At 39.3% G+C, this 144,179-nt stretch overlaps 1 protein-coding gene across 3 annotated transcripts; it reads right to left on the bottom strand.

The window, feature by feature from the left end:
• Positions 1–79,008: 79,008 nt before the first annotated feature.
• On the bottom strand, positions 79,009–133,132 carry SREK1 (splicing regulatory glutamic acid and lysine rich protein 1). 3 transcript variants are annotated; one of them, XM_068535434.1, is made up of 12 exons: positions 132,815–133,132; positions 125,076–125,209; positions 119,218–119,333; positions 109,069–109,233; positions 108,746–108,924; positions 107,409–107,539; positions 106,412–106,526; positions 101,149–101,268; positions 100,397–100,777; positions 96,415–96,510; positions 83,948–84,092; positions 79,009–82,846 (listed from the first exon to the last, which is right to left on the bottom strand). In XM_068535434.1, exons 1-12 carry the CDS (start codon positions 132,973–132,975, stop codon positions 82,697–82,699), a joined length of 1,893 nt encoding a protein of 630 aa, XP_068391535.1. In that variant the 5' UTR covers positions 132,976–133,132; the 3' UTR covers positions 79,009–82,696. The 3 variants fall into 3 exon arrangements, with proteins under 3 accessions (XP_068391535.1, XP_068391536.1, XP_068391537.1); XM_068535435.1 differs by having other exon boundaries at positions 83,948–84,089; XM_068535436.1 differs by lacking the exons at positions 125,076–125,209; positions 132,815–133,132 and adding an exon at positions 119,620–120,768.
• Between the last annotated feature and the right edge of the window lie 11,047 nt (positions 133,133–144,179).

Below are 144,179 nucleotides of genomic sequence, written 5' to 3'. Positions count from 1 at the left end.
AACAAAAAATTTCACAATTTGTATGGAAACACAAAAGACCCCAATTAGCCAAAGCAATCTTGAGAAAGAAAAACGGAGCTGGAGGAATCAGACTCCCAGACTTCAGACTATACCACAAAGCTACAGTAATCAAGACAGTATGGTACTGGCACAAAAACAGAAATATAGATCAATGGAACAGGATAGAAAGCCCAGAGATAAACCCACGCACATATGGTCACCTTATCTTTGATAAAGGAGGCAAGAATATACAATGGAGAAAAGAGAGCCTCTTCAATAAGTGGTGCTGGGAAAACTGGACAGCTCCATGTAAAAGAACGAAATTAGAGCAGTCCCTAACACCATACACAAAAATAAACTCAAAATGGATTAAAGACCTAAATGTAAGGCCAGACACTGTAAAACTCTTGGAGGAAAACTTGGCAGAACACTCTATGACATAAATCACAGCAAGATCCTTTTTGACCCACCTCCTAGAGAAATGGAAATAAAAACAAAAATAAACAAATGGGACCTAATGAAACTTAAAAGCTTTTGCACAGCAAAGGAAACCATAAACAAGACAAAAAGACAACTCTCAGAATGGGAGAAAATATTTGCAGATGAAGCAACTGACAAAGGATTAATCTCCAAAATTTACAAGCAGCTCATGCACCTCAATATCAAAAAAACAAACAACCCAATCCAAAAATGGGCAGAACACCTAAATAGACATTTCTCCAAAGAAGATATACAGATTGCCAACAAACACGTGACAGGATCCTCAACATCACTGATCATTAGAGAAATGCAAATCAAAACCACAATTAGGTATCACCTCACACCGTTCAGAATGGCCATCATCAAAAAATCTACAAACAATAAATTCTCGAGAGGGTGTGGAGAAAAGGGAATCCTCTTGCACTGTTGGTGGGAATGTAAATTGATACAGCCACTATGGAGAACAGTATGGAGGTTCCTTAAAAAACTAAAAATAGAACTACCATACGACCTAGCAATCCCACTACTGGGCATACACCCTGAGAAAACCATAATTCAAAAAGAGTTAGGTACCACAATGTTCATTGCAGCTCTATTTACAATAGCCAGGACATAGAAGCAACCTAAGTGTCCATCGACAGATGAATGGATAAAGAAGATGTGGCACATATATACAATGGAATATTACTCAGCCATAAAAAGAAATGAAAGTGAGTTATTTGTAGTGAGGTGGATGGACCTAGAGTCTGTCATACAGAGTGAAGTAAGTCAGAAAGAGAAAAACAAATACCATATGCTAACACATATATATGGAATCTAAAAAAAAAAAAAAAAACGGTTCTGAAGCACCTAGGGGCAGGACAGGAATAAAGACACAGACATAGAGAATGGACTTGAGGACACGAGGAGGGGAAAGGGGTAAGCTGGGATGAAGTGAGAGAGTGGCATGGACGTATATACACTACCAAATGTAAAATAGATAGCTAGTGGGAAACAGCTGCATAGCATAGGGAGATCAGCTCAGCTCTTTGTGTCCACCTAGAGGTGTGGGATACAGAGGGTGGGAGGGAGACACAAGAGGGAGGAGATATGGGGATATATGTATATGTATAGCTGATTCACTTTGTTATACAGCAGAAACTAACACACCATTGTAAAGCAATTATACTCCAATAAAGATGTTAAAATTAAAAAACCATGTACGATCCATCAGCCTGACACACCTATACAACCATGAAACCAGCAGCACAACCAAAACAAACATTTCCATATCCTCCAAAGGTTCCTTGTGTCGTTTTGCCATCCTTCCTTCCACCCCTTTTGGCAGGCAGCCACTCACCTGCTCTGTCGCCATGGATGACTTCCCATATCCTAGTGTTTATGTAAATGGAGTCTTGCAGTGTGTGCTCTTCTCAGTCTGCGATCTTTCACTCAGCATGGTTTGCGACTCATCCATGTTGCTGTGTGTATAGTAGAGCATTTCATTCTATAGCTGACTGGTATTCTGTGATATGGCTGTACTACAGTATGTCTATCCATGCTCATATAGATGGACATGGTTATTTACCTGTCTGTACCTCAGTTTCCTTACCTGTAAAATGAGGTAATACCCATCTCATAGGTTTTTAAATTTTTTAATAATTGACTTTATTCTTTAGAGCTTTCAGTTCAGAGCTATTAGTTCAGAGCTACTACAAATAAAGCTGACATGAACAGTTGTGTACAGGTCTTTGTGTAGACAGAAGTTTTCATTTCCTTGGGTAAATACTTAGGAGTGGAAGGGCTGTGTCATATGGTAGGTATACATTCAACTTTTTAAGAAACTGCCAAACTATTCTCCAAAGTGAGTGTGGCATTTTACATTTCCGGCAGCAGTGAATGAGGATTCTAATTGCCTCACATCTTCACCAATACTTGGTGTGCTCAGTGCTTTGTTGTTGTAGTTTTATTTTGTTTTGCTTGTTTGTCTGCCATTCTAATGGGTGCAGTGTAGTGGTATCCCATTCGGCTTTATTTGCATTTACTCATTGACTGACTCATGATGTTGAACACATTTTCATGTGCTTATTAGCATTTCACATATGATCCATAACATGTCTGTTCAGATCGTTTGCCCATCATCTTATTGGGTTGTTTCTCTTCTTATTATGGATCTATAAAAGTTCTTTATATATTTTGGATCCAAGACTGCACATTTCTGAGACGGCCTAACCGAGGTGGAGGACCTCGGGTGGAGTCTCCAGCTGGTGCTGCTGGGAAGCTCTGTCCAGAATGGGGTCCAGCCTCTGCTTCTCTGTGAGCTCAGGAGGATGTAATTCAGCAGCACCATTGAAAAGACAGCTCCACGGGGGCTGTGGAAATGTGCCCATACTACACATCACTCAGAGGCTGTGGCCGAGGTCTCTCCTACCGTGGACGGGATCTCCTTCCTCCTGTCCCCTGTCCCCAAGGCCACTGAGGGGGCACTGTCCTGCCTCAGCACCACAGGGCCAGGACGTGGAGGGAGAGCTCATGGACGGCTATTTGGCTTAGTGGAAGCCTCTCAAAGTGTGGGGCTCAGGGCTCTGGGCGTCTAGAGCAGGTTCTCCAGCTGCCACGTGCCTGTGAACCCCCTGGGGGTCTTGTTAGAATGCAGCTTCTGCTTCAGGAGGCCTGGGCTCAGGCCCAACATTCTGCATGTGTAATAAGCTCCCAGGTGATGCTGCAGCTGCTGGTCTGGGGCTACAGTTAGGGCAGTGAGGGTCTAGATCAGAGAGTCTCCGAGTGTGGTCCACGCATCAGCAGCAACAGCGCCCCTGGGAACAGGCTGCAAATGCAGATTCTTGGGCTCGACCCAGGTGCACTGAAACAGAAACTCCAGAGGTGGGCCTAGCAGTCTGTTTTTTAACAAGCCCGCCAGGTTATCCTGATGCCTGCAAGCATTGGAGGACCACCTGGTACCCCTACCCCCCATGTCTGAGAGGGCTCCACTGGGGAATGTTTGGTTCTTCTGAGTCCCTATATTTCCATGCTAGACTAAGTGTTTATAGATTGAGTAGTTTCAAAATAAAAAAGAAAGAGAGGAAGGAAGGGAGGGAAGGGAGAGGAGGAGAGGGGAGGGGAGGGATGGAGGGAGGGAGAGAGGGAGGGAAGGAAGCAAGAAAGAATAATAGAGGAAAAGAATCTCCTCCACTCTCCTGCCTGTTTTGGCCTCTTTTTATGGCTCTCCACTGTACCCTTTCCTGGTTTATGGATTAGAGAACAGAAGGAACTTGAGCCCTGATAGAACGTGCCCCACTTGCTCCCTCACTTGCGGGCCTCTGTGGAATACTCTCCACCCTCCTCCAGGCCTCCTGCTCAGACCCTTGACCAGCATCTTTAGATCCTTCAGGTCTTGGCCTGCATGTCACTGACCCCCCTAGACTGTAACCATCTGCTTATTTATGTCTCTCCTACTCTCTGCTGGCCACGTTGGTCAGGGCCAACAGGGGGACAGGGCCTGTCTTGCCCTGCAGTGCTCTGCATAGCGCCCAGCACCAGTTAATGTTTGTTGAATGAATAAATGAGAAATAGCCAAGGGAGGAAGTAGCCCTGGGAAGGGAGGAAAAGGGGCATTGAGCTCAAGCTGGACAGTCCACCCCCTACACTCTGCAGGTGAGATACAGAGGCAGCCCTGGCACCCTCGTCCCTCCCCCGCCCATTCCCACTGCCTCCCAGGATAAAAGAATCCAGAAATCCTGACGACAGGCACCAGTCCTCTGGCAAATGATGCCAAAGCCAGGCCTCTTTGCTTTTGCTGACTTGTGCCCACGCTGAAGGTAGGCAATATCCTGGGCTCGCCAGGCATGGATGCACTCAGGGGACACCAAGTCACCAGGACCTGAAACAGATGGCTCTGTCCTCCAGGGAAGAACGGCTGCCCTGGCCCCTCACCTACAGGGGCTGCTCACACACGTTTGTCTCCCATCCTGTAAACTCCTCCTCAACCTGCGAATGCAGACCTCTTCATACACTATCCACATTATAACTTGTTTTGCACGTTTCTAGAGCAGAGAACAGGTTATATAACTCCAAAATCCTCCACACAATAAACTAACAAGCATTGACCAGGTAGGCACACGCAGTGTCCCCAGGAACGTAGTGACTATAAAGTATAAGAAATGATCCAGGGACGCATCTCAGCGCTTGTATTCACTCCGGCAAGAGGCCGTTTCTTGCCTTGACTTGTGCATGATTCATCCATCACCTAATTCTGATGCCCACCCAAGGCGTTAAATAGATTTTAGGCCTTTTAACTTAAAACCCTCTGCCACCTCATTCATTATACGCAGAAACCAGACGCAGAGTGGGGCTTACTAAATATTTGTCACGACCGGTGCTGATTTCCGTCTGAATACCTGCGGGGTTGCGGGGATGACGAGGTCCCGCTGGGTCCGTAGGAGGTGGTGCCCTCGGCCTTCTCGCTGGGCTTCCCCACCCCACGTGACTCCTGGCCTTTCCCGGGGCGAGAACAGCTGAAGGCGGGGCTCACTCCGCAGCGTGGGCTTTTTAGCCATTACGGTCTGCTGCCCTTCACGCTGGACAATGACATGTTTGAACTGACTGCCTGGGCACCTGTGGGAGAGAATAAAGAGAGGAAGGTGTAGCCTTCCCCCTCTCCCTGCTGCGCGGAACTCTGACGGCTACCCTGGGCGGGGCGGCTGCCGACGTGGCGAGGCCTCCTGCGCTTCTCCCGAACCTAACTATCAAAATCTCAGCCATTTCAGCTCATCTATTTATGAAATGGATCTCTTTCACTTAAAAGAAACAAACCAGGCCTGACTTAGAGGCATGAATCATTTTCTTTCCAAAGAGTTCAAAGGAGATGGGCGTTAACCTTTACTGAGTGATCACGATGAGCGTCTGGGGTTGTGACGGACACTTTTGTGCCTTTTATCTCCTTTGACATTCACAGTAACCCTACGAGGTGGACAAGTGTGAGGCAGAAAATGGCACTCAGGTTAGGTAACTAGCTCGTTCAAGGGCCCACAGGGAGGGAGGCCTGGGTACGCCCCTGGCGAGTCCCTCAAGGGGCCAGACTTTGGGACCTTGAAATAGGAACCTTCTAAAGATGTGTGTGTCTGTGTGTATATACATACAAATATGTACACACACATATAGGGTGTGTACACATAAACAGATATACATACACACATATCTATATATATAAACACACGTAGATACATATCTACATATACACAGACATACGGACAGTCATCCCCCCATATCCTGTAGGCTCCACATCCACAAATTCAACCAACCTCGATGGAAAATATTCAGGGGAGGGGGAGGAATTCCAGAAAATTCCAAAAACTGAACGTGAGGGCGACTATTTACACAGTCTTGTCATTGTATTTACAACTATTTACATAGCATTTACATTATATTAGATATTATAAGTAATCCAGAGATGACTTCAAGTATATAGGAGGGGGCTTCCCTGGTGGCGCAGTGGTTGGGAGTCTGCCTGCCAATGCAGGGGACACGGGTTCGAGCCCTGGTCCAGGAAGATCCCACATGCCGCGGACCAACTAAGCCCATGTGCCACAGCTACTGAGCCTGCACTCTAGAACTCGTGAGCCACAGCTACTGAGCCCGCATGCCACAACTACTGAAGCCCCCACGCCTAGAGCCTGTGCTCTGCAACAAGAGAAGCCACTGCAATGAGAAGCCCGTGCACCACAACGGAAGTGTAGCCCCTGCTCGCCACAACTAGAGAAAGCCCATGCGCAGCAACGAAGACCCAACGCAGCCAAAAATAAATAAATAAATGTATAAATAAGTAAATAAAAAATAAAGTGTACATGAGGATGTGCATAGTTCATATGCAAATACTACATCGTTTTATGTAAGGGACTTGAGCATCCTTGGCTTTTGGTATCTGTGGGGGTCCTTGAACCTATCCCCTGTGGACAGCAAGGAAGAACTAACTATATACTTCTTTATCTATGGTCAAATTAAGGGATTTATTATGTGTTCTAAACATTGCAATTGATCTTATAATGGAATTGTCTATCATTTTGTAATATTTCCTTTGAAATTGTTTTGAGTTGGTCCTGTACAACCACAAAGGATGGGGTCACCCACATTCATTCTCCTCAATCGTTTTTCACATTATCCACACATAGAAAATGATAATATTTATATGGCATGCTGAGGTAATCTGGGGAAGATTTGGGCATATCTCTTTGGAACTTGAGTAAAAACATTACATTTTCTTTGTTTTATATTTAATCATGATAAAAATAAAAGATACTAGGGAAGATATCGAATATTGAACTAGAATAAAACTTCCCCAAAAATCTTTTCACGCTTTTTAATGAGAACCTTGAGCTTGCTTCCATGAAGATAACAAGAATAACTTTCTTAAATCACATTTTAAGGCTGAAATGGCTACACACAATTCCTCATCAAGGGTTTTCAGTGGTGACCCTTGAAATTTGTGAGAGTTACATCAGTGAGAAATTTTGTTCACATACATATAATACAAATTTTAAAACCATTTTTATAACCATTGAAAATTTCACCACAGTGAAAATTGTACTTTAAAAATCCAACCAGGGACTTCCCTGGTGGTGCAGTGGTTAAGAATCCGCCTGCCAATGCAGGGGACATAGGTTTGATCCCTGGTCCAGGAAGATCCCACATGCTGCAGAGCAACTTAGCCCGTGCACCACGACTACTGAGCCTGCGCCCTAGAGCCCGCGAGCCACAACTACTGAGCCCATGCGCCACAACCACTGAAGCTCACACGCCTAGAGCCCATGCTCCGCAACAAGAGAAGCCACTGCAATGAGAAGCTCGCGCACCGCAACGAAGAGTAACCCCTGCTCACCGCAACTAGAGGAAGCCCATGTGCAGCGACAAAGACCCAACACAGCCAAAAATAAATAAATAAATTTATTAAAAAAAATCCAACCACTCTTCTTTCTTTTCACTGACAATAAAATATTGAAATGTATTTAATGATGGGAACAGATTTTTGATCCAGTGAACTTTTTTACATCTAGCATTTCAAAATAACAATAACACTCTAACTTGGAAGGCACGAATGTCATCCTTCAGGCCCAGTCACCTGCAAAACAGACAAGGGAGCCATCATCTGTATGGAAGGCTGAATAACAGTCCCCCAAAGATACCTATATTGTGATCCCTGGTTCCTCTGAATGTGTTACTTCACATGGCAAAGGGGACCTTGCCAGTGGTTAAAGTAAGAGTCTCGAGATGGGAGGACGCTCCTGATTACCCATGCGGACTCAGTGTAATTCGAAGGGTCCTTCTAAGAAAAAGTAGGAAGCAGAAGAGTCAGAGAAGATGGAACAGAAACTAAAGACAGAGTCAGGGAGAGATCGGAAGACGCCATGCTGTTGGCTTTGAAGACGAAGGGAGGGGTCACAAGCTGAGGAATGCAAATGGCTTCTAGAAGCTAGAAAAGGTTAGGGAACAGATTCTCTTCTAGAGCCTCCAGAAGGAATGCAACCCTGCCAACATCTTGATTTTTGTTCCAGTGAATCCCATCTCAGACTTCTGGCTTCTAGAACTGTAACATAATAAATCTGTGTTGTTTTAAGCCACTGAGTTTGTGGTCATGTGTTACAATATTAATGGAAAACTAACACACATACTTAGACTGAGGCAGAGCCAGGACCTGGAGCTAGGCCCACAAGGAGCCCTATCCAGCCTCTGCACCTCCCCCACTTCCAACCACCTACTTTTAGGGCACCAAACATACGGATTCTCCAACAGCTCCATGGGCGGGTACTTATCCACAGTGGGTAGCAGAGTGTACTTTGCAGCTGGCTGCTGAAGTAGGTCTCTGGGGAATAGAGCTCCCTGACCTCACTCAGCACAGCCACGTAGAGCCATGAGTGCGGGGTGTTGCCCAGCAGGGTTGCCACCCAAGGGGACCACAGAGCAGCCCTGAGACCCTGCTCCTGAGGCTGCTCAGGAGCTCCTCCCACTGTGGCCCCTGCCCTGCCACCTGAAGGCTGACAGTAACGACGTCTTGTAGCAACACAGGTACCCATTTGTGATATCTCAGCATACCGATGACAAACTATTGGGAATCTCTGAGTTCTGTGGCCATTGTTACCAAGTTTGGTACAGAGCAACACACCATCTGCATTTACACAATGAATCTTGCCCTGTACAGAAGTACTCAATAGAAATAGATCAGTGCCTTATACTTCCACTTAAGGGTACTGTTTATTTCAATGACAGGAATGGATTTATACTTCAGTTATGTAAGGATCCCTGAGTTAACTGGTGTAATATTTCCCTTTAATTCCAGTGATGTTTTGGTGTCAATTATAGATTTTTGTCTTGGCATGCCTTCATCTGGTTTTAATAAATCTCACTTCTTTCCTGCTAGTGTGTGTGTGTCTGTGTGTGTATGCACATGTGCGTTTTCTCTTGGGGTGGGATAGCCAATGAAGACATTCTGAAGTTTCCAAGGTCGGCCCATGCCCCAGCGCTGGCACTCAGCCAGCACACACTGACACAACTGTGCCAGTTGTGCACATATGTATTGATTCATTGGGGTTCGACTTTGACTGGTTGGTGCCTGTACTACCAGTGGTTAAATAGTATTAATATAACCCTTGTTGTTCCACTTACCTGAGTATTGGCCATATGACAACACTGGGGAACCAATTTTTCAAGGGCTCTGACGTGAGCATTAAGAAAGGAGAGATGACCAAAGAAACTTTGTTGTAGATTTAAATATATCTGCAGGAATAGATCAAGTCATATTCATAATTATCCCCTAAAGAGGGGTTTGTTTTTTTTTTTTAAACATCTTTATTGAAGTATAATTGCCTTACAATGGTGTGTTAGCTTCTGCTTTATAACAAAGTGAATCAGTTATACATATACAATATGTTCCCATTTCTCTTCCCTCTTGCATCTCCCTCCCTCCCACCCTCCCCATCCCACCCCTCTAGGTGGTCACAAAGCACCGAGCTGATCTCCCTGTGCTATGCGGCTGCTTCCCACTAGTTATCTATTTTACATTTGGTAGTGTATATATGTCCATGACACTCTCTTACCCTGTCACATCTCACCCCACCCCCTCCCCATATCCTCAAGTCCATTCTCTAGTAGGTCTGTGTCTTTATTCCCGTCTTGCCACTAGGTTCTTCATGGCCTTTTTTTTTTTTTTTCCTTAGATTCCGTATATATGTGTTAGCATACTGTATTTGTTTTTCTCTTTCTGACTTACTTCACTCTGTATGACAGACTCTAACTCCACCCACCTCATTACAAATACCTCCATTTCATTTCTTTTTATGGCTGAGTAATATTCCATTGTATATATGTGCCACATCTTCTTTATCCATTCATCTGTCAATGGACATTTAGGTTGCTTCCATGTCCTGGCTATTGTAAATAGAGCTGCAATGAACATTTTGGTACATGACTCTTTTTGACCTATGGTTTTCTCAGGGTATATGCCCAGTATTGGGATTGCTGGGTCGTATGGTAGTTCTATTTGTAGTTTTTTCAGGAACCTCCATACTGTTCTCCATAGTGGCTGTATCAATTTACATTCCCACCAACAGTGCAAGAGTGTTCCCTTTCCTCCACACCCTCTCCAGCATTTATTGTTTCTAGATTTTTTGATGATGGCCATTCTGACCGGTGTGAGATGATATCTCATTGTAGTTTTGATTTGCATTTCTCTAATGATTAATGATGTTGAGCATTCTTTCATGTGTCTGTAGGCCATTAAAGAGGGGTTTAAAAACCGTTAGACTTGTTTCTCCTTCCGAGAATCAGTCATTTCTATACCCCAAAGCCAGTCCTTTGTGGTCCTTTTCAAACTCTCAGTCGTCTGCAAGGTATAGAATGGCTGCTTTTTATGCAGTTTTCTTTCTCAAAAGATAAGGAAGGAAATAGGAAAGCCTGTAGAATAAGAGATTGTGGCCCCGCCTATCTCTTTTCTCAGGTGCGTCATCCTTCTCACAGCATTTTTGTCTGAAGATTTCCAAAGCCCTTTTGAACAATCTGTGCAGGGCTCAGAGGTCAAAACACCTCACAGCCACCACCCTCCCTTTTTTCCTTCAGTGCTGGAGTCAGTCTGGTACTATGAGTCTAAGTGTATCATAATGTCCATTCTACTTGTTGCTAAATATACGTGGTAATTTTTTTAAAAAAACATAAACTGGGATGATGTTTCCTATCATTTTTTAAATGTGGGCCTGAAACACCAGCACACACAAACAATTTTATTTTTTCTTGGTTCCTCTGACTTAGACTGAGCAACTAGAACTAGGCTGATGGTAATGACTGATCAATGGTCTGAAGAGAAAGGCAGCTTGCCCAGGCAATTTATCTAAGCAAGTCACAGACTGAGTCCTATAGAAATCCAACCCATTATTTTATAGGCACAGCACATGTATTTTTCACTGAAATAAAATTTTATTACAAATGAAGCATTGACACTATTCCAGTTTATAGGCTATGATACACAATTCTGAAGGACCATTTAAAATAAATACAAACTATTTTATGAGAAGGAAATCTACAAAAAAGAGGATATATGTATATGTATAGCTGATTCACTTTACAGTATAAACTAGCACAATATTGTAAAGCAGCTATACTCCAATTTTTTAAAAAATGAAAAATTAATTAGTTAATCATTAATTAATTAAAATAAATACAAACTAGTTTAAATAGATGCAAACACGGTTTGTACTCAAAATAAATGATGGAGGGACTTCCCTGATGGCACAGTGGTTAAGAATCCGCCTGCCAATGCAGGGGACACAGGTTCAAGCCCTGGTCCGGGAAGATCCCACATGCCACGGAGCAACTAAGCCCGTGCACCACAACTACTGAGCCTGTGCTCTACAGCTTGCGAGCCACAACTACTGAGCCCATGCCCCACGACTACTGAAGCCCACGCACCTAGAGCCCGTGCTCTGCAACAAGAGAAGCCACCTCAATGAAAAGCCCACATGCCACAACAAAGAGCAGCCCCCGCTTGCCGCAACCAGAGAAAGCCCACATGCAGCAAAGAAGACACAACACAGCCAAACATAAAAATAAATAAATAAATAAATAAATAAATAAATAAATAAATAAATAAATAAATAAATAATGGAGTGGTCCATCATGGCAAGAAGAAGCATTTTATCACTGATACTGTTTAGAATACTGGCATAAGTGCTAATAAAAAGCAAACTGGCTTTTAGCCAGTTTTATTATTGGTCTTAAACTCCCCCTTTGCTTGTCTCTGGGGCAGACAGCTTCCCACCCTTGGTATGTCACAGTCTTTGTAACTGCCTCAAGTCCTTTTTAGGTTAAAGCAAGTACAAATGAATGAATGCTAATATACCTAGGAACTAAATATACCTAGAAAATATATTTAGAAATTTCAGAATACCATTGCCTATAGGAAATCTTATTAAGACCATTCTAATAAATCTACAAACGTTATCAGTCATTGCTTAATCATCCTTCCATTTCCCTATTTTGCTTTAGGAAGATGTAGTTAACTCACCTCTCAATCAAGTTTCAACAGCCACCCTTTATTAGACTGTTGGCAGAGCCCACTGCAGACTTTCCAATGCAGTCTTCAACTAAACTTATTTTACACTTTGGAAGATTGTCCCAGCCCAGCCCCCAGCAGATTCTGTGAGTATAAACTCCTGTATAATGGATTTTAACCCAAACAAAGATAGTAAGAACCTCTTATTAAATTTTTAGCCTTTATCAAAGCTTGCAAATTCAAATGTATAGGGTCAGGTAAGTAAGACAAGTAAGTAAAACTATCAGGGACTTTTGGGACCATGTAAACTGGAGACCTGGAAAGGATGTGCATTCAAAAAAGTTCTGCACCATGCCAGATCACAAGGATAATTTGGTGGTGGTGATGGTGTGTTGGAGTTTCTTTTTGGAAAATTTATTTACTTTTCTTTAAGATCTGTTTTAGGTAATTTTAATAATATTTCCATAGATGCTAGAAAAAAGATACATAGATATAGATATAGATTAGATTTAGATATAGATATCAAAGTAACCCTCATTATTGATGTTGTTCAGATTCTCTTTCTACTTCTAACATTATATGCTGTGTATACTTTGAAGCAATGTTATTTGGTTCATAAAGATTCATTATGGCTATATAGTTTTCAAAATAATTTATTTTATCAAAATAAAAGATCCCATAATCTTATTTAATTTGTTCCTTAAATTCTACCTTATCATATTTACATTATCCCTTGTTTTGTTTTGTTTTGTTTTTCATTATCTAACATACCTACACTTATCCTTTTACATATAAACATTGCTTCACTTTGTTTTAGGTCTACTCCTTTTCAACAGCATAAAATTGGATGCCATTTTTTGACTCAATATGAGACTCTATTTCTTTTAATAAGGATATTTTATCCCTTTTTATATTTTTTAGTTCAACTGATCTGGTTGTTCTTATTTTTATCACAGTATTCTATGCTTTCTTGATGCTAATTTAGTTTTATGTCTTTTACTATGTGTATTCTTTTTGTTTGTTTCCTTTATGTTTGCTCAGGTGATTTTGATTTATTTTCTCCAGGGTTCTGGAATTCGTTTGCCTTTTATTGCGCTAAACAATACCTCTGTATATAATACTTTAGCCTATATTTCCCCATCAGAACCAAGAGAATATTGTAGTTTTTAAGTTGCCCCTATTTGAGATAAGAAATTAAGCACATTCCTTCTTCTCTTCTGTCCACTCTCAGGTTTTTTTTCATATAATCTGGACTTTAAAATCCAGATTATTGTTAATTTCATATTACATACTCTCTTTAAAGAGGATCATGGGACATTTGCACTCAGCTTTTTTTCACATCAATTCTGCTTCTGCTGCCTTCAGTGTAATTGTTCATTCCACATTTGCATTCTTTCTGTGAGCAATCCTCTCTCAATTGATCTAACTCCCTTTTTATCTTATTTAACTGCCTTTTCAGTTCAGCTTTTTTTTACTTCCAGCTTTCTCTCCTGATAGAGGTCAAGTCTTCTTGAATATCAAAAAGTCTTGTGAAATTTTCTTCTTGGTTCTGTGGGAGATGATATTTAAAGGTATGTTTTTCCTCTGAGTTACCCAGATCCTTTCCTTTCCTTTGCTCTGCACAATTTTTTCACATGCCTCATGTTATTGTTTTCTCTTCCTTGAATGAAGCATCCATCTAGCCTCAGAGTTTGTCAACAGAGAATGTGATATGCAATCTCCCAGGGTAATTAATTCTCAGTTTTGTCTGGGTTTTCATAAAATGATCTATGATTTGCTACAAAGGTATCTACTTCATACCTCTTCTTTCTTGCTCTCTCACCCTTGAACCAATGGAGTACATGAGAGACTGGAATTCTCAGCATGCACTGCTCCTGAACTAGTGCTTTATTCATGAGACTATATCTCCCAAAATATGTAGTGCCACTGTATGCATGTGTGTGCGCATGCACACACACTCACACACACACGCACATACACAACCCCCTCATGCCCAGCTGACTTCTGAGATTTTAAGTCTCTGCCTAGATGTAGAAAATTGGGGGAAACTTGCACAAGCCTCTTATATAGCCTCATCCATGAGAGGGCGGACAGCAGAAGCAAGAAGAACTACAATCCTGCAGCCTGTGGAACAAAAACCACAGTCACAGAAAGATAGACAAGATGAAAAGGCAGAGGGCTATGTACCAGATGAAGGAACAAGCTAAATCCCCAGAAAAACAACTAAATGAAGTGGAGATAAGCAACCTTCCAGAAAAATGTTCAGAATAATGATAGTGAAGATGATCCAGGACCTGGGAAAAAGAATGGAGGCAAAGATCGAGAAGATGCAAGAAATGTTTAACAAAGACTGAGAAGAATTAAAGAACAAACACATAGAAGAATTAAAGAACAAACAAACAGAGATGAACAATACAATAACTGAAATGAAAAATAAACTAGAAGGAATCAATAGCAGAATAACTGAGGCAGAAGAACGGATAAGTGACCTGGAAGACAGAATGGTGGAATTCACTACTGTGGAACAGATTAAAGAAAAAAGAATGAAAAGAAATGAAGACAGCCTAAGAGACCTCTGGGACAACATTAAACGCAACATCATTCACATTATAGGGGTCCCAGAAGGAGAAGAGAGAGAGAAAGGACCCGAGAAAATATTTGAAGAGATTATAGTCAAAAACTTCCCTAACATGGGAAAGAAAATAGCCATCCAAGTCCAGGAGGCATAGAGAGTCCCAGGCAGGATAAACCCAAGGAGAAAAATGCTGAGACACATAGTAATCAAACTGGCAAAAATTAAAGACAAAGAAAAATTATTGAAAGCAACAACGGAAAAATGACAAATAACATACAAGGGAACTCCCATAAGGTTAACAGCTGATTTCTCAGCAGAAACTCTACAAGCCATAAGGGAGTGGCATGACATATTTAAAGTGATGAGAGGGAAGAACCTACAACCAAGATTACTCTACCGGGCAAGGATCTCATTCAGATTTGACAGAGAAATCAAAAGCTTTACAGACAAGCAAAAGCTAAGAGAATTCAGCAACACCAAACCAGCTCTACAATAAATGCCAAAGGAACTTCTCTAAGTGGGAAACACAAGAGAAGAAAAGAACCTACAAAAACAAACCTATAACAATTAAGAAAATGGTAATAGGAACATACATATCGATAATTACCTTAAACATAAATAGATTAAATGCTCCAACCAAAACACACAGGCTCGCTGAATGGATACAAAAACAAGACCCACATATATGCTGTCTACAAGAGACCCATTTCAGACCTAGGGAGACATACAGACTGAAAGTGAAGGGATGGAAAAAGATATTCCATGCAAATGGAAATCAAAAGAAAGCTGGAGTAGCAATACTCATATCAGATAAAATAGACTTTAAAATAAAGAATGTTACAAGAGACAAGGAAGGACACTACATAATGATCAAGGGATCAATCCAAGAAGAAGATATAACAATTATAAATATATATGCACCCAACATAGGAGCACCTCAATACATAAGGCAACTGCTAACAGCTATAAAAGAGGAAATCGACAGTAACACAATAATAGTGGGGGACTTTAACACCTCATTTACACCAATGGACAGATCATCCAAACAGAAAATTAATAAGGAAACACAAGCTTTAAATGACACAATAGACCAGATAGATTTAATTGATATTCATAGGACATTTCATCCAAAAACAGCAGATTACACTTTCTTCTCAAGTGCACACAGAACATTCTCCAGGACAGATCACATCTTGGGTCACAAATCAAGCCCCAGTAAATTTAAGAAAATTGAAATCATATCAAGCATCTTTTCTGACCACAATGCTATGAGATAAGAAATCAATTACAGGGAAAAAAACGTAAAAATCATAAACACGTGGAAAGTAAACAATACGCTATGAAATATCCAGGAGATCACTGAAGAAACCAAAGAGGAAACCAAAAAATACCTAGAGACAAATGACAATGAAAACACGACAATCCAAAACCTATGGGATGCAGCAAAAGCAGTTCTAAGAGGGAAGTTTATAGCAACACAAGCCTACCTCAAGAAACAAGAAAAATCTCAAATAAACAATCTAACTTTACACCTAAAGGAACTAGAGAAAGAAGAACAAACAAAACCCAAAGTTAGTAGAAGGAAAGAAATCATAAAGATCAGAGCAGAAATAAATGAAATAGAAACAAAGAAAACAATAGCAAAGATCAATAAAACTAAAAGCTGGTTCTTTGAGAAGATAAACAAAATTGATAAACCATTAGCCAGACTCATCAAGAAAATGAGGGAGAGGACTCGAATCAATAAAATTAGAAATGAAAAAGGAGAAGTTACAACAGACACCGCAGAAATACAAAGCATCCTAGGAGACTACTACAAGCAACTCTGTCCCATAAAATGGACAACCTGAAGGAATGGACAAATTCTTAGAAAGGTATAACCTTCCAAGACTGAACCAGGAAGAAATAGAAAATATGAACAGACCAATCACAAGTAATGAAATTGAAACTGTGGTTAAAAATCTTCCAACAAACAAAAGTCCAGGACCAGATGGCTTCACAGGTGAATTCTATCAAACATTTAGAGAAGAGCTAACCCCCATCCTTCTCAAACTCTTCCAAAAAATTGCAGAGGAAGGAACACTCCCAAACTCGTTCTATGAGGCCACCATCACCCTGAAACCAAACCAGACAAAGATACTACAAAAAAAGAAAATTACAGACCAATATCACTGATGAATATAGATGCAAAAATCCTCAAGAAAATACTAGCAAACAGAATCCAACAACACATTAAAAGGATCATACACAATGATCAACTGGGGTTTATCCCAGGGATGCAAGGATTCTTCAATATACGCAAATCAATCAATGTGATACACCATATTAACAAATTGAAGAAGAAAAACCGTATGATCATCTCAACAGATGCAGAAAAAGCTTTTGACAAAATTCAACACCCATTTATGATAAAAACTCTCCAGAAAGTGGGCATAGAGGGAACCTAATAAACATAATAAAGGCCATATATGACAAACCTACAGCAAACATCATTCTCAATGGTGAAAAACTGAAAGCATTTCCTCTAAGATCAGGAACAAGACAAGGATGTCCACTCACGCCACTATTATTCAACATAATTTTGGAAGTCCTAGCCATGACAATCAGAGAAGAAAAAGAAATAAAAGGAATACAAATTGGAAAGGAACAAGTAAAACTGTTTCTGTTTGCAGATGACATGATCCTATACATAGAGAATCCTAAAGATGCCACCAGAAAACTACTAGACCTAATCAATGAATTTGGTAAAGTTGCAAGATACAAAATGAATGCACAGAAATCTCTGGCATTCCTATACACTAATGATGAAAAATCTGAAAGAGAAATTAAGGAAACACTCTCATTTACCATTGCAACAAAAAGAATAAAATATCTAGGAATAAACCTCCCTAAGGAGACAAAAGACCTGTATGCAGAAAGCTATAAGACACTGATGAAAGAAATTAAAGATGATACAAACAGTTCGAGAGATATACCATGTTCTTGGATTGGAAGAATCAATATTGTGAAAATGACTATACTACCCAAAGCAATCTACTGATTCAATGCAATCCCTAGCAAATTACCAATGGCATTTTTTACAGAACTAGAACAAAAAATCTCAAAATTTGTATGGAGACAAAAAAGACGCTGAATAGCCAAACAAAACTTGAGGGAAAGTAACGGAGTTGAAGGAATCAGACTCCCTGACTTCAGATTATACTACAAAGCTACAGTAATCAAGACAGTATGGTACTGGTACAAAAACAGAAATATAGATCAATGGAACAGGATAGAAAGCCCAGAGATAAACCCATGCACCTATGGTCAACTAATCTATGACAAAGGAGGCAAGGATATACAATGGAGAAAAGACAGTCTCTTCAATAAGTAGTGCTGGGAAAACTGGACAGCTCTATGTAAAAGAATGAAATTAGAACACTCCCTAACACCATACACAAAAGTCAACTCAAAATGGATTAGAGACCTAAATGTAAGACTGGACACTATAAAACTCTAAGAGGAAAACATAGGAAAAACACTCTTTGACATAAATCACAGCAAGATCTTTTTTGATCCACCTCCTAGAGTAATGGAGATAAAAACAAAAATAAACAAATGGATCCTAATGAAACTTAAAAGCTTTTGCACAGCAAAGGAAACTACAAACAAGACGAAAAGACAACCCTCAGAATGGGAGAAAATATTTGCAAACAAATCAGTGGACAAAGAATTAATCTCCAAAATATAAGAACAGCTCATGAAGCTCAATATTAAAATAACAAACAACCCAATCCAAAAATGGACAGAAGACCTAAACAGACATTTCTCCAAAGAAGACATACAGATGGCCAAGAAGAACATGAAAAGCTGCTCTACATCACTAATTATTAGAGAAATGCAAATCGAAATGACAATGAGGTATCACCTCACACCAGTTAGAATGGGCATCATCAGAAAATATACAAACAACATATGCTGGAGAGAGTGTGGAGAAAAGAGAACCCTCTTGCACTGTTGGTGGGAATGTAAATTGATACAGCCACTATGGAGAACAGTATGGAGGTTCCTTAAAAACCTAAAAATAGAATTACCATATGACCCAGCAATCCCACTACTGGGCATACACCCAGAGAAAACCATAATTCAAAAAGACACATGCATCCTAATGTTCATTGCAGCACTATTTACAATAGCCAGGTCATGGAAGCAACCGAAATGCCCATCGACAGACAAATGGATAAAGAAGAAATGGTATATATATACAGTGGTATATTACTCAGCCATGAAAAGGAACCAAATTGGGCCATTTGTAGAGACATGGATGGATCTAGAGACTGTCATACAGAGTGAAGTAAGTCAGAAAGAGAAAAATAAATATCGTATATTAACGCATGTATGTGGAACCTAGAAAAATGGTACAGATGAACTGGTTTGCAGGGCAGAAATTGAGACACAGATGTAGAGAACAAATGTATGGACACCAAGGTAGGGGAGTCGCGGGGGGGTGTGATGAATTGGGAGATTGGGATTGACATATATACACTAATATGTATAAAATTGATAACTAATAAGAACCTGCTGTATAAAAAAAATAAATAAAATAAAATTCAAAAAAGAAAAGAAAAAGAAAATTGGTAAGGGAGGCACCTGTGAAAAAGAACTTACTCCTCTGGCCTCAAAGAGGGGGACCCAGAAAGTGTAACTGATCATTTTCAAGTTATATAGGACTTAAGTTCTTGTACTGAGAGGACAAGTGGTGGTAAGATATGCAATATCGCTTGACTTCTTTTTCAGGCAGTCTGTTTTGGAAACAAATCTAAAGCTTGAGTAGTTTTCCTAGTCCAGCTCCATCTGCCTCATAATTGTCAGTCCCTCCCAGATTCTGTCATTGGGTTGTCTAGTTTGGGGTGGCAATATGAATGGTCATCTCGTGCTGGATCTTTGCGGATATTTTAGTAAGAAATAAACCAGAATTCTCTTTAACTATTCATACACCTCGCCCCAACCTCTGTGCCTGAAAGGTTGTAGGGCTGTCTTCCTTTCAATATCAAGATCCAAGGCTTTTCACACACACTCTCACACATGCACGCACATGCACTCACACATCATGGCTGCCAGGCTATTTAAGATTCCCTTCCATCTAATTTTGATGTCAATGATGCAAAAAACCTCTGGAAATCAATCAAAGAAGCTCCTGCCAAAAAAAAAAAAACCAACTCTGGAAGTCACTCAAAGACGTATCTGCCATCCAGTGCTTAAATTTACTCCTATTTCACAGCCGTCATCCATATGTTGGGAAGTTCACAGGGTGATGCCTAACTTTTGAACTCAGTCTATAGGCCAAGGAAATAAAACTGCTGAAGCCTGTCTTCTATGTACCACTCTGCTCCTTCCCTCTGCCCAGGAAATGGATGTTGGCAGATGTCTTTCCCACAGGCCAAGTCATGGTCTTGGTGTATTAAAAACTCATCCCTTCTCCCCCCTTGAGGACAGTAGGCTGCCATCAGATGCTGTGTGCTCCAGAACACGACACCATATGATTGCCACCATAGCCAGAGGCTTAGTAAATGTTCCTAAAACGCAGACAGTTGAAAGAGATGCCTCTGCTTGCTGCTGAGAGATTCGTCTTGCCAAAAATCACTGCCTCCCCTGGGAAGCCCAGAGAAAGATGGCAAATCCAGCGGGGGAGTACAGCATCTGCCCTAACGATAGCTGAGGGAAAGGGTGATCTGAGGAGCCATCAGAGTCAAACCCCACCTAAGCCATCGGCTGCAGAGATTCAAATTACCCTGAGGTCCACGAAGGCTTAGTGGGGGGAAGGGGAAAGCAACAGGACAAATCCAGTTGAAAGCCCCAGATCCAACCTAACCTCAGCATCCTCCCAGTAACTTACCTAAGGCCTCCTGAGCCCTTCACTCAGGGGCGTGTGGTCAGTGGCCCAGGCTCAGGGACAGCATCCCCTCTGCAGTTCTTCTCTGGGCCCACATTCCCCTGCCTTCCCCTCAAGCAGCAGGCAGGAACTCAGCCTGGCCCAGTGTTTCAGACAGCCTCTGTCACAGACTCGACTAATTTTGTCATCCTTTCTTCCCTCCTTCCTTCCACTCTCCCCTTCCTTCTTTTCCTTTATTTTATTTAATTTGGGGGATGGGGAAGGGAAAGAGATGTCAAGCTGTTTGGCCAACTGAGCAATCTGAGTTGTGGCAGATCTTTAAATACTGCTAATAAAACAGAATCCAAAGAATTATAGCCTCTGTTATGACAGGTATGATTAAACTGCCTGGGCATGATTCATCTCTATTATATTAGAGCATGAGAAAAAAAGATTAAACCATGATCTTTATCACCATTGGGGGAAAAAAAGCTTTTCCCTGCATTCTGAAGACTGCACCTCTGCTCAGAGAGAAATTTTTTTTTTAATTGGGTTATAGTTGCTTTACAATGTTGTGTTAGTTTCTGCTGTATGGCAAAAAGACAACCCTCAGATTGGGAGAAAATATTTGCAAACGAAGCAACTGACAAGGGATTAATCTCCAAAATATACAAACAGCTCATGCAGCCCAATATCAAAAAAAAAAAACAATCCAATCAAAAAATGGGTGGAAGACCTAAATAGACATTTCTCCAAAGAAGACATACAGATGACCAAGAGGCATATGAAAAGATGCTTAACATCACTAATTATTAGAGAAATGCAAATCAAAACTACAATGAGGTTTCACCTCACACCGGTCAGAATGGCCATCATCAAAAAATCTACAAACAATAAATACTGGAGAAGGTGTGGAGAAAAGAGAACCCTCTTGCACTGTTGGTGGGAATGTAAATTGATACAGCCACTGTGGAGAACAGTATGGAGGTTTTTTCCTTGAAAAACTAAAGATCGAAATACCATATGATCCAGAAATCCCATTCCTGGGCATATATCTGGAGAAAACCATAATTCGAAAAGATACATGCACCCCAGTGTTCATTGCAACACTATTTACAATAGCCAGGATGCGGAAGCAACCTAAATGCCCATCGATAGATGAATGGATAAAGAAGATGTGGTGCATATATACAGTGGAATACTACTCAGCCATAAAAAGGAACGACGTTGGGTCATTTGTAGAGACGTGGATGGACCTAGAGACTGTCATACAGAGTGAAATAAGTCAGAAAGAGAAAAACAAATATCGTATATCAATGCATATATGTGGAATCTAAAAAAATGGTACAGATAAACCTATCTGCAGAGAGAAATTTAAAATCCATTCATGGTTATGAACAATCAATGAGCTGGCCATGTTCAGAGCATTTGGAAAGGAGTTGATATTTGTGTCTGAAAAGATGATTATTTACATTAATGTGGACAAGGAACTAGAAATCTCTACCACCTATCAAAACAGCTAAAATGAAACGTGGAGCCGGGATAAAAGATCCTTCTGAGGACAGGCAGCCCACAGCAGGGCTCATGGGTTTGGTGTCAGTGTTGAGTGTTGCAGGGGAGGGGATATGAGTAGTGCTGTGGAAACACTGTCTTCTTTCATCTTAGTTTACATAAGGCGTTAGTGTCTGCAGGCTTTTTGAAAGAGTGCTCCAGGGCATGGTGGTTCTTGCAGTGAAGTCTAGCACCCTATGGCTTCACACTCAGTTCTTGGGGGTGTTGCAATTCTCCCCACCAATATGCTTTCTTGAATCAGGGAGAAGGCGGTAGCAGAGCTGATACTCCAGACGTTTTAAATATCCTGGGTTCTCCCAAGGGAGGATGCCCCCATCATCCATTACAAGTTAGGAAGAAAACTGACTTGCTAATTTGGAAGTTCTCACTATTCTTTCTCTCCCTTCCCCCACCCCACTCCCCGGAAACACGTGACTTACCCTCCCCCCACTTCCTCTCACTCTCTCTGCCTCCCTCCCTCTTTTACTTTGTCTTCAGGTATATATAATATCAACATATTCAGAGTGTGTGACATTTTATATAAAAAGACTTAGAGCACTTGGAATGTAGAGAGTATTGTGGTTTGGGTTGGCTGATAAGTTGTTTTAATCAATCTGATTTTATTAGTAATTTATTTCTAACTCCTTAGCCATCCATGGAATACAGCTTTAAGAAGACATAACAACTGTACATCAACAACTCCATAAAAATTGAAACTAAGCCCGCTTTCTTAGTATAGCAGAAAAAGCCTTGTACTAGAAGTCAGAGACCTAGTTTCTACTCCTGGTTCTGCCACTACATAGTTACATGATCCTGGATGAGTTATTTTGACATCTTGGCCATTGTTTTTCTTATCAGTGATACCTATTTAATCTTTGGGGTCATGGACTCCTCTGAGAATTTGATGAAGATATAGACCCTCTTCCCAGGGAAGTGCACATGAACACAGAACTTTGCACAGAATTTCAAGGTTTTTGGGCTCTCCACAATAGCCCACCTAGGACTTCACCTGTGTAAGTGAACCCCAGGTCAGGAACTCGTGGATGGGAGAATCGCTACAACCTCTTCCAGTTCTAATGGTCTCAACTTTGTGAATCTGCGAGCAGGAGACATTGCTCAGGAACTTATTTGAGAAAAAAAGAGAAAGAAGGAAGAAGAGGAGCAAAAGGAAAGGAAAATAGAAAAAGGAGGAAAAAGAGAAGTTCTATTTCTAGTAACTCAAAAAATATTTTAAAATCCAGTCCTTAGATGAACACTAACATGAATTAAATGCAATATAATTAAATTTCATGTTATAAAGTAAAATGTAATGTAACATGTTAACTCATTTTAAAGTTATAACCTCTTGGGAACAATAAAATAACCCATAGTGAATAAAATAAAGAAAGTAAAATGGAAGCAAAAAGCATTTACCGTAACTAAACGATTATCTCAAAATGTGATTAAATACTTCGAATTCTATGATAACTGAAATAATCTTTACATTTTTGTTAACTATCTAGTTTCTGTGACTTGACTCTTAAATCTTTTGGGAAAATAAACCTAAACTACAGGCTTTTAGTTCTATAAGAACACATCACTAACGCCATTTTTTAAAATGCAATTTTAGCAACTCAGCATAGGTATTCAATCTAAGAGATTTAATTAACTTTAGATGAATGTCTTGAGCCAATCCCCAAGCAGAATACAGTCTCTTACAAACATTACATCAACACTAAGCCAGAGAAGTCATGGGCTCAAGAGAGGGAGTGCTACACTCCAGTCCTGGAGACGGGGCTCTAGGCGAGTCCCTTGCTCTATCCGGTGCTCAGATGTTCCCTCTGCAAAGGGAACATGTTCCCTCTCCTGTGCTACTTTTACGAGTCTCTCTTCATCACAACCTCCAAGGCACTATCATTAATCAACCAAGGGACTAAAACCAGTTTCCTTCCAAATATAGGCAGTTGTACATTTGTGGCTATAAATATATAAAAGTCCAAACTGAGCAGGGAAAGTAAAGGTAAAGTAAAATCTAACCTTATGACAACTCCCCAACATGCTTTCTAACTGCTATAGGTTTTCCCAGAAAGTAGAGAAGCAAGGAGGGGGAAGAGAGTCTATGTTTGTGTACTGGAATATTATCAACTAGCAATTATTAATTACTAATTTGCCCTGAACATCTTGCTAGAAGGAAAAAGTTAATTTGTTTCCTAACTCTAAGAACTTGTAACCTAATGTGGCCAACAAACTAAGCAAACATGAATGTACTTATTTTACCAAGATTTATAGAAGAGATTGCACACCTAGAGGGGCCAGGCTGGTGATGTAAAAGTGAGAAGCAAGTTGTTTCTGATGCAATAGGGAGCAGTGGGAACTGTGGAAAACTGAAATATTGTGTTAGCCAAAATCAATGTGTCTGCAGGTGAAACTGATGCACTGGACAGATCTAGCTTGAAATTCGGACTTAAGGCTGAGAGAAGTGCCTCTTGAGGTCATCCAGCTAGTTAAAGGCGGAACAAGAATTCAAAATTAGGCCTTTTAATTTTCAGACCAGTGTTTTCTCCACTTACACCAAAGCTTCCTTTTGTCAAAGGTCAGAGCAAATTCCCTTCATAATAGATGTTGGCATCATTCTCTTCCATCACTTCCACTTCTGTCCCTCGGACCATGCTCCACACTCACCATCATCAGACTCTTCCTCCAAAATACCACTTTTATAATGTCCCTTCTCTGCTCAAGAAGCAACCAGGCCCCACCTGTCTCTTCATGCCACCGAGGACCTCTCTAATCAGGCCCCGCTTAACCCAAATCAAGGTGACTTAGACCAGGGTAGGTAGACTCTTGGTGCTTACTTAGCCTCATCATTCATACCTTGACCCTTTATTCACCACATTTCCCCCTTTTGGAAAGTTCTCCCCACTCATTAACCAAACTCTTTGCAAACAAGTAATGAATCAATAAGTCTCAGTTCTTCACTCTAAGATGATGGACACACAAAGGGGCTTCCTCAAATCCTTCCCACTTTTTCTTCTTGACCTGAGACGATGCTAACTTTGAGGAGACTCTTCCTTTCAGAAGCCAGTAGTTCTTACATTTCCCTAAAGGGCTCAGTGACAGCATAACCACGGAATCCACGAGAGGGGTAGGTGCTCAGCTGCAGAGACACGTTGTTCACAAACAGGGGGAGGTTGCCCCTCTGGGCATGAACCCATTTTTATGACTCATATCAATGTTCTCTGGAGGATAGTGATATCAGCCACATATCATTTCCAGAGAAAGAAAAAGCAAGTAACTTGGTTGATGGATGGAGCCCCCTCCCACCATCCAAATTTGGCAATTTTCTGTGTGTACGGAGAGAAGGGGCTGGAAGAGAATCCAAGGATGTTGAAAGAGAAGTGGCATTTGGGGGTCCTTGTTTTCAAAACCACTGAAGCACACTGGACATCATGCTTCATGCTTTAACATCCAGAAGGTCACATAACTGTTAACTCTCAAGGTTTATTCTCCTTTTTACTACTTATCTTTTATGGTATTTCATTTCTCTAATTTTAAGGTTAACTCCAGTGCAATAATGAAATTCTAGGTCAGGGATAATTTTTACACATGATTAACAAGTTAAAAGAACAGTGCCTTTACAAAAAATGAATTGTTCACCTAAGGTAATTAGCCAGTGGTTCCTAGTTTCTAAATATTCTCGTTATAACCTATCTCTTCCTGCCAAAATAGGACTTGCTGTGGAATTTGGACCTTCATGCGGGCACCATTCCCATTTGTGGGTTTTGGAATGAGCAGAGGTGCTGACGCCTTTCATCTGCCATGAATGACACTCAGTCATCGGACTGAGGCTTTCATCAGCCAGCCCTGCTGGAAACCTTTCTGTGTGAGCAGCAGCCTGCCAGACATTCATATCAAAAATCCAGAGGCTTTATTTAACTCTCCCTGGAAGGAGGTATAAAGGTTACAAATAATGAGGAAGAGCTCTGTTGAGCAGGAACCCAAGAGTCACAACCTCTTTGTTAAAACTGACAAAAGAGGTGGGAGATAAACTCTATGAGGAACAGAACCTGGGCTATTTAACCCGCCGTAGGGGAAGCTGGAAGGGAAAAAATCGCAGGATTCATACATATAAAGGGGTATTATAATAGGGGATACTGAGCTGCTGTCCCTGATTCCCCTGAGGACAGGTAAGAAATGGGCTTTAATAGCAGCAAAAGGCTTTGCATGTATTTAAGCATATTAGAAAGAATATATATGAAGACAGAAAATCTGAGTTCTAAACCATTTCTCCCTTAGGCAGTTAACTAGCTTCGGTACCTCTGCTTTCTAGGAAATTAGAATGGCATAGCCACCTCCCCACCTAGTGCTGGAGGATTATTGTGAGAATAAAAAGAAATGATGAGCATTTAAATGCACAAAACTGCACTTCAAAAGTGAAGAGTGTAAGCAAAATCTAAGGAATTGTTTTCTCAGCTTCAGCAAAAAATAGGTGAGGGGTTTGATGTTATTTTCACCAGTCCTGCACTCACTTACCTGGTAACCTTATCAGGTAGAATATCGTCAGCCCTGTACGTACGTTTATTTCTCAAGAGCAAAACAGATGGAGTATGTATGTATGTGAGTGTGTACATATGTGTGTTTGTAGACACAAAGGGTCCTGATAATGTCACTTTTTAAATTCTCTTTTAGAGGCTGATTTAGGCCTAAAATCAAAGTAACATCATAAGAAATACTGAGGAATATGAGAAAATAACTTGGTTTATGGGTCTTATTACTGAATACTGATGTCCAGGACTTTGTTATCATGTGGCTTTTGCAGTTTTTGCTAAAACCACCAAAATACAATATCCCAGGAGCTGATATTATTTCATATCTAGAAAACCCACAAGAACCCATGGAAAAACTACTACAGATAATAATAAAATAGCAGATTATACAAATAATGTACAAAAATTAATAGGTTGTTATATGTACAAACAAAAACCAGTTTGAATGGAAGAGAATGTCCCGTTTGTGATATCAAAATATGAAATAAAATTTCTAGGTGCAAACTTAATAAGATATGCCGAAAATCTATATGAGAAAAACTACGAAGCACTTTTTTACGTCCCAAAATTAGACTTGAAAGAAAAAAGAGATACACCATGTTTTGGCATATCAGTTATCATGAAGGTAATATACAAATTTAATACAATCCCAATATAAAATTTCATCAGAATTTTTTTTCTGGCACAAAGCAAGTTTACTACAAAGTTCATTTGAAGAACAAATAAGCAATAATAGCCAGGAAAAAGATCTTAAAAAAAGAAAAACAATATGGGGAGTATAGGGAACTACCTTATATAAAACAAAATCTCTACAATTAAAAACATTGTGACATTGGCACATGACTAGAGAACAAATGAAACAGAATAGAAGATTCAGACATAGACCTAATGGCACATGGAAATTTAGTATACAGTAAAGGAGGCTTCTCAAATTGGTAAGAAAAGATAATAAGTGCTGAGAGTATAACTGGCTAGCTATATGAAAAAAAAATAAAATTAGATCCATTTCTCACACCATACACTATATTAAAATCCAAATGGATTAGAGATTTAAATGTAAAACATAAAGCTCTACAAATACCATATGAAAATATAGATAAATTGCTCTAGAATTAGAGAGAGGGAAAATTTTTGTCACTATGACTCAAAACCCAGAAGAAAGAGAAAAGATTAATAAATTTGATAACAATCAAAAACATTTGAATAAGTCAAAGCACCATGAACAAAGTAAAATACCAAATGATGAACTGGGCAAAACTATTTGCAGCTAATCACAAAGTGTTAATATCTCTGATATGTAAAGAACTTCTAAGAATGCAAGAATAGGGACTTCCCTGGTGGCACAGTGGTTAAGAATCTGCATGCCAATGGAGAGACACAGGTTCGAGCCCATGTCCGGTAAGATCCCACAGGCCGCGGAGCAACTAAGCCTGTGTGTCACAACTACTGAGCCTGCGCTCTAGAGACCACAAGCCACAACTACTGAGCCCATGTGCCACAACTACTGAAGCCCACACACCTAGATCCCATGCTCCGCAGAAAGAGAAGCCACCACAATGAGAAGCCCGTGCACTGCAATGAAAAGTAGCCCCCATTCGCTGCGACTAGAGAAAGCCCGAGCACAGCAATGAAGACCCAACGCAGCCAAAAATAAATAAATAAACAAAATTTTAAAAAAAAAAGAATGCAAGAATAAAGGTCCAAGACCCCTGTAAGAAAAATAGGCAAGGTGATGTCAGTAAAAAGGTCGGAGTAAGAAACTGCAGAAGTCCACCCCTCCGTAAAAGCAACTAAAACTCTGGCAAAAACTCAGAATCAAACATTTTTAGAACACTGGAGACAAACCAAAAGCTTGTTGAAACTTTGGGGCCACTGAATCAGCAAAAAGGGCTGCATCTCAGTAAGAACAGTGAGCTTTGTGGCATTTTAGTCCCATCACCTGTTGCTCAGCTTAACAGTAGCCTTGAAAGAAACAGCCCACATTCCAAGTACTGGTACTGATACCAGAGGGAGCAGAACAGACCTCATCCGGAAAGTGTTGTCCTTAGTTGATCTGTCCAGTGACTTCATGGAAGACTAGCTCAAAAGGTATATTTTATCTCACCTACCTGGAACTCAGCCAGCACTATGACCACTACTCAAGGGCCATTTGTCAAAGATATTTACAGGCAAATGTTTTTTTTGTTTTTTGTTTTTTTTTAATAAATTTATTTATTTATTTTAGCTGTGTTGGGTCTTCACCTCTGTGCGAGGGCTTCCTCCAGTTGAGGCAAGCAGGGGTCACTCCTCATCGCGGTGTGCGGGCCTCTCTTGTTGCGGAGCACAGGCTCCAGACGCACAGGCTCAGCAGTTGTGGCTCACGGGCCCAGTTGCTCCCCGGCATGTGGGATCCTCCCAGACCAGGGCTCGAACCCGCGCCCCCTGCACCGGCAGGCAGACTCTCAACCACCGCGCCACCAGGGAAGCCCCAGGCAAATGTTTTAATTGATGCTGTATGCAGCAATGGGTAACAGTTGGAAAAAACAATAGATTAACTAAAAATCTTGGAGGAAAGGCTGGGAAATGATACACATTGGCAAATAAGGGCTTTGAAAGGCTCCAACATATTCCTGACAATGTAGAAGGCCTTACACATAAACAGGACTGTGTACATGTTCAGGAAAGACCTTAGAAGGTCTTACCTTCTCAGTTCTGATTGACCTTGACTCTCTGCACAAACAGGAAATGAAGGCTAGGCCTGAGTTGTAAACTGCCTGGCTTATTACTGAAAGTGTGCCCCAACATAAGAGAGCCCATGTGCAAAACTGGGGAGCTATTTTGTTTCTAAACATTCAAGGAAATCTGTATCTAACCATTAACTGACCACTAGGCTAATAGAACAGAAACTTCAGTGGCCACAAATGACAAAAAAAGGCACACTTTTTAAAACTGGTTCAGAAAAGTCACTAAAAAGTCAACAACTAAAACAAGTAGAAACAACAAACCCTAAGGGAGATGGGGAATCTTATTTCTAGAGTCACCACATTACAGTATTCAAAATGCTCAGTTTTCATTTAAAAATTATGAGGCATGGAAAGAAACAAGAAAATATGGTCCATACACAGGGGTAAAGAAACAATCAATAGAAACTGTCCCTGAGGTAACCCAGACATTGGAGTTACTAGAAAAAGATTTTGAATCAGCTATTTTAAATATGTTCAAAGATCTAAAAGAAATCATGCCTAAAGAACTAAAAGAAATCATGAGAATAATGTCCTACCAAACAGAGAATATCAATAAAGAGAGAAATTATTAAAAGGAACCAGATAGAAAATCTGGAGTTGAAAAGTATAATAAGTGCAATTAAAATTTTACTACAGGAGCTCAACAGCAAATTATTGCAGACAAAAGAAAGAAGCAGCAACCCTAAAGATAGGTCAATGGAGATTATCCAATCAGAGAAACAGAAAGAAAAAAAAAGAATGAAGGAAAATGAAAGAATCTAAGAAACCTGTTGGACTCCAATCATACCAACATACACGTAATGGGAGTCTCAAAAGGAAGAAAGAAATGGAAAGGAAAAAAAGAATATTCGAAGAAATAATGGCAAAAAATAATTGGCAAAGCCCTCCAAACTCTCTTAGTATCAAATGAAATATTTTCATTAAATGCCCTTTGTTACTTAAAAAGATTAACTGTAACTATTTCTTCTCAATCAGGAAAGGTATGGTTAGGAAGAAGTCAACAAAGAATTATTACTTTGCAAAACCACATTGGAACCTGAGTCTTTTCTTCTAGAGGTAAGTATAGAATCACTGCCAATAGCTCATTAAGCTGCTTCTTTTTGGAATCATCTTCTGTTCTTGCTGACAGAAATACTCCTGTCATGCCCCAAACTGGTGTGGAAAAATATCACCAGGAGAATTCAGCTCTCAGAGTGAGTGGTCTTAGCTGATCACCAAAGCAGAGTATCCACAGAAAGACAGAGACCAAACCATGGGCTGTTTCTACATGACAACAAAACAAATGGCTGAATACATCGGTCTAAGGACTTCTCTCAGTCTCATGAAACCTAGGGGAATTTGCACAATATTGATTTCTTTTTCTTCTCTGAACTGATAGAGAAGAAAAAGAACTGATGACGGATTTGGTATCATGTGGCTATAGCCAGAGTGTGCATTTATTAAGCATCTCGAACAGTTGGTCATATAAATGCTTTCTTTCAGTTCTTAAAAATTCAGCTCAAGGAGACCTGGCATCGATTCACATTCAAAGAGCTGCCAGAGTTAGCACAATGGTGGAAGGTGAAATTCAGCAGCTACCACAGTGTGAAGAACAGCTTTGCTGGTTCCAGTCTCTCCTTTCTGTGTCTGCAGAAGTCCTTCCAGATGTGAGGAAACTGGCTCCGTATGTCTTGTCTTTTCTATTTTAAATAGGTTTCCTGAGAGCTCTTCTGCAATCACAAATCTTTCTGACCCTTTCTAATTCATCACTGTAGAGATCAGTTCTCCAAAAACAGGGTTGAGTTTTGCCAGAAGCACTGAAGACAGAACGTAAATTAAAAATCGTGCTAACCCTAAAACTGAACTTTTTTTTCTGTTTAGGATGAACACTTCTTTGTTTTATTGTTACTGTGTTCCTCTTAGTTTCTCTTAAAAACCATTTTTTAAATTTTATGATGCCTGGAAAATCCTAGAATTAGGTGGGTGTGCAAGTATGTAACCAGGTTAGGTTTCAATCACACCTGAGTCCTTAGTGTACTCCCTGCACATGGGGCTTCCCTGCATCACTGGGTTACTACATGAAACGCTAATTGTCTATTTACCTGTCCAGCTGTGTGAACATGAGCAACTAAACCTCTCCATGTCTTTATTTTCTCACCTGTAAAGTGGGAAGGAATAAAAATATTTACCGCATGATATTGAGGAATGGCACACACTAAGCATTCAGTAAGTATTTTCTGCTATTATTGTTACTATTATTATTATCATTATTATTAGACTGTGAGCACCTTGAACAGGAGCATTTGGTCTAATTGTCCATGCCATGGTGCCTGGCACATACTAGGTGCTCAATAGGTATTGGGTGGGTGATTGAATGAATGAATAAATGGACAACTATTTAAATGAGCAAGCAGCTGTGAGAACAAGAAGGCAATGCACAGTCCCACTGAATTTGGGTTTGGGACTTGCTAGATCTTTCTGACAAGATATCCATTGGTGCTTCTATGTCCAATGGAAAAGGAGTGTGTGAATAGAACTGGGGGTGATGCTGGGACTCCATGCTTTATTTGTTGATGTAGTTATTAAAAGAATGTGCTCATCTGTATATTTGATACTGAAAGAGTGACGATGGCTGCCCAGCCAGAGAGACCTAGCACCTGGAGACACAGGAGGTATCCCAAGAACCTGAAGAGGATTCTGGAAGCGATAGCTATTGAGAGCTGCAGCTTCTGTAACTGAAGCTACTACTGATCATGTTGCCATGAAGGAGTTTCCTCAGAAAGATGTAGAAAACCAGTGGGGACCAGGGAAGAAACTGTGCTGGGACATGCTTTCATCGGGAGAGCCTTGCCAAGAGACACTGTGGGTTCCACATTGGGAACCACACAACCAGAGACAGGAGACCACTGTGCTTCTGGTTCCAGGCCTCTCTGCCTTGCAACCCTTGACTTTCTGGTCGTGGGTGAAGATTATGTGTGTTTCAGTGTCTTCCTCCTAGGAGAGAGAATGGTGTGGATCTGGGCCATCCTACCCACAGAGAGCTCAGGTGCTTGGTGAAGGATATGGGTCCCTGCCCACCTTTTGTACTCCACTGTAGGTGAGGGAAATTTCCTAATTACCAATCACTACTTAATCCCTTACTTGCTTGCTTTTTATTTCTCCTTAGGGATTCAAATGATGGTAATACTTTAAAGCGCAGATCATGAAAGTTCATCATATTTATTCATTTTTTGCTAGAAGCTTACTCAGTAAGCCTGGGCAAGTTATTGAACTTGGCCTTCTTCTAATGTGGTTTTCCCATCTATGAACTCAGACTCCCTTTCCATTAAATATGGATAGTATTAATCTCTACCTGCTGACTCTCCCCTTTGGGCTGGTGTTTTATATGCATGGAAGCTCAGCAAGGAACAAAAGATAGAATTCAGTGTAGAGCTTCTGTCCATTGGGTTTTCATTCAAAATTCAACAGGTAGACAGAACTCCCTGCATAAGAAAAGGATGAGGTGATTCAGGGAAGGCAAGTAATGATGCTTAAATGTGGGCTGCCAGAGCTCTGAAGGCTAAAGAATGATCTTTTCAAAGAAAGTGAGTCTGGAGATGTGAACAGTGTTTGCCAAGGTCACGCTGAGTGAGTTTTGCAACCCCCAAAGTCAGCAGAGTCTTAGCTATGCAAACACAATAAACTCCCATTTGCCTGGAATCAGACTTGTATTTTTGTGCTCATTTTTATGAGATGGGGACAGATGGGTATTATACAACCGTATATGGGTAATTTATCCAAAAAACAACTAACCCAACAGCATAATGTCTAGTACCTTATGTGTGAAGATGATGCTAATAACGTCAGAAACTGCAAACAAAGGTCACTAAGCAAGCTCCCCGCCCTCACAGAACTGACCATATTGTTGGCGAAACAGATCAGCTAAAAACAAAAGACAAAATTGAGCGGTAGTATAAGATAGATTTTAAGGACTAGTCTCAACTAGAAAGATTGAAGGATTTAAGGAAAGGAAGATGTGCTTTGTACTTGGAAGGTTTTGTAGCAAGTTGGAGTTTTGGCTGGACCTGGAGGATTGGGTTGGATTTGGGTCAGTGGAGAGGAAAAGGATAAGCAGTGGCCTTCAGGAGACAGCTCCCACTGTCTCGTGAGAAGTGGTTGTTACATTTTTCAGGAATGATGTTTGCCAGTTGCTAAAAGCTGCCATTATTAAAAATTAAATTACAAAAACTTATAGTTAAATAAATTATATTTTATTTATAAATTAATTTTTATGTATAATATATAATTTAGTATTATACAGTATTATCTAAATACTCAGAACTCATTAGTTCCTAATTATTTTACTGAATTTTACTGTTATCTATGCTCTTGTGGTTATTTACACTATTGTGTGTGTAAGGTAGCAATGCTGTATAATAATGTGCTCCTGAACACCCCTTCCCAACTCCTTGCTGGGAGCACTTACAAAGCAGAAGTCTGCAAATGCTACAAATCAGGGCTTGATCTATTGTTTTGTTGGTTGTTTAGACTTAAGAAAATAATAGAAAAATATTAATAATACAGATTAAACTTTTTTTTATAAATTTATTTATTTATTTATTTATTTGGCTGCCTTGGGTCTTCGTTGCTGTGCACGGGCTTTCTCTAGTTGCGGCGAGCAGGGGCTACTCTTCATTGCAGTGCGCGGGCTTCTCATTGCAGTGGCTTCTCTCGTTGCAGAGAACAGGCTCTAGGCGCGCGGGCTTCAGTAGTTGTGGCACGCAGACTCAGTAGTTGTGGCTTGCAGGCTCTAGAGTGCAGGCTCAGTAGTTGTGGTGCACGGGCTTACTTGCTCAGCAGCATGTGGGATCTTCCGGGACCAGGGCTCGAACCTGCGTCCCCTGCATTGGCAGGCAGATTCTTAACCACAGCGCCACCAGGGAAGTCCCTAAACTTTAAAATATATCATGTTGGTAGTTGTTATATTGTGAATGACACCATAAAAATTGAAGAAATTGTCCAGCACTGGAAAATTATTATCTGATTGAGAAAAGAAGTCCCTCACATCATTGATGAACAGTGAAGTTCCAACATGCTCATTCATGTAAATAAAAATATCACCCACCATTCATGAAAGAACTACAATGAGAAAGCTGGTCTTTAAACATTTACCAGTGCACTACTGGAGGAAGAAATAAAAGACATCATAAAGAAATAACAGCATGTGCAAAATGGCAGAAGCTGAAACGCTCATAGTGAAGAGGATAGTGTGGTGGGAAAAATGTGGGCTGTAGTCATGGGTTCAAACCCCAGTTCTGCTATTTACTAGCTGTGCAGACTTTAGAGAGGCACATAATGTTACTGACCCCAAGTTTCCTCATATGTAACATAGACAACAAAGTCAATCATACAGTGTTCTTAGAAGAACTAGAAAGAATATAGTGTTCAGTGCCTCAAACAGTGCCTGATGATATCACACACCCAATACTGATACTAATTATTATAGTCAAATATTCTAAAATCTATATAAAATCGTTTGACTGAGCAGTGGGTTTATTTAAGGGGTGGGTGGAAGCACTGGGTTTTGAATTTCAGGTAAGAAGAAATGTGGAATTTATTATGTAAGAATTGGTGGGTCCCTAACGGTTTCTGAACAGGACACTAATGTGAGTGAAATGTATCCTAGGGAGATGGTGACGGCATGAGTCAGTGGTCCAACCCCTTCTTCTACATGTGGGCATCTAGTATAGTGCTGAACAATAAACTTAATGTCCTAGAGACACTGGCAGATCCTTAATTGCCTTCCAAATGAAAGAAAGATTAAGTCATGTTTAATATAATTTTGGTGTAAAGTATACCTCAGAACATTCTAAATCTTTAGAAATGTATAATGTATCCCTGGTAGCTATAATAATGTGCAATTAAGCAAGAACTCCACACTCATCCTCAATATTTTTCCTACCCATCACTCTCACTGAATTGATCACCAAGACCTGTGGTTCTACCTCCTTAATATCTCTTGCCCTACCTGCCATTGACCATCCACAGTGCCTTGCCTTAGTAACTGGTTAACAACCTTGACTTCACATTGGAATCACTTGGGGATTTTAATAAAAATGTGCCAGTGTCTGTGTCCTACCTCCAGAGATTGCAGCTGAATTGGTCTGAGGTGGGGCTTGAGCACGGGTATTTTTCAAATGCCAGGATGTTCTACTATTCATCCAAGCCTTAGATCATGCTCACATTGCTGCTCACCTGAATCACTGCATGAGTCATCTGCCTGGGCCACTTTTGATTTCTTCAAATCCCTTCTTCATCCTGCTTCCAGATCGATCTTTTAGAAACACTAATCTTAGCACAGCACTCTTGCCTTACAACTCTTCAGCACCTCCTCAGTACCCATCTAATAAAACCCAAGCTCATTAACACCAACCATCTTTAACACACACACACACACAACTCTAATAAAAGGGTTATGACAAATCCAAGAGATAAAAACTGAACCAAAGAGTGACCTAGCCTTGGAAAGATGCTGCAAATTCAGACGTTTAAAGACAGTGTTAATTCATCTGTCGATGGACACTAAGGTTGCTTCCACGCCCTGACTATTGTAAATAGTGCTTCAGTGAACATTGGGGTGCATGTGTCTTTTTGAATTATGGTTTTCTCTGGGTATATGCCCAGTAGTGGGACTGCTGGATCATATGGTAGTTCTATTTTTAGTTTTTTAAGGAACCTCCATACTGTTCTCCACAGTGGCTGTATCAATTTACGTTCCCACCAACAGTGCAAGAGGATTCCCTTTTCCCCACACCTTCTCCAGCATTTATTGTTTGTAGACTTTTTTTGTGGTACATGTATATAATGGAATATTACTCAGCCATAAGAAGAAATGAAATTGGGTCATTTGTAGAGATGTGGTTGGACCTAGAGTCTGTCATACAGAGTGAAGTAAGTCAGAAGGAGAAAAACAAATATTGTATATTAACGCATATATGTGGAATCTAGAAAAATGGTACAGATGAACCTAGTTGCAGGGAAGGAATAGAAACGCCGACATAGAGAATGGACATGTGGACACAGAGGGGAAGGGGAGGGTGGAACGAATTGGGAGATTACGATATATACACTACCATGTGTAAAATAGATAGTGGGAACCTGCTGTGTAGCACAGGGAGCTCAGCACAGTGCTCTGTGATGACCTAGATGGGTGGGATGGGGTGGGGAGGGAGGTCTAAGAGGAGGGGTTATATGTATACATATAGCTGATTCACGTCATTGTACAGCAGAAACTAACACAACATTGTAAAGCAATTATACTCCAATAAAAAAATAAAATTGGTAAATAAGGTCCTAATGTGTAGCACAGGGAACTATATTCAATATCCTGTAATAAACCATAATGGAAAAGAATATGAAAAAGAATATATATATATGTATGTATAACTGAATCACTTTTTTGTATACCAGAAACTAACACAACTTTGTAAATCAACTATACTTCAATAAAAAAAAAATTTTTTAAGTAAAAAAAAAAAAAATACAGTGTTGAAATATACACCCCCACGTAACTGCTGTGCAATGCTGAATGCGATTGAGAGCTTTGGGAGGGAAACAAGTCCAAGAGGAGGAAGCAGCTCTCAGCCCCTGTGGCCCAGTGCAAAGTGTGAGGAGACAGGGAGAAATGATAGCCTAGCAGCACCCAGTAGAGACTGCTCAGTTCAGCTTCCAACTCCCAACACATTCTCTGATTTCCCTCCTGTTATGGGTTGAATTGTGCCCCCCAAAATGCGTATGTTGAAGCCTTAACCCCTAGGACCTCAGAATATAACCTTATTTTTGAGATAGGGTCTTTACCTATGAGATCATCAGGTTAAAATAAGGTCATTACGTTGAGTGCCAATCTAATATGACAACTGACTTTACGAAAAGGAGAAATTTGGAGATAGGCACACACACGGGAGAATGCCATGTAAAAATGGAGACGGAGATTGGGGTGATGATTCTACAGGTCAAGGAATGCCAAGAGATTGCAGGCAACTACTCTGTACTAGGAAAGAGTCACGTATCAGATGCTTTCTCATCCTTTGGAAGGTACCAATCCTGCCCATACCTCAATCTTGGACTTCTAGCCTCCAGAGCTCTGAAACAATAAAATTCTGTTGTTCAAGCCACCCAGTTTGTGACTTTTATTGTGGCAGCCCTAGCAAACTAATACACCTCCCAAGTCAGCTTCTTGATCTGACCCCTGCCTACCTCTTTAGCCACATCCCTCCTCCCCCGCCCCAGGTTTTACAATCCAGCCATATCCATCTACTTCAAATTCCCCAAATGTGCTATGTTCCTTCATGCCTCTGGGCTAGTGCCCAGGCCGCTCTGTCTACCTGGAATACCTACTCCCCTGCCCAGTTCCACCTGGAGGTACCAATGACCCCTAGAAGATTCAGCTCAACCTCTCTTCTTCTGTTTCCCTACGCCCTTCTCCCTCCCGACCAAACTTCCACAGAATCAACCATTTCTCCTTAGATATACCTTATCTATTGTTTGTCTCAGTCCTGTCTCTTACTCAGCCACTGCCCCAGCAACTAGTCCCAGGCCCACTTCAACCAGCCTTGCACACGTGTGACACAACAGCCCCTCTCCTCAGCCCACGATGCTTGCCTCTCACTTCCTGGCCCAAGCCTTCTCTGATGCCAAGATTGGAACATCCACAGAAACCCACTGGACACATGCATGGGCCAACCCAAGGACATGCAGGGAAGGTAACCCCTCTGGGGCCACTCACGGATAAAGTTTCCCCTTTTTCCCCCTGTGCAGACAGTTCTGACTCACATTTCATAAAGCTCCTCAGAAGTTCCAGCGGATGGACCACTGGTCGCTTGGGCAGTGGCCGACTCCAAAAGCATCCCATGTATTGCTCTTTCCTCCTTCCCTGTGTTACTCCCCTAGTCCCTCCCTGACTTCTGATCCCTGGAATCATTTCCAAGTAAATACATGCATGTGTTTGTCTCAAGCTCCATTTTCAGGGAAAGTCAAGTAAGACACTGTGTTTATTTTGTATTGGCTTGGATTAAACTATGTGAAATTGCCAACATTTGACCATTCTTGACCTACAAACGTGCCAATTTCATATGATCTGATGAATGATTATTTGTTTGCATTTAGCTCTTGCCAACAGAATGTAAGCTTCTTTTTTTCCCCCTTTCATTTATTTATTTTTTAAATTGAAGTATAGTTGATAGACTGTAAGCTTCTTGAGGTCAGGAGCAGTAGCATTCATTTCTCATCCCCGGCATCAGCTACTAAGGCTGGTACTTAGCAGCACCTCAATAAATGGTGAATGAGTATAGGGTGATCTTCTCAGGGTAGGTATGGAAAAGGGTAAGGGAAGAATTCTTCTGTAAATATTAGGACAATAAACTGAGATCCCTACCTCACACTCTACACAAAAATAAAGTCAATATGAATTAAAGATTTAAATATAACAAAGAAATAATTTTTTAAAGTACTAAGAAGATAGTTTATAGCCTGCTGTGGAGGGAGTTATACTAACCATATTTCCAATGCAGAGTGGAAAGGGCTCCACTAGCAGAAGTGTGGGTGTTAGAGAAGCATCCAAGGCAGGCCTGGGGGCTCCTGGGGACGTGACCTCTAAGCTAAGTTCTGAGAGACAAGTAGAAATTAGGCAGGAGAAGGGTTAGTGAGAGCGTGTTCTGGGCAGAGGGAAGAGCCTATGCAAAGGCACGGAGGTGAGAGAGTTAAATGGAGGAAGTGAGAGCAATTGTCTTGAAGCTCTCCATGTAGATACTAACTAATCCATGGGGATTAAAACACCCTGGTTTTGGAGAAGACGTGTCAAGTCTCACACAGACGGCAGCTGTGTTTCTTGGGGCAGGAGCTCAGAGTTAGATTCGGAGTCCATGCTGCCTTCTTGGGGGTGAACTGGGATCTCTGTGTAGGGCCAAATTGTTGCTGAATCCCTGGGGTAGTTGCAGCTTTAGTCTGCACGCTGGCACCAGCTTTGACAAGTATATATGAAAACCGACCTGGCCCACTTGTTCACATAAATGTATATTTGTTGGATCCTGCAACAAATATACATTTATAAACACTGTCCATTCTCTCTTAAAGCTTGTGAGAAAGCGGCCTAGTAAGTCACCCCGTTATGGCCCTGGAGCTGTTTGAATCGCCATCACCCAACGTGGCTGAGAACCAGGGTCCAACACAGGGCCAGAGAACAGGGCATAAAGTAGGCTGGCTCTTTGTTGTTCAGTCTAGACTCAATTGGAGACTATGGGTGCTACATTTCATGGTCTGTAACAATCAAAATCTTTTCCCCTACACAAAGTTCAATGCTTATATCACGTTTCCCCTAGGGAATTGCTCTACATAATAAGAAGATGGTTCTTTGCGATTCAAATTGATAAGTTAAGATAACTTTTAAAATTGTCCTGTTCCAAGAATTGGGCAAATTGAACCAACATACTTCATTTTACAATAACCATACAATACTACACAAAGTGTCTTTAAAAGCCACTTAAAGTAGTAAGGTATGTGTTTTGCCGTGAAATCCTTTAAAACAAGGGAGTGAAGTAACAAAACACCATGATATTCCAGTATATTCCATGCCCCTTCAAGAGCAGTGGTGACTGAACACGGGTTCTAATAAGACCTTTCATGGTAGGCTCATCGTCTGTCATTTATAATAATGAAGAAAAGTCACGTGGCTTCAAAAACTTGGTCTGTCGGTAGAGGGTAGGCATAAAAAATTCCAATATTTTTTAAATCATCTATTTTAAAACACCTGTCTTCAGCCACTTATCTACTTTTTTCAGACATCTGATAGGATAAATTGGAAGAAACTGATCAAATAATATCATGGGGAACATACCCAAAGAATTTCTATAGTCATATATTTCCCAAGTTACAACTGTGTGTTATTTATGACTCATGTCAAAAATGCCTTAGGGCTTTTGCTCCTCAATTCCATAACAGTTTATTTCCCCAAAACTGTGCCCATGTTTTACAGCAAGGCCCACAGCAATAAAGCAAGAAAGCAGAAAAATCAGCATTTGATATCCACAGTTCAGCATTTTCTGCTACCTGGGACAATCCAGAGGAGATCACAGAATGGGTCTTGGCGACCTTGCAGCAGCTGCAAATCACTGTGATCTGAATTATAATAGGCTCCTCTTCAATAATACATTACAGACTCAGTATACTTAGGCATCCTCGGGATTTCTCAGTAGGAACCAAAATTATTACAGCACACACCACATTTTTCTTATCACACAGCTTCCATCAATACATTTATGATCTCTTTAAAGCACACAATAGAGGGCACACCTACGCATCGTGACTACGTTTATCCACAAGTGCTCAGATAGACACGTAAGTCAATAAATTCTAAATAAAAGAACTAACTAAAATTCTTACCCAAGGGGTGAAAGCATGGCCGTTCACGTTCAAGATTTGTCCTAATAGAAACTGTGTTAGAAACCAGTCCAAAGCAAGCCAGTGGAGGTCAGCTGGGAAGGTCAAGGAGATGAAGGGGCTGCCATACCAGGGGGCGTCAAAAGGAGACAGAGCAAGACCCTTGGCATTAGCTGAGAATGAGTCCCCAGACTGTCGGGTGTCCCCATATTCAAGCAAGTCTGTATAGGATAGGATTCCACAATAAAAAGCAATAAAATACAAAGAGAAATGCAATGTCCCTTCAGACCCAAGTAAAGAACAACAAAGCCACACTGAAATGTCAGTGCCCATCGCTGGGAGTCCTGGTGGGGACCCAGCCAGACCCCAGTGCTCCCGTCCTATCCAGCAAACACATGTCTCCTCCTCAGCTTCCTCATGAGCTGAGTGATTCACACACAACAGGAACAATTCAAGTCTGTCCCTCTGTATGAGGACGAATTACTGGATGCCATGATTATAGAAATAGCTAATATGTATGGAGAGCCAACTGGATAACAGACACTATGCTAAATGCTGTCTATCTATGACCTCATTAAATATTCACCTCAACTGAATGAGGCAAATATTATTACGATCCCTCATTTAATACATGAGAATCTTCAGTTTAGTGAATTAGACATCTCAGCAAGGGTCTGTCCAGTTCACAATAATTTTTCCCATCTCTTTGATCTCCCCCATCTTCATCCCACAATCCAGAGAGGTGGTTCCCCAGGATACATGTCTGTACCACCTGATTCTGTAGGTTGAGCCATTCAAAATCCCAAATCTGAATGGAGAGCAAGAGAGACTGGAAGTTGGTTGATGAGTCTTAGCAGCAGGGGCTGAAAAGAGGAGCCGTGAATTCAGGCTGCTGATATCCAGGCAGCCCTTGGGACCCATGAGAGACCCTCCAGCAAGCGCCCTTTTTCCTAAGCTAGACTGAGTTCTTTCTGTTCCTTGCTGTGGCTGCCATGCCTCTGATGGCAGGAGAAAAGAGGGACGCCCCCCCGCCCCACTGGAGGAACTGAGAGGGGGCTCCACACCCCAGGAAGACCTTATTCTCCCCAGTCTTGGCACTTCCATTAGCAGGAGTCAAGAGGGAGCCCCAGAACTCGCATGGCCTGGCAAGACCCCCTGCCCTCCCTCCCTCCGCTACTCACATCTTGGCCACCACTGTCTGCCTTGTGGCCACCGGCTCTTTTATTCCTACTACATCAGCCACCGCAAGAAGCCCAGGGCTCCAAAGCATCTGGATGTCTCCTTTTCTGACCCTTGTCCTCTGCCATCATCCAACCCCAGCTCCTGAACCTGCAGGATCTACTGTACCTGCAGGATCACACAACCAATCCTCAGCAAAATCTCTGCTACCCTCAGCCTCCCCTGGGACCATGCCCTTCGCCTCTTGCTGTAACTAAATCTGAGGATACTGCTTCTCCGGCAGTGCTTTCAGATGGTGGCCGTTTTCCCCTTAAACAACCGGACTGGAGACGGGATAACTGTCCTTTCCTCCTCAGTGCCTTTTCTAGACCTTTCTTCTTCCCAAACCCCCACCCCAGAGCTCTGTATCTTATGTCATCATGCTGTCCCCCCCACTACCCCTCCTCATCACAATCATCCCCACTGACGCCCCAGCCCTAACATCACTACCCTCATTCCTCTAAGATTTTTGCTCTCGGCTCACTGCTACTCCCTCTAACAGTACCCTTATCAAAATTCTTGGTGATTTTAATATCCACCTGGATGATCTTGCCAATATTCTGTTGTTTCAGGTCCTGAAGATCTTGCCTTCCACCCTACCTCAGCCACCCACTCCCATGGTCACACCCTGGACTTTGTCATTTATCAATAATGGCCATTTCAAGGATTTCACTCCTATATCCAACTGCCTACTTAATATCCCCATTGTCTCGTGGCCATCTCAAACTTAGTGCATCCAAAACCAAACTCCTGATCGTCCCCCCAAACCTGCTCCAACTGCTGTTTCCCCATCTCAGTTAAGATCCTTAACTGAGCCCCATCCTTCCAAGCCGGTGGACCAACAGCTTTAATTTTTCTCACAGCCCATATCCAGTCTGTCAAGACCCCATTGAATCTACCTTCAAAATATTTCCAGAATCCAACCACGTCTCACCAACTCACTACAACCACCCTGATCTGAACCACCATCATCTCTTACTTGGATTATTGCAGTAGCCTCCTAAATGGTGCCACTACTTCTACCCTTGGTCACTCTCCCACCTCCAGGCTCTTCTCAACCCAGTACCCAAAGCAGACCATCTAAAACATAAATCACGTCATGTCCTTCAGTGTTTGCAAGTTCTCCATTGGCTTTCCACCACATCAAAAGTAAAAGCGAAATTCTTTATGATAACTTATAAGACCTTAGATGTGCTAATCCCAGCACCTCTTGGACCTCCTCTCCTGCTGCATCACTTTGTTTACTCTGCTCCAGTGCCTCTGGCCTCCTTGCCATTCCTTCAACATGCTAGATGTGCTTCTGCCTTAGGGCCTTGCTCTTTCTCTTACCTCAGCCTGGAACGTTCTTTCTTGCAGACTTTTACTACCTTACTCTCTTCTCTCCTTCTGGTCTTTACTCAGATATTACCTTCCCATTGAGGGCTTCCCTGACCACCCCACCTAAAACTGCAGCCTCTCTATACCCTTTCTTCCTGCCCTGAAACTTCCTGTCCCCCTTTCTTGCTTTACTTTTCTTCATGACACTTAATTGTCATCTTCACGCTGTAAACATTTACTTCTTTTTTAAGTGTCTGCCTCCACCTGGTGGAATGACAACTCCACCAGGGCAGGGATTTTTGTGTTTTGTTCACAGCTACATCCTCAACAAATAGAGCAGTGCCTGGCACATAGTAGGCACTCAATAAATATTTTTGAATGCATGAATGAATAAATTAGAACTCATAGATTTTAGTAGATTAAGAAATTTCTCAAAGGCCACAGAGCTAGTAAGTGGCACAAACAGGACTCCAGCACACATTTATCTGAGGCCATACTGTGCTTTCCACTCACAGACTTCCCTGCTTCACGTGACCATGTATGCTTGGGCTAGCTCACAAATAGACACAATCAGAAATGTTAAATTCTCAAGTGATGAGTTTGTTATACCCTTATTTGAAAGATGAGGGATAAAAAGGAGTCTGCATGGAAGTGTTTAAATCGGGGCAAATTCTGTAAAAGGCCAGTTGGTCAATATTTTATGCTTTGCAGGCTGTTTGGTCTCTGTATCAACTACTCAACTCTGCTATTATAGCACAAAAGCAGCCATAGACAATATGGAAACAAATAGGCATGGCTGTGCTCCAATAAAACTGTATGTACAAAAAACAGACGACGGACTAGATTCGACCCACAGGCCATAATTTTTTAACCCCTGGTTTAAATCTGTAGCATTGCAATTAGGAGGTCTGTGTTCTTATGTTTCAAGTTTTAGGCAATTATAGGAAGCAGTAAGGTAAAATGAAAAGAGCATCGACTTTGACTGGAAACAGTTCTGGGTTCAAATTCCAGCCCTACCACGTGCTAGCTGTGACATTACTTAGGAAAATTACCCAGCCCTCTGAAATTCACTTTGCTCGTTCGTAAAAGGGATAAATAATCCTTGTTTGGCAGGGCTGTTCTGAGGCATAAATGAGATGGTGCGTGTACAGCAGCTGCTGAATTGTACGTAACAGTTTCTCTGTTCTGATGACGGTGACAATGATGATGATATTGATGTTAGTATTATTAGGTGACTCTGATGAGACCCCACTAGACTATGAATTCCTTCGGTCCAGGTCTCTCTCTTTTTTCATTTTGAGGTCCCCTTAGCAGGTTCTGGCCTGGAGATTTGGGTACCAAGCATTTTGTAAAAGACAAGTGAAAGGACACCACTTTACATAACGCCTGCTAAACTACCGAACCCAAGATGTAACATAGACTTAAAAAAAAAAAACAACAATGAGTTCTAGAAGAGTTCAAGCCCATGAGGATTAAGGACATGGTAGCCGTGAATTATGATGATAGCAGCATCGGGGGGAATATTAAACCAACGCAGTTTCACCCTCGCGTTATCTAGTCCTCAGCTGCTCTGTGGTAGGCGTTGCAGATCGCCTCAGGCATTTCCATTCCACCCCGCCCCGTAGCCTTGCCGCACACACTAGAGTCAGGAAAACAAGACTGCATTTCCGTGATGCCCTTAGATCTCAGGCTCCTCTGTCACCTGGCTTCCACCAAGCAGACACCCCCCCCCCACCAGGAGATCTGGAAATCCTCAGTGAGGTGGCTTTTCCACTGGCAGAACACCCAGCACATATTGCTGCTGGCCTGGATGCTGGTTGAGGCTGAGTAGTCCTGCTGCGGAGACAGAGGCTTCCCTTGCTGACTTCCGGCAGAGGTAACAGCCTCCCCGGTGGGCTAATCCTGCAGCACTGTCCTGAGAGTCACTTCTGGGAGCTCAGCCCAGAGCCGCCTCCTCTAGCCTGTCCAACAAAACGTTTTCAATCTGTTTGTATTAAAACTAACGAGTGACTGCTGCCAGCTGGAGCTGAACCCGGACTGAAACTGCTCCTTTTTTAAGAGCCCAGCTGGCCAATTCAGATCGTCAAGTTTCTTTTGTAGTGCAGAATTCACTCAAGATATGACCTCAGACTGGTTCCTTAAACAGGAAGGAGAGACAGACCTGCCCTTTCTAACCAAGTGGGGTGTGGGGAGAAGGACAGAGAGAGAAGATGCGGGCAGTGAGGCACATGCATCTAACCTCTCTTCTCTGGGGCAACATCCAGAGGGAGAAGTTGTATTAAGCAGAGTGCAGGCAGCCAAAGCAGAAGGGGCTTCACGCCCTGCTCCCCACTGGGAGCACACCATGGGCAGAGCCCTGGCAGGGTACCCGCACATCAGCATGGGGTGATCACAGAGCTGGCTCTCCTATGGCCTTGAGGTTTCAGAAATTTCCACATACCTGTGGAAGAGGGTGAGCTGCAATGAACCAATTGGAAAGCAATGTGCAAGACACTATAATTTTTGTATTTAAAAATGGGCTCTCTATAGCGTATTTGGGTACAAACATTTTGCCCAAAAAATCTGATGTTCTGTGTTAAATTGTGAGCCGTGGATACTTCCCACAGAAAGTGGGAAAGAGTCAGGGGGAGGGGAGAATCTTCACTTTTTCCGTTATAATGGTCAATATTGTGTGAATTTTTTAAGTTAACGTGGAAAATGGAAACAGCCAGGTGTGCGAAGCTATGTAAGGAGCTGTTAAACATGATCTGCTGGAGGAAATTTCTATTCAGACTTGGCTGTTAACACAGACATTCATATTCTGAAAGTTTCCCCTCTGTCATTTTTGAGAAAATGTAAATTGATGACATCAAAATGGTAGTGGGTCTGTACCCTAGACCCGTGGTTCTCTAACTGGAGTTTCTGTTTCAGTGCACCTGGGTCGAGCCCAAGAATCTGCATTTGCAGCCTGTTCCCAGGGGCGCTGTTGCTGCTGATGCGTGGACCACACTCGGAGACTCTCTGATCTAGACCCTCACTGCCCTAACTGTAGCCCCAGACCAGCAGCTGCAGCATCACCTGGGAGCTTATTACACATGCAGAATGTTGGGCCTGAGCCCAGGCCTCCTGAAGCAGAAGCTGCATTCTAACAAGACCCCCAGGGGGTTCACAGGCACGTGGCAGCTGGAGAACCTGCTCTAGACGCCCAGAGCCCTGAGCCCCACACTTTGAGAGGCTTCCACTAAGCCAAATAGCCGTCCATGAGCTCTCCCTCCACGTCCTGGCCCTGTGGTGCTGAGGCAGGACAGTGCCCCCTCAGTGGCCTTGGGGACAGGGGACAGGAGGAAGGAGATCCCGTCCACGGTAGGAGAGACCTCGGCCACAGCCTCTGAGTGACGTGTAGTATGGGCACATTTCCACAGCCCCCGTGGAGCTGTCTTTTCAATAGTGCTGCTGGGTTACATCCTCCTGAGCTCACAGAGAAGCAGAGACTGGACCCCATTCTGGACAGAGCTTCCCAGCAGCACCAGCTGGAGACTCCATCCAAGGTCCTCCACCTCAGTCAGGCCGTCTCAGAAATGTGCAGTCTGCAAAGCTACCACTCAAACGGAATACAACCCAGCCAAATGGAAGGCCCTCTGGACATTTCAGAGACAAAACAAGCATGATTTCCACCACTTAATTCATCCTGGAGCCCCCACGATGAGACGGATTATGCAGGCCACATGCCAAACCCAGTTTCACTGCCATATGGTGGTCAAGCTGGCTACGTCTAGATCTTTAGTACCATCTGATTAGGCCAACTAGCCTCCTGACATATACACTTTGTTCCTACAGCCCAGGGAGACTCAGAGGAGAGTACCTGCTGCCCTCTCCCTTCCTGCCCAGACTTGCCTCTGGCCCCTTCCTGCTTCAGGGATTACCCACGTATAGGCTCCCATGCAACCCCACAGGAGACAATCACATCAAGGCAGAGCTCTCTCCCTAGAAGCCGAGCCAGGAGGAAAATAGAAATTGTGAACAAACAAACAAAAAGGCTTTCAGATGATTACATAGGCTGTTTTTCTCTATTCATCCACAAAGATGTGTTTCTCCATAACTCACTGCAAAGTCCCAACGCCTCCCACAGAGAAACAGACGTTGTGATGACTGGTCTCCAAACCACAGGGTCAAGGATTGGATGGCGTGCTGAATATCTGAACAAAAAATCAACTTTAAAATTGGAGGAATTAAGTAAAACAATAATTTCCACATGAATAAGCAGGTATAAGTTGTTCCATAAATTGTTCTAATTGTGGTTTAAAAAAAAATCCTAACCCTTCTCAACACTACCACTTGAGGTTTACTGAAGGCTGGCACCAATACGAGACCTTTCAGGATTACCTTACTTATTTTCACAACAATTCTCCGTGGTGGAAGGAGCTGTTTTTACTCACAGCACCTCAGACACCAAATGTGTGGGCTTTTTTTCACACCAACGCCCAGTTCTCCAAACCTCCAACACCATCTGGGTGACCTACAATTCAATTCAAGTCTGACACTAATGACCTGGAGTTAGCGTCAGATCCCACAGGTTAAAGGGCTCAGTCCCACAAGGCTGCCCTCACTGCAGAGGGCAGATGCAAGCACTGGGTTCCCAGGGGACCCACACTTCTGTCTGACTTGGCTACAAAGTCAGGGGTTCCCACAACCCCCCTTTCAGCTTTGATAATTTGCTAAGTGGTTCACAGAACTCAGGAAGACACTTCACTTAGTGTCACCAGTTTATTATAGAGGATACAAGTGAAGAGCTAGATGAAGAGGTACATCGGGAAAGGTCCAGAAGGATCCAAAGCACAGGACCTTCTGTCCCTGTAGCACTGGGTTTCACCACCATCCCAGCACGTAGATGTGGTCACCAACCCCAAAGCTCTCTGAACCCCATTGTTTAGAGGCTGAATGGACGTTTGACTACATAGGCATGATTAAATCACTGGCCATTGTTGACTGAACTCGACCTGCAGCCCCTCTCCCCTTCCTAGAGGCTGAGGCGTGGGGATGAAATTTCCAAGCCTCTAATCAAGTCTTGGTCTTTCTGGAGACTGGTCCCCATCCTGAAGCTATCAGGGAACCCATTAAGAATTACCTCCTTAAAATAAAAGACACTCCAGTACCCTCATCCCTCAGGAAGTTGCAAGGGTTTTTAAAGCTCTGGGCCAGGAAACTTGGTCAAAGATCAAATAGCTTCCTATGATAGCCAAGTGGGTAGTGTTCTCTCTTTTTACAGGTGGAAACACTGAAAGTTAAAGAGGCTAATTAACTTGCACAGGGTCATAGAGCTAGGAACCTGGATAGGTTGATTAGAGCCTCTATGCTTAATCGTTAGACTATATTGCCTTCCAATCTTACGGTCTAAAGGGGAACCTCCCTTAAGAAAAGAATAAACACAATAATAAAACGAACATCCAAACACTTCGGGAAATATTGGAGGGGCCAACCTGGCTTTGTGTCAAGGTAACACCTGAGTAACATCATTACATATGTCTATGGTGTGGCATGTTTGGGGGTATGGTTAGGAGGCTCGGCTGGCTCATGCACTGTTTTGATAAATGGGGAGCAGTCACTCCCATCATCGGCAGGGAAAGCAAAATTATGCCTCACCTCCAGACCAGCTCATCACGGTGCCAGCTGCAGAAACACTTCATCTGGTCATGACCGAAGCATTAGTGCTGACTGCTTTGGCGCATGCAGAGGCCCCAGGTCAGCAGCCCAGACTGACAGCACAAGGAGACTTCCTGCTCCTCAGTCCTATCTACGAGCCTCATTCCTCATTGCCAGGATGACAGATTGCCTTGTGTCACGCTGGGGGAAAACACACACACGAGCACACACACAAACTGGTGATGCCTGAAAGGAGTTCAGCATCACTAGATAAGCATGAGGTAACAGAAATCAAAGAACTCTGCCTACGTTCATTGCAAATGGAAACAGGCAGTTGGTTTTTATTATTAAACCAAAGGATGATTTAACACGCGTTGGAGAGCTGGCTACTTCCTCATAGCCTCATAGGAATCATCTTTTTGTAAATGTTAGCCTCATAAGTCAGACATAATTCAAGGTGGGGAGGGCAATGCCATTCATCTATAAAGTGCATCAAACACCTAAACTCATAAGCATAAAAGAGAAATAGAAGGCGAGGGAAAGGCAAATGGGAGTGTTATGGAAAGAAAAGCCAGGTCGGTGTTTGAAACTTGCTGCACAGCAAATAATATATAGCACAGTAAATCACAAATTGACTCAAATGTCTTGTTGAGACAAAATAGAGCTAAGGAAATTGGAATTATGAGCTGATTTATAGTGGTCATAATGATAAATACCAGTTATTGAGGATCTTCTATGTATCAAACAACATAGATATTATTCCCATTTTACGGATGGGGAAAGTAAGGCTTAAAGGGGTTAAATAACCTACAGTAGATGCCACAAATGATAAAAAGCAGAGCCTGGATCCAAATCAAGCTTGAGCTGAATCCAAAGCCCGAAATTTTTTTAGAATACATGGGAAATGGCTACAAATTTTTTTAAGACTACATATTGGAAAATGGCATCCAATTTGAGATGTGCCTAGAAGGGCCTAGGGTGACCACCATTGGTGACCTGTCCACCATCCTTTCCCCCTTTCTTCTTTCTTGTCCAAACCTCAGTTATGTTGTATAATCGTCCAATTTCCAACTTCCAAAGGAGAGTCCTGATTGAACTAAGAGAATCCATGACTGGCATTCTCCTAGTCACTGTTATTGATCTAGTGGTGGGCACATGACCTTAGATGGCAGTTACACTAAAGAGAGGAACATGTATTCAAAACTTGGAAGATACTCTTGTCTTTCCTCTGGATAGAACAAGGAAGCATGTTACCCTTTGGCTAATTGGCAGCCATATTGTGACCATGAGGAGAACCACGTGAAGACAAAGCCAACACCCCAACAATGGCATTGTGGCAAGATGGAAAAAAACACGTCTGTAAGAAAAAAACCCGTTGAGCTGCTGACTTATCCAATTTTTGAAACTGTCATACTTCCGAATTTCTTATTTTGTAAAATAAAATGTATATTTTTAACTAGTTTGAGGCAGAGTTTGTCACTGATATATAAAAGCAACCTAATTTATATGTGTCCCCTGCCCAAATTATTTCCTTTAATAGTCTACCAAGTCCCCATGTTCTACAATTAGATTTAGTCCTTTTAATATTTGTGTTCTCTAAAAGGTAATAGGTAAACCATTATATAACCTTAGAGAGGGGACAATTTTTCTTCGTATTGCACAAAAGGAAATGAGTTATAAAGGAAAATATTAATACATTTAACTACATAAAAAGTCAAAACTTTTTAATGTAGAAATACCATTAATAAACTTTAAAGGGAAACAATAAACTGGAGAACAATTTTTCTGCATACAATACCAAGAGTTAATATCACTTCTGTATAAAAAGCTCTGAAAATAGATGAATACCTTAAGAGAAAAATATGCAAAGAATACAAACAAGCGATGGCCATTAAATATATTTTTTAGTGTTTAATTTTACTATTAATCAAAGAAATACAAGTTAAAATATAAATACTATGTTCATCTACCAAATTTGAATTGGTTATTTTTTCCTTAAAGGAATAAAGACTACCTTATTAAAGAAAGGACTGCCTTATTAACTCAGCTACCAGCTGAGGTTCCTCAGCCCTCCTCATTCTTCATCAGACCAGCCCAGGCTTGCTTTCACAACAGAGGCAGGGGTTACGAGAGAGAGGGTGGAAGCACACAGGCCTCTTGAGGCCTGGGCTCAAAACTGGCAAACCATCACGTCCACTGCATTCTATTAGCCAAAACATGTCACAAGACCAGCATAGACGGAGGGGAAATGGACTCTGCCTCTCGTTGGGGGGATTTGCAAAATCATATTGCAAAGTTTCTGAGTCAAGGAAGAGTTGGAGAATTGGGTCCACTTTCAATCAATCTGTCACAAGAATGTACTCCATTATTCCAATTATACTTTAAAAAATCATGTGTATCTATCTAAAATATATATGCATAAATATATGTGATATGTGGATAGATAGAACATCCATAGAAATCTACTCTCAACTGAGCAGGCTCTACACAGAAGAGAACACCCAAATAGCCAATGAGTCTATGCAAAGATGTTCAATAGCACTAGTCACTATGGAAATGCAAATTAAAGCTATAATGAGACACCATTACCTACTCACCAGAATGGCTAAATTTAAAACAAACACATTTTTTAAAACTGACAACACCACATATTGGTGAGATAGGGAGTTACTGGAACTCAGATACTGCTGGTGGGAATGCAAATTGGTAGAACCATTATGAAACTTGTCCGTATCTACTCAGTTGAACATATGTACACTCTATCACCCAGCAATTCCATTCCTAGGTATATACACAAAAGAAATGCACATATGTGCATAAAAAGACACGGTTAAGAATATTCATAGATGTATATTCATGATAGCCAAAATTAACCAAAACGTTCATCAACAATAGAATGGATAAAATGTGAGATTTTTCTCAAAGCGGAATACTACACAGCAATGAAAAAGAACAAATACTGCTACTAGCAACAACGTTGATAACTCTAACAGACCCAATGTTGAGCAAACAAAACTGGAGCCCAAACAAGTATATACATCCACTGCATGCTATTAACCATTGCACATGCGTAAAACTAACTTGTGATCGTAGAAATCAGAATAGCAGTTACCTTTGATGACAGGGTGGTCCAGGCATGGCACAGAAACCCATCACAGAGCTCCCCGGAAGAGGGACTGGCTGGGGCAGGCTGAGGGACAGGTAAGAGCCTGCAGGACTGCCCGGTGGGAGAGGCCTAGCCTCCATGGGGGCGTGGAGGGGGAGGGGACGCTGAAGGCGCTCAGCAAATGACAATAAGCCCCATTACTTGACAGTGACTGCAGAGGACCCCAGCGCATATGTGCACAAACAGCAGGCCCTGGTTTATAGCAAAACAAGCCTCGGTGCCGGGGCTCTGGCAGCTCTTTGTTACCCAGCTCCTTCCTGCCTTGCCCCCACCGCCCCACCCCACTCCCCCAGCCCCGCGCTCTGGTTGAGGGCAGTGCTCTGCTCCATTTTGTGTCTTCCTGACCCTTTAAATCATCAGCACACAGCACAGCAAAATCCAGAATGCCTGCTTTAGTGAGTGTGGGTGCAGAGAAGTCAGGAGAAGCAACAGTGAGTTTGAAGGGACCCAGATATTCCCAGCTGAAAGAGCTCTTTCTCACGGTTCACTTCCATTTCCCTCTCCTCTTCAACTTCGATTTTCTCCATCTAATCCCTCACTGTCAACACATTTAGGATTTTCTCACTGATAAAAATGAGATCCATGTTCCCGAGGCTTGGGGCTGCCTAACGGATGTTCGGGACAAGCTACTAGGAAGGATAAGTAAAAGGACAGAGCTCACTCAGGAGCACTCTGCAAATAGATGACTATCTCAAGAGGAAAGCATGCAAAGAACAGGAACAAGCAATGACCATTAAATATATTTTTAAGGCTCAATTTTACTAGTAATCAAAGAAATACAAGTTAGAAGATAATACTATGTTCATCTACCAAATTTGGTTATTTTTCCCTTTAAGGAGTAAAGACTATGTTATTAAGGAAAGGGCTGCCTTATTAAGCTGCTACCAGCTGAGGTTCCTCAGCCCTCATCATCCTTCATCAGACCCGCCTGGGCTTGTTATCATGGTCGGGGTGCGGGGGGAGAGACAGGAAGGACACAGGCCTCTTGAGGCCTGGGCTCAGACCTGGCGAACCATCATGCCCGCTGCATTCTGTTAGCCAAAGCAAGTCACAAGGCCAGCACACCTTAGGGGTAATGGACTCTGCCTCTTGATGGGAGGATTTGCAAAATCAAATTGTAAAGGTTCTAAATACAGGGAGACGTGGAGAATTGGGGCCCATTTTCAATCAATCTGTCACAAGCATATACTACATTATCCCAATTATACTTTTAAAACTTGTGTGTATCTATCTAAAATATATAATACATAAATATAAAAATATATTTTATATACAAGTATTATATTTTATATAAATATATACTATACACACATATATGTGATATGTGAATAGATAGACCAGACAGATAGATGGATTAGGCAGATTATTAATACAAATCGTGGCATTTCCATAACAGCTAGGGACATTTATGATGCTGTTTATCCAGACGTTGTTCAAGAATTTAAAAATGTGCCACCGTTTGCCCCATAGGGGTTTTAAAATACATATGAATTTAACCAGTGTAATGTTTGAACGTGTCTGGCCTCTACCAAGACAGGTCAATAACAAATTTGACTTACTAAATACAGCAACGTAGGGCACTGTTGTCTGCAAAAATCACTTACAATAATCAAATGAACACAGAGAGAAAATGATGGGAAACAGTCATTTTCAAGGTGGAAAATCAAATACTGTACCTTTTCTGGACAGATACAACCCGCTGCAGAAGCACAACACTGATTTGCTTTTCAGCCACAGGGACCCATTCTCCTTATAGCCGTACATAACAAAGTCCTAGGATAATGTAAATAAAAACATAAACCTTTTGCAAGTAGAATCTTGGGAGACAATTTTGACCTCGTTGCATCCCACACCATGTAAGCCAACCAATGCCCCAGCTAAACCCTAACCCAAATAGACAGGGATTGCACAAATTTTTTACAGGCCAAACTCACAGTAACTTCCAAGTACCCTGCTAGTTGGCCTACCTGCCTCCTGAACAATACCATGACTACCCACATAACAAAGGAAAGACCATTGTTAAGAGGTCCTGCTACCCTCAACTGTAATCCTCTTGAGAGATCTGACGTTCTAAACAGCATGATCAACCTCTTTAGCACCCAGCTGACCTCAAAGATACTAAACTCTAGCTTTTATATACCAGTTAAATGAAAACATATATTCTTCTTCTGTCCAACTATAGCTATGTTTACCAAGGGCTGTAACTGGGCCTGAGTCTAAACTGAGCAGGTTTATTTAATGGAGATATTCTATGCAACAACTGGATGTGAAAAGAAAACAGGAAAGAAACAGAAAAGCCAGAATGCAGATGTCTGAGGAATCCAATCCTATTTAATTTTCATAAGATTATTAAGTCCCAATAGTACATAGCAGTTACAAACTCTTCATTCATTTACCAAATCAATGTGCCCTGATCATCAGCTGTGAGCTAGAAACTGTGCTGGGGGCTTGGGGTTTGGGGGGCAGGGGGAGGAGCAGTGATTATTAATAAGATATAATCCCTCGCTTTGAGAAGCTCAGTTTAGAGGCAAGGCCTGTGTGAGGTCATTATGAGCCAGCGTGCAAGTACTCCGAGTGAGACTTATTACTATGCTAGAACACACATTTCCCAGGGCCTCTAACAAGCACAGTAGGCTGGTTAATGGCCACCCAAAGATATCAGGTCGTAATCCCTGGAACCTGTTACCTTATAAAGAAAAAGGATCTTTGCAGATACGATTAAGGATCTTGACATCAGGAAATTATTCTGGATTACACTAGTGGGCCTGGCTAATCCGATCACAAGCACCCTTATAAGAGAAAGACAGAGAGAGGCGTGACACAGACACACAGAAGAGGAGGTGATGTGAAGACAGAGGCAGAGACTGGAGTGATGCAGCCACAAGCCGAGGAATACCAGAAGCCACCAGAAGCTGGGGAAAGTCAAGGAACAGATTCTCCCGCAGAACCTCTGGAGGAAATGCAGCCCTGACGACCCCTTGATTCGGACCCTTGATTCCAGAATTGTGAGAGAATAAGCCTTTGTGGTTTTGAGCTACCAGGTTTATGGCAACTTGTTCAGCATGTGCAGGAAAATAGTATACTACGAATTGGAAAAGACTTTCAAGAAACAAAAAAATGCATGAGCTGAGTGTAGAAAGGGTGTGGGGATGGAAGGCGAGAAGTCAACGCTGATTATGGCTCGTGTGTAAAATGCAAAAGGGTGAGAGACGAAACTAGCCATGGAGAGCCCAGTATGTTTTTGTTAAAGTTGTATTTCGCTTGACGTTTCTTCATAGTGAATGAGGGAGAGCTATTGCAGGGTTTAAGTCATTTACATCTTAGAAAGTTCTCTCTATCCGCACTGTGGAACCTTTCTCTCACCACCCATCCCCAAATCCAGTCTGTCAGAAATTCCTATTGGTTCTATATTCCAAATGCATCTTAATTCTTACTTCCAGCAGTTCCCTGGCAGTCCAGGGGTTAGGACTCCAGGCTTTCACTGCCATGGGCCCTGGTTCAATGCCTGGTGGGGGGAGTTAAGATCCCACGAGCTATGTGGGATTAGCACACAGTAGGTTTTGACACATAGTAGGTGCTGGATAAATATCTGATGAATGACTAAGTGAACAAATGAATGGGGAAAGGACTGGAGCAGAGGTCAACCTGAGGCTGAGAAGCCAGATGAACTCAGAACACTGCAGAATAGTCTTGACTCTGAAATGATGTGTCATAAAATTATGGGATCAATGACAAGCCTTTGAAAGATGACTTAGAAGGATTGGCAAAAGAAATCTATTGGTCTGAAAGTAAACTAACCCAAGTAGTATTTGCTAATGCAGAACCAAATTGTGTCAAAGTTCAAATAAATTTTGGTAAATATTCTGAGAATTGGGCTTAGAAGTCATTCAACAAATATTTATCAAGTTATTATTGTGTTCAAGGACATTCAAACATTAAATCTCAAATCTTTATAATTTGATAAGGGAAATAAGATGTCTAACAGGTTGTAACATAGCCTAGAGGGTTTTTTTACAGTAGGCTGTTACAAGAATATTCATAAGAATACAGTAACTACAAACAAACAATGCAAAGAAAACCATTCTCATATACTGATTGCTTGAGTATAAATTAAACCAAGATTTCTGTAAAGCTTTTTGGTAATACATACCAATTGCCTTAAAAAATATTCATTCCCTGATCTAAACTAAAGAGAAAAAATGCGTAGGAAAAAGAAAAAAGAAAAAACACACCAAAATGTTAACAATGATTATTTCTGAAGAACAAATCACCAAATTTCAGTGTCTTAACCTAACAGTGTATCCTATCCATGTAAGAGTAAGAGTATAACCCAGTGTTCCTAGTCCACAGGTGGCTCTCCTCCATGCAGTGTTGAAGGGATCCAGACTCTTTCCATCCTGTGGTTCTTCACATCCCCTAGGGCCTCATGATCAGTTGCATCCTTTCAGCAAAAGGGGAAAAGATTATGAATAAAGCACACCTATTTCTTCAGTCTTGGCCCAAAAGTGAGATAGATATATATATATATATTTGCAAAAGGAAGAAAGTTAATAATCTTTGACCCAGTCACCCCATCTACAAATCTATAGTAAAGAAATAGAGTTGTGGGAAAAATTATGCTAGATAGATGATTAATAGATAGTTACATAGATAGATGCATAGATACCTACAGAGATATATGGCAGTAGATAGAAAAAGATAGGGCATAGATTGTGGCAGAATTATGAAAAAAAAAACAACAAAAGAGTTCCACCAATAAAGGAGTGCTCCATCCACATTGTGAAGTATTATTCAATCATAAAATATTTTCAGCAGTATACATAAAATAGTAATTAAATGGAATTTTTACTGGCCTATGTTAATCTATCCAATTAGAATTTATATTTTAAATGATGATACCTAATTTGGCCTAAGTGCAGGGATACGTTAGCAGTCTAAATAGGTAATCTTTTTCAAAGGCAATTGGGAATAAGTATAAAATGTCTTTGTCCCAGCAATTGTATGCTAGGATTTATCATAAGAATAAAAGTACAGATGTACAAAAAGAGTCACTTCTATGAATGCTAAAAATGTTGATTAAATTTTCCCTGCAAAAAGAAAAATTATGAGCAACTTAAATTTACAATTTCTGATTCTTTAAATATATTCTGATATATTCTGGTACATTCATGTGATGGATTACAATGTAGCCTTTTTAAATGTGCTGTAGAAGATTATTAAACAGTATAGAAAATATTCACAATGTGTCAAGTTAAAAAAACAAGTTTCAAAGTAGCATGCACAGTAATTTATATGAATAAAATATTTAGAAGACTGGAAATGTATACATCAAAACGTTGAGTTATTTCTGAGTGGTGGGACTACACATCCTTTTTATTTTATTGCTTATGATTTCTCTCCCTTTTTCAACATTTCAACAATAAATATATAACACTTTAAAATCAGGTTTTAAATATTGTACTTGTATTTTAATAATATTGGGGGAAATTCTCATAATGATACTGAACAAAGTAAACTGCTAAACTGTACACAGGGTGTGATTCCAGTTGTATGTGTTCACAAAAAAGTATATACTGGAAGAAAAGACATCAAAATGTTAACAATGTTTATTTCTGAGTAGTAGGGTTGCAGTTCAGGGGGAAATGGAGTAAGCAAGTCCCTCCCTATCTCTCCCCTACTAAATGCAGTTGTAAAATCTGAACAGAATACAAGGAGCAGTGATTTAAGGATTCCAAAAATAAAGTAGCAGGAGGATTGAGGAAGATCAGCATTTGGAGTGCCCCTGAACCAACTTACCATTTTTCAGACTCCAGTGTACTCTTGCCTGGGCTCAGGGGTTACAGGGGAGAGTAGGCAGGGAGGAGCCACAATCAGCCTTCCACGCAGACAGACAGCTGTGGGAGAAACCCTCCAGCTCTGGCTCCAGGAGCGGTAAACGGGTCTGCTGGTAGTAACAGTACTAGCAAAAGGGGCCCACAGATGTGTGAAACACTGAGGGAGGGAAACTTTCTCCTCTGATCAGAGGAGCTGTATTCCCAAAAGAATGGCACAAATCCCGTTGCTTTTTTCTCTCTCTGTCCTCCCAGCACTTGGTCCTGAAGGCAAACACAAATGTGGGAGAGCACAGCAGAACAGGGTAAATAAAACCACAGCTTTCTGGGGTAAGTACCAAAAAGAAGACTCCCAGGGACTTGAATGTGTAAAGAAATCACAGAGAGAAAGGAGCTTGGAAAATCAGTCCCATAAAGTTGTTGATAAACCCCTGGGCTCACTGCCAAGCTGCACATGCACAGACATAATCCTAACCAGCCTAACAACTTTGAGAGCTGTACTAAGAGATAAACGACCACCCAAGTGTCAGCCTGGTGGCACACACGGGACAGGTCTGAATAGCACTGCAAAGGCTTTGAAAAAGAGCTGACATTGAAACCACAGCCCACAAAAAGCTGGTTAAGAACTTGCAGCCTGAACCCAAATGGACCAGTTGCCTTCTAAAAGAAAGTACCAACATACTCCACAGAATTTAAACAACACCCAAAGTCACATAACATAAAAGTCAAAATGTCTAATATGCAATCCAAAATCACTTGGAAGATGAACAACCAGGAAAATCTCAACTTCCATGGGAAAAGATAAGGAACAGATGTTAACACACAGATGACACAGATGTTGGAATTATCTGATTAAGACTTTAAGAAAGCTATTGCACCCCAATGTTCATAGCAGCATTATTTACAATTGCCAAGATATGGAAGCAACCTAAGTGTCCATCGACAGATGAATGGACAAAGAAGATGTGGCACATATATAATGGAATACTACTCAGCCATTAAAAAAATGAAATCTTGCCATTGCAGCAACATGGATAGATTTTAGAGGGTATTATGCTGAGTGAAATAAGTCAGACAGAGAAAAACAAATACTGTATGATATCGCTTACATGTGGAATCTAAAAAATAAAACAAACTAGTGGGGCTTCCCTGGTGGTGCAGTGGTTAAGAATCCGCCTGCCAATGCAGGGGACACAGGTTCGAGCCCTGGTCCGGGAGGATCCCACATGCCGCGGAGCAACTAGGCCCATGCGCCACAACTACTGAGGCTGCGCTCTAGAGCCCGTGAGCCACAACTACTGAAGCCCGTGCGCCTAGAGCCCGTGCTCCACAACAAGAGAAGCTCCCACTCGCCACAACTGGAGAAAGCCCGCACGCAGCAACGAAGACCCAATGCAGCCAAAAATAAATAAATAAAATTATTAAAAAAAAAAAAAAACTAGTGAATATAACAAAAAAGAAATAGACTTACAGATACAGAGAACAAACTAGTGGTTACCAGTGGGGAGAGGGAAGGGGGAAGTGGAAAGATTGGGGTAGAGGATTAAGAGGTACAGACTACTATGTATAAAATAAATAAGCTACAAGGATTTATTGCACAGCACAGGGAATTATAGCCAATATTTTATAAAACTATAAATGGAATAAAACCTTTAAAAATTGTGAACCACTGTGTTGTACATCTGAAACATATAATATTGTACATCAACTATACCTCAATTTTTTTAAAAAAAACTTTAAAGCAGCTATTATAAACTTCCTCCACCAAGTAAGCGTGAACATTCTTGAAATGAACAGAAAGACAGAAAGTGTCAGCAAAGGAACAGAAGATAGAAAGAAGAGCCAAATGCGAAATTTCAAACCAAAAAAAAAAAAAACTCACTGAAGCAGCTTAATAGTAGAATGGAGATGACAGAAGAGTCAGTGAACGTAAAGATATATCAATAAATATTATACAATTTGAGCAACAAAGAGAAAAAAAGATCAAAAAGAATGAATCTACGTACTACTTCAGATACCTGTGGGACAATATCAAAATGTCTAACATTCACATCATCAGAGTCCCAGGAGGAGAGGAAAAAGGAAGGGTGTGGTGTAGAAAAAGTATTTGAAGAAATAATGGCTGAAAACTTGCTGACTTTCGTGAAAGATACAAACCTAATTATTCAAGAAGCTCAGCAACTCCAATGGGATAAACTCAAAGAAATCCACGCCCAGACACACAGCATAATCAAACTCTGAAAAACGAAAGACAAAGAAAAAATCTTGAAAACTGTAAGGAAAGAAATGATGCACTACTTGTAGGGAGAAGAAATTTGCCTCTAGGGCTTCCCCTCAGAAGCCCTAGAGGCAAAAAAAGAGCGAGAGAGAGTGCAATATTTTTAAGGCTGAGAGGAAAGAACTATGAGAATTCTACACCCAGGATAATATCCCTCGAGATAAAAGACATTCTCAGATGAAGAAAAACTAAAAGAATTCATCTAGACCTGCTCTAAAGAAGTGCTAAAGGAAGTTCCTCAGGCAGTGGGGAAATAACATGAGAAGGAAACTTGGATCTTCAGGAACAAAGGAAGAGAAACAGAATGGTAAATATCTGGTAAATATAATAGACTACTATTCTCCTCTTGAGTTCTTTAAAATATGCATGGCAGTTGAAAATAAAAATTACAACATTGTCTGACAGGGCTCTCGTGGTATGTAGATGTTGTGAGATCACTATAGCATAAACAGAAGAGGGTGAAGGGACCTATGTGCTGGTGACGTTAGAATAAGAACTTAGTTAATGGGAATACATTCATGTTCTGGGATGAACGGGGAGCAGGGAGAATGTTCTCCAGACCAGAGCATGTCCTTAGCAACTACTAAGTTGTATCTAACCTGGAGCATTCTGGGTTCACAGAATCCAATCCTCCAACTGTACAGCTGGTAAAACTGGGCTGGGTTCAGAGTCCAGAGTGCAAGACGTAGAGAATGTACTTGAGGACACGGGGAGCAGGAAGGGTAAGCTGGGACAAAGTGAGAGAGTGGCATGGACATATATACACTACCAAATGTAAAGTAGATAGCTATTGAGAAGCAGCCACATGGCACAAGGAGATCAACTTGGTGCTTTGCGACCACCTAGAGGGGTGGGATAGGGAGGGTGGGAGGGAGACACAAGAGGGAGGAGATATGGGGATATATGTATATGTATAGCTGATTCACTTTGTTATACAGCAGAAACTAACACACCATTGTAAAGCAATTATACTCCAATAAAGATGTTAAAAAAAAAACAAAAAAACTGGGCTGGTTTGGTTTGTTTCGAAATTGAGTTCAACACATAATCCCCAAAGAAGGACAAGCCAATGAAAGGTCAGACCTGGTAGGTCTTGACTACGGCTCTTGAGCTTCCTCCCAAATAACATGCAAGAAAAGGCTGAGATAGTTGGAGGGAGTTTTGTGCAAACTGCCGAGCCATTCTTGATCCTCACTGAGATCCGAATGAAACAATTTATGTTTCTGAGCATCAATACCTTCGACTGACCTTGGTGCTGAATGCTTATTGTGATTTTTTTGCTGCAGCACATTCCAAGTTCAAAGTAAGATGGATATATCTTAGTAATACATGCTGGAGAAAAATCAATTTCTGTGATAAATGATGTGATGCTTGTCTTGACTCGGGGCTGTGTGGGCAGCCTCCTGAAAGGCCACAGCTCCCCCCTGAGCTCCACAAAGTGCTTGTTACCTTGGAATGTTTGGGGCTGAGCTGCAGTATGCAGGGAGAGAAATAGTATCTAACCATTTGATTATAACATCTGCTGTGGTCTGCATGTGTCCCTCCAAAATTCATATGTTGAAATCCTATCCCCTCCGAACATGATGGTATTAGGAGGTCAGGCCTTTGGAGGGTGCTTAAGTCATGAGGGTGGAGTGCTCCTGAATGGGATTAGCGCCCTTATAAAAGAGGCCCCAGAGAGCTCCCTCACCCCTTCCACCATGTGAGGACACAGTGAAGGGCACCAGCTATGAATCAGGACAAAGGCCTTCACCCAAATATGCTAGTACCTTGACCTTGGACTTCCCAGCCTCCAGAACTGTGAGCAATAAATTTCTGTTGTTCTGGAAGCTCCCCAGTCTGGTATTTTGTTATAGCAGCCCACATGGACTAAGACAACATCAGAGGAAACCTTTCACGGAGGAGGCCCGTTACATTGGGTGTTGAAGGAAGAGTGGAATTTGGACTTGTAGAAATGGGATTGGAAGGGATGGGGTACCTATGGTATTCCAAGCACAGAAGGCAAGGGCAGGAAAGGGGACCAACAAGTAAGGAACAGAATTTGACTGGAGCACAGAATATATATTCAAAGGAGGAAAAAGGAACATAGGTTGGAAAGATGGATGGGGCCTACATTAGGCAGGATTCTTCCAATGGAAGTAATTGAAATCCAGTTCAAATTACCTGAGTCAAAAAAAAGGGGGAATTCAGTGGCTCTCATTACTGGCACATCCAGAGATGGTGACAGCCTCAGGCATGGCTGGATCCAAGCACTAAAAAATATCCTCCATTTCTCTCTCTCTCCCCTTCCCTCAGCTGCTGACCAATGGGTACTAGCCTCACTTACTCCCTCTGCAAGCCCAATTCCTCCAGGTAGTCATGGGAATAACCATCAGCAGATCAATCTCTGGCCTTGTCTAAGACACTGGCCTCTTACTGGGCCAATCACTGGGCCCTGGTAAATGGGGTGCAATGGTTGGCCAGGCCTGGTTTATATTCCCACCCTCTTGCCATAGAATAGGATATGAAATCAGAAGAAAGGGGATGGGAAAGGGGGAGATAAAAGGCACAGTTAACACAATCCACCACAGGGCCGCAAAGTTAGAGTACCAGGTTGGGACTGTATTGTTTAGACAGTGGCAAGGACAGTGGATGCTTTTAAGGTGAGAGGCATAATCAGAGACGTGCGTTAGAAAGAGGAGTCTAGTGGCAGTGTGCAGGGTGGACTGCAGTGGTCAAAGGGTGGGGCAGGTCCCTCCAGCCCTAAGGGCTCAGGTCTGATTCCAGAGGACAGAGGACAGGCCCTTGCCATGGAAGAACTGGGGAGAGCAGAGCACTGGGAAGGAGCAGTTCTTACCTCTTTACCCTGAGAACCAACAACAGAGGACAGGGGCCCTAGAAAAACAATCAGGCTTCAGTGTTTTCTCTGCAAGCCTGTGACACCATCAGACTCACAAAGCTTAACATCGGGGAAGAGGTGGGACGTGGAATGAGCTTTTCCCAATCCAGCAGATGGGGGCTCCGGAGGATAACTACATGAACTTTGCATGCATATGGAATAAGATCTAGAAGGATGCCTCCACACTATCAACAGTGGTTTACAAGAGGAGAGAGAGACTTTCACTTTATACGTTGAACACTTTGATGTTGTATAGGATAGTTTTACCTATGTAATGAAAATATACATATGCATTTTATATACATTGCACATGCATTACAAGTATATGCATTGTAAAGGAAAGGAACTGTAAATTTTCGTACCTTGATCTGGTGACTTGGGACACAGCAAGTTCGCTATGGTAGGGGGATGAGCTGGGTACAGTGGGGACACAAAAGGGAAGTGGCCAGCTCTCTCTGGGGCCTTAGGAACATTTCATTGAGAAGATGTTCCTCAAGCTGAGACTTAAAAGAAGAGTGAGTGTTGATCAGACCAACGAGACAGAGAAGGAAGATACATTCAAGGCTGCGGGCACAGGGCAGACAGACGTATGAGGCCAACAGCAGCCCGGGGGGTCTGGATGGCCGAAGCGCCGGGAGCAGGGCCAGCTCAGTCCCCCACTGACATGCCACACCCCGGGCTTTGCTCAGAGGGTGATAGGAAGCCACTGAAAGATTTGATGCTGGGAAGTGGCATGAGCAGCTTTGAGTTCAGAAAGTTCACTATAGGTAAAAGTTAGTGGGAGGAGAGAGACAGGAGGCTCCTGGAATAACCTGAACAAGAACCGCTGCGGGGCCTGAACCAAGGCAGTGGCTGTGAGGATCGGAGGTTTCTCACCTCCGCGAGGAACAGTCGCAAACAGAGCAGGGCGTGGCAGTACTGGGTCAGGGCTACTGGCTAAGGGCTCTGGTCTGAGCCGCCACCGGATGGTGGGCTGTAGCAGGAGGAGAGCTTTCTTAAGGTCAAGGCTAAAGTTCTATCATTATAAAGCAGCACTGGCTTCTCTCCCCTTCTCTTCGGTTAGTTACCTCCACTCTGTGGCTGCCACCCGGGGATTCTATCATCCCCGTTGATACTAAAGAGGCCAATGGTGGCAGCGCCCGGAACATGCCCGCCTCCTGCGGGCCAGGGCACTCCGGTCGCCTGGGTGAAGGGAGGAGCCCGGTTCTCTCGCGAGCACAGCCCGGCGGTAGGTTCTCGGGCCTCACCAAGTAAATCCATACTGACATGCCTGGTCCCTGAGCTCCACGCCCGGCCTCAGCACTCTGCCAGGTGGCTTTGTGCTGCCACCCTCATCCTGTCTCAGAGCGCAAGCCAGCCACCCGTCAGGACCGGCCCGGGCATCTTGGCCAGGAGGGCTCCAGCATCAACACATTCCCCGCTTCCCATCCTTGCATCCTCCCAGCCCCAGGCCCAAGCCCTCCGCATCCATCCCCACGCTGCCACCACACCCTGCGGTCACCTGTGCCCTCTTGAGACTCTCTCAGCATGAGCTCGGACTGGAGGCAAGACCTTAAGGAAGATGCATCCTCCGCGAGGCCAGGCCTGCCTGAGAGACTGGCGGGTCCCCGCGGGGGCCAGGGCCACGGTCCAGAGCAAGGGAGGCGGCCGTCACCAACAGGGCTGCGCTCCGCAATTTCAAGCTCAAGGACCGGCTGGAGATGGCTCAGGAGCGCTTTAGGAGGCAGCCAGGACGTGTGAGCAGCTCCCCACGCCTCTCCCCTCCCACCGCTGGCCCTCCTCTCCCACCTGAGGCTCCCGGCCTGCTCGGGGCCGCTTAGGCTGGAGCACGAAGCCGGGGAGGCTGGCCTACGCAGAGCCTGAGAGCACACTCAGTCATTTTAGAAGCTGGTTATTTCTGAGGCCCCGAGCTCAAGAAATGAATTCAGAGAGAAAATGAAAAAAATAGCAAGACGGATAGCGGGAGTGCGGCCTCCACTCACATGGGCCGTCAGCTGAAACCAATTTGGACGGCTCAGCTCATGAACTGCGCTCAGAAAAGCCCTTCAGCACAGGGACAAACGCACACACACACACACACACACACACACACACACACGCACCCTGCACACGCGACAGGACGCAGGCTGGGTTTCAGAGCTATTCAGCATGGAAAAAGCAAAGGATCCCGGCTTCCTTTTATTTAAATGATAATCTCTGTGGTTTTGACCTCACTGGCTTAACGTCTTCTGAAGAGGTCTTCGATGGGACCAGCTGCTCAGTTATCCCGGGCCTGCAAGCTGGATTTCTAGGAGATACTTTGGGTTAGAGAACCTCAGGAGAAATGCAGAAAATTCCAGAAGCAGCTCCTGCTGCCCTAGTTTACACTAGCCACTTACCCCTGCAATACCTCGTCTCTCCACCCACCTTTATTTTTCAAACCCAGAAATGAAGGGTTTGAAGTCCTAAAATATGTAAGGTGCCCCAACCCAGAGCTCACCAGAGAATGCCTGAATCTGAATCCCTGAAAAGTGGCTGGTCTGCTCCTTGGGAAGATCAAAGTTCTTCCCTTCCAGCCGGTCTCAATCATCTGGCCTCCATCACCTGGGAGCTGGGAGGAAGACAATGAAAGGCTTATCTCTCTGCAGTTCCTTTAAGACCCCAGCCAAGTCCCACCTTCTCCTTGGAACTTTCTGAAAACCAAGCCAGTCCTCCTGAATTTTAGAATCTCTGCACCTGTGAGACCCCATCCTGACCTGCGGCACAGGTCCGCTCACCCAGCCACTCCTGGTGTCCACGCAGCAGCTTGGATGCTTTCTCTAGATGAGAAACATTCCTTCACCTGCAGTCCATGACAGAAATGGGGTAGAGAAATGTTTCACTCTAATATTCAGTGAAAAAAGCAAAGTTCAGAGCTCTGTGTATGGTAAGCTACTAATTGTATTAAAAGGGGAGAAAATGAATGTAAATTAATTTACTTGCATATAAATAAAATATCTCTGGAAGGATACATAAGAAGCTAATTACACTGTTTGCCTCTGAGGAGGGAACCTGTATGCTTTCGTCACCTTTGAATTTTGAAACATATGAATGTATTACCTATTCAAAAGGAAGTAATGAAACCACAATTTAAAATACACATATTTATTTTTTAAATACTTTTATTCACCAGAGCGTCAAGGTTGACTAAGGAAGGTAGGCCTAACAGAAGTGTACTCGTGAGGTAGAGTAGTCGTGTGCATACTGCAGCAGAGGAAGGGTCAAATGTCAGGATCGTGGACTTCTGGGCTACAGTGGAGCCAGAGGGGAGGGGAAACAAGTGTGGTACTAAACTGGTACCAGTTTAGTACCAGTGTGGAACCAGTGGTACCAGTGTGTGGAACTATAACTCCTTCGACCTTTTATTTGGGGCCGTGCCATGCAGTCTGTGGGATCTTAGTTCCCCAACCAGGGATTGAACCCGTGCCCCAGCAATGAAAGTACCGAGTTCTAACCACTGGACTGCCAGGGAAGCCCCACTCCTTAGACCTTCAGTAGCATTTCTGAACTCACAAAACCATGAGTGTAATTGGACTTTCTTGAACAAAATGGGGACAAGGACGAGGCTAGTGAATTGGCTAGTACAGGGCCAAACTGAGGCTGCACACTTAGGCGGAGAAGCTGATTCCAGGCAACCTTGAGGAGGAAGGTCAGAGGTTCACCGAAGCCACCAGAAAGCAGGGGGTGCACACAGACTGGGGATTTGAGCCAAGTCCCCGCAGAGAGCCTGCCAAACCCCAATACAGAAGCTTCTCTGAGTTCCTGCTTCACCGAGACCAAGGCTGTCGTTGCAGGGAAGCGGCTCTGAGGCTCTGGTGGCAGAGGCCCATAGGGCAGCACCGCCGGCCCACACAGACCCTTCACGAGACCCAGAAAATGGCACCCTTCCTCAAGACGCCTCCCTGACCTCTGCCAGAAGATTGCTGACCGGCCTGTGAGTGGCACCCCCTCGGGTGGCTCAGTCCCCAACATGTTCAGCCACTGCGGCTGCAGAGGACAGCCCTGAGGAGGTGGCAGGGAGCCGGTGGGACACACTGGTGGCTCAGGCGGAGGCGGGATTGCCTGTCTTCTAGAAAACCTTAGCAAAATACACACACACACACACGTCTGCCTTCACAAAACAAAACCCTTAATGGGTAATTCACACATTTCCAAAAACTACTTTATGAACAGACTTCTCTTAAATAAGCTCTGTTTTGGGGTCGAAAATGTAATTTGTTATTACTATCTCTTATTTCTATATTTTACTATACCCTGAGATTTATTTGTGCCAGTTTCTCACGGTTCAAAACATTTTAGAAACTCATGGTTGAAAGACTCAGAGTTGAAAGAGCAGAGGCAGCCCTTTTCCTCAGTAAGATCTGCTTCACCTAGAATATGCTCCGCGCGTCAGCGGTAACAGGCGATTGAGTAAATTCTGGTTTTGGTGATCTAGTATGAATAACAACTCTCTTTCTAGCATACAGAAATTGTTCTCAAATTCTAATGTGTGTAAGTATCACCAGGGAAGTGTGTTAAAATCACATTCCCACCTCCTTCCCCCTGCACCTCATTCCACCTCCTTCCCACCTACAGCCCCTCTTCTGACCCAGTGGATCGGAGTTTTGTTAAATACCCCAGCAAGGACTCAGTTACTATGTGCACTTCCCTCTCTAATGCTAACTCAGTGGAGACCTGCCAAACAGGAACAATGACTGTGATCTACTTTATTACTGTTGCCTTTTAAATAAATATGAAAAATCGTATGGCTCCATCAGGTACTTGAAGCAAATAAGGCTAGAGTCCAGGATACTCAGAATTGCCTTTGATGGCTGTTCCTAAAGGAAGATATTGGCTTGCATTTAGCAGCTTTCTTTTTTAATTTTTTTTAACATCTTTATTGGAGTATAATTGCTTTACATTGTTGTGTTAGTTTCTGCTGTATAAAAAGTGAATCAGGGCTTCCCTGGTGGCGCAGCGGTTGAGAATCTGCCTGCCAATGCAGGAGACACGGGTTCGAGCCCTGGTCTGAGAAGAGCCCACATGCCGCGGAGCAGCTGGGCCCGTGCGCCACAACTACTGAGCCTGCGCGTCTGGAGCCTGTGCTCCGCAACAAGAGAGGCCGCGATAGTGAAAGGCCCGCGCACCGCGATGAAGAGTGGCCCCCGCTCGCCGCAACTAGAGAAAGCCCTCGCACAGAAACGAAGACTCAACACAGCCATAAATAAATAAATAAATAAATAAAAATTTAAAAAAAAAAAAAAAAAAAGTGAATCAGCTGTATGTATACAGGTATCCCCATATCCTCTCCCTCTTGCGTCTCCCTCCCACCCTCCCTATCCCACCCCTCTAGGTGGACACAAAGCACAGAGCTGATCTCCCTGTGCTATGCGGCTGCTTCCCACTAGCTATCTATTTTACATTTGGTAGTGTATATATGTCCATGCCACTCTCTCACTTCGTCTCAGGTTTCCCTGCCCCCTCTTGTCTCTGAGCTTTAGAGACGTATCCACTAGGAGACACATCCACTTGCATGACTTATAGGTGTCGGAAATTGAACATGTCAAACACTAAACTGTCTCTTTTCAGCCCCTCCCACTCCATCAAAATCCTTTTCCTTCCCCAGGCTTCACCATTGCACTTACTGGCACTGCCTTTAACCCAACTGCTCGAGCCAAAATGCTGAGCATCATTCCTTCACCCTCCCACACATGATACCTTAGCATCCTGAGATGGTACCTCCAAACTGTAACTGAAACCTAACTACTTCCCACTATCTTCTGTTTTCTCCATCCAGGTGTGCATATATGCATCTCTGGACCCGTATTTCTTAGCTGTAGGGTTGCAGTCAAACAAGTTTGGAAGCCACTTATAACCCATCAGGTCATGGCTCCTGCCACCTCTTTGATTTCATCTTTTATCACCTTCCCCTCTTTTTCCCTTCAGTCCCTGGTAAGCGTTGAGCTCTTTCCCACCTCGGAGTATTTGCTATTCCCTCCACCTGGAACATTCTTCTCCTTATCTTTCCCATGCCTGGCTCATTGTCATCCTTCACGTCTCAGTATAAATATCACAACCTCAGAAAGGCCTCCTCTGACCACACTATGTAAAGCGTGTTCTACACAGTCATTTTTTCTAATGAATACCTACCAGTTGACTTGCTTGTCATCAGTTTTGCCATGAGACTATAAGCTCTGAGAGGACAAGAATGGCTTGTGTAAATGATGATTCCCTGCACCCCACTTTCACCTAACTCAAAAAGCTCCCCAAAATGGTGGGGTAATTAATGACTGCCTGAAGTGCTTTGGTGTTCATAGAAGTAGTAGGGCTGCATGCTGTGGTGGGTAGAATTGTGTCCCCAAAAAGATATATTCAAATCCTAACCCCTGGTACCTGTGAACATGACCTCAGTTAGAAATAGGGTTGTTGCAGATGTAATTAGCTATGATGAGGTCATACTGGAATAGGAAGGGCCCTTAATCCAGTATAAATGATGTCCTTGTAAGAATAGGAGTGAAGTAAGTCAGAGAAAGAGAAATATCATATGATATTGCTTATATGTGGAATCTAAAAAAAAATGATACAAATGAACTTATTTACAAAACAGAAACAGACTCACAGACTTAGAAAGTGAACTTATGGGGCTTCCCTGGTGGCGCAGTGGTTAAGAATCCGCCTGCCAATGCAGGGAACAGGGGTTCGAGCCCTGGTCCGGGAAGATCCCACATGCCGTGGAGCAACTAAGCCCGTGCGCCACAACTACTGAGTCTGCGCTCTACAGCCCGAGAGCCACAACTACAGAAGCCCGCGCACCTAGAGCCTGTGCTCCGGAACAAGAGGAGCCACCGCAATAAGAAGCCCGCGCACCACAGCAAAGAGTAGCCCCCGCTCACTGCAACCAGAGAAAGCCTGCGTGCATCAAGGAAGACCCAACGCAGCCAAAAATAAAATAAATAAAATAAAAATAAATAAATTTATTTAAAAAAAAAAAAAGAAAACGAACTTATGGTTACCAGGGGGGAAGGGTGGGGGGAAGGGATAGTTAGGGAGTTTGGGATTGACATGTACACACTGCTATATTTAAAATAGATAACCAACAAGGACCTACTGCATAACACAGGGAACTCTGCTCAGTATTATGTAACAAGCTAAGTGGGAAAAGAATTTGAAAAAGAATAGTTACATGTATAACTGAATCACTTTGCTGTACACCTGAAACTATCACAACGCTGTTAATCAACTATGTTCCAATATAAAATAAAAAGTTAAAAAAAAAAATAGGAGAGGCACAGAGATACATACAGGGAGAATGTCATGGGACAATGGAGGCAGAGACTGACTGATATCTATGAGCCAAGGAACACCAAAGATTGCCAGCAGCACCAGAAGGTAAAAGATAGGCATGGAACAGATTCTCTGCAGAGATTTCAGAGAGCACAGCCCTGCCAAACCCTTGATTTCAGACGTCTAGCCTCCAGAACTGTGAGAGAATGAATTTCTATTGTTTTAAGCCACCCCATTTGTGGTACTTTGTTATAGCAGCCCCGTTATCCACCACTTGAGTAAAATGAGAATATGATAATAAATAATTTCTAAAATGAAATCTATCTCTAAAGTTTGTGGATATTATGATAAGAGAGTGAAGTTAGGTACAATACAGGATTTGGAGGACCTGGAGATGAGTTCTAAGGTAGGTTTTATGCCTTGAAGGTAAAATACCCTAACCAAAACTCTAATAGTTCATCTGAATCAATGTTACCCCAACCCTTGGAGACGAAAATGAGACATATTTGATTCATCAAGCAATTAAATTGCTCATTAAACTTTTGCCGCCTGACCTGGAAGAAAAGAAAATCATATTAATGTTAGAAGATGTGCTCATTATTTGTTTTCCTAGATAAAATACTTTTTAAAGTCATGTACTGATAATGAAGTTACATCGGCCTTTTAGGACATCTTTGAACACAAATTACATTAACGCGGATGTCTTGGTTGGTTCATCAAGAGTAATGAAATTATTACTGCCAGAAGCCATGATTCCATGGAAATGAAAATTGTATTTTTCAAGTACTATAAATGATGATGCTTGGAAGTGCTGTAATTATTGAATAATAGAAGTCATCTTTTTATCGGTATTTTCAAGATGCATTGTAAGCGGCACTGGAAGGAAAAAAAATCTATCCAAACTTTAATTTATAAAAATGGTAGTTAAATATTGAAAGGAAATTGCTCATGGTCGGGCAGTGGGTCATGGAAGGAACACAGCCTGGAATCACAGCATTCAAGCCTGTTCAGACTCTGTTACTTAGTAGTGGTGGGACCTGGGGCTACTCACTTCCCCTTTGAACCCTGGGATTCTTCAACTGTTAAAGAGCAGGAAGGCAAGAACTAAATCGTTTCCAAAATCCTTCCAAGCTCTAAAATAGCCTTGTCCAGAGACATCTTATTCTTCTTCCTCTGCAGCATGTGTATATTGGCTCAGGATTTCATGGTTAGGCTTTCATCCTTTTTTAAGCCAATAAATGTCTCACTCATCTATCTCTCAGTCTCTCCCCATGCCAAACAGGCCGGCCAGAGGCTGGGGCTGGAGGGGGCAGATTATTGAAGCCGTCTCCTGCTACCGGTGCCCCGCAGACAACTGCGTAGTGTGTTCATTGCACAAAGATGCCCAGTCCAGGAGACAAGGGAGCCTGAACTTCCAACTGAGCTCCATCTGCCAAGCCAAGCAGCCATGCAGTTGCATCACCCAGAGGAAGCATCTTTTCTTAACCCCCACAAAGGCACCAGAGGCTCACAGCTGCCCTGCTCCCACCTCCCTGGCTTTCATACTTTCTTTGAAAAGCTGCTAGATTCCTTTCTTATTTCAGAGAAAACAAAGAGAATACTTTTATCATTGTTATTAATTTATTACTGTTTATCATCACTGCTCTTAAGAACTGATGAACAGCCTACATGCCCATGGACCCAGGGAGCAAGAGACGAGCTAAATAATTTCCAGATTCTAGTTGTCCTTATATTACCCTACTCTACACTTGATAGCAATCTAAGTTGCTAGCTGTGGTTTAGTTAAGATGTTTAGTTTAAATTGTTAGTTTTGTGATTTGTCCTATAATCACATTCTCCTGACTAGGGTGTATCTTAGTTTAACCTCTGTTCAAATTTCTGATATTAGCTTGCTCTCACACCATGTAATTAGTAGGAGCTTGAAGTTAGGACAACAAAGATAAGGGTATGCAACAGAGATTCAGCTTGTGTGATACTGTACAGTGAGACTTCTCCCACGCAGGTGGGCAACCTCTTGGATGGATGGCTCCTGAGAGATGTGTACTCCAGGCTGCCTGATCTAGAGGTGGATCCATTGGATCCAAGCTACCAGCTGAGTGGCTTCCCTGAATCTTTAAGCAAATGAGTTTTTATAATCTATCAAGAAATCTGTCCTTGTAAACACTACCTCCTTCATTGGTTGTCATTGGCCATATTGCACTTGGGAAGAGTCTGATCAGGCTGGACCGAAGCCTCCATCCTGCCAAATCTTGTCCTTCCTCTTTTCTTAAGTAAGACCCAGAGATGGATTTACCATGAAGATAATAAACTTTAAGCTTCAGGAGCCATCACTTGCACCAGTCCTAAGACTCTGGTCATTTCTCTCTGTGTGTGTGTGTGTGTGTGTGTGTGTGTGTGTGTGTGTAGAGTAATATAATATAGATTATCAGCAAAAAGTATGTAGCCAAAAAATGTAGGTTGAAAACTATTACAGCAGACGTCCACTTTTGGCCAAGATGGAATCACAGAAATGTGTTTACCATCTCACTTGAAACACTGGAAAAAAACAAATATACATACCAATGGTTTTCAGATATTGGACATCAGACAGCAATCAGATCAGGCCGGTGATCTCTGATCAACAAATGAGGTGAGCCCTATGATTGCCCCCAGCTTACTGCCTGGGGGAACTCTACAGGCTGAAGCAAAAGAAGGGGAAACCAAGGCAGAACCCAGTGGTCTGAGTTGAGGAGATGCTGGGAGCCCACTGAGGACAAGATAGCCGCACATCACAAGAGCAGAGTATGGATTAAAGGGCTGCACAGAGGAAAAGCTCTGAAGATCTGCACACTGGGACGTTTGTGTCTTCGGTTGAGTAATGGTCAGCATATGCATGGGAAGAAACTACCCGAGGCTCAGGAATAAACACCAGAAAGGATCAAAGGGGAAAATCCCCAAAGCTTAAACAGATTGGAAACTGTTGGCGTTCCCATGGGCCAGGATGGGGGTTGGAGTAGAGCATAATTCATAGAGCATCAAGTACACAGAAGAGTATCACTTCAGTAGTAGGGTAACATTAGCCCTAGATAAATGGCTAATCTGATCCTTCCAAACAGTTCCCAAGTAACTTAAAAGCATCTCAGAACAAAGCTAAAGAATATCAATAGGATATTCAGAACCAAAAAAAGGTAAAATTCACAAGTTATATTTTATATGCTTGAATTACATTTACATTTTAACATGTAAAATAGAGACATCGAGGATACAAAAATGACTTAAATTGAACTCCTAGAGTTGCAAAACATCTTAGACCTTTTTAAAAAAGATACACTGGATAAGATTAACAGATTAGATTCTACAGAAGAAAATATTAATAAACTCAGATATAGCAATAGAACTATCCAACGTGAAACACAGAAAAAAGCTGAAAAAATGAACACAGCATCAGTCAGTGAGCGGTGGGACTCCAAGTGGCAATATAAATGTAATTGAAGACTATAAAGTGTCGAAGAGAAAGAAAACATATTTGAAGAAATAATGGTTGGAAATTTTCCAAATTTAAAAGAAACTCAAAATACACAGGCCCAAGAAGCTCAAGGAAACACAAGCACATAAAACAAAAATAAAACAACACCAAGGCACATCATAATCAAATGGATTAAAACCAGTGAATGAAGAGAAAGTCTTGAAAGTGGCCATAAGAGAAAGTCTGCATTCTGTATAGCGTAACAATGATCAGAATGATAGCAGGCATCTTGATGGAAACAAAGTAAACCAAAGGACAGTGGAGCCACATTTTTAAAGCACTTGGGGGAAAAAAAAAATGTCAATGTAGAAGTCTATATCCAGCAAAAATATCTTTAAAATTTTAAGTTGAAATAAAATTCAGCATGCAGAAGGTGAAAGAATCCACCACTGACAGGCCTGAATTATTAGAAATGTTAAAGGATGTCTTCAGTCAGAATGAAAATAGTACCAAGTAGAAATATGAGGACTTCCCTGGTGGTACAGTGGTTAAGAATCCACCTGCCAATGCAGGGGACATGGGTTCGATCCCTGATCCAGGAAGATCCCACATGCCGCAGAGCAACTAAGCGCACAGGCCACAACTACTGAGCCTGTGTGCTGCAACCACTGAAGCCCACACACGTAGAGCCTGTGCTCCACAACAAGAGAAGCCACCACGATGAGAAGCCTGGGCACCGCAACAAAGAGTAGCCCCTGCTCACCACAACTAGACAAAGCCCACACGCAGCAACAAAGACCCAATGCAGACAAAAGATAAAAAAAAAGAAATATGAATATACACAAAGGAATGAAAAGCACCATAAATTGTAAATCTGTGGGGAAACAGAAGAGACTTTTATCTTCTTCTTTAAAATCTCTATAAAATTGACTGTTTAAAGAAAAAAAAAAATTACACCATATTGTGGACATTTTGACACATTTTAAGTAAAATGCATGACAAAAACAGCACAAACCTGAGAGTGGGAAAATGAAAGAATATTATTGCAAAGTTCTTATACTATACATGAAATGGTATATTAACTTACATGTACACTGTGATAAATGAAAATACACACATAGAGTAAACCCTAAAGCCACTCAAAAATTAAAGAATTATAGCTAATAAGCCAACAGAGATGATGAAATGGAATAATCAGTACTGAGTCCAAAAGAAGGCAGATCAAGAGGAAAATACAAACAAAAACAGAGGAGATAAATAGAGGATAAACAGCAAGATGACAGATTTAAACCCAATAAAATCCATAACCACATTCAATGTAACTGGTCTAAACACTCCAACTAAAGCGGAGGTCATCAGACTGGATTTTAAAAAAGCAAGACCAAACTGCATGAGGCCCACAAGAAGTACCCTTTAAATATAAAAACAGTGAAAGGATGGAGAAAGATAACACCATGCTAATGTTTCTTTTTTTTTTTTTAATTTTTAAACTAGACTGCTAGCATTAATATAAGAAAAATATTTCAAAGCAAAGAATATTACCAGGAATAAAAAGAGTAATATTAATAATGATAAAAAGGTCAATGAGAACATAACAACCCCATTTATGAGCCTAATAACAGCTTCAAAATACATAAAGAGCCAGATAGAACTGAAATGAGAAATAAATCCACAATCAAGTTGGGGATTCCAAGACCTCTTACTAATTAATTGACAGATAATGAGTGATGACAGGCAATGGCAGACAGAAAATCAGTAAGAATATAGAAGGCTTGAACACCCCCATCAATAAACATGACCTAATTGGCATTATAGATTTTCACCAAACAACTGCCAGAAGATACATTCTTCTCAAGTGCACATGGAACATTTATGAAGCTGTATCATTTATGGGCCTAAAAGCAAGTTTTAGACAATTTAAAAGGAATCAAATCATACGAACTATTTCCTAACCACAATGGAATTAAGTTAGAAATCAGTAACAAAGATCTTGGAAATTCCCAAATATTTGGATACCAAGTGACACACGTTTAACATAACCTGTGGATCAAAGACAATGCCAAATGGAAAATCATGAAGTGTCTTGTACTGAATGAAAATGAAGACACAATGTATCAAAATTTGTTGGAATGCAGCAAAAGCAATGCTTAGAGGGAAATTTATAGCACTAAAATACCTCTGTTAGGAAAGAGGGTCTCTCAATATCTTGTAATAACCTAAATGGAAAAGAATCTAAAAAAGTATATGTTTATATATATAAAATGAATCACTCTGCTGTACATCTGAAACTAGTGCATTGTAAATTAACTGTACTTCAATTTTTAAATGGTTAAAAAAAAAAAAAGGTCTCAAGTCAGTGATGCCAGCTCACACTTTAAGAAAAAAAAAAAAGAGCAAACCAAGTGGAAATAAGCAGAAGAAAGAAATAATGAGTAGAAATCAGTGAAATAAAAAGCAGAAAAAAAGAGAAAATCTGATGAAAACAAAATCTGATTACTGGAGAAAATAAAGTTGATAAATCTCTAGCCAAACTCATCAGGATAAAAAGGGAAAGACGTTAACAATATTAGGAATGAGAGAGGCTATCACTATAGATCTCACATATATTGAAATAATAAGAGAATGTCATAAACAACTTTATGCTGACAAATTCAACAACTTAGATAAAACGGACAAATTCCTTAGAAGACAAAGAACACCAAAACTCACTCAAGAATAATAGCCCTAAATCTATTTTTAATGTTGAATTTGTATCGTGAAAAGGAAATTCCAGGCTCAGGTTGGTTTTCTTGGGGAATTCTACCTAATATTTATGAAATAAACAGTGAACATGACACAAATTTCTTCAGAAAATTCAAGAGGCAACAATGTCCAACTCATTCTCTCAGGCCAGCATGACCTGTATACTAAAACCAGAATGACATTCCAAAATTACAGACCAATTGAAAGGAATTTAATTAAGTAACAAATTTTTTTTAATTTCCATTTGATCTCGTTTAGCATGTTTTTTTGTTTTTTTTAAATTAATTATTTATTTATTTATGGCTGTGTTGGGTCTTCGTTTCTGTGCGAGGGCTTTCTCTAGTTGCGGCAAGCGGGGGCCACTCTTCATCATGGTGCGCGGGCCTCTCACCATCGCGGCCTCTCCCGCTGCAGAGCACAGGCTCCAGACGCGCAGGCTCAGTAGGTGTGGCTCATGGGCCCAGCCGCTCCGCGGCATGCGGGATCCTCCCACACCCGGGCTCGAACCCGTGTCCCCTGCATTGGCAGGCAGACCCCCAACCACTGTGCCACCAGGAAAGCCCTCAAGTAACAAATTTATGTTGAATAGAATTTGGAAAAAGGCCTGAAGTGAAAAGATGTCAGTTCTGGTGAAAAACAATAAGGAGCAGAGGCATAGACCTGGTATTGGGAATTGAATGTTTTGTTTGGAACAGGATAAATTTATGGTGCTGGTAAGATATCCAGTAATGTAATAGCTAATAATCAGTGAGTTCTTTGTGTCAGGTGCTACACTAATCAGAAGGACTGGAGCTCAGCAGAAGGAAAAACAGTACTAGAAGTCATGCCTGTATAACTGATTCCATTTACCACCTCTGATTTTCATGCTGTGGCTATTACATTAAACAGAGTGGCATACTTTTTAAGAGACTTTATTTTTCAGTGAATCTTAGAGTATTTTTCCCAAGGTAAGAAAATCATTATTATAAAAACTAAATGTACTCTAATATACTCCTTAATTACTATTTAGAAATCATTCATAACAAAAATAATACAACATGAGACATTTTGTCTGGAAGTCTACTGTCAAATGTGGCTGCTACTCCAATCTGGCATTCCTTTAGGAAGTCCTGTGGAGGTCACACCTGGAGAAATTCAAACTCATTACTGGCAAGGATCTCTCCGCCCTCACCCCCAACTCCTCCTCACCCCATGTAGTTTAACACATCTGGAAACCAAAATGGCTCATGGTTTAACCACAGAAGGCAGCTAGAACAGAGGGCTTACACAGAGAAATCAGCGTGTACAGCCTCACCATCTCTGCACCAGCTACACCACCAGGTCACACAGGGTTCTAAATTTACGTATCTGATAGCCAATGTTTTTTTTCTAAAAGAGACACTTCAAATAGGCTGTCTCACTTAAATGACCACCCCAAGTACACAGCTCATTCACCAAATGGAGAGTTATACTTTTGATATACGGGAGAAGGCATTCCACCTGCTGTTAAAAGACAAGTAGTGGCAATTTTCATTGTGCAAATACCATAGTAAGAAGTTGATTCTGAAAACTAAAGGGAGACTCAAAGAGCTGCTATCACTTACTGGAACACTACAAAATGCTGGAGATGCAAAGCTCTGGGCTAGAGTTATTGCCACACAACATGAAGTACGCCCAATGATCAAAAACCTCTATTTTGGTGATAATTTTGAACCCTAAAGAGGCTGTTACCAAACCTTTCAGTTATAAAAATAAGCTGTAAATATGCAAGTACATGTCTTAGAATTCGGTGAAATTACTACTCAACAGTGGAAAGATTTTAAGATTTTCATTTTATTAAAAATATAGCAACACAATAGCAGCAGCGTCTGATAAATGTTTACTTAGTACCATATGGAAGTAGTCCTACTCACATAATATACACCACCTATGCAGCACCTTTTTGTTTACATTTTGAACCCTTCCCTTGATAATCCATAGCATTATGTAAAGAATAGCACTACTGTATTAACCTAATTAAGATGGAGAGTAATATTTAACTATTAAATTGAACTACCTATACAACTACACAGTACACCCAAATGTAACCTAACCTTCTGTGAAAATCAGAGAATTCTGTAGCGTGTTTCCTAACAGTTTTTTGCCTACCAGTAACCTTAAACTGGTGGAACTCAATCTCTTCAACTCTAATTCAGCATGAATTTCATGAGTTTCAACTTACATATACAGTTAAGAAATTATCTATCTAGCAAATAAAAGTTAATAAAGAATGGAGAGAACTATTATTCTACTACTCCAATCCTTGGAAAATAAATCTTAATGGTAAAATTTGTGAAGTTTTATAAAAGTTGGCAATTCTCAAAATTAAAATGTTAGCTAGATACAAAGTAAATTTAAAAATCAGGCAACAGGCTAAAAATCTGCTTTTAAGAACAGTATGTTAAGAAATGTATTATATATAAACTAACAATTATAATAAATTAATTGCTAGAAACTATAAAAGTACCTTAAATGGAATAGAAAGAAATCTAGTTATTAGTTACTAAATCCAACCTAGCTTCAGCTTTAGCTTTTATTTTTAAAATAATGTACCACTCTTTGGCAGAATCACCAATAAAAGTGTATTTAAGAAAAACAAATTCACCCACAAACCCAAGTTTAAGTAGGGAAGTGAATTTTATTTTAAAAGATTATTTTATTACATTTATTATACTTGACTCCTGCTTCCAGAAATATCATTTAGCCCTTTGAGAGCACTAACTTCTGAAATCTGAAAATAAACAATTTAATTTTAAATGACTATTACATTAGTAAATAAACATGAGAACATCTAAGTATATAGGTAGTGAAATTTTTTAAAAAAATATTTAAAACACATAAGGACCATAATTACTTTGTGGAAACAGCTCTACTTCATAACTCACCCAGTTAAAACCAGATACTATCTTTCAATGAAAATATAAGAAATGTCCCACTGAAATGTTACTTAATGCATCCGTCAAAAAGAATTCATTTTAACTGCTAATTCAACTACTAAGGATTTACATCAAATCATACTATTCCAAATAGGTTTTTAAAAAACTTTCAAAAGCCATTAGTATATATTATAATCCTTAAATTTGAATATCTTCAGTTGAGACCAGATATGGCTCAAGGTTTTTTTTTTTTTAATTTCAAAGGTAGCAACCTATATATAGGAATGAATAAGCGTCCTAAAGATGACTAATACCACAAAAGAAATTATTTTCTTGACAAAGAAAAAAAAAAAAATTGATTCTAAATGCCGGTTTTTACTTTTAATTGAGGCATGTCAAAATTTAAGTCTCTATGATACTTCTGAAGATCAACATAGCATACACTGAACCCCTTGGAAAAAAAGATTCTAAACAGAAAAATCACAAGCTGACTAGTGTGTTCGTAACTATAAGTTAATTAGATTCAATGGAAAATAATAAGGAGATAGATAGCTGTGGAAGTTAAAGGTTTTATACTTGTTTCCTCACATGAAACTGGCTAGCTTATGAAGAATCATCTTTTATTACCAGTTAAGTGCACACTGCTGAAAAGCAAGAACAAGAGGACCAAGAGAATTTGTCTAGAATGAGGAATAGCAACTACAATTTAAGAAACAGAATGTACTCGCTATATAATCAAGATGAAAAAGATAATTTACAGAAGGTATTAAGTGTAAAATGGCTGTCTTCTTGGCCTTACCTCAAGTTTTCCTGACAATATCTACCTGGGATGAAAAAGACAGTTTTAAAGAAATAAAAAAATACCTTACAAGAAAAAAATAAAACACATCAGCTCTTAAAAGTGAACAAAGAGAAAAATCTCTCTCTCTCTCTCTCACACACACAACACACACACACTCACACACTCCCTCCTTCCCTCCAGTACCTCTAGACCCTAGAAAGCTTTGCTTCCATAAGCCTGTTTAAGAAAATGATTTCACTTTCTCCAGACCTCTTGTATCCCTATTCATGGCCAATTTTTATAAATCAGTGTCTGTCAAGATTAGTATGGTTATTTAAAGATGAATAAACATCATCAAGAAAAATAACTGGCAGCAGGAACCAAATAACTATGTTAATTACCAACATAAAAAACATTTAATAGACTCCAGAGTACAAGAAAATACTCAAACTTTAAATGACGGCTTTAGACACCACACAAACATGCACTCTCCATATCAAAACAATTTCTATGCCAGCTAAAACAAGAACAGGATAAACCTAAGATGCTGTTTTGAAATGCATGAACAAATACTTCCCTCTAAAATACTTAGCTTTATTAGAGAAATAGTACTAAAAATAACAAAGACTCAAACAACATTTGTTCTATTCTACTTACATATCATAAATAAGCAGCTTTGATGCAAGACACACACACTCCTTCACAATCTTTCCATATACACCCAAGCATTCTTATATCAAAATAAGCTGTTTACCAGCCAACCGTATGTGGTTGAATGATTAAAATGACCATCTATACTTTACATAGTAAAGCATTTTCAAAAATTTTAATGTACACCGTGAAAAAAAGGAAAAAAAAACAAAAAAGCACAGTAATTCTGAACACATGAGGAGTAATTAAGCAGCTTCATAATCAAACCAGGCTTCATTACTTGCAATAAGGGCAATTCTTTCCATTCTCCACCAAATACTTAAATTTCAATAGTATTAACATTAAAAGAAAACTCAAGTTGAAACCAAGTAACTGATGTGCTACTCAGCTTTTTAAATCTATAAGTAACTCTTCCCATGAGGTAAGGCAACTGAGTAATTTGATTGTATCAGACTGCATTAAACTAATTATACTTGATTTTTTTTAATAACATGCTAATTAAAAGGTATAACTTTTGGAAATACAACAATGAAAAGAGTTCTGAAACTATGAGTTGTGGTCTGGGGGAAAATATTAGCAATGTTGTCATTTTACTACTTGCATACTTTCTGCAAAAAGTGTGCCTAACAATGTCGGATGACCTATATTTTAAGCTTAAGTAAACATATCCTTACACATAAGACAAACTCATATGTTCTCATATGAGAATTGTACTTAACTCATATGTTAAGTACAATTTCTGCACATCATTTATGAGAAGATGACTGAGAGGTAATAATTAAGGCCATCCAATGTAGACAACTAAAGGGTTTTGCTTTAAGTAAAATAAGAACATGCTGCTTCATTTTCAATTATCACAGTATGAAACGGATGGTCCCAAAACTGCATTGCTGTTTTAAGCTCTAAAGTCATTCTTGAAAACAGACTTCCCTCTCATATTAGGTGAACCAAGTAAGAAGCTCTTCTGACATACCGCTTTCACACTTTTCTATGGGAGGGAATGGAATATCCATCTAAATTCCATATGAATTGAGAATGACTAGTCCATATAAAATTCTAGAAAACAGTATACCACATTGTAGAAGGCACTAAAGCTTCAGCTTGTGCTCCCATAGCCCATTTTGAAAACCCAGTTTTCTTTTTATAAATGGCACCTTTGCCACCTACAACTGACAACACACACTGCGATACTGTTCATAATAAGCTTGGAAATGTCAAGAGAGTTCAAAAAGAAATGCTTACTTTGTGGGGAGACCCAATGATTCTGAACACTGAATACTAATATATTATTAGTATTTAACACAGATGTTCTTCCTTTTGAAAAAGAACAGTAGCATGCATTGTCAGTTGGTTTTTAATCCACTTATTTAAGCAACTTTAATCTGTAAAACTATTTAAAAGAAAAACTGCTGTCCTAAACAGTGAGCAAAAGAAAACACAATAGTGAGAATTTAACACAATCACTGTAAATCCTGTGAAGTCAATGTTAAAACTTCTTACATACTCCGCACTTACAAGGGTGTGTATATATTTGCACCAATTTCAAGCACATCATCAATCTGTAATATATTGAAATTTTAAAAAAAAAGTAAAACAATACAAAATCAGTTACTAGCATTTTTAAAAGAGCCTCCAATGCTTATCTCCAATCTTTAATGGATAGTACAAATTTAGATCTTTAATGTCCCATTTATTTTAATGGTTCTTGGCAAACACTTAACAAACCACATGACAAGTGTGTCAGCCACCATGGAAATGCACAGCTTTTAGAAGATGAGGAGTTTGGGTAACACCTGCTATTTTCACGACGTCCATGCTTTATTTTCTTACTCAGTAACAAGATGGCCACAAAGTCACCTAACAACTAAAAAAGCTGTTAGCTCATATCTTTATGCTCTACTGGATTTCTTCACTGTTTAACATCTTGTTGAGAGAATTAAAAGCTTTGGATTCTACTCCAGCGTGTGTTTAGAGGTGCATCTGTAGGTCCTATACTGCTTCTGTTTTGGTAGAGAGGTTTTCTTCATTTGGTTGACAATTCCCATTTTGCTGTACTTTGTTTTCCTCAGTCCTTGGTGCGTCCTTGTCATCTACTTCTTTTCCCACACTTGAATCTGGCTCTTTATTGTGCTCCTTCTCCTACAATGAATATTTAGGTATACATTTAATATTTTTCTCAAGAGTTGCCTGCTATTACATCGAGTTCTGGCTAAAACTTTACCTTTTGTGAATTAGTCAAACTGGGTATTATCTCCCATTACATTTTCATATAAATAGTACATGCAAACATGTATCAATATGTCCTTTGTACTTCTAATAAAAGATAGGACAATCTATGGAGATTAAGTTAGAACAAAATAGGTAAATAGAAACTCTAGGCAAGAATTCAATAAACGCTGCTGACTGACTTGAAAGGTGGAACTGATCGGCTGAAAGTAAAATAGTTCCCATAGATGCCAGGATAGATTTGTAATCTGGATACCAAAGAAGCAAAAACATGGGAATGTAGAAAAGGAAATCACTATTCCTCCTACCAAAGACTGTTTAAGAACAGTCCAAATTCAGCTCTCAACTTAACGGAGAATTAAATGAGAACATGTGGAACAGTGCCTGGAATGTATTAAGTGCTCAGGAGATATTATCAATGTTACTGACAATGATGATAAACCTCTATCAGTATGGGAATAAATAAAACTGTAAGATAAAAGCTTCAGAACTCATAATTGATTTCCAAACACAAATATACTTACCAGTATAATAAGGGAATTAACCTAATTCACAAGTACTTAAAATATTTTGTCAAAAAAAAATGAAGGACAACAAAACAAAAACCCTTAGCTGGTGGATTTTGGTTTTCCATTAATTATTCTAATTCAACAAACCTAACTTTGGTATATATTACAAAACCAATGATAACATCACCTGTCAAATTTGCTAAAACAAATATAGTGAGGAAAATGGCAACAAGTAAAAATATTCCAGTACATAGTTAAAATTTTTATTGTATGCCATTCTGTGATTCTCTCAAATAAGGAATGCAATTGTTTACACTAGTAAACATTACATTAATTAGTTCCTATCTTCAAAAACTAGGTTAAAAAACTACCAATTTAACAAATAGTAACAAATAGTACCTAAAACATACAAGGCGCTGGTAGTATAAAATTACCTCTATGCAATAAAGAAGAACAATCTCAAACATTAATTATTCAAACCCTAAACACTGAACAACTTGCTTACTTTAAGTGAAGTATTGTTCTTCTCCACCTTTTCCTTCCCATCTCTGTCATTACAACTCTTTCTTGTAGAGGCTGAACGTTCTCTCTCTCTTCTTTCACTGATGTGGTCCCTTTCTTTTTCTCTCTTTTTATCCTTCTTATTTCTGCTATAAGAATATTAATAATATGTCATTAACTTCTAAAAAAGTAAACACCCACTATATTGTTGACAAAATATTCTTACCTAACATTAATGCACTGTAAACAAGTGTATCAGTAACCTGGTGGACCAAATAACATAAATGAGTCCTGTAGCCCACCTAACTCCACGCCACACCCAGTTAATTTTTTAAAGACACACAAGTCATTACCGCAGAGGCCACCAAGTGTTCACATAAAACACAATTCTGCATTATCAATTTCTTAGTTTTGAAACATTCAAGGTTTATTTATCTACTGTAATCAGGATAAAACAAAACCAAATATATAATATTTTTTTACCCATCTTTTCAAAGCAAAAAATGAATAAGCAGAAAATAATAAAAACGATAAAGAATCAGATATGGCTCTCAGGTAAGGCTGAATGACTTCTAGAAAACGTGGAACTTCAAATAACCAATTATGCCATGTGCCCTCCCCTCTCATTCACAATTACAAAAAAGTCCCACCCACCAATTCAAGAGCAAACATTAAGCAGAAGATGGAATGAACAAGTTCCATTTGTAAAAATTACATATCCTTAAAATTAGAGGGAAAAAAATGATGCATTTCATATCAGAAGCATAACAGACACCTTCTATTCAAAATAATTAGCCTTAATATGGAATTCTAAACTTTTTTGTCTTAATTATGAATATTTTAAAAATAAACACAAAGACCAGGAGAACAAAGAAAAACACATAGGAAACAGACCCAAGTACCTATGAAAATTCAATAAAACAAAGGGGTGGCATCTCAAATCACTGGGGCAAAGTTCATCTTTTATAAATAAAAGACTTGGAGACAACTGGATTATTATTTGGAAAGAGACAAAACTGGGTCCATATCTCATTCACATAAATAAATAAATCCAAATGGATTAGAGACCTAAATTTTTTACATGAAACAATACAAGTACTAGAAGAAAACATGAATAAATTTCTTTCTAACTGGAGTGAAGGGAAAGATTTTTTTAGCCATAAATAAAATTCCAGGTACGATAAAATAAAAGATTCATTAGTATGCCTACATAAACTTTTGCAAAGCAAACAAAACAAAAACCACTACTAGCATATTCAAAAGAAAAATGACAAAGAAAAATACATTTGCAACATTATTTATGTTATGTATATCTTTATATACAACTCTTAAAGCCAAGGAAACAACTACATCAAAAAGCATGAGATTCTTGGGACCTTCCTGGTGGCGCAGTGGTTAAGAATCTGCCTGCCAATGCAGGGGACACAGGTTCAAGCCCTGGTCTGAAGATCCCACATGCCGCGGAGCAACTAAGCCCATGCACCACAACTACTGAGCCTGAGCTCTAGAACCCGTGCTCCACAACAGGAGAAGCAACCACAATGAAAAGCTCACACACCGCAACAAAGAATAACCCCCGCTCGCCACAACTAGAGAAAGCCTGCATGCAGCAACAAAGACCCAAAGCAGCCAAAAATAAATAAATAAATTTATTTAAAAAAAAAAAAAAAAAAAAAAGAATGAGATTCTTAGGAATAAATTCAACCAAAAAGGCAAAAAATTTGCTGAAAAGAAATAAAGACATAAATAAATGGAAAAACATCCCATGTTCTTGGATCAGAAGACTTAGAGTTAAGATAACAATAGTATCCAAAGTGATCTACAAATTCAATGCAATCCCTATCTAAATCCCACTGGCACTGTTGGCAGAAAAAGCAAAACCCATTCTAAAAATCATAGGATCTCCAGGGACATCAAATAGCCAAAACAATCTTTAAAATAACAACAAAACTGGAAAACACACAATCCCTGGTTTTAAAACTTACTACAAAACTACAGTAATCAAAACAGTGTAGTACTGGCATATAAGGAGAGACTTACAGACCAATGGAAAAGACAGAGATATATGGTCATATGTATGGTCAAATGATTTTTGATAAGGGTGCCAAAACCCATTCAATAGGGAAAGGACAAGCTTTTCAACAAATGGTGCTAGGAAAACTGGATATCCGCATGCAGAAGAATGAAGTTTTAGACTCTCACCTTACACCATATGTAAAAATTACCTCATAATGGATCAAAGACCTAAATATATAAACTAAAACTGTAAAACTCTTAGAAGAAAACACAGGGGAAAATCTTCATGACACTGGTTTTGGCAATGATTTCTTGGATATGACAGCAAAAAGCAAGGAAAGGAAAAAAACAGATCAATCTGAATTCATCAAAATTAAAAAACTTTTGTGCATCAAAGGATACTTACTCAAAGAAAGTGAAAACACAACCCACAGTATAGGAAAAAAATACATGGAAATCATATTATCTGGTAAGGGATTAACAACCAGAATATAAAGAACTACAACTTAACAAAAAACCAAATTATCTAATTCAAAATGGGCAAAAGACTAGAATAGACATTTCTCCAAAGTAGATACACAAATGGTCAATAAGCACACGAAAAGATGCCCAACATCACTAATCATTAGAGAAATGCGAATCAAAACCTTAACAAGATACCATTACACACTCACTAGAATGGCTATCATCAGAGACAGACAATAACAAGTGTCAGTGAGCATGTGGAGAAATTGGAACACTTGTACATTGCCGATGGGAATACAGAATAGTGCAACCACTTCAGAAAACAGTTTGGCAGTTTCTCAAGAAAATAAAGAGAGGATTACTATATGACTCAGCAATTACAACTACTAGGTATAGAAACAAGAACATGTCCACATCAAAACTTGTACACAAATGTGCATAGCAGCATTATTTACAACAGCAAAAAAATGGAAACAATACTACATGTCCATCAACTAATGAATGGTTAAACAACAAAACCTGGTTTTATCCATAGTGGAATATTATTCACCCCTAAAAAGGAATGAAGTACTGATTCATGCTACAATATGCATGAACCTTGAAAATGTTACATTTAGTCAAAGAAGTCAACTACAAAAGACCGCACAGGGACTTCCCTGGTGGCGCAGTGGATAAGACTCCATGCTCCCAATGCAGGGGGCCTGGGTTCGATCCCTGGTCAGGGAACTAGATCCCACATGTATGCCGCAACTAAGAGTTCACATGCCACAATTAAGGAGCTGGTGAGCTGCAACTAAGGAACCCTGGAGCCACAATTAAGGAGCCCACCTCCCGCAACTAAGACCTAGTGCAACAAAATAAATAAATAAATATTTAAAAAAAAAAAAAAAAGGCCACACATATTGTATGACTCTATATGAAATGTCCGTTAACAGGCAAATCCACAGAGACAGTAAGTAGATTAGTAGCTGTAAGGAGCCATGGGGAGTAACTGCTAATGGGTACAGGCTTTCTTTCAAAGTGACAAAAAATGTTCTGGAACTAAGTAGCAGCAATGGTTGCACAAAATTGTGAACTCTTAAGAAAAATGCAATGAAAATTACTAACAATCACTGAAATGCACTAAGGGTGCATTTTATTTTACATAAACTACTTCTCAATTTAAAAAATAACTCAGAGGGCCCCTGCCAGCCACTGGTGGGGGACTCTGACACCCAAGGAGACGGGAGGAACCCCAAAGTGAACCGGTAGGATGTAGGGGGACTGAGGGGGGAGGAGAAGAGGAGGCCAGACAGGATCAGCACCCCTGAGGCCGGGGAGATAAGGAGAGGCGGGGGGAGGGACCCTCCAGAAAAAGCAGAAGAGGAACGGAGGGCAATCGCCTGGCCCACTCGGGCCACGGAGCCTGCGGAGCTCCCAGGCTGGTGCCTCCCCTCCAAAGCCCCCTCTAAGCTGCGTGGGTCCTGGGGGCATAGGAGGGAGGCCGGGAGATCAGGAGAGGCAGGGAGGAGGAGCCCTCCGGGAGCAGCGGTAGAGGAGCAGAGGGCGACTGCCACGCCCACTCAGGCCCAGGGAGCCTACTGAGCTCCCAGGCCGACCCCATCCTCCAAACCCCCCTCCAGGACGCACGGGTCCTTGGGGGCATAGGAGGGAGGCTGGGGACATCAGGAGAGGCAGGCAGGAGGGGTCCTCCCAGACTGGAGGAGCGGGAAAGGAGAAAAGGGTGTTTGCCCCGCCCACTCGAGCCCAGGAAGCCTGCTGGGCTCCCAGGTGAGGTTCGCTGCCCTCTGAGACCAGGGGTGGGGGGCACTCCTGGGTCCCTTCTGTTCCTTGAGCCTAAGCCCCAGCTCCCCACAGCCCCCAGGGCCTCTTCCAGCCCTGGGGGTCCTGAGCATTGGCCCCGCCCACCACCCAAACCTCGCCTTTGCTTAGGTCCCGCCCTCCACAGCCAAGACCTCTCCCCCCGCCTTTTTTTCTCTTTCTTTTCCCTCCTCCTCTTTTTTACTATTGTGGTACTGATGTACCTCCCAGTTGTTGATTCATCTGTATTTTTATTTTTATATTCTTCTGAACATATCTGTTAGTTTCCTAATGTAATTTTATTTTTTACTTTGTTATTTTTATTTTTATTTTTTGGGCACCACAGACAGCTTGCGGGATCTTGGTCCACGAGCCTGGAATCAGGCCAAAGCTCCTGCGATGGGAGCTCTGAGTCCGAACCACTGTACTAACAGAATCTCAGACCCCAGGGAACATTCATCAGAGTAAGGTCTCATGGGATTCCTCATCTCAGCACCAAGACCCAGCTCTACCCAATAGCCTACGAACTCGAGTGTTGGAAGCCTCAGGCCAAAGAACCATTAAGACAGGAATACAATCCCACTCATTTAAAAAAAAAAAAAAAGAGACGGCAAAAAAATATGTCACAGATGAAGGAGCAAGGTAAAAACCTACAAGACAAAATAAATGAAGAGGAAATAGGCAATATACCTGAAAAAGAATTCAGAGTAATTAGAGTAAAGATGATCCAGAATCTTGGAAATAGAATGGAGGCACGGACTGAGAGAATACAAGAAATGTTTAACAAAAACCTAGAAGAACTAAAGAACAAACAAACAGAGATGAACAACACAGTAACTGAAATGAAAAATACACTAGAAGGAATCAATAACAGAATAACTGAGGCAGAAGAATGAATAAGTGAGCAGGAAGACAAAATGGTAGAAATAACTGCTGAGGAGGAAAACAAAGAAAGAAGAATGAAAAGAATTGAAGACAATCTCAGAGACCTCTGGGACACTAAACACATCAACATTTGAATTATAGGCGTCCCAGAGAAGAAGAAAAAAAGAAAGGGTCTGAGAAAATATTTTAAGAGATTATAGTGGAAAACATCCCTAACATGGGAAAGGAAATAGTCACCCAAATCCAGGAAGCACAGAGAGTCCCATACAGGATAAACCCTAGGAAAAACACACCAAGACACATATTACTCAAACTAACAAAAATTAAATTCAAAGAAAAAATATTAAAAGCAGCAAGGGAAAAACAAAAAATAACATACAAAGGAATCCCCATAAGGTTATCAGCTGATTTTGCAGTGGAAACTGTGCAGGCCAAAGGGAGTGGCAGGATATACTTAAAGTGATGAAAGAGAAAAACCTACAACCAAGATTACTCTACCCAGCAAGGATCTCATTCAGATTCGATGGAGAAATTAAAACCTTTATAGACAAGCAAAAGCTAAGAGAATTCAGCACCACCAAACCAGCTTTACAACAAATGCTAAAGAAACTTCTCTAAGCGGGAAACACAAGAGAACAAAAAGACCCACAAAAACAAACCCAAAACAATTAAGAAAATGGTAAAAGGAACATACATATCGTTTACAACCTTGAATGTAAATGGATTAAATGACCTAACCAAAAGACACAGACTGGCTGAATGGATACAAAAACAAGACCCATATATATGTTGTCTATAAGAGACCCACTTCAGACCTAGGGACACATACAGAATGAAAGTGAAGGGATGAAAACAGGTATTCCATGCAAATGGAAATCAAAAGAAAGCTGGAGTAGCAATACTCGCATCAGATAAAATAGACTTTAAAATAAAGATTACAGAGATAAGGAGGGACACTACATAATGATCAAAGGATCAATCCAAGAAGAAGGTATAACAATTATAAATGTTTATGCACCCAACAGAGGAGCACCTCTATACATGAGGCAAATGCTAACAACCATGAAAGGAGAAATCGACAGGAACACAATAACAGTAGGGGAGTTCAACACCCCACTTACACTAATGGACAGATCATGCAAACACAAAATAAATAAGGAAACACAAGCTTTAAATGACACAATAAACCACATAGATCTAATTGATATTTATAGAACATTCCACCCCAAAGTGGCAGAATACACTTTCTTCTCAATTGCACATGGAACATTCTCCAGGATAGATCACATCTTGGGTCACAAATCAAGCCTCAGAAAATTTAAGAAAATTGAAATCGTACCAAGCATCTCTTCTGACCACAACGCTATGAGATTGGAAATCAATTACAGGAAAAAAAACTGTAAAAAACACAAATACATGGAGGCTAAACAGTGCGCTCCTAAATAACCAAGAGATCACTGAAGAAATCAAAGAAGAAATAAAAAAATCCATAGAAACAGATGACAACGAAAACACGACGACCCAAAACCTATGGGACGCAGCAAAAGCAATTTTAAGAGGGAAGTATACAGCAATACAATCTCACCTCAAGAAACAAGGAAAATCTCAAACAATCTAACCCTACACTTAAAACAACTAGAGAAAGTAGAAGAAAGAAAACCCAAAGTCAGTAGAAGGAAAGAAATCATAAGAAAAGTGCAGAAATAAATGAAACAGAAACGAAGAAAACAATAGCAAAGATCAATAAAACTAAAAGCTGGTTCTTTGAGAAGATAAACAAAATTGATAAACCCTTAGTGAGACTCATCAAGAAAAAAAGGAGAGGACGCAAATCAACGAAATTAGAAATGAAAAAGGAGAAATCACAATGATGCTAAAGAAATACAAAAGATTATAAAAGACTACTACAAACAACTGTATGCCAATAAAATGGACAACCACGAAGAAATGGACAAATACTTGGAAAGGAACAATTTTCCAAGACTGAAACAGGAAAAATTAGAAAATATAAACAGACCTACCACAAGTAATGAAATTGAAACTGTAATTAAAAATCTTCCAACAAAAGTCCCAATCCAGATGGCTTCATAGGCGAATTCTATCAAACACTTAGAGAAGCGTTAACACTGATGCTTCTCAAACTCTTCCAAAAGATTGCAGAGGGAGAAACACTCCCAAATTCATTCTACAAAGCCATCATCACCCTGATACCAAAACCAGAAAAAGATATCACAAAAAAATAAAATTATAGACCAATATCACTGATGAACATACATGCAAAAATCCTGAACAAAATACTAGCAAACAGAATCCAACAGCACATTAAAAGGATCATACACCATGATCAAGTGGGATTTATCCCAGGGATGCAAGGATTCTTCAATATAGGCAAATCAATCAATATGATACACATTAACAAATTAAGGAATAAAAACTGTATGATCATCTCAATAGATGCAGAAAAAGCTTTTGACAAAATTCAACACCCATTTATCATAAAAACTCTCCAGAAAATGGACAAAGAGGGAACCTACCTCAACATAATAAAGGCCACATACAACAAACCCACAGCAAGCATCATACTCAATGGTGAAAAACTGAAAGCATTTCCACTAAGATCAGGAACAAGACAAGGATGTACACTCACTCTCGCCACTCTTATTCGACATAGTTTTGGAAGTCCTAGCCACGGCAATCAGAGAAGAAAACGAAATAAAAGGAATACAAATTGGAAAAGAAGAAGTAAAACTGTCACTGTTTGCTGATGACGTGACACTATACACAGAAAACCCTAAAGATGCCCCCAGAAAACTACTAGAACTAATCAATGAATTTGGTAAGGTTGCAGGATACAAAATTAATGCACAGAAATCTCTGGCATTCCTATACACCAACAATGAAAAATCAGAAAGAGAAATTAAAGAAACACTCCCATTTACCACTGCAACAACAACAAAAAAATACCTAGGAATAAACCTGCCTAAGGAAACAAAAGACTTGTACTCATAAAACTGTAAAACACTGATGAAAGAAATCAAAGATGACAAACACATGGAGAAATATACCATGTTCTTGGATTGGAAGAATCAATACAGTGAAAAAGACTATACTATCCAAAGCAATCCACAGATTCAATGCAATCCCTATCAAACTACCAATGGCATTTTTCACAGAACTAGAACAAAAAATTTCACAATTCGTATGGAAACACAAAAGACCCCAAACAGCCAAAGCAATCTTGAGAAAGAAAAACGGAGTTGTGGAAATCAGGCTCCATGACTTCAAACTATACCACAAAGCCACAGTAATCAAGACAGTATGGTACTGGCACAAAAACAGAAATATAGATCAATGGTACAGGATAGAATGCCCATAGATAAACCCACGCACATATGGGCACATAATTTACGACAAAGGAGGCAAGAACATATAGAGTGGAGAAAAGACAGCCTCTTCAGTAAGTGGTGCTGGGAAAACTGGACAGCTATGTGTAAGAGAATGAAATTAGAACACTCCCTAACACCATACACAAAAATAAACTCCAAATGGATCAAAGACTTAAATGTAAGACCAGACACTATAAAACTCTTAGAGGAAAACATAGGAAAAACACTCTTTGACATAAACCACAGCAAGATCTTTTATGACCCATCTCCTAGAGTAATGGAAATAAAAACAAAAATAAACAAATGGGATTTAATTAAACTTAAAAGCTTTTTGCACAGCAGAGGAAACCATAAACAAGACAACCCTCAGAATGGGAGAAAATATTTGTAAACGAAACAACAGACAAAGGATTAATCTCCAAAATATACAAACAGCTCATGGAGCTCAATAGCAAAAAAACAAAGAACCCAATTAAAAAATGGGCGGAAGACCTAAATAGACATTTCACCAAGGAAGACATACAGATGGCCAAGAGGCACATGAAAAGCTGCTCAACATCACTAATTATTAGAGAAATGCAAATCAAAACTACAACGAGGTATCACCTCACGCCAGTCAGAATGGCCGTCATCAAAAAATCTAGAAACAATAAATGCTGGAAAGGCTGTGGTGAAAAGGGAACCCTCCTGCACTGTTGGTGGGAATGTAAATTGATACAACCACTATGGAAAACAGTATGGAGGTTCCTTAAAACACTAAAAATAGAACTACCATATGACCCAGCAATCCCACTACTGGGCAGATACCCTGAGAAAACCATAATTCAAAAAGAGTCATGTACCACAATGTTCACTGCAGCGCTCTATTTACAATAGCCAGGACATGGAACCAACCTAAATGTCCATCGATAGGTGAATGGCTAAAGAAGATGTGGCACATATATACAATGGAATATTACTCAGCCATAAAAAGAAACGAAATTGAGTTATTTGTAGTGAGGTGGATAGACCTAGAGTCTGTCATACAGAGTGAAGTAAGTCAGAAAGAGAAAAACAAATACCGTATGCTAACACATATATACGGAATCTAAAAAAAAAAAAAAAAAAAATGGTACTGATGGGCAGGAATAAAGAGGTAGACATAGAGAATGGACTTGAGGACATGGGGTGGGAAGGCAAAGCTGGGGCGAAGTGAGAGTAGCATCAACATATATACACTACCGAATGTAAAATAGTTGGCTGGTGGGAAGCAGCAGCATAGCACAGGGAGATCGGCTTGGTGCTTTGCAATAACCTAGAGGAGTGGGATAAGGAGGATGGGAGGGAGGCTCAAGAGGGAGGGGATATTGGGACACGTGTATGCATATGGCTGATTCGCTTTGTTGTGCAACAGAAACTAACACAGTATTGTGAAGCAATTATACTCCAATAAAGATCTATTAAAAAAATTAAACTAAATAATAAAATGAAATAAAAAATAACTCAGGATGGAAGTGGGGCTGGGTATAGTCACTGACCATACACACACAGACACACACACGGTGTATAAAGTGATAGTGAATGCTGTCTTTTGTGAAGAAAAGAAGGAGAAATTCAAATACATGTATCTGCTTAATTTTGCAAAAAGAAACACAAGGAAAGATAAACAATTGATCACTTACAGAGGGTGGATGTAGAGTAAAGTAAAAGGAATGGGGAAGGAAGTGACATTTTGCAAATATAAGTACACCTTTTTGTCTATTTTAAGTTCACAACTGAGAAAAGTTTTGACTTTCAGGAGTGAAGTATTAAAAAAAAAAAAATTTGGCCTACCTCCTAAATATCCTATGCCTTCCTTTATTCTCACCTAAAAATAATAACCCACAAACAAACAAAAGAGCCCTGCTGGGAAACATGCTCCTTCTACCCTGGGAAAGCTTTTTAAAAGTTTCTCTTCTATACCTAGAAAACCACAGAAAACCAACTGAAAACCTAGGACCCATCAGTAAGATAGTGGGATGAAAATATATACATACAGAAATCAATACCTTCCTATGTACAAACCCAATCTCCAATTACATGACATAATGAAAGAAAAGACCTCATTTACAAGAACAAAGAAGTAAAACATACCTAAAAATAAACTGAAAATGCATAAAATCTGTAGGAAATAAACACTGAAACATTCATGAAAAAACACTAAGGATGGCCTGAATAAGTAGGCCATCCATGTTCCTGGATAGAAAGACTCACCTTTGTAAAGCTTTATTTTTTAATAATCTATTCATCAATTTCCCTAATTAATAAATGTAATACAACTATAATACATATTATCAGTAGGTTTTATTTCTAGAGCCTAGACAACTAACTCAAGCTCAAATAGAAAAATAAACACACAAGAATGGTCAAGAAAGCTCATAAAAAGAGCAATGAGGAGTATGGGGAAGAACGGGCCTTACTAAATATTTAAAAATGCTATACAATCTGAATCATTAAAAGCATGGGGCACTACTGGTACACAAATCATCAGTCAAACCAAGCCAACAGCAGAGAAGCCCCAGAAATAGACTCCAACACAGACAGAAAAATTTAGTATATGACAAAGGAAATATATCAAATTAGCGTTAGGAAAACTGAGTTTTTTAATAATGATATTGGAACAACAAAGAAGCATTTAGAAAAATAAAATAAAATTGGATCAATGTGCCATATGGCAAACAAGGATAAACTCCTAATGGATCAAAGACATAAATGCAAAAATTAAAAGCATAAAAGTACAAGAAGAAGCAATGGGGGAATTTTATTATAACCTTGGAATAGGAAAGATTTTTCTACCTTTAAGACTCATAATGTAGAAGTCACAAAAGAAAAAACTTGAGGAATTAAACTATATAAAAATCAAAAATCTCTATAAAATCAAGTCTCATAAACAATTTCTAAGAGGAAATGACAAAGTGGGAATGATGCTTGAAACCAAATCACTAAAGAATAATCTCCCTAATACAAAAAGAACTCCTGGAAATAGGAAAAAATAAACCAAAAAAACACCCCACAAAAACAGACTCCATGAAAAATGGGCAACGTATACAACTCACAGAAAAGGAAATACAAATGGCCTTCAAATATATGAAGAGATGGCCACCTTCACTCTTAAGAAAAATGCAACGGAAATTACTATACACTGGTACCACTTCTCATCTATCAGATGGACAAAAATACACAACTTTGGTAACAATCTGCAGTTGCTATAGGGAAACAGGCATTCTCATACAGAGCTGGTTAAAGTACAAGCTGCTGCCAATCTTTATGAAGGCCAACAGGGAAGGAAATCTCTCAAAACTACAAACACACTCACCCTCTGACCCAACAATAAATACCATTTATGAAAACTTTCTCTGCATACTTGCACATTACAAAATTATGTACGTACAAAGCTGTTCATTACAGACTTATATAATTTATAAAAGGAAAATTAAGAAAACCCATTCTACTGCAGGCTGGTTACATAAACCAGGTACTGCCAGATAATGGAAGTCCATGCAGTTGTAAAACGGAATGAAGCGGCACTTTCTGATGAATACAGAAAGTTCTCCTGGTAGTTAAGTGACAAAAGCAAATTGTACAACAGTGTATATTTTGTTTTACCTTTTGTAGAAGATGAAAATAAAAATTATATATTTTCATCTGTACCTATATACAAAACTGGAAGGATATACCAAAAAAAACTAATAAAGTCATTACCTGTGGGAACAGGGCAGATGGACACCTGGGTGGAAGTTAAGACCTATCATTATATAACTTTTTATACTCTCTGGATTTCTAAACCACGTAAATACATTACATATTACTCATTCAAAATATAAAGTTAAAAAAAATAGACTGAAAAGAGAAAATTTACCCCCTGCTTCCTCCTCAGTTTTAGCACATGCTTTCAACCTACCTCCTAGGGGATGGAGACCTAGAAGATTTCCTTTTTATGGTTTTTGATGTTCTTGGCGATCTGGAAGAACTCCTGCTTCTCCTCCTACGCCTTTCCCTGAAAGTCAAAAATATGTCATTTTAAAAAACAGTAATTTAAATAAAAGATAATTCAAATACACAAAATCAAAAGGGTCCTTAATGCTCTCAAGTGAATAGTATTCTTTACAGGGCAGTTTAAACTAATGTCTTTCATGAAAATGTTCTATTATCTAATTCTAGTACAGGTCAAATTATGAACTGTATATTTTACAGACCAATGAAAACATCTTCTAAGATTTCATATCAGAAAGGGTAGATGACCTCCTTTTCACCTGATTTATTTGGACAGTAATTTCTTGAGTAGAAAAATAGTAATGGATGTTTTATATTCTCTCTCAAGTCAAACATGTTCTTCCTCAGCACCTAAAGCATGTGTTGCTTATCAGATCCTTTGTCATGCATCTAGCTCCTTGCTGCCCCACTGTGGATTATTTTTTAACAAGGTAACAGGCCCTTTTCAAGAAGTGAAAGGTAAATGGGCTTGCAAAATGTGAACTTTTTAAACCCAAGTATGTAGAATGTCTCTAAACATTAATTCATTTTAGAGAAATTGCTTTTACCCCCTTAACCTACCGTTTCATTATTGTTGTTCTATTCATTTAAAATTGAGCACACAAGTTGCTTAGATATAAGGAAATTACCTAAAACCTGGGATTTAAATATGATGAAGTCAAAAATAATTATTAAACAGATTAACAGTTTTATTATTATTAAAAACTATTTTGCTTAACACATTACCAAATGATGCATACTCTAATAAACTACTTCATTTGTAAGGGTGGTCAACTTAGAAACAATGAATTTCAAGATGTCTATTATTCAGGTGATGAGGTATAAGGGTACATTTATTAAATGATTAATGTAGCCAATGACCTATCTCACAAGAAGCTCTGATAATTAGTGGCCACATAGCTGAAACAACCAAATCCTCTAGAATTCAAGTTCTCCGTATCACCTCAGTAAGCTGATTCTAGGCTAATGAAACATTTTGTGTGCATTTTTCATCTGTAAAATAAAAAACTAGACAATGCTCGTATGTGGTATACACAGTAGATGTTACGACCAAAAGAGCTCAAGAACTTTGAGAACACAAATAAATCAATTCCAACTCTACCTAAGGTTCTCTCCTCCGTTACCCAATTTTATTTCCAAGTCACCCCCAAATTATACTTCCTAATATGGAAATTAGATGACGTTATTCCATTTAATCAATGCCATTCTGTAACAGCACCTCCCTACCCCGCACAAGAACCAGAAGTACTTTTTTCATAGCATGAGAATATCAGTGTATTCCAGACTTTAAGTTTACACAAAATGGCTCCATCTTCATCAGTGTAACTCTTTACCTGTATGTTCAGGAAGCACTATGTACAGGTGGACATCTAATAATTACCAGTTAGTGATAATGAGAGCTAAGGCTGGACAGACAGGAAGCTAGAATATCAGTTTGTCGAGAAAGAAGCTGTCAGCTCTAGTATGCAGAACTGGGAGTTGATTAGGCTTACATTTAAATTTTAGTTCCACATCTTACCAACAGCACGACTGGGGTCATATTACTTTATCTGAGACTCAGTTTTTCCAATTGAAAAATGGAGATAATAACTCAGGCCTTGTAGTTTTGTTACGAGGATCAGGATAATACCTGTGAAGTACCAAGCCTAGCGTCTGGTGCACAGCAGGTGCTCAGTAAATATGTTCTCCTTCCCTTTGATGGTCTCATCCTTATTAACTGTAATTCCAAGCATTAAACGTTTTTAAATATCAAAATTTTTCCTTAAAAATGTAGCTCAGAAGACAATGTTGGAAATAAAAATATTAAGTAGACTATTATTCTGGGCAGTTAAGAGGTTTCCCATTCACTAAACAAATCAGAGCACCTGAAAGGAAGAAAAATGCTACAAGGTAAGAAATGGTAACTCTTCAGCAAGCTCTTCTGAAAGCATGAAACATTCCAAACTGCTGAACCTTTAGGAACTAACATTAGTCAGCATTTATTCTCCAGGCCCCAGAGGTATCTAAGAACTAAGAACTGAATGTGAACATCTACACTTTCTTAAATATCAAGCGACTTAAAATGACCCATGAAAAAATTATAAACATTTCAAAGTCATCAGAAAAAGTAAATTCAACTGAATTTAAAAGGAACTGAGGGGACTTCCCAGGTGGCGCAGCGGTTAAGAATCCGCCTGCCAATGCAGGGGACACGGGTTCGATCCCTGGTCCAGAAAGATGCCGCAGAGCAACTACGCCTATGTGCCACAACTACTGAGCCTGCACTCTAGAGACCACATGCCACAACTACTGAAGCCCGTGGTGCCAAAACTACTGAAGGCCGCGCACCTAGAGCCCATACTCTGCAACAAGAGAAGCCACCGCAATGAGAAGCCCACACACCGCAACAAAGAGTAGCCCCCACTATCCACAACTAGAGAAAGCCCACGTGCAGCAAGGGAGACCCAAGGCAGCCAAAACTTAAAATTAATTAATTAATTTTTTTAAAAAGGAATCGAAATATTATTTGGTGTTGTGAAGGGCAATGTCTAAACGATCACAGAAACACAAAGGAATGTGTGAAACACAACCAATAAAATAACTGCAATAAAGATGCAGTCTGCAAGGCTCAACTGATACCCACAGCAAATGAGTTAATTTCTTCAGGTTTTGGTTCAATGTGCTGAAATATGGCAATGACCTACTGATTTGAAGTCACATTTTAACATATACTGTTGCTTTCAACTATATAATTCTGAGGCATTTTTAAAAAGCCAGTACCAAGTACTGGCTAGAGTCCTCAGTTAAACAATCTCTAAAAAGAGGAGAAAGAGCTACTATACTACTATATTTCTAACTAAAGTGCAGAGCAGATGGAAAATTTCCTCTGAGCTTTGGTTTCCTCATGTTTTAAAACCATGATAACAGTCGTCTCAGAGGCTTACCGTGAGGATTAAATAAGATCAGTCATGAAAAACTCTGCTGAGACATAAAATCTGGCATATGGTAAAGCACTCAATAAATGCTTGCAATTATCTTCTATTAACTAGCCAAAGACTAGTATTAAGAATAAGCTGTTAAAACACAAGTTACAAAATATATAGTCCATTGTCTCAGAAATTATGTTCTATGAAAAACCATTTTAAAATATCTTTAAAACTTGAAAAATATGTTTTTAAAGTATTTTTAAGATATAGTTTAACACAACTTGGGAACTTCCATTTATTTATAGTCACAATATCATCTGGAGCAATGGATGTAGGTTGAGATAATCTTGAATTAAGGAAGGTCCTCATTTTGCTGATGTTACTATGGCAACCTCCTGCCACCTGGTGGCAGTGTACCTATTAATAAACAGTCCTAAGAAAAAAGCAAATCCTTAACAACAAATTAATAAATGAAAACCAAAATTTAAACGTCATATATTCAACAAAGTAGAGCAGTAAAAATGAACTTAGATGACGAAAAGGACTAATACTGTAACTTTAGAAATAATTTTATATATTAAAATTTACCACATCATTCCAAAGAAATATAGACGCCTAAGAAGTCAATTTCTCTACCTAAAAAAAACAAAAACAAAAAACTTGCCCCTGCCATCCCACCCTCCAAGAAAATAATAAGCAGCAGCAACAGCAGCCACTGACACCACTGCCAGGTTAAAATAGTGGATTACAAAGGACAGTTAACTTTTCAAGTAATTCTGGCCAATATTCTCTCTTCCTCCTCATAGATTCAATACTGTAGCAATCCCTCTGCTAGAGAAACGTTTACTCTGCTATCAGAGGGAAATGTTCTGATATTATTGTACTGATCCCACTTGTGCACAATTATCTTTTCCCCCAGTCAAAATTTATGTTTTCATTTGTCATCAGTAAGCCCTTTGGTAAAAACTTTAAGCATTATCAAACCTGCTGGAACTACGAGATCTTCTTGATGCATTGTAACTTCTGGGTGGTGTTCTGGACTTTTTATCCTTCTTCCTTTTCTCATCTATCTCTTTGGATCTGTCCTTTTCTCGTTCCTTTTCTTTGTCCTGTTCCTTCTCCTTCTCTTTGTCTCGTTCCTTTTCATGCTCTTTTTCCCGCTCTCTCTCTCTGTCCTTCTCCTTGTCTTTATCTCGGTCCTTTTCCCGTTCTTTATCCCGGTCTTTATCTTTGTTTTTACCCCGTTCCTTTTCTTTTTCACGTTCCTTTTCCCTGTCTCTCTCTTTTTCCCTTTCCTTTTCTCTATCTTTTTCTTTCACTCTTTCCTTTTCCTTGATTTTTTCTCGGTTGTCTTTTCTTTTGTCCCTTTAAAAACAAAAGTAAATAAATAAATTCACAACTAAAATAATTCTACTCCCCAACAAGGACCTCATTCTCTTTCCTCAACAATTATCAACACAAAATAATGTATAATAGCTGTAAGACATTACATATAAATTTCTAAATAATTTATGTATACATGAAGCTGCTAAATGAAACAATTATCAGGCTGAATTTAGTCTGGAAATCTCATGAGTCATACTAACCATCAGATTCAAATCAATGACAATCAATATTAAATCATTACTGAAACAATCAGAAAAAAGTTTAATTTCTTTCATTAAAAATTTAAACCACAACAGATTTTTAACAAATGAGGTCATGAGAAAACTACCCTTAATTTCCAAAAAACTCACCGTGAACGCGAACGACTCCTTGACTTCCGCCTCTCCCTTGATTTAGAGCGTTTTTTATGAGGGCTCTTAGATCTACGTCTATCTTTTTGTCTTGAACGTGATCTATTATGGGATCTACTCCTAAAGAAAAACAAATTGTTAGAATATCAAAACTTATTCTCAGAATTTCAATTTATAAATATTTAAGATCTTTCAAATAAGAGAGTTTTAAAACCAATCCTGACAGTACTTATCAATATTTTTAAATTCTCTATTACATAATGCTTCAAAATTAGATTATCTGACATAAATTTATTTATTGGAAACTTCACCAGACAGTTCACTGTCCAGAACACAAAGACAGAAAAACAGAAAAAGAATTTAAGGTATTTCCTATGTCAGACTTAAGGTGACAGTTTCAGGCGTGGCTTTCTTTTGCTAAATATTACATGCCTCAATTACAACAGACAACTTCTCCCATGGTCCAAGTTTTCATACCAAAAATTGTCTTTAACTCTTGACTTGCATGTAATATTACTGCTTGTGGCTATAACTTATCTTTGACAGGGAGTAGTGGTTATATGGTTCAATGGTTTCTATACGTGACTGTGTGCTATGTCATAACACATATTAAGAAGAATGCATAGGGAAGCACAGTACTAATGATGGTGCTAGTGACAGGAAACCAAACATCTTACTCATGAGTTAAAGCTAAATATAATCAAATGTTGAATTTGCAAAGCCTTGATTTTATTACATAAACAAAGCTATTAAAAGAAACCTTTATTACTGGAATTGTTGGAGGAAAAATAACTGTTATTCCAATTCTGAAATTCTCTAGGCTCCTTTCCCAACTGAAATAATAGCTTACATAATGTGACATTTTTCATAATGAGGTATCCTAGGAACTATTTATTTAAATGTAACCAAATTGAAGGCATACAACTTAAACAACAAAGTGATGAGATTCACCAGCTTCGGAGTTAAACACTCTGGCTCTGACACTCAGTTCTGCCACATAATAGCTGTGAGAACTCTGGCTAATCACTTAACCTCTCTAAGCCTGAGTTTCTTCATCTAAAAACTGGAGTAAGAACCATACCTATACCTCCTAGAACTGTCATGAGAATTCAAACAGATGATATATGGAAAACTGCCTAACAGTTTCGAGTGCAGAGTAAATGATTAAAAATCCTATCTCAATATCTGCATCATCATCATTAACAATTAACATAAATGAAAACTTCAAATTATATCTCTATTTATTCCAAGGGGTCAAATGAACGTCTACAAGTATGCCTTATATAATTAAAGCTCATCTTGATAGTAATATCTTCATGAATTAAGTTAAAACAAATATCTATAAAAGAAATACATATAGTTAAATGCTTGTGCTATGCCACGAAACCAGAAAAGTCTCCAGACAATCCTCAATTAAGTAATGATCTTGTTCTTAAAACACACTTTTCAGTTAGTTAAAATTTGTTTTCCAACAGCTAATTTTCAACTGAACCACTCATCTATTATACACTTATCTTCATACCTCATTTTTAATATACGAAGATAATTCGTAGTTTGTTGAAACCTTTATCACTAATAACCTAAGAGACACAAGGGTCAAGTAGTAGCTATTAGGGGAAAACTTAAAAACTTATAACATTTTTAGTCCATTTACAGACATCCACATGAGGGTCATAATGTTTTAAAGGGCCTTTGCTTCTATGTACTTAATAAGTCTTAAGATTTCTATTCTAGTTAACCTTGCTAAAAAAAATAAATAGTAATTCTGTTTTCTTCAAATAGCACTTTCCAATCTTAATTAAATAAACTCCTTTAAGAAAATTAACCATAGCCATAACAAATTAAAGTTAATAATAAAAAAAGCACTGACCACTTGGCTTCCCACCTTATCCTGTGGGTCCTCAGAGTTTGAAAGTCACTGCTCAAGAGTAATTATTATATTTCAATTCTGACATTAAATATTTCATGTCTGTCTCACCCACTAGTTGCCTACAAGTTTTCTATTAGGAAAGCTAAAAGCTTCAAGTCAAGAGCAAATCTAATCCAACCAAAGATAAAGATTTGAGCTATCATTAGCAGCTGTCATTTTAACATGATGTACAAAACTGCATTTATAAGTTAAATTGTAAATAAAGGGCAACTTACCATTATGTTGCATCAAAGTTCCTTTGTAAATCAGTTGTTTCCCATTAAAATATTATAAAATGTCTTATAGTTCCTATGCTGGTCTGTAAAGGTTACTTAACTTTAAAATATAATAGAGTACTACCCACCTTTTCTAACACTGTCCCTATGAAAAAAACACATAAAAATTTCGACAGAGTGGAAACACATCTTCCCAGTTCTAGCCAAGGTCATAGTAACAAATAACTATTTCCTCCCTCCTACAGAAAGAAGAAGGAACAGGGAAAGAGTCAGGGGAAAGTTCTAGAAGTATCAGAACACTAAGAAGGTAGAAGAAGGTGGGGCTTCAAGAACAAGGGCTCCTGCAACCCATACTCCTGCTAGGTCTAGTGGGTCAGAGCCAGAGCTGAGGGTATCCAATCCCACTAGAAGGGGAGGGGAAACCGAGAAATGCTTGCCATCCCCTACGTAGGGTGGAGAGGGGGAGGGAGTTCCACAAGTCAAATGTTTTGGGGGCGAGGAATTTCTTTTCTTTTCAACAAAACTCATCCTCTTTTTTATTTCTTTATGACCTTAGTAAAGGCTTCTTGTGTTTATATACACCATGTATAGAAACAGTTTATGCTGACAAAAAAGATATACAGGCATACCTCAGAGTTATTGTGGGTTTGGTTCCAGACCACCACAACAAAGGGAATATCACAATAAAGCGAGTCAGGAATTTTTTGGCTTCCCAGTGCATATACAATTTATATTTACTCTATACTGTAGTGTATTAAGTGTGTAACAGCATTATGTCTTAAAAAAAAAACAATGTATATACCTTAATTAAAAATACTTTATTGCTAAAAAATGCTAATCGTCATCTGACAATGCAGTGCTGCCACAAACTTTCAATTTGTTAAAAAACCACAATATCAAAAAAAAAAAAAAAAAAAAAAAAACCACAATATCTGTGAAGCACAATAAAGCAGAGTAAAATAAAACAAGGTGTGCCTGTGTGTATGTGCGTGTTTGGGTGTGCGCACCAGCCAAGAACAATTAACTTCTAATGCTACGTAATTAGACAGACCTCCATGAAATCACTCCCATGAATAAGAATAATTAACAAATTTCATTTTAGACAGAATAACCCATCCTCCACTAACCCTTGGAAAGGGAAAATATCCCAATATACTGAAAACGATAAGAGTAAAAACCTTAGTTAAATTATTTGTCCCAACAGAGAAAGCTTCACAGAAATTATCAAGGAAAAAATGATATTAATAATCAAATTTCACTTTTTTTCCAGCCTTAGAAAACCACTAAGGTATTAGATTTGGAGCATGGCTCTTATAACACAAAGTAAGATTTAAGTCATTGCTCTTTTTCTTCCTCAGAAAAGTTATTACTCTTCAGCTCAATTCTGTATTTTCTTGATCTCCTTTACCTTCACCACCCTGCTGACCTATAGAAATATCCATAATCTAGTACCACTGATTCTATACCACTTTCCTTCTCCAATTCTGGCTTTGCTACACTGTCTTATTCCTTGTACATGAAAACAACTTCCTTCTCTTGGACATGAATTTGCCTTACTGTAAGGCCTTGGATAGAGACAGAGATTAAAACCATATTCCAAAAGGAATTCTGCAAGCTAATAGTAGAGAAGTATACACCAGTAGAGAGCTGAAAGTATAGTTTGCTAGAGTCTAATTAAGAATATCTGCAACTAGGGATTATCATACTAAGTGAAGTCAGTCAGAAAGAGAAGACAAATACCATGATATCACATGTGGAATTTAAAATATGATACAAATGAACCTATCTATGAAACAGAAATAATATCAGGGACATAGAGAATAGACTGCTGGTTGCCAAGGGGGAGGGGGATGGGAGAGGGGAGACGTGAGAGTTTGGAATTAGCAGATGCAAACTGGTATACGTAGAATGGATAAACAACAAGGTCCTACTGTATAGCACAGGGAACTACATTCAGTATCCTGTGATAAACCATAATGGAAAAGAATATGAAAAAGAACATATATGTATGTATAACTGAGTCACTCTGCTATACAAATTGTAATTCAAGTATACTTCAATCAAAAATAAATTTAAAAAAAGAATATCATATTTTCCTATCTCATTGCCTCAATCTCCTTGATTAGCACAGAAAAGCAAGACTAAACTGAGCTTGCTGGTGAGGTTCAACATAGAGCATACTGGTTCCTTTTTTCCCTCCCCTCAAATCCTCCTCCTTCTCTAATACTCCCAACAAACATGCACACTCGCACGCACACACACTTTTCTCTGCCTCTTCTCTTTAGAGAGTATGCGTATGTATGCACATGTAACATGCAATTAGGATCCACTGCATACGTGTTCACATTTCAGTAACAGCCCCCTCCACATCTTAAAGAAGACAATAAAACTTATTTTAAACATGACTCTTAGGTTACTTCCAATCAAGATGGTGTTGCAAGTTTATATCTTGAGATCCCCTTTGCACCAAACACAAAAGATTTTAAAAGAACTTCAAAATGACAAAGCCATGCTCAAAAATAAGATAAACAGAACAGAAGTAGAGCTTAAGCACAATACAACAGCTGCAATTAAAGCTGCAAGTTACTCCTATGTTTCAGGTCCCAAAGTGGGTGGAAGAGGCTCTTATCACCAAGAGTACAACGACTTAAAAGTACCCCATTTGACACACAGTATTGGAGAAAGGTAACTACTTGAAATCAAGATCTCGGGTGGTGCTCCCCAGACCTTGAGGGAAGTGGGGGAAGAAAAAAACAAAAAAGCTGCAACAACTTCAGCAATATTTTCAGCATCAGATGTTCCCTTTTCCCAATATGAAGAATGAAAAATTTCTGCCAGTTCTGTATAAAGACGAGTTTACTCTTAGAAAAATCAGGAATAGAACATCTTAAGATAGAAAACCAACTTCTAAAACTAAAAATTAGCTGAAATTATATATTAATTAGATAAAACTTCTTTCTTTAGCATTACAATTAAAGCAATATCTAATGGTAACCATACTCCCTGGTGAACACCAGTGAAATTTCTACACTCTGATGCTTGGACAAAAACTCAGAAAATCTTCACCACTGTAAATACAAAACCGAAAAAATTTAAATATGACAGTAGAAATTCTCACCTGTGTTTTGACTGTGATCTTTTCCTTCTAGAACGGGATTTTGAGCTAGACCTGGATTTTGAACGAGTGTGGGAACGAGATCGACCGCCTTTTCTTTCATTGTTCTTTCCAGACTCTGGGAGGAAAAAACCACTTTGCAGTGTAAGCTCAGAACAATTAAAGATCCCAGTTAATAATCAGGCACAAGTGGAATGTACCACATATAGTGCAAGGGGCCTACTCTCTGTACATCCTCCTCCTGTGCAATTATCCTTCAGAAACATCCAAGAAAGTCATTGCATAAACTCGTTGAGTGCAGCCACCCTGCAGCAGTACATATAAACCAGATGATTATAAACAGCTGTTCGTAGTATTTTGTTGCTGCCATAATGTACGATTATAACATGTCTGTAATTCCTATGACAGTGATTTTAAATCCTTTTTCCATTTATTTTCCTAGAATTGAAGCTTAAATTCTGAGTGCTAATTTAGAAAATTTGCTCAAATGTAAAAAACCATCTAGACATTTTTAGGTTGGATTTCTAATTTTAGTTAGCAACACAAAAGTTTGAACGGGTGTTCCTTTACCATGCTAAAATAGACTCTGTATTTTTCCTAACTCATGGGCTCTCTTTTCTATTTTTAAAATTAAAACTTTGAAGGAAAAGTGAATCTGCTTAATCATAACATTTAAAATATATTTATGCTTGTCTTTAGCCTCACAATAATATTTACACTTTGCTTTAAGCAAATCAGTTCTGTGTACTGATTTTGCTATTAAAATATAAAGAACTGATTAACTCAAGCTAATGTACCTCAATTCAGTATCACAGAAAAAGATATTTGTGCTAAATAGTTCTTCAACCTTTAACACTAGTTAAGTCACTTACTCTTTCTTGAGTTTCAGTCTTCTTGTTTGTAAAATGAAGGGACTGAACAGATAATTTCTAAAATTCCTTCCAGTTCTAAGATTCTATGATCTTCAACTATGACCTGTGTAACAACGCTATGGCCTTACCTGGTTCGATAGCTGCTGAGATAAAGGACTGAGCCTCTCGCACTCGCTTCATTACTTCTTCTAACTCCTTAGCTGCAGCCTGAGGTGTCATCTCAGGGGGTTTTACTATTGCATTGTTGGAGTGATTTATTCTAAATTAAAAATATTAGCATATCACAAATACACACCATATTTTACAAAACATGAAACAACTAATTGTTCATATGATACACATATTCACAAATCTGAGGACATCTCAAAAGCACATTTAGAATAATATAGCTAAATACAGAATAACCAAAACCAACCTCAAAACCATGATTTATCTCATTCCCATCTGCCATCATCTCTTGCTAACAAAGGCAAAAAGCAAGGGGGAAAAAAAGAAAAATTGAACCCTAGCTAACTTCTTTAACAACCTAAATAGACTAGGACAACAGCTTTTCCTCACAGCTTAGAGTTGTAATAAATTAAAATGGTAACACGAATATTAAAATGAATCACTTCTATTCTTAGATTATAAAATTTTGTTGATCACCTCTGCACCCTGGGAGGATGAACGGGAACCTATATATCATGTGCACTATTTTAATCGACCCTGGACCATGGCCTAGTCATACAGCTTCAAATATGGGAGGAATCTGATAAAACTCTTCCTTTATGGGTAACAGTGGTTTCTCTGATGTACATAAATGAATTTGGTGTGTCTCACTTTACCATGGTGAAAAGATAGCATTCACTAAGAACAGTTTCTTATCCCTTAATAGCAGACTCCTGATCAAACTGTATAATTAAGGCAATTATCTACAGAATTCAGATAAAATTGGTGCCTCAATAATGTGCATGAAATAGAACTTCTGGTCTTGAGTACCTGAAAGGCTACATCAATTTTTCATTTTGCAAACAAGGATGTGAGCAAACCTTAAAATGTATAACTTAAAACATTTCTGGGTACTTTCTTCCTGAAATTTTGGATTTACCAAAATTCTTATTACTATATTACTGTAAGTTCTACCCATATGTTAAACTGCCCATTAGTCTAGTGTAATAATGCAAAACCAACCTAACTTGTTAAAGCTTATGGAAAAAGACCTACAATCAATATGTATGGTATAAAAATAATGTTAACTTTAAATTAGACCTTATGAAATAGAAAATAAGATGCCTTCAAATGCAACTTTAATTTAAAGGCTAAAATGGTAAATATCTCATGTGTTTCATTTATACTTAACACAAAGTCTTCCTTTCCACAAATTGCCAATTACTATTAAAAAGAAAAAAAAAAAAAAACCTTCATTACATCAAAACCACAAAATTTTTTCAAAATCATTAAAATTTCTTTGTTTAGTGTTTCTTACTTCAGTGGCCTGTCTCCAAACATAACTCCATTAAAAGCAAGGGCCCTTGGTACAGAATTTTGGTCTGCAAATTCCACAAAAGCAAACCGAGTTGGCTGAGTCTCATCACCTGCCATCCGCACAAACTTCACTTCTCCAACTTGTTTAAAAAATTCAAGTAGCTGATCAGCTGTTGTTGTCTGAAGAAACAAAGTAACACTTTAATAAAGTATATTCTTCTTTAAAAAAAATCAGGTAAATACTACTTTATCAGTTGATACGATTTTTAAGAAAGGGAAAGGAACAAGAGGTCCCACCACTCAATTTCTTCTTATATTAGTTACCTGGGAATTCAAATTGCCAACATAGACTGTTCTCCTAATTTCATCAATTTTGGAAGGATCCACATTTCCCATAAGTGGTGGCTGTGGTATCTCTCCAAGTGCTGCAATATTGGGGTCTAGTGCTGCTGCTGGTATAGCTCCCAAACTGCTAAGGGAAACACCCAGCTATAAAAAAATTAAAAAAAAAACAGAGCAGATATTTTCTATTAGTGTCAAAAATTACCATTCTCTAATCTTGAAGAATATTGATCAACTCAGTAAGAATGGGAAGAGACTAGGGACTCCTAATTTAAGCCAGGTATATATCTGAATTATTCAGAGTAAGGTCACAGTAGTTTTCAATGTAATTAGAAATACAACATATTTCTTAACTATCTGGGTATTTTAATTATTTCTAAACTTGACACAAAAAAACAAACAGTCCATTCTCATTATTTGTAGTACTTATGCCCAATAAAGTTTGCCATGAAGACTGAATTATTAAATACTGAAATCGCTGCTCCTAGGGAAAAAACACAGGGCTAGGTTCCTATGAGCCTCTGGTCATAACACTTTCATCAAGTGATAAATATATGACCTTGTTTTATGTGTGTTTCTGTTTAAAAATACCTTAGTATATATTATTGATTCATTAACATTAAACTCATGACCAGCAGCATGATCAACTCATGCCTGAATGAACCTTATCTTACATAAGAATTTTCTCTGTAAGGTACATCACAGGCTTCCAACGCTTAGGAACACTAGACAGTACTTTAGCACTATGCTGGGGGCCAATTTAAAGAGCAAAACCACCAACATAAAGCACAAAAATGCAAAAAACATGACACTCGACATGCCCCACACAAAGAAGTTATTTACACCATGAGAGCTGAAATAAGGCAGAGTGTTGCTCTGTTTGAACTCATCTGGGAATGAACATATCAAGCAACTCAATTTTTTCATCATTCTATTTGTGTTGATGAATAACCACAAAAGCACCGCAAGTACTGATTTTGAGGTTTCAAATAAATTTTAGCTAGTATGTGAATTCACAAATACAGAATTCACCAATAATGAGAATCAACTGTACCTCGGGCATTCAACAACACTGTGAATTCCTAATACATAACAATAATCAAAGCACCTAATTTTTGCTAGGTTATTAACTCAATTCTCAGAGCAGCTCCAAGAGATAGATATTACTATTACACCAATTTCACAGATCAAGACAAAGTCTTACAGAAAATAATTTTCCCAAAGATACTCAGCTAACAAGTGGTAAAACCAGGGTACCACCATGCACAGACTAAAATTAAAACAGGGACAAAGTTTACCTAAGAAAAGAAACCTAAAATATTAAACCCTTACTTATACTATGGTAGGAAAAAGATAAAAACCTTTGATCTTTCATAACATTACTAAAATCAGTTTTTAGTTCAAGCATTAAGAAACACATTTTTAATGTGAATTTAAACTTGAAAAGATAGATCTCAGAATTTGAAAATGAAAAATTTTGCAGAATTCACAAGACTTTTCAAGGAAAAAAAAAAAAAAAAACTACAACTTTCATTTCCACTTTTGCAATTTAAGTCAAATAAGTTAACTGACTATATACTCTTATACTGTTGCAAAACTACTAAAATTTAACAAATGTTAAGTAATAACACTTCCTAAAGGTGAAAATACTAGTTTATGAAATGAGTATCACTTATGCTTATCAGAGCAACCCACGTGTGATCTTTTCAAAACATGTCAAATCAAGTTTTACCCCCACTTAAAACCCTTTAGAATAAAATTCAAACTTCCTTCTGTGGCCTAAATAGCCCTACATCATCAGTGCCCTATCTATCCCTCCAATCTCAAAACACCTACTACCCTGCCGCCCCCCCACCCCGCCACCCTGCCTTCACAACCATTCTGCACCTGGAACACACAAGTTTTTTTCACTTTAGGGTTTCTCACTTGGCATTCCTTCTGCCCTAGAAAGCTCTTCCCCTAGCTTCTGCTGGCTGAATCCTTCAACCGCCAGGTCAATCACCCTCTCCAGGAGGCTTCCCCTCACCTTATGTAGAGCCTCATTTACTCTCTACCACACCACTTTTTTTCCTTCATAGTATTTATTACAATCTGTGGTATCTTGCTACTAACAGATCTTACATTTTTTGCTGTCACCATTTCAAGTTATCATAATGTTGTAGAAAATACCTTAGTTCAAAACAGGTGAATGATCTAGCCTCTCTCCACGTGTTGCGTCTAATCACACTCCTTTTTCCCCTACCATGTCTTTGATAGTCTAACATTCACAGATGATTGAGGGTCATACCTTAAATTTTTTTTCTACTGTGCAAGAGAATTACTATATACAATTAAGCTAAATCACAAATATGAGTCTTATTATTTGTCAGTTTTGCATGGATTTAAAACAGCCCTTTCCAGGTATTCCCAGCTGTCAATCCCTTTGACCTACAAATTTCTCCACTGGGACATACAATTATAGATCTCTAATGGGCCTTTCCAAATCATCTCATCCAACTCCTTTGATTCTCAAATTTAAAGATCATTCAGTCCTGTTTTTAGAAACTTTTCCTGTCTCTCTCTCTCTCTCTTCATTGCACTATACCATTCTTCGACACTTGTGTCATTTAACATGGTAATCACCAATCACATATGGCTATTTGAATTTTAATTAAAATTCAGTGCCTCAGTCACACTAGTCACATTCCAAGTGCTCAAGAGCCACATGTTGCTAGTGGCTTCTATACTAGATAGTAGAGATACAGACATCTCCATCATAGCACAAAGTTCTACTGGATGTGGCTGCACTGCAACAATACAACTACCCTTCTTTAGATTAGCCTATTTTCTAGCCCTGGTCTAAAGGACCTAAATACTTAAGTTGCCCTTTCAGTCTTTGAGGAGATAAAGATGACCTGACTCCCGATATAAAACTTGTGCCTTCTGACATAGAAACCTTGGCCTCCCTGGAGATGTGATTTTTAAAAAGAAAGAAACCTTACGAAAGGTTTCACTCTTATGAAACTGTAAACCCCTTTAATGTCTGGAAAAGAAATGTTCTAGGCAGAAGATAAATAAGGACAACAGCCCTAAGACAGAAATATGTTTGGCATATCCAAAAATCAACAAAGCCAATAAGACTGAAATAGAGGGGAGCCAGGAAAACAAGTAGGAAAAAAAAGGTTAGAGAGGTAGCTAGGAGCCAAATCACGGGCCACCTTTCCCCTGTTTTCTACCTAAAATTATTCTTCCTGAATTAAGTTTTATAAAAATACATATCCACAGCTGAATTAAAAGGAATCATTTCCCCTCACAGCAACAAATTAAATAATAAGAACTTTATATTCTTGATAAATTAAACCTAAAAATTTTCAAGATAGCAAGACAATATTTTCTGAGGAGGGGGAAAAAAAGATGATGATCCAGGAATCTTAAAATATACCAAAACATACCCAAAATAAAATTTTTAGAAAGCCCAATTCAAATGATCAGATGTTACATTAAAAAGCATTTACGGATCAGGACCTTCCAGATGGCGGAGGAGTAAGCCCTGGAGATCACCTTCCTACCCACAAATACATCAAAAAACAACTCCTACAGAACACCTACTGAACGCTGGCAGAAGACCTCACACTTCCCAAAAGACAAGAGACTCCGCACATACCAGGCCGTGTGTCTGACAGGGTCTTGGTGCTCTGGCCAGGTATCAGGCCTTAGCCTCTGAGATGGGAGAGCCGAACTCAGGACACTGGACCACCAGACACCTCCCGGCCCCATGTAACATCAATCGGCGAGAGCTCTCCCAGAGATCTCTGTCTCAACGCTAAGACTCAGTTCCACTCAACTACCAGCAAACTCCAGTTCTGGACATCCTATGCAAAACAACTAGCAAGACAGGAACACAACCCCACCCATTAGCAGAGAGGCTGCCTAAAATCATAAGTTCAGAGACACCCCAAAACACACCACCGGACACAGTCCTGCCCACCAGAAAGACAAGATCCAGCCTCATCCACCAGAACACAGACACCACTCCCCTCCACCAGGAAGCCTACACAACCCACTGAACCAACCTTACCCACTGGGGGCAGACACCAAAAACAACAGGAACTACAAACCTGCAGCCTGCAAAAAGGAGACCCCCAAACACAGTAAGTTAAGCAAAATGATAAGATAGAAAAACACACAGCAGATGAAGGAGCAAGGTAAACACCCACCAGACCAAACAAATGAAGAGGAAATAGGTAGTCTACCTGAAAAAGAATTCAGAGTACTGATAGTAAAGATGATCCAAAATCTTGGAAATGGAATGGAGAAAATACAAGAAACGTTTAAAAAGAACCTAGAACAAACAAACAATGATGAACAACACAATACATGAAATTAAAAATTCTCTAGAAGGAATCAACAGAAGAATAACTGAGGCAGAAGAACAGATAAGTGACCTGGAGGATAAAATAGTGGAAATAACTACCGCACAGCAGAATAAAGGAAAAAGAATGAAAAGAATTGAGGACAGTCTCAGAGACCTCTGGGACAACATTAAACACACCAACATTCGAATTATAGGGGTCCCAGAAGAAGAAGAGAAAAAGAAAGGGACTGAGAAAATATTTGAAGGGATTATAGTCAAAAACTTCCCTAATATGGGAAAGGAAAGAGTCAACCAAGTCCAGGAAGCGCAGAGAGTCCCATACAGGAAAATCCAAGGAGAAACAGGTCAAGACACATATTAATCAAACTATCAAAAATTAAATACAAAGAAAAAATATTAAAAGTAGCAAGGGAAAATCAACAATTAACATACAAAGGAATCCCCATAAGGTTAACAGCTGATCTTTTAGCAGAGACTCTGCTAACCAGAAGGGAGTAGCAGGACATATTTAAAGTGATGAAAGGGAAAAACCTACAACCAAGATTACTCTACCCAGCAAGGATCTCATTCAGATTTGATGGAGAAATTAAAACCCTTACAGACAAGCAAAAGCTACGAGAATTCAGCACCACCAAACCAGCTCTACAACAAATGCTGAAGGAACTCCTCTAGGCAGGAAACACAAGGGAAGGAAAAGACCTACAATAAAAAACCCAAAACAATTAAGAAAATGGTAACAGGAACATACATATTGATAATTACCTTGAATGTAAAACGGATTAAATGCTCCAACCAAACGACACAGACTGGCTGAATGGGTACAAAAACAAGACCCGTATACATGCTGTCTACAAGAGACCCACTTCAGACCTAGGGACACATACAGACTGAAAGTGAGGGGATGGAAAAAGATATCCCATGCAAATGGAAATCAAAAGAAAGCTGGAGTAGCAATTCTCATATCACACAAAAGAGACTTTAAAATAAAGACTATTACAAGCGACAAAGAAGGACACTACTTAATGATCAAGGGATCAATCCAAGAAGATATAACAATTGTTAATATTTATGCACCCAACATAGGAGCACCTCAAAACATAAGGAAAATGCTAACAGCCATAAAAGGGGAAATCGACAGTAACACAATCATAGTAGGGGACTTCAACACCCCACTTTCACCAATGGATAGATCATCCAAAATGAAAATAAATAAGGAAACACAAGCTTTAAATGACACATTAAACAAGATGGACTTAATTGATATTTATAGGACATTCCATCCAAAAACAACAGAATACACTTTCTTCTCAAGTGCTCAAGGAACATTCTCCAGGATAGATCATATCTTGGGTCACAAATCAAGCCTTGGCAAATTTAAGGAAATTGAAATCGTATCAAGTATCTTTACCGACCACAACGCTATGAGACTAGAGATCAATTACAGGAAAAACAAACTGTAAAAACTGCAAACACATGGAGCTTAAACAATACACTACTAAATAACCAAGAGATCACTGAAGAAATCAAAGAGGAAATTTTAAAAACCTAGAAACAAATGACAATGAAAACACGACAGCCCAAAACCTATGGGATGTAGCAAAAGCAGTTCTAAGAGGGAAGTTAATAGCAATACAATCCTACCTCAAAAAACAAGAAAAATCTCAAATAAACAACTTAACCTTACACCTAAAGCAATTAGAGAAAGAATAACAGAAAAAAAACCCAAAGTTAGCAGAAGGAAAGAAATCATAAAGATCAGATCAGAAACAAATGAAAAATAAATGAAGGAAACAATAGCAAATATCAATAAAACTAAAAGATGGTTCTTTGAGAAGATAAACAAAATTGATAAACCATTAGCAAGACTCATCAAGAAAAAGAGGGAGAAGACTCAAATCAACAGAATTAGAAATGAAAAAGGAGAAATAACAACTGACACTGCAGAAACACAAAGGATCATGAGAGATTACTACAAGCAGCTATATGCCAATAAAATGGACAACCTGGAAGAAATGGACATATTCTTAGAAAAACACAACCTTCCAAGACTGAACCAGGAAGAAATAGAAAATATAAACAGACCAATCACAAGCACTGAAATTGAGACTGTGATTAAAAATCTTCCAACAAACAAAAGCCCAGGATCAGATGGCTGCACAGGCGAATTCTATCAAATATTTAGAGAAGCGCCAACACCTATCCTTCTCAAACTCTTCCAAAATATAGCAGAGGGAAGAACACTCCCAAACTCATTCTACGAGGCCACCATCACCCTGATACCAAAACCAGACTAAGATGTCACAAAAAAAGAAAACTACAGGCCCACATCACTGATGAACATAGATGCAAAAATCCTCAACAAAATACTAGCAAACAGAATCCAACAGCACATTAAAAGGATCATACACCGTGATCAGGTGGGGTTTATACCAGGAATGCAAGGATTCTTCAATATACGCAAATCAATCAACGTGATACACCATATTAACAAATTGAAGGAGAAAAACTATATGATCATCTCAATAGGTGCAGAAAAAGCTTTCAACATAATTCAACACCCATTTATGATAAAAACCCTCCAGAAAGTAGGCATAGAGGGAACTTACTTCAATATAATAAAGGCCATATATAACAAACCCACAGCCAACATCGCTCTCAATGGTGAAAAACTGAAACCATTTCCACTAAGATCAGGAAAGAGACAAGGTTGCCCACTCTAACCACTGTTATTCAACATAATTTTGGAAGTTTTAGCCACAGCAATCAGAGAAGAAAAAGAAACAAAAGGAATCCAAATCGGAAAAGAAGGAGTAAAACTGTCACAGTTTGCAGATGGCATGATACTATACATAGAGAATCCTAAAGATGTTACGAGAAAACTACTAGAGCTAATCAATGAATTTGGTAAAGTAGCAGGATACAAAATTAATGCACAGAAATCTCTTGCATTCCTATACACTAACGATGAAAAATCTGAAACAGAAATTAAGGAAACACTCCCATTTACCACTGCAACAAAAAGAATAAAATACCTAGGAATAAACCTACCTAAGGAGACAAAAGACCTGAATGCAGAAAACTATAAGACACTGATGAAAGAAATTAAAGATGATACAAATAGATGGAGAGATATACCATGTTCTTGGATTGGAAGAATCAACATTGTGGAAATGACTATACTACCCAAAGCAACCTACAGATTCAAAGCAATCCCTATCAAACTACCCATGGCATTTTTCACAGAACTAGAACAAAAAATTTCACAATTTGTCTGGAAACACAAAAGACCCCGAATAGCCAAAGCAACCCTGAGAAAGAAAAACGGAGCTGGAGGAATCAGGCTCCCGGACTTCAGGCTACACTACAAAGCTACAGTAATCAAGACAGTATAGTACTGGCACAAAAACAGAAATATAGATCAATGGAACAGGACAGAAAGCCCAGAGGTAAACCCACACACATATGGTCACCTTATCTTTCATAAAGGAGGCAAGGATATACAATGGAGAAAAGACAGGCTCTTCAATAAGTGGTGCTGGGAAAACTGGACAGCTACATGTAAAAGAATGAAATTAGAACACTCCCTAACACCATACACAAAAATTAACTCAAAATGGGTTAAACACCTAAATGTAAGGCCAGTCACTATAGAACTCTTAGAGGAAAACACAGGCAGAACACTACGACATAAATCACAGCAAGATCCTTTTTGACACACCTCCTAGAGAAATGGAAATAAAAACAAAAATAAACAAATGGGACCTAATGAAACTTAAAAGCTTTGGAACAGCAAAGGAAACCATAAACAAGGCGACAAGACAACCCTCAGAATGGGAGAAACTATTTGCAAATGAAGCAACTGACAAAGGATTAATCTCCAAAATATACAAGCAGCTCATGCAGCTCAATATCAAAATAACAAACAACCCAAACCAAAAATGGGCAGAAGACCTAAATAGACATTTCTCCAAAGAAGATATACAGATTGCCAACAAACACATGAAAGGATGCTCTACATCACTAATCATTAGAGAAATGCAAATCAACACTAAAATGAGGTATCACCCCACAGCAGTTAGAATGACCATCGTCAAAAAATCTACAAACAATAAATGCTGGAGAGGGTGTGGAGAAAAGGGAACCCTCTTGCACTGTTGGTGGGAATGTAAATTGATACAGCCACTATGGAGAACAGTATGGAGGTTCCTTAAAAAACTAAAAACACAACTACCATACGACCCAGCAATCCTACTACTGGGTATATACCCTGAGAAAACCATAATTCAAAAAGTCATGTACCACAATGTTCACTGCAGCACTATTTACAATAGCCAGGACATGGAAGTAACCTAAGTGTCCATTGACAGATGAATGGATAAAGAACATGCAGCACATAGATACAATGGAATATTACTCAGCCATAAAAAGAAACGAAATTGAGTTATTAGTAGTGAGGTGGATGGACCTAGAGTCTGTCATACAGAGTGAAGTAAATCAGAAACCTAAAAACAAATACCATATACTAATACATATATATGGAATCTAAAAAGAAAAAATGGTTCTGTAGAACCTAGGGGCAGGACAGGAATAAAGACGCAGACGTAGATAATGGACTTGAGGACACAGGGAGGGGGAAGGGTAAGCTAGGACGAAGTGAGAGAGTGGCATTGACATATATACACTACCAAATGTAAAACAGATAGCTAGTGGGAAGCAGATGCATAGCACAGGGAGATCAGCTCTGTGCTTTGTGACCACCTAGAAAGGTGGGATAGGGAGGGTGGGAGGGAGACGCAAGAGGGAGGGGATATGGGGATATATGTATGCATATAGCTGATTCAGCAGAAACTAACACAACTTTGTTATACAGCAGAAACTAACACAACATTGTAAAGCAATTATACTCCAATAAAGATGTTAAAATAAAATAAAAAATACATAAAAAATGAAATGCATTTTCCTCCCATGGATCACAATACAGGTCTCCAGCAGAACAGTGCCATGTGAAAATCCTAAAATTTTGCACTTCCAAGTTTCAAAAACCACTTTTATAACTTGGATAAACTATAATCATAAAGTTTACTGGTTCACTCCCTAATAACCCAGTACCACAAAGTAAAACACAGCTTTCAATTAAGGTGAGTTCTGTGTTTGTCCTGGGTTTATTTTTGAAGAAAAATGACTCTTATTTAAAATAAATGACCAGAATCTTTTATATATACCAAGAACCCAGTAACAGCAAATCTTTTTTTGACACCACTTGGAAATCACAAATAAGACATTAAATTTCTATTTAATTCTGCTAATGAAAAATATTTTTGCCATGTTTTTACCATGTTACATTTTCTCAGTATCAGACAAATGCTTCTCTGAGATATTTTTCCCATTACCAACAGTGTAAATTATTTCATATTTTTCAATTGGATTTAGTCCTCCTGAACTGGGAAATATAGTTACCTAGATTCTCCAATTTCCTATGCTATCTAAAATGCTGAATTTCAATAACTGATTTTCTAATGAATAGTATATTTCAGTTCTCAAATTTAAATGAATCCCCAATTACTTCATAAGCAATTCCAAAAGGCAGTTCAAGTCAGTAACATGGGGAAAAAATTAAGCAGACATTTCGAATCCTCTCCATTTAAAAACACAAATACTTAAAATAGAAATAGCTTTCTAAGCTCTTAAAAAAAAACCAAAAACTTTCTAAGCTCTTTATTCAACCAATTACACAGTTAAATGATCACTCCCTTTAGAAGAGGGTGTATCATACTTACTGTAGTTAAGGGATTTGGAGTCGGTATGGGAAGCAAGCCTGCACCAGGCATCAGACTTGTCATGGTTGGAGCAGGAGCCAATAGAGAGAGAGCTTTGGCTTCCTCTGGGATTTTACCTGCAGAGGCAAGTTCCAAACATTACAGAAAGCAGAAACACCACACAAACTTTACACTATGATTTTACAATTACCCTTGCACTTAAAAAATAATAATAATAAATGAATCTATCTATCAGATCCGTATAAAGAAATAAATAAGAACTTAAGTCTTTCCTTTTACCCTGCTCTACTAGGAAAAATAAAAGTGAGCAAAACTTCAAAGACTAACAATCTCATTAATGGAATATTATTTTAAAAATTGAATAATGTAGACAATTATTTAACACTTTGAGCTATGGGTCACCTGTACTGGAAACTTAATGTTCATGAACCAAACGATATCAAGCATGGACGCTTTCCCAGGACGGTGTTTTCGCGGTGATCGAAAGTTGTGTTACACATGACAACCGTTCGTGTTGGCTGCATCACTAATAGCACACAGAACATCAGATACAGAAAAGAAGAACATTTTTTAAAGTTTAATCCCCAGAAATGGCAAATAACCAAATTAGTCAAAAAAAAGAAAAAGAAAAAAACAAATATGTGCGAATTGAAATCTGTTCCTGAGTGTCCCTATCCTGTTAATTGAAACTACCTACTTGTGATGCAAACAATTTTGATAACCTTCCAAAAGATCCCATTTAATTTCAAGCAGACAGAAAAAAACAAAAGCCTACCACATGTAATCAGCTTCAATTGGAAAGGAAGCCTACACCCATTCAGTTAATAAGGCATCTCACCAACAATGTCAGAGATGACTAAAAGAATCCAGTTCCAAAGAATATGCCTTGGGAAACTGCTAACATTTTTGAAAATGACTAACAAAAAAAAGTTCCCTAGTCTCAGGAAACTTCTTAAATTACTGACTTTTAGAACCGATTTATGTATACTTATCTGAAGAGGGGTGGTTAATGCCTAAATGTCTTGCTTATAGGCGTCTTAAGTGCCTAATAATAACAACAACAATAACATTAAAATAATCCTAGACACTAAGAAAAAGAAATCCCTACGACTAAAAAACTGAAAATTTACTCTGAATTAAGTCTATCAATTTGCCACATTTAATTACTGAGTTCTAATCAATTAAGTTTGATAAGGACTGCGACTTTCACACATTTTTTCTGGTCCTTTCTCTCAACCTTCCCAAAAAGAAAATTTCTAAAAAGTTGACTATGTATAGCAATTTCAGAACTACTCATAATTATGTGGTATTTGGCTACACGTTTCCATTATGAATTCTTCAAAAGTAATTTAAAGTACAAAGTCACGCAAAATTGAAAATAGCATATGGAGAAAATTTTCAAAAAAGCACCATGCGGGGTTTCAGTGGTAAAAATTCTACTTAACACAACCACATGTGTAGGGATAAATCTCTAAAAAAATTATCTGAATATATTTCTAAACATGGATGGAATTCAAGACAAATTTTAAAACTTGCTTTAAGTAGTGGTTACACCTTATTTATAGAAACACAAAAATTACATTTTATTAGCTTTAGCAAATGCCTACTTATTTCTAAGCTTGCAACATCTAAGTCTATATTACCTTAATTTACTAATTTCAAAAACAAAGTCATTTTATTATTTCAGTAAATTCTGCATAAGCACAGATTTTAACATGCATAAAGATTAAAAGGCAGGAAGGCCTTACTGAAGACATCAAATAACAATAATTTATTTTGTATTTATTAGTTATTAGCATTAAGACATTTATCTGTATACTCACATATACTATTTACATCACTATCAGACCTGCTTTATCTGTTAAAAATAAGTATTTTTTTTTAATATTTGTAAAACCTGTACACATCTTGATAAGTCAACTGAGGTCCTAAGGTACAAACCCTATGCTTCACTACCCTAATTTATGCACCTAAAAAACAAATAAAGAGTTCCAATCTAGTAATGTCCCCAATTTAATATTACCTGTCCATTAAATAAGCAAAACTATCCACATGAAAGACCACACAAACAAAATGGGTATTCAATACAGGCCAAAAGTTGATTACTTAACATAATAAAGTCATTCAATGTTGGCTTAAAAATAGTATCAGGAGGTTGTCTGCCTCTCACTGTCTCTCACAGTATAATAAAATATTATAAGTATTAAGTCTAACTAAAAGCACAATATTTTTTACTTATTCTAATTACCATTAAAGATACTTTAAGAAAAAAGTTCCATTGCTTAATTTCCAAGATAGAATTCTACCAAATATACCCTCTAAATACTATCAGAGTATATAAAAGTATAAAACAAATAAGCATTTAGCATTTTCCCAAACTGTACTCATCAAAGACAACTGAGAGAAAAAACAATGTCTCTCACTCATCCTAATCTCAGAATCCATTTAGAAACTAGTAATCTCTGAACATTTTCCAACAAAAAAATTTAAGCAAAAAAATACACACACAAGTGCTAAGTATTCAACAGTTTCTCAAATGTCCATTCCCCCCGTAGGCAATTAAAAGTGTTTCCAAATCAAAGAAATGCTATTTTCTATAATAAATATCATAAAAGTGAAAAATCTCCTCTTGTCCTCTACCCCCAGAATGTTGTAAGAAATTTACTTATTTTCCTTGATGATTTTGTATGCCTAAAATTCTAAGGGAGGAGGACGAAAATTAGAAGCTATCAGTTGGTCTTCATGAGAGATGCAGACTTGGGAGAAAACTGCAAAAATGTTACACTGAGATCAAAACGTGTTCCTAAGAATCTCATCAGTGTTTTAGTGTTTTGGGAACAAAATGTACCTGATCAGTTTATAAACATCAATTAAGACTAGCATTGAGCTTCACAAAACCATATCCTAATTTATTGTGAAAATTTATTTTATGTTAAGGATGAGCTCTACTGATCATCTCCCAATATAATTTGCAATGCAATGTTATGAACCCTTAATGGAATACCATTTACAAAGAACTGGAAAACCAGCTCACAAGTTAAAGTGAAAGAGATTTAACAAAACAAAAACAAAAACAAAAACAAAAAAAAGGGACAAAATAAAGAAAAAGAAATGAAATTAAAGTAAAACAATAAAAAACAGAGACAGGGCGTCCATCTTCTGCGGTTCAGACTCCGATCTCATTTCCCCAATGAAGGTTTCACTTGACGGCAGGTTTAGTGGCATGGCAAACAATGCCTAACTCAGGCAAGTGTAACAGGTCTGCCTTGGCCAGTCTAGTCATCTAATAATGCACAAATATCACATAGAGAAAACATACAAAACCAAATTAATAGTCAAAATCCATCTACCAGAAAATGTGGACATAAACTTATGACTGATGCTTAGGCTGACACCCTTATTATGTTTGACCTTATCTTTTTCTAAGTGTTAACATTTATAAAAAGAAATCTGAGATGCACGCAACAACAAAAAGAGGTCATATTTGGACGAGTATAATGAAAGTATATTTTATTTTGAAGTGACATGTTTCATTAACAATAGCTAATGCTTAATATGTAAGAAACTATTACACATCAAACATTACTTAAACGGCTTAGGCTCTCACACTACTACTGTCTGCATTAAAAAAAAAACAGCAAATTGAAAGAAACTGAAAAAAACTTCTTACAATATTTTTCTATGGTTTTCTCACTTCTTTCATAATGCTGTTTCTATAACATCCAGGAAAGAATACAATCAGTGAAGTAAACAGAAGACTGCTTACAGCACAGCACCACAGCACATCTCCTCTTAGAGAACTTACTCCACTGGAACTCTTTCCTTTGATTTACTTCAAATTCACTTTGCTATCTTTTTTAACACAATAATATATTATTACTTTGCTTGCAGTGCATAATCAGATCTTTCAACAGCTCACTGTGACATTCTTCAGGTTCTATAAATTCATTTCTGTTGTATTTAGTTTAATGAAAAATGTGTATCTGAATGTTTTTCCAATACAAATTATTTTATAGGTTAGTGTTCTAAAATACTTACAACTAAACTGGAATAAAAATATGCTTGAATTTTCATGTTCAAAAATAGTGAAGTTTTGTCTCAGTTTGTTAATACTAGAAATATTCAAAAGCCATTATAATAAATGTGCATTTATTTCTATCAAGTAAAACAAACAAACAAAAAGGAACCTCTACATGCCCATAATCTTGAACATTTATGACAAACATGGTCACTTCTCAATATATGAAAAATTTTATGGGAATATAGCAAGGTTCCAACAGAGCCACACTAATAAAATTTTTCCTTCCAGTTCAAAAATAAGCTAAAATCACACAAGATACTGTGCTGCTGGTGGCATAATTTTTTGATACAATTAACACTCCCATTTAGTAAACCTTCTACCTGATTTATTTTTTCCCATGCAGTTTACTTGGTATGAAATTGGTATGAACTTGGTATACAGAACTAAATCATTACCAGCTCTTTTCTCACCTTGTTCTCCAATTTTGGGGTCACTGTCCTCTTACAGATTAGTAGATAAAGATAGATTTAGCAAATAATTAACTTTAATTCATTTTTTATTTATTCTACTATATTCATTATTATTTATTTTATTCTCCCTACCCCACTCTAACCCCCAGACATGGGAAAAATACTTTCAAATTTATCTGAAAAAATCCAGAATGTCCTATTCTGGGACATCAAAAATAACAGAGTAATACTCACTGTATCTGACTAATGTTTTTGACATCCCAGAACAGGCATCCTGAAATATGCATAAAATCTTGAAAGTGTAGCAAACTGTTTATTATACAGTATTTTAATGTGAGCCTGGTTTCTAAAAAAAGTTTTAAAACATGACATATGAAAGCTCCTTAAATTGTTTCAGGTAAAATTATTATGTTGTAAAACAGTTACCACCAGCCACCAGTGAAAATATATTTTAGACATTTAAATTATAATAACCCAATTCTAAAATCCATGTACACATGTCATAGTCAGTGCTCTGAATAAAAGTTAATTACACACCAGAACTGTCAAATTCAGCACAGCCTAGTATAATGAATGTGAATGGCTCTGCAAATAGAAGTTACTAAAAAAGTAAGCATTAATAATAATTAGCTCTTAAAGCAAGTTATGTCATAAAATTTAACACATTACTATAAGGCCTTTGGCCTTGTTTCCACCTTCAACAACTATTTCCTCGATGGAGGCTTTGGAAAATTGCTTTCCATGATTTTTCTTCAATTAATCACCACCACCACCACCCCTCCCTCCCCCACAAAAAAAACCCAGTAAAATTAAAAAGTAAATTCTAGTTGCACAGCAAATTACACTGAATGTAAAATAATGGTCTCAGTAACAATTAAGGTAAATTACCTTAAGAAGATGCTTTAAAGCTTAAATTATGAATATTCTTCTAAAACATAATTACTACCTAACCCCCATTTTGCGAAATGCGTACACTGTTTTTATTTATGTAATATCATTAATAGGTATACACAGGGGCAAATGCTTACTTATTTACACATTTTAAATAATGTCCTCTACCAATTTAATATTTTCCTTTCAAAAAGCTTTCTTTACAATTTGCAAACTGAACACAGAAAGTCAAAGCAAACCAAAGAAGCCAAGTAATTTATAAATTTTTAAATGTTTAGCTATAAAATCTCAAACATACATAAGTAATAAATTAACCATTTTAATGTATTTTATTATTACGTAAAATCCTTTCCACCTCCAAATTTCATTCTTACACATACACACCATATCTACTTGCCAATTTCTAGGAAAGCCAATGGTAGTAACAGACAGGACAGAGATTAAAATAACTGAAAAATAACATGTGAGATACTAACCTTCTGCACAAGGAACAACTATCAGAGCTCTGTCAATAAAAACCGTGTTAGTTAGATGCTGGGCCACGCCAACACTTGATGGATCACGAAACTTAACATAACATACTTTGGAAGAAAAAGCAAGAGGTGCGTTGCTGCAAGATAAAAACAAAAACAATTGGACTAATTAACATTTGGTTGGTTTTGTCGTTTTCATTTAAAATTTCTTACTTAGATCTTTACATAATCTTACAATCAAGACAGGAATTTTTGTTGCTAAGGATCCTTAAGACGTGAAATAGCAGAACTTAGTCTTTTAATGGTGATTTGCTGCAACGACTGAAGGCAAATCTAGGCAGGCCTATAGTCTTACTTGTTAAAAACCTGAAATTTAAATTAATGCCTTCTTAATCTGAGTGAAATGTGAAAATAGCTGACTCAACCCAAGGATGTTCAATCAGTGCATCATCATCAACAGGCAAAATCCCGTTTCATAAAAAAGCCCCAATCCTCAACACTTCAAATTTTCTAACTACTTCCAACCCTCCCTAATGTGATTCCTGGCATTTAAATCACTAAAAACTTCACAACACTCTTAGAAACAATCAGATAACCTGGAATTAAAATTAAGGTCTTTTGCATATACTGGACTACTTCAGGCTAGGCAGCATTGTGGTTTTCCAGACAAAAAATTTTACAAACAAAATTTTACATATTTTATATGCAAAAGAGCAAAGACTCTTGTAAGTCCTACTAGATTTAATCTAGGCAGGACTATAGGAAAAAGAAGCCAGACACAGCACAAATGAAAGCAATTTTTCCACCATATGAATCCATCGTGTTAGATTCCAAAATACACTATCCTCATAAAGGATCATTTTGTCAACCTGCCCATAATTATGTTCAATTAAAGTCTGTAATTGTCTTTAGCAAGTAAAAAAAGACAGTAAATATACAGCTAATGTTTAACATAAATGTACAATCCTTTAAAATATTAAATTTTTCACACTAAAAAAAGATCATTTGAAAAATACTAAATATGCATTGTGCAGCAACAATAATTTACTTTAGTTTACAAAACAGGTCAAGGAAGTTCACCATAATCCTAGACCTAGTAAATGGCAAAGATGAGATTTAAAGTCTAATCATCTAATTCCAAATCTCATGTAACCTTAATTATTCAATTAATCAAGAATTTTAAAGCCACTTTAATGTACTATTTAATTTGTAATTCCATAAATATTCATTTTTTTAAATTAAAAAATTACATACAGCAACAAATCCAGCTTGCTAACGGCTAAATATATTTATGATATTAACCAGACACTAAGATAATAAAACATATTTGCATTTAGAACTTGAAACTATATATATTATTATTAACATAACTAGTCAGGCTAATTAAAGTAGCAAAAATAAAAGTAAAACTCTACCTCCTTCTCACCCAACCCAACTCAATTCTTTCCTGCCTAAGGCCATCCGATTCAGGCTTCAAGCCAGCCCTCTCCAACAACCTCCCCCTACTCAACATGTAAGTCAAGCACTTGTACTTGCCATGAGGTAAACACATCTGCATCCAGACTTAACTCACCTATACATTACCAAGTCACCAATTTAGGCCTCTCCAGAGCTCTAGATTCCCAGATCCAGGTGCCTGCTGGCATACTGCACGGACCCACCCCTGAACTTATTCTTAAATTCATTACCCTCCTTCTGCACCAATCCTGCCGTTTGTCCTAATTTCATACCTCAGTTAAAGATACTACCACATTATCTAAGTCAGAAATCTGGAAGTCGCTAATGTGACCATCATTAGTACCGTTCACCGAGTATTTCCAAATCTCCTTCTGGCTACATAATAAAATTCTATTTCTTTTTTCCTTGAAGTTAGGTGTGGCCGTGCAATTTGCTTTGGCCAATTAAATATGAGCATAATTGACATGTGTTCCTATTCAGTAGCCTTAAGGGCCACTGCTTGGTTCTTTTTCTCTGCCACAGTGACCGGCAACACCAAAGAGATGGGTGGCTGATATATCAGCTTCATCCCAGAATGAGTGACTACAACGAGTAGAGTCCCCAACCCCACCACTTTAGTATAAGAAATAATCTTGTTTTTATCAAACTACTGAGATTTGTGGGTTGTTTCCATCCGTGACCCTTCCTTCTTTTTCATCCTATTGGTCTTTAAATCCTATGAAGACTACCTCCCAAATATTTGTCACATTAATTCTTTCAACACTCTCAGTATCAATGCCTTCATCCAGGTCCATATCATTTCTCACCTGGATTACTACAATGGCTCCTAGCTAATCACACTGCCTCCAATCTCTACTCCTCCTTATTAACAATCTTCCACAAAAGCTGTTAGAGTAATCTTTCTAAACCCTGAATCTCTTCATGTCATGCAACTGCTTAAATTTCCTCAGAGACGCCCTTCTCTTTTCGCTTCATCATTTAAAAAATCCAGGCATAAAAATACTTGTGGTTCCCAGAACACATCCTGAACCATCTGGGCCATCTTTGTACATGTTGTTTCATTTGGCTATGATGTGCTCTCTTACTCCCTTTTTGAACAGTAATTCCACTTTTCTTCAAGGCTCAAGTTTCCAAGTCTTCTGGAAAGCCATTTTAAAATATCAAAGTGACTAGGTACCCCCTCCTGTATGTGCTACCAATACATCCTATATACTTTCAGCACAGTTTCCTTATGTGAAAACCCTCAACAGATCTTGCAAGCTTTCAGACACAACTGATCAGCTACATGACACAAGGGCTTATTTCACTGGCTAACCCGAAACCTGTAATTTGGGTGGCCTGACCAAATGAACTTGAAAGTCACTTAGAGTAAGGGCTTGGGCCAGATGCCACATGAGTACAGAACAGGACTGAAAAGAAATTGAGCAGATACACAGAAACAAACTGAGCTGACAATAAAGCCTGACAGGAAGAGGCAGACAGTCGCCTTGGATGCTGATACCCTTCTGGTTCCCAGTCCCAGTTCCCATGAGGCCTAGTCTTTATTCTTCTACTCAGGGAAATCTCTTCTTTTTAATAATGTCTCTTCTTGAGCTAGATGAGGTAACACTGTTTCTGTCCTTTGCAACCAAAAAAAAAAAAAAAAATCTATGATTACACCTAAAGCCCTAGCAATTTCAACAAGAATACTCTCTTTTAGCACTTGAAGAACCTGACAAGCCACCACTGAAACTGTATTTCCTAAATTGAGAGATCCTTTTGAGAAAGGATGGAAACCTAAATCATCACTGTTGAAAACTACAAACATTTCCAAATATCCCTACTTGAAAACCACATCATTTCAAATTTAAAACATCCACAGGAATAAGAAATGTGAGCCTGGTTAGTAAACCACACAGTACTGAGATTTGAGAAGCCCAAAAACTGGTTAAAAGGTTTTGATCTGTTCTGAACAGCATTATAGTAAGAGCATGGATCCTACTGCTATAAGCAATTTTTTTCATCTTCATCTCCAATTACCTTCCTTAAAATAGAGAGTAAGAGCAACACAGTATTTACTTTATAAAAAATGTAAACATATGAGCTTTTCAGGAGAGGCAGTAACACTTTTATTTTGAATATTATAGGCTAAAATAATACAGTGGCAAGCCTAAATACAGATATCTCAGCAAACAAATGTGTATTTACAGATTTATAAATCAGTATATTACCAAATCTTATATTTAGATCTTCCTCTCTAGTATATCTAGGCTATTAAATAACATTTACTTTTTAAAAAATTAAATAGGATTATCATTTTCAAATTTAACTCTGACCTACACTTTTAATTTTTAAAAGGGGTTACATATTCCATTTGGTCTAAATGTATGCCTCTAAAGAAAGTAACAGTACTCAAATATAGCAGATTTTACTTTGACCTCATTTGTTGAATCAAGTTTTGTTTTGTTTCTTTAAATATAAAACCTTCTACAATCACTTTTCAAACAAATCAGAATTTCTCACTGGGAGTTTAATGGAGAAATCACAGAACCAACTTTTTGAGCACCAGTTAAATTTCTTAGCCCCTAACTGGTTATCTTATTTTTCATTAAACATGGTGATGGCACTGTACAATCTTTTAAAAAATCAATGTGGTAATACTGTCCAATACATTATTATATTAATATACATCCCCTGAGGATCTATCAAAAAAGATACAATGCAAAACATGGACAAAGTATATAGCTTTATGTATGAAAATATTAACTGACACAATGTATAACAGGGTTTCTCAGTAGGGCTCCAGTGATTGTCTGGATGCCACAATTCTCCTTTCTGTAAGACTTCCTTATGAATTATTGACACTTACCCACTAAATGCCAGAGGCCCTCCAATCACTGTGGACAATCAAAAATACACATTTTTCAAATACTTCTAGCTAAAATTCAATGACAGAATTTCAAACACACATACACACTTGAGACATCAGCCTTTAAACATTACAATAAATAAAACACAACAATATGAAAAATGCTTACCACAGGCTGAGTGAAAAAAGTTTACAGTAACAGTGTATAAATCCTTTGATTACACTATGCTAAAACAAATGCATGTAAAAAGGACTGGAGAGAGGTTTTGATAGGGTGGTAGGATCACTGGCGGTGTACCTTTTTCTCTATTTCTCCTGATGTGACTATATTGGTTATATTAATTTTAGCTAGTTGACAGCTTTTACCTTATTAGTACTTTTAAAGACCAAAGAAGTGAAGAAAACCAGCAAGCAAAAAAACAAAAAACAAAAAAAAACACAGGTGTTGATGTTAGAAATGATGTTAGAAATCAGGCCAGGATTACCCTAGGGGTATTATGCACTTGAGGGGGTAGAGGAGAACTCCTAGGGCACAGAGAATCCTATCTGGGTGCTGGATGTGTTCACTTTGTGAAAATTCAACAAGCTGTATACACTTATCCCTGCACTCTTCTGCACCTTATACCTCCATGAAAAGCTTACTGAAAAAACAACAAAGATTTCTTACCATTGTAACAAGGTTTTCATGATGTATGAGATTCCCTTATTGAGTAAAAAGTTAAAACAGAAATTCTGCATATTTATCATCTGGCAGCACTAATAAGAATTTTTAATATTTACAGAGAATGTTTACACCAATTCTTAATGTTTAAAAAGAAACTGAATCATGGCCTCATGCCAAAAAAAATTAAGTTTAAAAACCTGAATTTTCATATTAGCAACCAAATGCTTAAAATGTTAATGAGAAACTATTCTCACATTCTATTAAAGAAGTATCGTTCCAAATTTAAAACAAATGAATTTCTACTCAGCTTCCAAAGATTAATCATAAAATACTGTTTCCACAACATTGCAAAATAGAATTATCTGTCTTCAATACAACTACTACTATTGCATTTTTATGCATTTTGGCCCAAATCTGCAAACACATCTTTAATATAAGGACCAGGTTATGACAACTTCATTACAGAGCAAGCAGAAAACATGCCATTAGAAAAGCATGTCAATACTTGTGAAAAACAGGAATAGGGACTGACTGCCTTTAAGAAAAACTGGTCAAGGATTTTGCCTGGCCTATATGTGTTATATTTATGTTACAATTTTGCAAAATATATTACAGTTTGTGACACAATAATTCTATATTAATGCACTGTTTAAGTAACGAGCTTTTTTATTCTCTGACTTTTAAACTCCAAGCAACTAACACTTGATTTCAAAAAACAGCCCATTACTAAATGTCAGATGATAACTGGCAGCATATTACCACCCAAGTGCATTTTTCAACTATGTACGTGGTGTTATGCTGGCAATGAAGAATATTCTGTGATATATTTCTTCTGCCCATGAGACACCTTATTATCACAACCTTGAAAGCAAGGTTAGTTTACAGTCATGTACAAAATATTTTACTATTTGATTCCAATTCTTTCAGAATACAACACTCCTCCAAACAGTTCTCAATTATTAAGAAATGTTCTGAGTGCTTAAATGAAGAGATAGCTGAAAGCACTTTCAAAAGTTATAAGATATTCAAAGCTATACATGAGATGGCTAGTCAGTAAAGATACATGTGCATGCCCTTATGAAGCATATTTGACAAAACTGTATTACCAAATCTATTCATGTAGAACCAATTTATATAAACCCAGATGAGTCATTCTACAACACAAACTACAAGACAAAATATTAATGTCATGAAAAACTTTTAAAAAGGTGACTGGGAAAAAAAATAAAAGGAGGGAGGATGGAGGGGTGGCTGTCCTAGATTAGAGATAACCAAATGCATTGAGTGATCTGATTACATTCTAGATCAGAAAAAGAAAATGGAAAAAAGGCATTATCAGAATAACTGAAGAAATTCAGATGTTATATTTTAATCAATGTTAAACTTCTTGGATATGTTAATAGTATTGTGGTAATGTAGGAGAATGTACTTCTTAAGAAATTCACATTTAAGTGTTGAGGAATGAATAGCCATGGTGTCTGCAACTACTTTTAAAAGCATGGGAGAGGGGAGGGTTGTAGGGGTGTCTGCGTGTGTAGGTGGAGAGAGGGAGAGGGAGACACAAAGACAGAAATCAACTGTGGCAAACTATAAATGCAGATGAAGGGAACATGGGAGTTATTCTTTAGCTTTTCTGTATACGTGAAATATTTCAAAACAAAAATGAGAAGAAAAACTTAAGTAAAATTTAAAACTCCAAACATCAACTTTTATCAATATCTGTGCAGTAGCAATGCAATATACTTACAGAGAGAAAACCGAAGAAAAATAGGTCTACATGCATCACTATGAAACAAACCAAAAAGTCAAATACAAATTTTTTAAAAAAGGAGAGAAATCTTGGGGAACTACTATCCCTTCCTTCAAATGATTTTGACAAAATGAACAAAAATACTGAGAATTTTCATATTCTAAGCTCTAGCTTTAAAAAAGTTTATGCCTGTAAGAAAGTAAACAACCCTCAACCCCTTACAAATTTTGTGAGTAGATAGTACTGTACAAGGGAAATGTTACTTCAAAATACACTACTTGGGAAGTGTCTGAGAACTGTGAATGCCAGTCCAGATCTGGACTTTTAAAAGGATACAGCAGGAGTAATCCTGTACGCACTATTACTTTTTCTGAAAGGTTTAAGGACGGTGTGACCTTCTAGGAGGAAATTTTAATCCGTTGCCAAAAGGGTGAACAGACATGATCTTTAACAACATGGATGGGCTCGGTTAGATGAACCAAGAAGATGCTAAATTTGTGAACACAGGCCTAGGGACAAATATAGGCCTAATTCCATCTGTCATCAGCTGCACACTTCCCTGTCAGCAACAACGGTCCGACACTGAAGCCCTAAGAACTGGACAGTTTATCAAGCGCAGTCTCCGCGATTTGCCATTGCAAAAACGCTATCAGGAGCTTGCCATGAGGACTACCGCGGGCCCACCTGCGGCCATCTTAAGTTCGGGAAAAAAAAGAAGGGGAGGAAGGGCACTGAATTCGAGGACCCGGCGGCGACCACAGTCCGGCAAGCACGAAAAAGGCAACCTCTCTAACTCCTCTGTAAGGGTTCTGCGCAGAGGTTAACCCACCAAATACGACTAACAAGGAAAGCAGGAGCGTGGGGCCCGGGCCGCGCTGCCCTAATCAAACATGGGCACCAAGGTAAACCCGGCGGTCACGTGACTGACACCGCGCGCCCCCGTCCGCGCTCTCCCCCATGCCTCGGTTCCCGAGGTCTCTCTGGCGCCCGCACCCCTCCCCCAGCCGTGCTTGAGCACTTACTCCGGGGGGTAGAGCCGCAGCTCCTCGATTTCTCCTAGGAAGGAAAAAAGCGTCCGCATCTGCTCGCTGGTCACCGCCGACGACAGATTCGTCACCTGAATCACCGCCGTAGGGGTGAGGCCGAAGCCTAAGCCCAACCCGAAGCCGCCGCTGCTGTTCATCCCGACCCCGCTGCAGCTGCCTGCCTCCCCAACGTCTACGACGCGTCAGCGACGGAGCCGGGAAAGCGGAGAACGCGCGGCCGCGAGCGCGCTCCCGCTAGCGAATTCACGGCAGCGGGAAGGTCTAGCCGCCGATTTCACAACTCCCCTGCTCCCAGGGCTGCGCGCGCCAGCCGGAAGCGTCGCCCCGGCAACCCGGCGGATCTCGCGGGGCTTCGGCCTGGGGCTCCCGGGTACCTGAGGCTGTTTCTCTCGCTGCACTTCTCCCCGGCAAGGGTTTGATCGAGTGTTTTCCCGGCCTCCACTCGATCAGTTTCTTGTGCTCCTGTGAACATGGGAGACCCACCTCTTTCCAGTCTTTACACTAGATAGGCCTGGGGAACCAAGAGGCCTGGCCTGCTGGTGCGGAGCTGTGAAGAAGGAATGACTCTCGAGCATCGCAGATCAATACTTGACCGAACTATAACGTGTCATTATTATATACAGGCAGCTCCCTCGCCCCGACTATTTTAAAAAATTGGCCGGCGTCCTAATTGTGAAAAAATTTGGGAAATTTTACAAAACGTGTAAATTTTGACGGAATTAAGGAAGCAGTTAAGATGAAGGCTTTGCGGTTGTCGTTTATAACATTTATTCGCTCACTACGCAGGTATTAATATTTGAGTGTTATGTACCAGACACTGTTAGACAAGAGCACGTAAAAGACAGTTACAGAAGGTCCACATAGACGTTGCAACCTAATGAGACAAGTAACAGTAGTATGGGAAACTAGGGCAGCTGTTCCCAAAATGCCATTCACAGAACCTGGAGGGTCCTCGAAGCCTTTTGAGTGATTCTGCAAGGTCAAAACCGTTTCCGTAATACGAAGACTCTGTTGATCTTTTTCACTTTGTTGACAATTGCACTGATGGTGTAAAAGCAATAGTGAGTGACTGCTGGCACCTTAGCAGGAATCAAGGAAGTGGTGTCAAACTGCACTACTACTGGTATTTTGTATTCTTCACCTCCTGGCACTCATAGCATACAAAAATTATGATTTTTAAAATAAGCTAGTTTAACTTAAGAATGTCCTTGACAAAGGAGTAAAAATTATTAATTTTATTAAATCTTCACCCTAGCATACACCTCTTTTTAATATGTGTGAAGAAATGGTGAGTACTTCTGCTGCATGCCCAAGTAGGATGAACATCTCCAGAAAAAGCACTTGTGTGATTGTTCGAGTTTTCACACAAAAATCCAAAATTTTTAAAATTTGTATCCACCACCTTGAGCTTGACAGCTTTCCAGTATTTAGACTTTTCTGCTAAAAACACCAGTGATATTAACAAACGTATTTTTTCACATTATATATTGAAATAAGTGACCATTTGAAAATCTCTACAACTCAGTGAACCACTGTTTTCAAAGTAACCAATGCATGCTATTACAGAATCAAAAAGAGTCATCAAAGTGGATGGACCCATGGATTTTAATCTAGCAGAATACAAAAAGTTAGTTGATATGGTTTCAGATTCAGTCCACATTGAAATTGCCCTCTAAGAAACTATCACATATCCAGTTTGGTGTAGTATCAAACAAGAATATCTAGAATTATCTAGAAAGACTATGAAAATAGTTTCCCCTTTCTCAGCTCCTTATCTATGTGAGACCAGATTTTCTTCATATGTTTCAACAAAAACATATCACAACAGATTGAATGCACAGATAGGGAAATCCAGCTGTCCTCTATTAAGCCGGACATCAAAGAGCTTTGAAAAATGCAATGCAATATCACTCTTCTCAAAATTCTTTTTTGGGAAATATCACTTTATCATAAAAATGCATCATTTACCCCGCATAGCCATTGGGAACAGGCTGAAAAAATGCATCATTTATATAAGTACATAACAGGTTTATAATTATTTTTAAATGGGTTTTTTAAATCTTAAATTTCACAGATTTAATTTCTTTTTTTTTTTTTGATATATTTATTTATTGTGTTGAGTCTTTGTCGCTGCACACGGGCTTTCTCTAGTTGCAGCGAGCGGGGGCTACTCTTCCTTGCAGTGCAAGGGCTTCTCATTGCGGTGGCTTTCCTTGTTGCAGAGCACAGGCTCTAGGCACGCGGGCTTCGGTAGTTGTTGCACACAGGCTTAGCTGCTCCGCAGCATGTGGGATCTTCCTGGACCAGGGCTCAAACCCGTGTCCCCTGCATCGGCAGGGGGATTCTTAACCACTGCGCCACCAGGGAAGTCCCAGATTTAATTTCTAATATGATAAATATAGATAGATATCCCATAAATCTCTTAGGGTCCTTGATAATTTTTAAAAGTAAAGAGTAAAGGGGTCCTAAGACCAAAAGGTTTGAGAACTACTACCAGAGGGATAAGCGCAGGGAAAATTGGGAGCATATAGGAAGGCCACTTAAACTTAGTGCCAGTGGAAGTCTTCCCAGGAGAGATGTTGCTTGCACTGAATCTTGAACAAATAGGAATTAGCCAGACAAGGAGGGAGGGAGGAGCAGTGAAGGGCATTCCAGACTGAGCTTGAAGAATATACAAAAGCAGAAAGGTATGAGAGCCCAAGTGAGGTCCAGAATATTCAAAGTTTAGTATTGCTAGACCAAAGGCTGAGAATGACTAGAGATACACACGAAAGAATAAGCCTTGATGAAAGATGCTGTTTGTCATGCTAAGAGGTTACTTTATCACAAATTGTCGGGAGCTGTTGAAGATGTTTGAGCAGGAGAGTGACTATGTCAAGATTCCTAGAATGATTGTTGTCACTGCAACATGGAGATATATTGAAAAGGGTGGAAACTAGAGGCAAAGGGACTGGTTCGAAGGGTAAGTGGTGGTAGCAATGGAAAGCAAGAAACAGTCCCAAATTTAGGGCCATTGAACCCATTTAAGAATAAAAGGAATAAAAACTGTCCATTCAGAAAAATATATATGGACATACACTTGGTTTTAGATAGAATTACAAGTGTTTTTCGGTCTTCCTCAAGCCCAACCATAGATCCCAGGATTAACTACCACTTGTTTAGAACACTGGTCCTCAGACTCTCATGTGCATCAAAATCACCTGGAGGGCACATTAAAACAGATTGCTGGCTCCATCCCCAGATATTCTGATTCAGTAGATCTGGAGGAGGAGCCTGAAAATTTCAATTTCTAACAAGTTCCCAGGTGATGGTGCTGCTGGTGATCCAAGAGCTCCATTTTTTTAAAATAAATTTATTTATTTATTTTTGGCTGCGTTGGGTCTTCGTTGCTGCGCGTGGGCTTTCTTTAGTAGCGGCGAGCAGGGGCTACTCTTCGTTGTGGCACGCGAGCTTCTCATTGCAGTGGCTTCTGTTGTTGCGGAACACAGGCTCTAGGCACACGGGCTTCAGTAGTTGTGGCGCACGGGCTTCAGTAGTTGTGGCGCATGGGCTTAGTTGCTCTGCGGCATGTGGGATCTTCCCCGACCAGGGCTCAAACCCGTGTCCCCTGCATTGGCAGGCGGATTCTTAACCACTGTACCACCAGGGAAGCCCCCAAGAACCCCAGTTTGAGCACCACTGGTTAAGAAGGTTGTAAAGCGGTACTTAGTAGATTTAGTAATCTACTGTTGACGGTAAAGCAGAGGGAGGAATTTGTTTCTGGCCTGAGGGACTGTGTAATAGTGCCGTAGTTTAGGACCAAAAATAAGAACGAAGAGCAAATTTGTAAAGAAGGAGCAAAAAATATTGAAATCCATTATGGACAAGTCCCTGAAATGAAATTTAAGGAAAATGTCCAGAACTAAGATAAAGTATGTGATTTAAGCTTCAAAATAGATACAGTTATGCCAGGTACATGTGTAGCGTGAGAAATGCATTGGGTGACATTAAAGGGACAAATACAACAAACAGCCAAAAATAAAAAAATAAATAAAACCAAGCCAGGAGGAAAATTAGGAGGGAGGATAGTCACAAAAGTTGAGGGAGGAAAAGTTTTAATGGGAAAAAATGAAGAGTAGGGAGGAAAGAATGATAAAAAGTGTCAAAGTCTGCAAAGATGACAAAATCAGGAATAAAATGTACCCATTGGTAGATATAATGTGACTACTGAGACAAAAGTGACATGAACCAGTTTAGAGAAGCAAAGGTCACAGCGACATTGTCACTTCCACTGATTCCTCTATGAATCTCTCAGCCAAATTTCCCACCCCTTGGCATGTCCTAGCTCTGCCACTCTGACCAACTTCAGACTGCTCCACCCTGGCCCTCTGAGATTCATTTTAGAATTCCAGCCTCCATGCTAGTATGTTCTGTCTCCAATCTCTCTAATCATTTTCATGGCCCCAATTTGCAGATATTTCTTCATCACGAGGCCCCTTGATTTTGTCTGCCTACTGACCCAACATCTTCTAAATAAGACAAGCAGTAACAAAGTTGCAGTGCAGGAAAAAAGGTCTCCTCATAAGTAAAACAGGCCCATAAGAGCAAACCAGAAACCAAAAATAAGAATGATAAACTCTAGCAAGTAAATTAACAACAAAAAGAGAAAGATATACATTAAAATTTTATGCATGTACAGTATTGGATTTAGAACCAAGAGGTGACTTTGGAGAGTACAGTGACAGGAAGAGAATGCTTGAGCTGGGAAGGGGCGCAGATGAGTGTGGACCGTATTTATAAGAATAGGTCTTGGTGCCTTTGTTCAGTCTTGTTTTGCTTTTCAAACAAGCGAGATCTGCAGCAAACCTACTCTATGGAATTTTAAAGGAAATTTGACAGTAGAGAATAATTTAGAAGTAATTTTAGGTAAGGAAGGATCTGTAAGTAGCCCTATCTTTGAAGGAGGAGTACAGATTGTAGTCCTAAGACAGCAAGAACACACTGGAAGGAAGGTTAATCAGTTGTTCTAGAAAGAATCAGAAAAGGAGTGAGAACTGTGCATGCATGAGTGCCCCTGTGTGTGTACAGGAAGTCCCCTATATGTGAACGAGTTCCATTCGGAGAGCACATTCATAAGCCCAATTTGTTCATAAGTCCAACAAAGTTAGCCTAGGTACTCAACTAACACAATCGGCTGTATAGTACTATACTGTAATAGGTTTATAATACTTTTCACACAAACAATACGTACATAAAAAACAAACACAAAAAATAAAGAAAACATTTTTAATCTTACAGTATAGTACCTTGAAAAGTAGAGTAGTACAGTACAACAGCTGACATACAGGGGCTGGCACGCATGTTCGCATCTTTGAAAGTTCGCAACTTGAAGTTTCGTACATAGGGGACTTACTGTATTGTGTGGGGTGTTTCGAAATAGGACTTTTCCAGAAATGAAGCAGAAACTTTTTTTTTTTGGCCACTCGGCTTGCAGGATCCAAGTTCCCCAACCAGGGATAGAACCAGGGCCCCCGGCAGTGGAAGCGCAGAGTCCTAACCACTGGACTGCCAGGTAATTCCCTTTTTTTGGCTGTGTTGTGCAGCTTGAGGGATCTCTAGGCCACCAGGGAACTCCCCAAAGCAGAAACTCTCTTAGTCTTTTTAGTCTTTTCCCGTGCTAAACCACATGAACCTCTTCTTTCAATATCCAGAACTCTCAATTAGTTCATGATGTCTCTAGTGGGCTAGCTCTGGAACCCTATCATTGGCATAATTTTTTTAAATTACTAACAAATTGTTCTTGCTAGCTTCAACAGAGAGGAAAGTGTAGACAGTAATAGAGTAGAAGAAATAATCGCACAACCAAACTTGAGAAGGGGTGTAAATAGGGCATATTTAGAACAGGCTTTGGCTACTCTAAATAAAGTAGAAAATATGTAAGAAGATGACTAAGGTATTTAATGGACTTGCAGGAAGAACAGAACAAAGAAATCTTAGGAAGCAAAGTGACCAGGGCAGCTCTGAGAACTTTGGCAGCAGATATTCATAGACCATCTCAAGAGTGTTGCAAATAAGGTAAATCAACTCCAATAATTCCCAGCTCCTGGCAACCACTGATATGCTTTCTCTTTCTTTACATTTGCCTTTTTTGGAAATTATATATAAATTTAGTTATACAATACATAGTCTTTAGTGTCTGGCTTCTATCATTGAGCATAATGTTTCTGAGGTTCATTCATGTTGGAGAGTGTTTCAGTAGTTTATTCCTTTTTAGTGCTGAATAGTAGACCATTGTATGAATTTTCAACATTGTGTTTACTTGTTCAACATTTGATGGACATTTGGATTGTTTCTAGTTTGGGGCTATTATGACTAATGCTACTATGAGCATTCATGTAAAAGTGTAATTTCTCTTTAGTAGATACCTAAGAGTGGGATTGCTGGGTCATGTGGTAAGTTTGTTTAACTTCTTAAGAAATTGCCCAACTGTTTTCTAATCTAAAGAGGCTGTACCATTTTACATTTCCACCAGCAATGATGAGAGTTATGTAAGTAATGATATATCATTATAGTTTTAATTCCCATTTCCCTAATAGCTAATAATGTTGAGCAACTTTTCATGTGCTCATGAGCCATTCATATATATTCTCTGATGATATGTCTATTCAAACATTCAAATCTTTTGTCATTTTTTAATTGGGCTGTTTCTCTTTTCATACAATTGTAAGAGTTCTTTAATTCTAGATATGAATCTGTTATCAGATGTATGACTTGCAAATATTTCTTCCCAGTCCATCACTTGTCTTTTCATTTTCTTTTGGACATGCATCAATGTTTTGTCTTTTCATTTTTTAATAGTGTCTTTTAAAGAGTAAAGGTTTTTTATTTTGATAAAGTCCAAATTATCAATGTTTTGTGTTATGGACTGTGGGTTGTTTTTTTCTTTTTTCTTTTTGGCTCTGACCAGGGATGGAACCCGTGCCACCTGCAGTGGAAACATGGAGTCCTAACCACTGGACCATGCCAGGGAATTCCCAGGATTGGACTGTGTTTTTATTGTCACATCTAAGAAATCTCTGCCTAACGCAAGGTTATAAAGATTTTTCTTCTGTGTTCTTCTAGACATTTTTAGTTTCAGCTCTTACATTTAGGTCTCTGATCCATTCTTAGTTAAATTTTATGTGTGGTGTGAGGTAAGGGTCATTGTTGTTGTTGTTATTGTCCTTCTCCTTCTTCCTCCTCTTTTTCTTCTTCTTCCTCTTCCTCTCCTCTTCCTCCTCCTCCTTCTTCTTCATATGATATCAAATTGTTCTAGCACCATGTGTTGAAAAGACTATACATTCTGCATTGAATTGTCTGAACACCTTTGTCAAAACTCAATTGACCATAAGTTGAAGAATTTTATTTCTGGACTCTCAGTTCTGTTTTACTAATCTATATATCTATTCTTACACCAATACCACACTATCTTAATTACCACATATTCATAATAATTTTTGAGATGACCGTGTGATATTTCTAGGATAACTTCCACTTAGTCATGATGTGTAATCCTTTTTGTGTGTTGTTAGATTTGGCTAATATTTTTAAAAGAATTTTAATATTTCTTTTCATGAGGGTTATTGGGACCTAATTACAAACAAAAATGAACAAATGGGACCTAATTAAACTTAAAAGCTTTTGCATAGCAAAGGAAACCACGAACAAAATGAAAAGACAACCCTCAGAATGGGAGAAAATATTTGCAAATGAAGCAGCCCGGCAAGGGATTAATCTCCAAAATATAGAAACAGCTCATGTGGGACTTCCCTGGCGGTCCAGTGGTTAAGACTCTGCGCTTCCACTGCAGGGGGCGTGGGTTCGATCCCTGGTCGGGGAACTAAGATCCTGCATGCCACGTGGCGTGGCCAAAAAATTTAAAAAAAAAAAGATCATGCAGCTCAATATCAAAAAAACAAACCACCCAATCAAAAAAGGGGCAGAAGAGGGACTTCCCTCGTGGTCCAGTGGTTAAGACTCTGTGCTCCCAATGCAGGGGGCCCAGGTTTGATACCTGGTCAGGGAACTACAGATCCCACATACCACAAAAAAGATCCCATGTGCTGCAACTAAGACTCAGCACAGTTAAATAAATAAATAAATAAATATATTTTTTAAATGGGCAGAAGATCTAAATAGACATTTCTCCAAAGAAGACATACAGATGGCTAAAAAACATATGAAAAGATGCTCAACATCACTAATTATTAGAGAAATGCAAGTCAAAACTACAATGAGGTATCACCTCACACCGGTCAGAATGGCCATCATCAAAAAACCTACAAACAATAAATGCTGGAGAGGGTGTGGAGAAAAGGGAACCCTCTTGCACTGTTGGTGGGAATGTAAATTGGTACAACCACTATGGAGAACAGTATGGAGGTTCCTTAAAAAACTAAATATAGAACTACCATATGATCCAGCAATCCCTCTCCTGGGCATGTATCTGGAGAAAACCATAATTTGATAAGATACATGCACCCCAATGTTCATTGCAGCACTATTTGCAATAGTGAGTGAGTGATGGAAGCAACTTAAATGTCCCTCAACAGAGGAATGGATAAAGACAATGTGGTAATATATATAATGGAATATTACTCAGCCATAAAAAAGAACAAAATAATGCCATTTGCAGCAACAACATGGATGGACCTAGAGATTGTCATACTGAGTGAAGTAAGTCAGAAAGAGAAAAACAAATATCATATGATATTGCTTATATCTGGAATCTAAAAGAAAGGGTACAAATGATCCTACCTTCAAAACGGAAATAGAGTTACAGATGTAGAAAACAAACTTATGATTACCAGTGGGTAAAGGGGGCAGGGATAAATGGGGAGATTGGGACTGACATATACAAATCAGTATATATTAAATAGATAACTAATAAGGACCTACGGTAAAGCACAGGGAACTCTACTCAATACTCTGTAATGGCCTATATGGGGAAAGAATCTAAAAAAGAGTGTATATATGTATATGTATAACTGAGTCACTTTGCTGTACACCTGAAACTAACACAACATTGTAAATCAACTATACTCCAATAAAAATTTTTTTTAAATCATAAAAAAGAATTTTAATATTTCTTTTCAGGCTTCCCTGGTGGCTCAGCAGTTAAGAATCTGCCTGCCAATGCAGGGGACACATTGTGAGCCCTGGTCCAGGAAGATCCCACATGCCGCAGAGCAACTAAGTCTGTGTGCCACAACTACTGAGCCCACATGCCACAACTACTGAAGCGCACGTGCCTAGAGCCCATGCTCCGCAACAAGAGAAGCCACTGCAATGAGAAGCCTGTGCACTGCAAGGAAGAGTAGCCCCCGCTCGTTGCAACTAGAGAAAGCCTGCACGCAGCAATGAAGACCGAACACAGTCAAAAATAAATAAATTAATTAATTAATTTTTTAAAAAAAAGGTAACTATCCTTAAAAAAAATTTTTTTTCATGAGGGATATTGGTTTACAGTTTTCTTTTTTCACAATGACATTATCTGGCTTTGGTGTCAGGATAATACCAGCCTCATTGAATGAGTTGGGAAGTGTAACTTCTTCCTCTATTTTGTGAAGAAGTTATATCAGATTGGTATTATTTCTTCTTCAATTATTTCATAGAATTTGCCTATGAAGCCATCTAGCCCTGGGATTTTCTTTATGGGAAGATTTTTCATTACTAAGCTTAATTTTTACTTCTTATATGTCTATTCAGATTTTATACTTAAGTAGTTTTGGTAGTTTTTGTATTTCTGAGAATTTATCCTTTGCATCTAAGTTGTATAATTTGCTGACCAAAAAAAGATGTTCAAATAATACCTTAATACAGCAGTCCCCAAACTTTTTGGCACCAGACACCGGTTTCCTGGAAGACAATTTATCCACGGAAGGGGGTGGGGGGTGGGGATGGTAATGCGAGTGATGGAGAGCAGCAGATGAAACTTTGCTCGCTGGCCCGCCACTCACTTCCTGCTGTGTGGCCCGGTCCCTAACAGGCCACGGATCAGTACCAGTCCGAGGCCCAGGGGTTGGGGACCCCTGCCTTAATATATCCTTTCAATTTCTGTAGGGTCAGTAGTAATGTTCTCTCTTTCAATCCTGATATTGGTAATTTGTGCCTTCTTTTTTTTTTCTTGGTTGGTCTAACTAAACATTTATCACTTTTGTTGGACTTTTCAAAAATCATCTTTCAGTTTCATTGATTTTTCTCTACTATTTTTATTTCATTGATATCCACTCTGATTTTATTATTTCCTTACTTCTGCTTAGTTTGTGTTTAAATTGCTCTTTTCTAATTTCTTAAGGTGGAAGCTTACATTATTGATTCAAGACTTTTTGTTTTCTAATATTACCATTTAATGTTATATATTTTTCTCTAAGCACTGTGGGGAATACTTCCTTTAGAGTGTTGGGGAAAGCTAGTCAGAGGTAGAGGTCTCACCAGAAACACAATGCTACAAATCCAAGTTTCTTTTTGATACTTATTTATTTATTTTAAATATTTATTTATTTGTTTGTTTGTTTGTTTTGGCTGAGCTAGGTCTTAGTTGTGGCATGCATGCGGGATCTAGTTCTCTGACCAGGAATCGAACCTGGACCCCCTGCATTGGGAGCGCAGAGTCTTACCCACTGGACCACCAGGGAAGTCCCTTGATACCAGCTGGGAGAAAGAAGGCCCTGGCTCAGTCTCTTTCAAAATCTCTGCTAACGTTTGAAACATGTCAAAAATCCCAATGTTCACTCGTCTCCCCCATAAGTCCAGTTTGGCTTTGAATGCAGCCAGTTTATCTGCCGACTTGAACACAGCTGTCGTTCTCCCCTGAAGTGACAGATTGAGTTTGTTGAGCAGGTTGACTATGTCACACAAGTAAGCAAGTTTTGTGACCCATTCTGTGTCACTGAAATGTGCTGCCAGTGGTGACTGTTCTTCTAAAAGAAATCTCTGGAGCGGCTCTTGTAACTCAAAGACTCTGGCCAGTGATCTACCTTTAGAAAGCCATCTCACTTCTGTGTATAAGAGAAGACGTGTGCTCTGCGTCCATCTCCTCACAGAGCTGCACGAACAGACGTGAGTTAAGGGCATGTACTTTAATGTGGTTGATAATTTTAATCACATCCTGCAAAACGTTGTTAAGTTCAGGTGACATTTTTCGGCTAGCCAGCATTTCTCTATGGATGACACAGTGCGTAGACTCACATTCAGAAGCGACCTCTTTGACCCGAGTAGTGAAACCAGAAAGCCGTCCAGTCATGGCAGCCACTCCATCCATGCATATACTGACACAAAATGATCAATTCAGTTTTCTGACATGTAATTATTCAAAGACTTG

This window comes from Eschrichtius robustus, chromosome 2 (genome assembly GCF_028021215.1).
Source record: "Eschrichtius robustus isolate mEscRob2 chromosome 2, mEscRob2.pri, whole genome shotgun sequence".
NCBI classification, from domain to species: domain Eukaryota; kingdom Metazoa; phylum Chordata; class Mammalia; order Artiodactyla; family Eschrichtiidae; genus Eschrichtius; species Eschrichtius robustus.
Note: the sequence above shows the minus strand (reverse complement) of the source record. Positions and strands in the feature narration are given on the sequence as shown.

Coding starts and splice junctions, on each gene's coding strand:
- SREK1 (XM_068535434.1), bottom strand. CDS start 132,975: ATGAACAGCAGCGGCGGCTTCGGGTTGGGCTTAGGCTTCGGCCTCACC. Junction 108,925..109,068: donor TTGGCAATTTGAATTCCCAG/GTAACTAATATA, acceptor TTGTTTCTTCAG/ACAACAACAGCTGATCAGCT. Junction 96,511..100,396: donor AGATCTCGTAGTTCCAGCAG/GTTTGATAATGC, acceptor TTTGACTTTCAG/GGAAAGGCGTAGGAGGAGAA.